The sequence below is a fragment of the Dipodomys merriami genome, unplaced genomic scaffold (genome assembly GCF_024711535.1).
Source record: "Dipodomys merriami isolate MVZ:Mamm:240054 unplaced genomic scaffold, mDipMer1.0.p SCAF_8, whole genome shotgun sequence".
Lineage (NCBI taxonomy): Eukaryota > Metazoa > Chordata > Mammalia > Rodentia > Heteromyidae > Dipodomys > Dipodomys merriami.
Genome location: NW_027206401.1, coordinates 50,048,124 through 50,192,302, shown reverse-complemented (window position 1 = coordinate 50,192,302; position 144,179 = coordinate 50,048,124). Strand labels below are relative to the sequence as shown.

The following is a 144,179-nucleotide window of genomic DNA, read 5'->3' as shown; positions in this document are numbered from 1 at the left end:
TTTTTCACATACAAATCTGAGGTACTGAAAAATGAACTAGCTAGCCCAAGTAGGACAGCCAGCACTTGAACACAGGGGCCCTGGCTCCAAAATATAAGCGATTAGACATTCACTGATCCTAAATCCCAATAAATGGCAGTCATCAGATAGATGCTTATGGAGCAGAAACATAAATAAGCAAGGAACAGAGAAATGATGACAAAGTCAATCTTGTTACAGAAATCAAAGAAAGAACAATTACAAGGAAGAAGTTACAAAACAGGTCAACATACAGAAAGATTCAACTCAGAAAATGCCAAAGTGCCCATTGGATTATGCAAAGAGTGACTACGGGCAGGCACTAAAATATTTTGTGTGGAGAAGAATCTAAGCCAGAGTTCTAATGTCCTAGTTTGTGGAGAGTTTGTTAAGATGGATGGAACAGGGGGAGGAGAAATGATGTGTTTCCTTTAAATGAAGAATTGTCATGACAACAATTTCTTTCCTATTGTCCTTCTTGTTTTCATTTTCAATATATTTCTAACGAAGGAAAGACAGAAGTAAATTGATGGTAAATATTGAAAGTGAGTCCTTTAGTGATGTCAAATAAGCCCAAGAAAGGCTGAAGGGAAGGACTGATGACAAACTCCTCTTGAGGGACAGACTGAGATAGAGGGCGGCAAGAGATTCAGCTTGGGGCTGGAAAGGTGGCTCAGTAGTAGAGTCCTTGCCTTGCATGCATGAGGCCCTGGGTTCCATTCTTCAGCACCACATAAGCTGAAAAAGCTGGAAGTGGTGCTGTAGCTCAAGTGGTAGAGTGCTCGCCTTGAGCTGAAGAGCTGAGAGACAGCACCCAGGCCCAAAGTTCAGGCCCACGACTGACAAAAAAAATAAAATAAAATAAAAAAGAGATGCAGCTAGTATGAAGAAATGATACACCAAACAGGGAAAGAACAGGGCCTAAACTTAGGTCACAGAACAGGATATCCGCTTTGCACTCATCTGATCCCTTACTAGCCCCTGGGGTGAAAAAAAACACCATGCAGCTTGCTGTGACTGAAGCTCCACTTGACCTCTGGAAATCTGCTTTTATGACCTAAAAAGTTTGATGTATAACCATATCTGAGATCCTTTGCATTTTAAATTCTGTAATTCTATAAGCATGAATGTGAGTAGAGTGTTGGTCCAATATAACTTCATTGCTCCATAACCAAGACTCACTTTCGTTGGCATTGATTTCCAAACATACAGAGATAGAAAACAGAATCACTTCCAAAGTTCATGCTGTTCCTGACACCTGACTAGTCAAAGAAAAGAAAATGCCATGTTCGACATATCTAGCTTTCATTCCGGCTCATCCTGAGACATTCTGGCACAAAGCTTGAACTGGAACAGAATGTCAACTTGCAGAAATATAAGTCTAGAAATTTTCTCTAAGCCATTATCTGCTTTCAAAGAAGCAAAAAGGAAAAATTTTCTATTAATAAAAAATATTATTTGTTGCTTAATTTATTTAACCCTGTGACACAAGAAAAACATTGTACGTTATAGAACTTCTGACTCTGCCACTTAAAATATCCATTCAAAACCAGCCTCAGATGTAGGCAATATGGTTTACCAAAAGTTACAAAGAACAGCTGGTTCACAAGTGTAAACTTGTAATCCTAGCTACTCAGAAGGCTGAGATCTGAAGACAGCATGGGCAGGAAAGTCCATGGGACTCTTATCTCCAATAAACTATCCAGAAAAAGCTGGAAGAGGTGTTGTGACTTGAGAAAAAGGAACAGCACCCAGGCACTGAGTTCAAGCACACACACACACACACACACACACACACACACAGAGTTACAAAGAAGTAGAAAAAACAAGAAGGGAAGAGACTTTTTTATCCTTTGTTTGTACAGGAACAGTAAGAGCATTTGATGCCAATAACCTAAAGCGAAGAAGAAGAAGAGGAGGAGGAGGAGGAGGAGGAGGAGGAGGAGGAGGAGGAGGAGGAGGAGGAGGAGGAGGGGGAGGGGGAGGGGGAGGGGGAAGAGGGGGAGGAGGGGGAGGAGGGGGAGGGGGAGGAGGGGGAGGGGGATGGGGAGGGGGAGGAGGGGGGAGGAGGAGGAGGAGGAGGAGGAGGAGGAGGGAGGGAGAAGGAGGAAGGAGGAGGAGGAGGAGGAGGAGGAGGAGGAAGAGGAGGAGGAGGGAGGGAGGAGGAGGAGGGAGGAGGAGGAGGAGGAGGAGGAGGAAGAGGAGGAGGAGGAGGGAGGGAGGAGGAGGAGGGAGGAGGAGGAGGAGGAGGAAGAGGAGGAGGAGGAGGGAGGGAGGAGGAGGAGGAGGGAGGAGGAAAGAAAGAAAGAAAGAAAGAAAGAAAGAAAGAAAGAAAGAAAGAAAGAAAGAAAGAAAGAAAGAAAGAAAGAAAGAAAGAAGGAAAAAGGAAGGAAGGAAGGAAAGAAAGAAAGAAAGAAAGAAAGAAAGAAAGAAAGAAAGAAAGAAAGAAAGAAAGAAAGAAAGAAAGAAAGAAAGAAAGAAGGAAAGAAGGAAAGCAAGCAAGTAAGCAAGCAAGCAAGCAAGCAAGCAAGAAAGCAAGCAAGCAAGAAAGAAAGAAAGAAAGAAAGAAAGAAAGAAAGAAAGAAAGAAAGAAAGAAAGAAAGAAAGAAAAAAAAAGAGAAAGCAAGCAAGCAAGCAAGCAAGAAAGCAAGCAAGCAAGAAAGCAAGCAAGCAAGCAAGCAAGCAAGCAAGAAAGAAAGGAAGGAAGGAAGGAAGGAAGGAAGGAAGGAAGGAAGGAAGGAAGAAAGGAAGGAAGAAAGAAAGAAAGAAAGGTTCTACCCACTTTAAATGACATTTGTACATGTGGGTACATTAACATAAATTAGATATGGACATAGACATACTACCTACCACTGAAAAAATGTCTAATATAAAGGCATCCTTATCTTCTTTTTGTATTATGAAAGATAACAAGGCAGAGCTATAGTGATATATTCCTATTGTGTTTAATTTCCTAGAGATAATAGATTCTTATGCATAAAATAAACGTGCCAGACTCAAATATATACGAAGCACTTAGTGTCTTGATAAGCTCTTGGTGGGCTAGCACATAGTATTTATAAGCCTAAAAGTAAAAGTTCAAGTAGACACTAAAACCACTCAGTTTGGTGTGAGTACCCACCAGCCATCACATAAATACGTTCCTCTCTTCATCAAAGAGAGAGGAGAGGTTGGACCAGGCACTCCAGGCAATGCAATTCCTATTAATTGACACTCAATGGTCACTTTCCCTACTACCTATATATAACTATGATCTTTCTAGAGAGAAAACAGACTATAGAAATATTTTTAACAGCCTGTCCTTGTAACTATTTACAGTGACTCCAGGCTACAGAAACCAGCCACCTCCTTCCTGCCCTACCACACAAAGCAGACCGCCTCCCACTAAGTTAGTCTGTGAGGAGGGAAACAAAGTCCCCAAGTTTGTAAGAACTTTATTCTGCCTGCTCAAACAAACTGATTTGAGAAACCAACTAAGCCAGAAGGAAAACTGACCACTGCAAGGAAATCAGACTCCATCAAGAGACTGGATAGTGAATATAAGTGATACACAAGATCCCCCAAATACATTGAAGAGTTTTTTCCTAAGTTTAATTTTTATTTTTTCTATTCTTTATTTTTGTCTTTTTCCTCTCATTTTTTTCTTCTTCATTGCTGTACTATTTATTTCTAGATACACAGCCTACTGTGATTATTAGGCTTCCTCCTTAGTTGTGCACCTACATAATTCAATATATTTTGATTACTCAGTTTTCTATTTCTCAATCTTAGTACTTTTAATTTTAGTATTATTACTTTATGCTTATATAATTTTTAATTTTTCTTTCTTTTTTTTCTTTTTTTCTTTTTGCTTTCTCTGAATTTAGGTCCTAGCTTTGTTCTTTCTATTCCTTTCCTTCTCTACATTCCTTTACTCTTTTTTGTGGCTGAGGGAGTCAAATGCTTAGATTTTATTAGCAAGTGTCCCCGCTGTAAAGCTTGGTCACTAATATTAGCACATGGAATATAAGAGGAAGGCATAGAGGTACCACCATGTAGTCTGGGCTAACCAAAAGACACATTATGAACTGATACATTTGCTACTTCTTCTATTTGAGGTTGCATAAATGAGGGCAAGTGAGCAAATGAGTAATTTGCCATTGTCAAGATTGTTTCCTAAAGAACAACAAACACTTCAATGGACTTGGTTATGTTTTGGGTTTTTTTTTGTTTGTTTGTTTGGGTTTTTATTTTGAGGGGGGGGTGTCGGTCGTGGGGCCTGAACTCTAGGCCTGGGTGCTGTCCCTCAGCTTTTCAGCTCAAGGCGAGCACTCTACCACTTGAGCCATAGCACCACTTTCGGTTTTCTGGTGGTTTATTGGAGATAAGAGTTTCACAGCCTTTCCTGCCCAGGCTGGCTTTGAACAACAATCCTCAGATCTCAGCCTCCTGAGTAGCTAAGATTACTGGTGTAAGCAACTGGCACCCGACTCTGGCCATAGAGAGTGTTGGTCAATGCTAAGTGCTTGTTGAATGAAGTTGGAGTCAGTGTGCAGTCTCTTTGTCACAGACTTTGCTACCTTTCTTCTTGACCACTGGCAGAGTCTGGGCAAACAGCCCACAATCAGATGTAAATTGTCCTGTTTCCAATTATGTCTATATTCTGAGTCATGGAGTCATCTATAAACTGCATGTTATGGACAGGTAAATTCTGGAAAACTTAGGGAAAGCTGTGGTCTGCTCCAGAGACTCTATAAAACAAGGTGCTCAGGCATTGTGAGTTATAAAATGCCAAGAAAAAAATAGGTTTCTTTCAGAGTGCTGGATCCATAGCTCCTTTTCTCCCCACAAGTTTCTTCTTTTGGGAGATTTGACTGTTGTGGAAGCTACATTTCTCTACTCTTATTTTCTCCTCCTTCTACTTTTCATTATCTCTTAATCTTTCCTCTCATTTTACCTTAACCCATTTTCCTTTATTTCTGGTCCTTCACTCCTTGTTTGTTTTCTTTAGTTCACTGATTCCTAGTTGCTTGTCATTGAGCAAGACTTAATCTGTATCCATTTTGACCTTGACAAAGTGGCTTATTGTGTTATCTATCAGTTCAGAGGCTTGGAAGTTTATAACAGATTTGTTCAGTGTTTACAACTATACATAATCCCCACTCCTGAATCACAGTACCCCCCCCCCCAACAAAGAAAAGGAGAGATAGGGAATGCCTATTTATGATTTTAAACCAGTAAAATTGGTGCAATTACAGGGCTTGGGATTGATTTTTGTCTTAAAACTGTGTCCTGTAGTGGTATTAGATTTGCTTTTGCATCCTCAAATGAGAAATAGATGAAAATACCTATCTATGATTGTGAACCTCAAAAAAACAAATCCTCAAAGAAACAACCACTCCATTAATAAGTGGGCTAAAGAATTAAAAAGAGACTTCTCTGGAGAGGAAATAAGAATAACCAATAGACACATGAAATGTGCAACATCTCTCACCATTAAAGAAATGCAAATCAAAACAATATTGAAATTCTACTTGACCCCAGTTAGAATGGCCATTATCAAGAAAACAAATATTAACAGAAGCTGGCAGGGAGGTGGCCAAAAGGGAATGGAATGCTACTATATTGTTGGTGGGAGTGTAAACTTGTTCAACCACTCTGGAAAGCAGAATGGAGGTTCCTCAAAACACTAAACATGGAGCTTCCCTATGACCCAGAAATCCCACTCCTGGGTATTTACCCAAATGATCACAAGGAAGGCCACACTAAAGCTACCAGCATAACTGTGTTCATTGCAGCATTATTTACCATAGCTAAGATATGGAACAGACCCAGGTGTCCCTCAATAGATGAATGGATCAAGTAAATGTGGTATATGTACACAATGCAATTCTATTCTCCCATCAGAAAGAATGACATCACCCATTTGTAAGGAAATGGAAAGACTTGGAAAAAATCATATTAAGTGAAGTAAGCCAGGCCCAAAGAAACATAGGTCCCATGGTTTCCCTCATTTGTAATAATTAGTGTATGTCTAAGATAGTCCTAGCAGAGGATTACAATAGCCCCATAGCTATGTACATATGACCATATAAAATGATGCTAATCAAAATGAACTCCAAGATATGGAAACGAGAGGGTTGGAGGGTTATTTTTTGTTTTTGTTTATGTTTTTTGTCAGTTGTGGGGCTTGAACTCTGGGCCTGGGCACTGTCCCTCAGCTTTTCAGCTCAAGGCTAGTGCTCTGAGTAGCTAAGATTACAGGCTTGAGCCACTGACACCTGGCGGAGGGTTGTTTTTTTTAATGCACTATATGAAGTTATTTCTTTTCTCTTTCATTTTTTTTCCTTTGGTTTATCCCTATTGTCGCCTTTTTATTTTGGTACCCTATGTTCTGTATATATGTTTATCTGATTTGGGGAAGAGAAGGGGAATAACAAAATGGTGAGACAAAAGACAAAGGGTGAACCATGCAACAGCGATACTCACAAGACATTATGTTGGAAATGAACTTTACAACTTGAGTTGGAGGGGAGTCAGAGAGGAGGGAAAGTGGGAGAAAACGAGAGGAGGCAACACTGTTTGACAAGAAATGTACCCATCATCTTACTTATGTAACTGTAACCCCTCTCTATATCACCTTTACAATAAAATAAAATATTTTTAAAAAGAAAGAGCAGGAAAAAAAGATAATAAAAATATTCAAAAGACAAAAAAAGAGTCTCACAGGACTTTCCTGCCTAGACTTTCAAACCACGATCCTCAGGCCTCAGGCTCTGAATAGCTAGGATTACAGTGCCTGGCTTGCAAGTTACCCTTGAGGAAGATGACCCAGGCATCACATTACACATATCCCTTCTGTTCACATCCTGTTTGTCAGCAATTAGCAGACAAATATCATGCCAATTGGGTAGGAAGATTTTCTTAGACAAAGAGAAAGGATACTAGCTCTCTCACAGTTGCTCTCTCTCTCTGTCTCTCTGTCTCTGTCTCCCTCTGTCTCTGTCTCTCTCTCACACACACATACACACACACACACACACACTCACACACACACACACACACACACACACACACACACACACACACACACACACCTCTTAAATGGTAGAGAAAGAAGATAGCCACACATTCATATAGATGAGAATGGAGCCTGTATATCAATGGCTGATTCATAGCAATCATGAATCTTGTATTTGTTAGGACTCTTCTTTCTTGGAAGCTGGGAGGTGATGGTGGGGGTGGGAAAATCTCTTTCTTGATTGAAACATGGCTCTGCTCACCAAGAAGAACTTCCTTTGTCAATTATACCCCATAATCTTTGGCATTGTTCTCTTGCGCTCTTGTAATGGCCCTATTGCCATAGACAAATATGCCAACTTTTGGCTTATTCAGATTCACAAAGAACCTGATTTAAAAGGGAACACTACTGCACTGTAGGTGAGAGCGTAAGCTTGTTCAGCCATTCTGGAAAGCAGAATGGAGGTTCCTCAAAAGACTAGACATAGAGCTCCTATGATCCAGCAATCCCACTTCTAGACATTTACCCAAATGATCACAAACAAGGCCATACTAAAGCTACCAGCACAACTATGTTTATTAGAGCATTATTCAACATGGGTAAGATATGGAACCAACCCAGATGCCCCTCAGAAGATGAATAGATCAAGAAAATGTGATATATATTTATATATATATATATATATATATATATATATATATATATTCATTCTATGTTTCCATCAGAAAAAATGACACTGCCTCATTTCTAAGGAAATGGTAAGAATTGGGGGAAAAGCATAGTAAGTGAAGTAAGCCAGACCCAAAGAAACATGGTTTCCCTTATTTGCAATAATTAGTATACATCTAGGAAAATCGTGGCAGATGAGCAGAATAACTCAATAGCTATGTACATATGACCACATAAGCTGATGCTAAGTGAAATGAACTCCAAGACATGGACACAAGAAGGTTTTTGTTGTTGTTATTGTTGTTTTTAATGTACTATGTGATTTTTTTGTTTTTTTTGTATGTTCTTCCCCCCATGGTATATCCCACGTTGTCACTGTATTTTAATTTGGTACCCTATTATTGTACATACACTTTTTTTTTAATTTTTAGTAAGTTTTTTTATTGTGAAAATACTGTGCAGAGGGGTTACAATTACATGAGCAAGGAAATGAGTAAATTTCTTATCAAGCATTGTTGCCTCCTCCTTTGTTTTCCCTTACCATTCCTGCCCTCCCATCTCCCTGCTCCTACCTCTCCAACCCCCCATCCTCTCCACCCCCACCAAAGTTGTAAAGTTCATTTTTAGACATAACGTCTTGTACATCTCATTGGTGAAATGCAGCCACCTGTATCCCTATTTAAACAATTTGTTTTTTCCCTTCCCCTCCACAAATTATACCAACATCAAAAACAGTGAAAACAGGAGTTATACCATGGGGAAGGGACATACAAAGCAACAAAGAAATCATCTTATAAATATGTTAGAAACAATAGCAAAAAAGAAAAACAATTTGAGTCCTTACCTTTAGGTTCATTTCGCCTAACATCAACTTATCTGACTGTTTCTGCTTGTCTCAGACATACACTAGTTATTACAAATAAGGGAAATCATGGGACCTATGTTTCTTTGGGCCTGGCTTACTTCACATAATATATTTTTTTTCCAAGTCCTTCCATTTCCTAACAAATGGGGCAATGTCATTCTTTCTGATGTGTATATATACCACATTTTCTTGATCCATTCATCTACTGAGGGGCATCTGGGTTGGTTCCATATCTTAGCTATGGTAAATAATGCTGCAATAAACATAGTTGTGTTGGGTAGCTTTAGTGTGGTCTTGTTTGTGATCATTTGGTGTACATACATTTATTTGAAGTAGGGAGGGAAAGAGAACAAAAAAAAAAAGAACCTGATTTAGAAAAATTAGAAACTAATGCAGGCTAGACTCGGAGTTTCTTTGGAAAAACAGTTTTCTCAGAAATGTGATAGGATCTTGCACATTTTCTTCTACCAAGTTTTTGTTGTTTTTTGTTTGTTTCTGCCAGCCCTGGGGCTTGAACCCAGGGCCTGAGCACTGTCCCTGAGCTTTTAGCTAAAGGCTAGCACTCTACCACTTGAGCCACAGCACCACTTCTGGCTTTTTCTGTACATGTGGTGCTAAGGAATCAAACCCAGGACTTCATGCATGTTAGGCAAGCACTCTACTGCTGAGCTACGTTCCCAGCCCTCTTCTACCAAGTTTTAACTGTATTTGTCTGTTTTTACCTCTCTTTTTGCAAAATGTAGCAATAAATATCAGAATTTTTGTTTGACCATGTCGTTACCCTAGAACAATATATGTGCTCAATATTTCAGCTTATTTTAGGAAAAGTAATTGAATCTTTTTCAACAGGTTGCAGTAGCATAATGTGAGTCTATAATAACTATGGCCTTGAACCATAATAACTAGATCAACAAACATAATTTTGGCTATCACAATGTGGGATCTCATCCCTGGATACAACTTTCTCTATTAGTTAGTAGTTACAATAATAAGGAGATTGCAAAACACAGTGCTAATATTAATAATAAAGTGAATTGCTTTTCCTACAGGGCAGTGCGGAACTCCCTATGTGTTTCTCCCATTGGTAACTCATGGCCTCCAAAATTGTTCCAGTTCTTAACACTTACCAGCTAGCAGGCTGGGTGAAGAGTTATTCCAAGACAAACAAGCTCTCTTTAAAGAAATCACTTCAGCCAGGTGCCCAGTGACTTACACCTGTAATCCTACCTACTCAGGAGGCTGAGATCTGAGGATCACAGTTCAAAGCCAGCCCGGGCACGAAAGTCCATCTCCAATAAACCACCAGAAAACCGAAAGTGGCACAGTGGCTCAAGTGGTAGAGGGCCAGCCTTGAGCTGAAAAGCTCAGAGACAGCACCCAGGCCTAGAGTTCAAGCCCCACGACTGACAAAAAAAAATCACTTCAAATTTATACATATTTCTGCTCACATCCCATTGGATTAAACTTGTTCATGACCACACTTAGATATAAATATGTTCTCTAGCTGGGTGAGCACTTACTCCATTAAACTAGCCAGAGAAGGATTCTGACACTAAAACAGAAAGGGGAAGTGACTAGTGAAAAGAAGTCACTGGGCTCTACAGGTGGAAATTTCTGAATCCTAATGCACTGTTATTTCATTGTTCTGACTCCTTGTATAAACATAGATTTCTAAGAATCTGCAAAGCAAGGTATACAGCATGGCATCACAGCTCCACATGTAGAGCCACCTTGGATGTTTTTTTCCAGTCCAGCCTCCCTAACTATAAGAAGAAAGCAAACCAACACCAGAGTCTATGGCCCCCATTTTGGAATGTTGTTCTTGTTCTCTACTTGATATTGAATTTCCTTTCATTCTGTGATAGCTGTAGATATATCTAGGTATTGTCAACCTTTGCTGCCTAAAGTACTGCCCTGCCCAGTGCCACAAAAAACCCAAATTACAACTCGCAGACTGTGGTTTGATTATAACACAATCACTTGAATATAGTATAAAGCATCCTAAAATATGGAAGGAAGACCTTCCATATCTGATCATAGTACATGCCCCTCAAGCCAGATCTTCAATGTGCCCTTGAGTTTTTAGGGCTATCTCAACACATTCAGTTTCCAGGATATAATTCTATGCTCATCTTCTGACCACTAATAAGCTCCCTTTCTGGGTATCTTGATACTAGAAAGTATATATCTTGGATACAGGACTCATGAAAGGGTAAATGATAGAAGAGTCACATTGATCAAGATGCATAGCCTGGTGTACTGAATTGGTGCCCATTTAATAAAAAAATTGAAACCCCTGCTTAATTAAAAAAGAATAGTAAATTAGACAGGCCCAGCTGCTCAGGAAGCTGAGATCTAACGATCACAATTCAAAGCTAGCTCAGGCACTAAAGTCTGTGTGATTCTTATCTTTAACTACAAAAGTAGTCAAAAGTACAACTGTGGCCCTAGTGGTAGAGCACTACCTTGAGGGCAAAAGCCCAGGGACAGCACCCAGCCCCTGAGTATATTTCCTAGGAACAACACAAAAATTATTAATTGATTAACTAAATACATTGTTTTATCAGGCATCAAATGCATATGAATTTAATAGCAATGCTCTTTCATCATCAAGACTCAGCTATTAATAAGAAAGGGATTGTGTCATTTACTGAAAAATAGATGGAGCTGGAGCTCATCATATTAAGTGAAATAAAGATTAAGACAAGTATATTTTTCTCTCATTTGTGGAAGTTAGAGGGAAAGCAAAAGAAAACAACCAAGGTCATGGAAAAAAGAGAGACTACTAATATTAAGAAGCTGAAAGATGAAGAGAAAATGAGGAAAGGAAATAAAGGATGAGAAAGACTAAAGGAAGGAGTGAAGCATTATAGAAATGTCACGATAGGACACCCTACACAATTCACTATATATCAACTTTTAAAAGCATAAGTTCCAAAGTGCTGGGAATGTAACACAGTTATGAGCACTTACCTAGCATGTGTGAGGTCTTGGGTTCAATTCTTAGTACCACATAAAAGGAAAAAACAATCTCCATTTCAACCAAAGCAAATCTGTTCCTGGACCTACAGTGCAATGGTACAAACCATAGGAAAGTGACTCCATTAAGATTATTTTTCTCCACATAAATATGCATGTGTATATGCATGTATGTATATATGTATATATATATATGAAATTGTATCTTCCCTCCTCATTAAAAATTAAATCTTCCTCATTAAAAACTAAAACTATTAGGAAATAGTCAAGAAAAAAATTAATGATAAAGTTTTCAAGAAGCTCTATTTACATTAGAATTGCCCTGTAGCCCCAGAGTCATTGGCCTTCCTTCAAACTGTATAAATGCATCTCTAGTTCTCACCACTTAAGTCTCTTATGTGCTATTTTTCTAGAAGAGTGATTATAGCGATATTTTTTAATTCACAAATGGCAATCAGTCATCTCATATTGATTAAAAATATCATTGCTCATGTCTTATTTTCTTTCATGAATCCTCATTTAGGAGGAGGAGAGACATACACACATACATACATATATACATATATGCATACATACATACACACACACAGAGAGAAGACTAAGCACTGACAACATAAATTTTTATGATACTGGAGAGTGAGCTCAGTGCTTTACTCTTGTCAGGCAGATGCTCTACCCTTTGATCCCTGTCTCCATCCCCTTTTTGCATTGATTAGTTTTGATACAGGATCTTTGTGCCTAGATCAGTTTAGGCTACTTGTGCTTGCCTGCGTCACTAGGGATGGCTAAGACACAACAGTGCATCCCACCATTGTGTTTTCTCTAGAGCTGGGATAATAGGTGTATATCACCACTCCCAGCCATTGATTGATGTGTAGTCTCATGAAACTTTATGCCCATGCTGGCCTCTAACTGTAATCCCCTAATCTCTACCTCCTAACTAGCTAGGGTTACAGACTTCAGCCACTGTACCCAGCTCTGATGACGCAATTCTTCATACAATATGAGTTGATAAATATGTAACATTTTTTTCCATCTAATCCTATTAGAGATATTTCAAACAGTCAGCAAAAGAACCCTTTCCCTCAAATGCCAGAAGCAACATTAGAATCGTTCTTCATGCAAACTCCCAGAAAACTCTTACTAATTACATTGCTTATCAGAGTGAAACCAATTTAACAACTCAAGGGGGGGGGGCGGCGGGGGGGGGGGGAGGATCAAGGTCACATAGAAAACTAGAAGGACATCTGGAACTAGAGGCTAGGCTTCCTATTTCCTGGGGCACATGTTCTTTCTTTCACAAGGTACTGTGATAGCTAATCAGTAAATTAACAGTATTTGTGACAGCTTTAAATGCTTTTATTTCTTGAAGGGAAAACTATTAAGAGGAGAAAGAAAATCAATTCATAATTCCCTGGATGACATTTTAAAAGACCTATGTTACAAAAACTGCTATAAGCCCTTCTAAAATGCTAAGAAGGTAAGAAAAACTGCTACTAATTAAGTATCTGATGTTTATGGTACACATTTTTATCATTAAGTCAAAGTTATGCATGTGTACTTCAGGTACTATATAGTATATCATGCCTCCTTGTATGGTCAAAGATTGTAGAACGTTAATGACAATTTCATGGATCTTTTAGAAGAAACATAAGAAGCAATGTTCTAACAAATTAAGCAGTACAGATGGAACCAGCTCTTAGAGCAAGGGCTGGTCACTGATTCCTAGTTTTCTCAGCATTAAATTGAAGAGGTCTCTCTGGTTCTTTCAAGTGCTCAAAGCCCTATCATTTAAGGCATAATTTTGTTATCTTAAAATTATTATAAGACATTGAATTCAAAGCTTTGCTTTATAGAATACATAAAATACTTTCAATTTAAGTGATACCATAATTTTGAAAAAATATGGCTCATTTTTAAGTTGACATCTAAATTTTTATCTCAACTGTAATAGTTATAAAGATATGATTTCTTATATATCACCAATGCCTTTTACATATGAGATTTAAGTGTATTTTACAATATATTTTGAGCTACAATTTATGGAACCTATCTTCTACACAAAACCTCACTTTAAAAACCAGCCTTCACAGCCAAACAATTACTCAAATCAGATATTCTGTGCACCTTAAAAAGGCCAGCTTTATTTTTGCAGTCCACACAATGATAACAGCATGTGCTTCATAGCAAAAATATTTATTTCTAAGTCCTAATTCTAATATACACAAACAGGACAAAGTGGACATAGAGCCTTGTGGGAGTTTGTTACCTGAATAAAATTAAACATTAGAGAGAGAGACAGACAGAAACGGACAGAGACAGAGATAGGGCAGAGGCTCCTGATTTACAGTGTGATTACATCCTTATAACCCCATTGGAAATGGGAAAATACTATCTGTTTAAAATGCAGTTACTACATCTAATCTACTAAACATTGCACCTTAGTCCAACCTACCTTAAACATACTCAGAAAGTTAAATTAACCTGCAGTGGAACAAAATTATGTTACACAAAACTTATTTTACAAATAAAGTATTGAATATGTCATGTAATTTATTGAATCCAAGGTTGAAAGTGAAAACCAAAATGGTCAAATGAGTAGTCACCATTAACACAGAACTGAAAGCCTACCAGGCCTATAGAATGTTTGAAACATTGAGCTAAAATTGACTGCTGGATAATAAGGGTACTGGGGTGACAGGGTCATTAGTTTCTCTCTCCTTTGATGATGCTGAGAAATAGCTAGCCAACGACACTTGGGGCATCAACCCTTGTTGATGGATACATATTCCTCTTAAAGATAACAATTTTTACTGTATGATTTTTTTCTTTTTATTATAGGTTTTTCTAGCAAACAGTAGCTTCCTCTATCTGCCTGCCAGCTCTGAGAGTCTTTCATCATTGACATCCATTTCTCCTAACATCAGAGGCCACTGCTCCTACCAGTGAAAAACCTTTACCAATTCATTTGCAATCAACTTCCATGATATCTCAAATATAACTTCTTCCTCTACTTCAACCAGTTTACTTCCCCCTGTCTTCACTAGAAGGTTCCTCACTACGGTCAACAAGCTTATGAATAGCTTTTTCATCACTGACCAATTCTAGCGCTTCCCCAAACACTAGAATCTTGCTATCTAGCATTTCATCAGCTAGAATGCATATTAAAACCTTTGAAAGTGTTCACAGATAAATTCAAGACTTTCTTCCAAATACTGTTGATGCATTGTGATGTGACTTCAGCAGCAATTTTTCTAAATAACAGGTAGAACATTAAAGTCTTTTCAAAACTCTCTGTGTCCAGCCAGAGTCATTCTTGCCTCAACCAACAAACTGCTCAAATACTTGGTATAAATAGTACATTTTGTGTAGACTTATCTACCGTAGCTTTGACCCTTGGTTGAGTGAGTTCAGGGATTCAACTTCACAGACTTTACATTACTGATATGGATGGATGCCTAGAACATTGTCTGAGTTCCGAAGAATTTTAAATGCAATGTTATTTTGCCTACAATATTCCTGTGGAACAAAATAGCACAAAAAGCAGTCTTCAGTAATGTCTTTTATATATGCGTGCTGGGGCTTGAACTTAGGGCCTAGGCACTGTGTCGGAGCTGTTTTGCACTAGGCTAGTGCTCTACCACTTGAACTACAGCTCTACTTTCAGCGTTTTTGTTTTGTTTTGTTTTGGGGGGGCGGTTAATGGCTAATAAGTGTTTCATGGACTTCGCTGCCTGGGCTAGTTTCGAACTGCAATCTTCAGCTTTCAACTTCCTGAGTAGTAAGGAATACCACAGCACCCAGCCAGTATGCCCTTACAAAACAATATTAAATAAAAAGCATAAGCTTGCACACATTCTTGGATTCTCTAGGATTCTCAAGTGGTTGAAAAAGAAAATCTTTCATCTGAGCTCTGTACCCCAAAGCAGGGTTATGTAATTTTTGAATGCCTTGAATCCTGGCACTATCCTGTATATATGCTCTGACATACACTACAGAACAAGTTCATTTCCACAATTTAAGATATTTGTTCTAGCAAATACTTCTCATCCACAGTTATTCTATGCCATTCTTCTTTAAAGCATCAGCATGTAGAAATGGAGCTGTAGTTCAGTGGTAGAGCACTAGACCAATACACATAAAGACTAAATTCAATTCTCAGCATCATAAGAAAAAAAAGCAGCTTTGGAATTATTTGTATCAACACTTACTGCCTCACTCCTGACCTTCACATTATGACACTTTATGACATACTGGAGCAACCACAATGCTTTAAACATTTGTGAACATCTAGCATCATCAGCATGCTCTTTTAGTGTATGAAAAAGACTTCAGGCCCTAGCCTAAATCATCAGTAGGCAAAGTGGTATGCTCATCCATAGCTGGTTTTCCAACCATGGCAAAGTAATTTGTCCTGATTTGTCCATCTTTAGACAGCACACCTCTAATCTTTAAAAGAAACAGAGTATGGGAAACAAAGGCTTCTGTGGAACACTTGGAGAAGACTCCCAAAAAGCCATTTTAAAAGAACAAAAGCATGCCATCACATTGGTTCATGAAAAGTTGTTTCTGTCTCAGTAATTTGAAAATGCAATGGGTTGAGAAGCAATGGGAGGTGAAGGAAGAGGAAGCATTCTGATATGAAAGGATCAGTGTATGTGTGCCCCAGTTATAGAACTTGAAATCAGGACCTCATGCTCTCACTTGGCTTTTTTGCTCAAGACTGATGCTTTACCACTTGAATCACAGCTCCACTCCCAGCTCTTTTTCTGCTAACTGGAGATAAGGGTTCTCATGGACTTTCCTGTCTGGGCTGGATTTGAAGCATGATCCTCAAATCTCAGTCTCCTAATTAGCTAGGATTACAGCATTCAAGTCAGGGGGGTTTTGTCTGACATAAAAATTGTGCATATTAGGCCAATTTGGACTATAGAGTAAGTTCAAAGATACTCAGGGCTACATGAAAATATTCTTGTCTCCCAGCCTGTTGGTGCCTTCATCTTGGACTATCCAACCTCCAAAACTGTGAGAAGTAAATCCTTATTTATATATCACTGAGTCTAAGACATTATGCTGCAGTAGCCTTAATTACAACCCAGTGAAAAAGGTGATCATGAGTTGAACCATGTCACTCCAAAAATCATAGTTGAAGTTACCACCCCAGTATCTCAGAGTGACCTGATTTCAAGATAGGTTCAAGTTAAACTGAAGATAATTGGGAAGACTCTACTCTAATATGGCTGCTGTCCTTATTTTTAAAAAGAGGATATTTGCAGAGACAAGCATAGATCTAGAGAGAAGGGAACCATCTACACTGTAAGAAAAGAGGCCTGGAAGAAGTTCTTTCCTATAACCCTCATATAACTCCTGTCATCTTGATTTTAGACATCAGGCTTAGAACTGTGAGACAGAAGCTTTATGGAAGGAACTTAGGTTATAGTACTCTGTCACAGAAGCCTGAGTAAACTAACACAAGAGAAAAAGCTCTTTCTTATCGTAAGTGTAAAAAATGACAGCATTTGAAAATTACCAGTGAATATATACATGGGTTACTATTTGTAAGTATAAATGATAAAGAATTATTTATATACATATACAATTGAAATAGATAGCTTGAAATTTGAAAGACAATTTATTATGTTATTTTATTGGAAATTTTAATATACTTTTAGTAGTTATAGGCTATTTCACATGTTTGAGAATTACATAATTTATTTGAAATTCTGAAATAAGTATTGTGTTAAATTTATTTTTCTAAGCCTATAAATAAAACTACTTATTGATAATTCTGATTATTCTTTTGCATTCACTGACATTACAAAGTTATTATTTTATCTCTATCCAATTTAATTGAGCACTAATCTACACAAAATACCATGATAAGTACATTTCTGGAAAGTCTATTCAACAAAATCATATCTATCATTTCCATTACATTCCATGTAATTCCAAGAGTAAAGGAGTAGACCATTTCTTTTTTTTTTAACTGTGTGTCAGAACTGGAGTTTAAACTCAAGAATTTGAGCTATTGCTTGGTTTTTTCACCTGTTGGTGCTCTACCTCTTCAACACTTTCTAAGTGATTTTGGTGAGCAAGTATTTTGACTATCTACATATCTCGGCACAAATTGTCTAATTTGAAGTTATTCTTATTTTAATATCTATCAGTTTTCTCACAGAAAAACATAGTTACATCTTAGGCTATCATAATGGTTCATTTGGATTATTATCATCAAGTAATGCTGCCTCTTGCTAAAATAATTCCTCATTTTAGACCATATTGTGAGTTTTGTGTTTCCTAATGTGGATTAATGGATATAGAATGCCATATGTCTGCCAGCTAAGGCATCAAGTTTTATGAAAATAACACAAAAAGTCTTAATTGCTTCCTACTCCATTTTCCTAGAACTATGCAGTCATCACATTGCAAAGAAAGCAGCATCAGTACACAAATAATCACAGATATTTTCACTATTGCTATAATGCTGGAAATTATCACAAGGTAGCATCTTAATTGCCATTTTAAGGATGAAGGAGGTACAGAACTCAGCAAATGAAGAAGAAAGATGCTGAACCTGAGTGCTTACCCCCAAAATTGATCCTACCTGGAGTTATATAGGAGGTATAGGGAACTTTCCTACCAATGTTTGCAGATAAATGTGTGCAGGGCTCAGAGCAGGAGGATGGCTTCAGGAACCCAGAAGTGGTCTAGTCCTGATGCTTCAGAAAGTGTGGGAGACATTAACTAGAAGAGGTAACAAGAAGACAGGCAACAGGTAGCCTCACAGTTCCTGCTAAGTTTGGGGTTTCATGCTAGAGGTAAGGAGAGCTGCAAAAGCTTTCAACAGGTCTGGTAAGAGTTGTTTGATTGGTGCAGGTAAGAAATGGCATAATTATTATTTCAAGAAATTTGAAGATATATTCTCCATAGATAATATTATTTTCTATGTGTACTAAATGCCCAAGTTAGGTTGCTAAGTTATCATTTGACACTCAAAAATCTAACTGAATTAAGTAATCTTTAATAATAGAAAAATAAATAAATAAATTTTAAATATATTGACAATTAATTCCAAGTAAAACAGTAGTAGAAAATTTGTGGAAGAATAAATACAAATCAGAATTTCACAATAATTTTTTCCTATTTCTTTTCATTCTCATAGACTTAGTAATTTTTTCTGGCAAACTCTACAAGAAGATAAATATATAAGGAACTATGGATTCAGTAGCAATCTAAGAAAGAAGTAGAAAACATGATAGCATTAGAAAGTCAGATGTCAAGATTCTCAATGCCCAGGCATCATGGAAACAATGAATTCATATGACCAGAAAGTCTGACTAATGGTTGCAGTGGAGGTGTTCTGGGTCAAACAACTACCTTTTACTATATATACTTCTTAAGATGGGAATTCTACATGAAGGTCTACTTCTCCAGCCTCAATTCTTATTAAACTCCAGCCACAAGTCTCCTAGCTTCGTTTGTTCCAGTTACTCAGCAAATATTGGTCAAATACCTGTTCTGTGTTGGGTGCCATCCTATGCAATGGTGTCACAACCAGGAAAAGGCATAGTGTCATGATAAAGCAGATAAGAAAATAGTGACAAAGACTAAATCAGCATATTCTGAGACTTGCCAACAGCTTCCTCCCTGTGTTTAATGATGCTGCTTCTCTCAGTAACAGGCATTGTCTTCAGAAACAAACAACACTGCAGGAAAACAGGGAGAGGCATCTGGGCTGGGAGAAAGTGGCCTTTGAATTTAATGGTCTAATATCTAAAGAAACCAGGACCTAAAGTGTATTCAACACTAACAGGTTAGAAGGAGCAGATATGGAAACTGGCTAATCCACCAGCAGTCTAACCTGTGAGAAGAAGAAGAGGTTGCTGGGGTCCTGACAGAAGCTACAGTGACCTGGTAGAACTGGTAGAATTCCAGGGTTAGGTTCTAAGAGGATTAAAAGAAAAAAAATGAGTGACTAGATAATGAGATAGCCTGTCCTCTTCCCTCCCTTGCTGCTCAGAACTCTGACAGTGACACTTACTCCTTAATTAAAGAGTTTAGAAAATCCTTTGCTGAGAAATCTACTCACCCCAGGAGAAAGCATTGAAGATTCTATGCCATATTCCCTTATGAAATGGCTCTGTCTGATACTGTGTAAAGACCTCCATGAGCATGGCCTACATAGCTTCCAATTGGCTATACAGACCTTTGCTTGAGATGCATGAAACAGGCAACTGTCAAGGAACACCTGAGAAATGTTTGTGCAGTGGGAGGGGGATTGTGAAAGAGGAATAGGGAGAAGTGATTCATAGTAACTAAAGGAAAAAGAAAAATGGGACTTACAGTATTTTCTCAAATTATTGCTACAGTTCCTGTCTGAAGGGCCAGTGATTGTCAATTCTTCATAAGGGTCAGTAAACCCTTCAATGTTTTGTAAACAGCTTTATTGGAATACCATCAAACATATCATTTAGATATTGTCTAGGGATTTTTCTCACATTAAAATGAGAACGTTGAGACAGCAACTAGATGACCAATAAGCCTAAGATTTTCTATTATTTTCCCTTCACAGAAAATCTGTGAGCCTTGTCTTCTGTAAAGTACATCATTTAAATGATCTCGGAGTACCTGTGTGTGTGTAGACTGTATGAAGGGAGGCAGATATGACTACACAATCATATGAAGAAGTAGAGAGTAAAGAACTCCAGTTGAAGTACAGATATCCTGGTAGTTGAAAGAAATGCAGACGTTTATATAGCACAGACATTTGAAAAAAGTTGATTTTTGTTTTTGTCAGTCATGGGGCTTGAACTCTGGGCCTGGGCGCTGTCCCTCAGCTCTTCAGTTCAAGGCTAGCCCTCTACCACTTCAGCCACAGCACAACTTCCAGCTTTTTCTGTTTATGTTGTGCTGAGGAATCAAACCCAGGGCCTCAGGCATAAGAGGCAAGTGCTCTACCACTGAGCCATCTTCCTAGCCCCATACTTGAAGAGGGTTCTTAATATAGATATTTGTGTTGGAACTTACGTATTAGATATTAGATAGGTCCTTGAAAGCCAAGCACCAGTAGCTCACGTGTTTAATTGTCAGGAAAGGCTATGAATCTCTTATCTCCAATTAGCTACCAAAAAAAAAAGCTACACATGGAGCTGTGGCTCAAGTGATAGAGCAATAACTTTCAGCAAAAGAACTCAGGAACATGAGCTCAAGCCCTAGGACTGGCACAGAAAGAAAAAAGAGGAAAGAAATAAAGAAAGAAATTAAGAAAAAATAGAAAAAGAAAGAGAAAGAAGAGAGAGAGAGAGGGAGGGAGAGAGGGAGAGAGGGAGAGAAGGAAGGAAGGAAGGAAGGAAGGAAGGAAGGAAGGAAGGAAGGAAGGAAGGAAGGAAGGAAGGAAAAGAAAGGAAGAAAGAAAGAAAGAAAAATCCTTACCTTCTCTATGCCTTTTGAAGTGTTTCACATATGTTCTTGAAATTAGAGTTTTAATTTTTTTTTTGCAGAGCTTCTGCATGGCAAAAGACATAGCTAGCAAGATCAATAGAAAGCCCACAGATTGGGAGAAGATCTTCACTAGCCATACAATGGACAAGGGTCTCATATCTAAAATATACTTGGAACTCAAAAAATTAAATCCCCCAAATACAAATCCTCAAAGAAACAACTGCCCAATAAATAAGTGGGCGAAAGACTTGAAGAGAAACTTCTCTGAAGAAGAAAGAAGGATGGCCAATAGACACATGAAGAAATGCTCAAACTCCCTAGCCATAAAAGAAATGCAAATCAAAACAACATTGAGATACCACCTCACTCCAATTAGAATGGCAAAAATCAAGAACTCTAACAACAACAGATGCTGGAGGGGATGTGGACAGAAGGGAACCTTACTTCATTGTTGGTGGGAATGTAAACTTGTTCAACCACTTTGGAAAGCAGTATGGAGGTTCCTGAAAAAGGTTCCAGCAATCCCACTTTTGAGCATTTACCCAAATGTTTACAAACAAGACCACACTAAAGCTACCAGCACAACTATGTTTATTGCAGCATTATTTACCATAGCTAAGATATGGAACCAACCCAGATGTCCCTCAGTAGATGAATGGATCAAGAAAATGTGGTATATATACACAATGGAATTCTATGCCTCCATCAGAAAGAATGACATTTCCCCATTTGTTAGGAAATGGAAAAACTTGGAAAAAATTATATTAAGTGAAGTAAGCCAGGTCCAAAGAAATATAGGTCCTATGGTTTCCCTTATTTGCAATATCTAGTATATGTATGAGTCAAGCAGAAAAGGTCAGATAATGTGATGTTAGGAAAATGAACCCTTAGATATGTATTTAAATGTTTTTTTTCTTTCATGCATTTGTTTCTAACTCATTTATAAGATTATTTCTGTGTTGCTTTGTATGTCCCTCCCCCACAGTATAACCCCTGCTTTCACTATGTTTGATGTCAGTATAATTTGTGGAGGAGATGGGGAAAAACAAGTCATTTAAGGATACAGGTGGACCCCTTGCAACTATGAGAAGTACAAGTTGTCATGTCGAAAACGAACTTCATAACTGTAGTGCGGGGCGGGGGGTGGGGGGGATTGGGTAGGGGGCAGGGGGGGAGGCTGGGAAGGGATGTGAAGGGTAAACAAAGGAGGAGGCTGCAATGCTTGATAAGAAATGTACTCATTATCTTTCCCATGTAATTGTAACCCCTCTCTACAGTATGTTCACAAAAAATAAAAATTAAAATTAAAAAAAATGGAGTTGTAATCCTGGAAAGGTAATGATTAGGCATTCAATGTGCATCCAAGAATCGTTACTGATCCGTAATCACATGCATGATCAACTTATACAATTAAGAAACAGGGATTATGCAAGGATCTGCCTACTTTATGTTCTTTCTGCATCATGTGATTGATTTCTCAAACATCCCTTTCCTTCTCTACTGTTATTTTTCTTGGCTTTATTTTTTGTTATCTTTAAGTAGACGTACAAAGAAATTTGAATTCAACATGTCTATTTATGAATACGATACAACCTGACCAATGTCACCCCTTGTATCATTCTCCTCCACCTCTCACAACCCTACCCATCCCCATTTTCACTTGTGTACACTGAGTATTGGCTTCATTTTATTCCTACAGGATTAATGCAATATTGAATGGATGAATCTGAATTGATAGTTACAATGAAGGTTGTCTGGGTCAGGGAGGCAAACAACATCTTTCTGAAGAAATTTACACTCTTAAGATAAAAATTATATATGAAGGGCCACTTGACTATTCCTTTAAATTAGAAATAGAATTGAATTCTCTCTAGAGCAAAGTTATAGATTGTAAGGCATAAATGAACGTCAAAGTTGCCTGTATTATACAGGATATAGTTTGAGTATACAAAACTGTGCAATAATCTCTGACATACATACATACATATATACAATCTGTAATAAAATAGAGAACAGTATATGAAATGAAACATATAAAGCAGAGTTGATAATCGTTAGTATGCTCACCTTTGGTCCTCAGCTCCACCCAGACCTGAGCCCCTCCCATCCCTGGAGTTCCAGCCATACAGCTGGCCCCTCAGATCTACCTGGGCTCCCATCCACCTCACTTCCTTCTCAGACCCTAGATGGTCACAGAGGCCATGTGCTCCCTCTTGGGGGAAATATGGCTCCTCTAATAAACCTTATAATAATTTTTCTCCTGCACCTACCTGCCTCTGCATGGTCCCCTGGGATGGATGTGTGGGACCCTTCAATAATACTTTAAACCATACCACATAACTTCCTTTCTTACTTTTTGGCCAAACTTATTTGATTGAATTAACATTGTGTAAACTCAGATTATAATGAACTCCAACAACTCAATAGCAAAAATGAGTATTATTAAAAAAAATGAGTGAAAGACCTGAAAAAGACTTCTCAAAAGAAAACATACAATAGCCAGCAGCTATACAAAAGATGTTCAACATAGCTATATCATCAGGGAAATGCGAATCAACATTCTAATGAGTTATCACTTTGTGCCTGAGAGATGACTAAGATTAAAAAAGACAAAAGACTATAGTAGGGGAGGATGTGGAGGAAAAGCAACATTTACGCACTGTTGGTAAGAATGTAAATGAGTACAGCCATTGTGGAAAACAAGGACATCACATGTGTACTAACAGAATATTAAGACTTTATCTTACAATGGTAGTTCCTTTGATTTTTTTTCTGAAAAGATGTGAATAGTAATAAGAAAAAAATCACTCTTTTCCTTTATAGTTAGAATATTTAGATTTGTGACTTTCAAAAAAAAAAAAACCAACTAATGATGAGGGCCACAATGCCAGATGAGAAGCTGAGAAGCATCCACCAGTTTTACTCCATGATTGAGAAAAGTCAGATAACCCAGAAGACACGTCTGGGAGAAAGGGAAGGCAGACTTTTGGGAATCATGAAAGAACAGGACAGAAAACACACACACACACACACACACACACACACACACACACACACACACACAAAATGAAGCCAAAGGCAGTAGAAAAGCAAGGAAAAGCTACAAACCCAGCCCCAGCTCCCCTCTAGAAGGAGAGCAGAAGCTAAAACATGGTCACAAAGCGAGCAAAAGGGCCTTGATAACAGACAGGCAATTCTATCTGTATGATAAGCCCAAGACTCTTACAAGTCTTAAATCCAGCTCTGGGATGTGGTGAGAGCATTTCCTCTGCTGTGCTAGTCTGAATAGATGAAGCTTAAGACAGCAGATCTGCTCAGGGATCACAAGCAGCACAGGAAATCCCATGGACATCATTCAAAACAGAGGAATGTCTACCTTGGTGACATCTTAAGGACAAGCTTCTGTCTGGGAAGAAGAAAAGACCCTGCCTTTGTTTGCTTTGGTTTTTGTGTTTCTCTTCTTTCCTACTACCAACACCCAAAGGCCTCAGCTCCACTAACCAAGCAAAGTTCTGAGTGTGGACTCAGCAAATCAGTGTGAATTTAGACTGCTTCACAGACACTGCACTGCTCACAGATAGTGCGGATCCCACACTGCTCGCAATTGCAGGGCCTGTTCAGCACGAGAGGGCTGGATTCCTGTGGTGAGGTGAGTAGCCCACTCTGAGTTCCCACTCACTGTAGGCAGCACTACTTGAATCAAATACTCCCTGGAAGGGAGGGAAGGGAAAAATGGGAGAAAATGAGGAAAGAGTTAACACTTTTTGAAAAGAAATGTACTCATTACCTGACTTACATAACTGTAACCCTTTTGTACACCACCTTTACAATTAAAAACAAACAATACTCCCAGGATTTGTGCTCAGAAGTGCTTCCTGCCCCACCTACAGATGCTCTGTGCTCACTGAAGTCAATCTAACCTAGAGTAAGGAAGTCTAGCCACTGAAAAAGACAGCAATCACCACATCAAGTGTCATAATACTTGACATCAAACTATACTACAGAGCCATAACAACCAAAACAGCATGGTAATGACAAGAAAACAGATACATGGGGAGTTAAGAGAAGATGGCAGATAGACAAAAGGGAACCAACAAAGCTCTCTCTGAAGAAGCAGAGTTTTGAGGACCCGTCAAGTTATACGTCAAGTCACATCATCTAAGCTATAATTATATAGAGATTGATGCCAGAGAAAATTATAAGCTACCTGTATAAGAAGAGAGGATTAGGAGCTCACCAGTGTTTGAGGGAGGATGGGTAGCGACCCAGGGAGCAGAGGCAGAGGTGGTAGCAATGGTGACAGCAACAGTGTGCTCACAGGCTTTCCATTCACCTTCAGTGTGAATTTAAAGACCAGGAACAGGAAGGCACATCCCACCAAGCCACAGGCGGATGCTCAGAAAACTTGTGACATCACAGCTGGTCCAAAACACCAAGAGTAACAACAAAAGACAGCCTCCCTCCCTCCCAGAGAACAGCATCTGAAAGGAAACTCTCCCCCCACCCGAGGAGAATGCCATTTTTGAGAGTGTCCTAGAGCCCGCCCAAGCGCCTGGCCAGAGGTGCTTGCCAGAGATGCAGGCCCAGTTTTGAACAGGACAAAGCAATACCCTTGCACCTCTCCTCTCTGGTGCAGAACAAAAAACCCACCCAGGGGGAAGCAGATTTGCTCAGGGGGAAGTGGTCCTGCCCAGCAGTAAGCAGCCCTGCCCCAGGGAGGGCAGCCCCACCCAGAGGAGGCAGACACCCTAGGGAGAGGGGGCCCCCTTGTACCTCAGCAGCAAATGAAGACAAGCTCAGCATTCCAGACATACTGAAGCTTAGCTTGCAGCCAGCCCAGCACCCCCACCCCCCCCACACACACACAAACTGGGCAGGCTGTAAAAGGTGAGGGCAATTTCAGAATGGGCTAAAAGGGGAGGGGGGTTTGGGAGCTAGCTCCCTTGAGGTGAGCCATTGATTCCAGGTGCCAGTGTACTGCCCAGACCCAAGCTCACTGCAGAGCCAACTACTCCCTCTTCTACCACTCAAAGCAAATCCCCCCTCCTCCGCCTTCCACCAAGTTAAGGCTGAGCGGATGCCTATAAAACCTCTAAGTTGGTAAGGCAGACCTTTATTCTTTTCTCTCAAACAAACTGATTTGAGAATTCCTCTGTTCACTTTGAGTTAAAAGTAAGGTCCATGTTGCAACAATGAGAAGTACAAGTTGTTATGTCGAAAACGAACTTTACAACTTTGGTGGGGGGGAGGGGCGGGGAGGATTGGGTGGGGGTGTGGGGGGAGGATTGGGTGGGGGTGTGGGAGGGAGGGTGGAAAGGGATGGGAAGGGGAAACAAAGGAGCAGGCTACAATGCTTGATAAGAAATGTACTCATTATCTTGCCCATGTATTTTCATAAAAAATAAATAAAAATTAATTAATTAATTAAATAAATAAATAAGTAAGTAAGGTCCAGACAGGCCTGAATGTGGGAATCTGGGTAACAGCCACACCCCATTTCAACAAGGCTTCTGAATCAATGACGCTACAAGGAAAGCTGACCACTGCAAGGAACTCAGTGACTCCATCAGGAGACTGAATAGCAGTGAGGGGGATACACAAGGTCTCCCTAACAAATTGGAGAACAATTTTTTCTTTTTCTTTTTCTTTTTCATTGCTGTTTTGTTTAGTTGTTGATATACAATCTACAGTGATTACTAGGCCACTTAATTGTGTGCATACTTAATCCTGGCTATATTTTTGATTGCTCAATTTTCTACTTCTCTATTTTTCTTATTTAAAATTATTATTTTTATATATAATTTTTTAAGTTTTTTTTTAAATTTTATGTCTTAGGTCTCTTCCTTTTGCTTCTTTACCTTTCTTTATTCCTCTGTTCTTATTTGCTCCTCCCTCCGTTTTTCATTATATCTCTTAATACTTCTTTTAATTTCACTTCAACTTATTCTCCCTTATTTCTGGTTCTTGTCATCTTCATTTTCTTTAGTCTGTTGTTCCTTAATTGTTTGTTTGTGAGTTAGACTGTTTTTTAGCTCATCTTGTTATCCTTTTGGTTCAGATTGTTTCATTGCTTACAACAGATATGCTTACTGGCAACAACTATATATAATTTCCTTTCCTAAACCACAATACCCCTCCCCAAACAAACAAAAGTGGAGTTAATACGGGAATATATATCTGTAATTATGAACCTCTACAGTCTGTGCAATCGCTGGGCTTTTGGTTGGTTTGGGCTTAAAACTGTGTTCTGTTGTGGTATTGGATTTGCTTTTATTTCCAAATGGGCAGAACAAACCATAGAAACACAGAAAGTGGCAAGTCAAGGAACCTCAATTCCCACTCAAAATAATCAGGCAATACAACTGTCAATGAAAGATCTAGAAGATAATTATTCAAAATACTTTTACAACACTGCTGATAAATATGTTGAAAGAAAAAATAGAAAGCCTGTACAAGGCTATGCCTGAGCCTTATAAGACAAACAAAAGATTATTAGAAGAATTCATGGAATCCACAAACAGAGAGCTAAATTAATTACAAGAGAAGGAAAAGGAGTCCAATGAAATAAGTCACTCAGCTAAAGGATATGAGCGAAGACACTGAAAATCAAATCAAGAAAGTAAAGTAGGTGAGATAAAACAAAGCTTCAATGAAGAGACTGACCCATTAAAAAAATGATCAATTAGAAGGCAGGGAAATTTTTTTAAAAAGTGGAAAGTCTTGACAGCAGATTAGACAACCCAGAAGATAAATCTCTGAAAGTGAGCATAGTCTAGATATTATAGAGAAAGAACAGACAATTATTCAGAACAAATCCAAGAAACAGGCATTGTCCTTATAGTAGCTTCAAGACTCAATCAGAAGACCTAAGTAAAAGCTAATAGTTATTTTTTTAATTATTTTATTTTATTTTTTTATTTTTATTTTTTATTTTATTTGTGAACATACTGTACAGAGGGGTTAAAATTACATGGGCAGGATAATGCGTACATTTCTTACCAAGCATTGCAGCCTCTTCCTTTTGTTTACCCTTCACATCCCTTCCCAGCCTCCCCCCTCCCCCCCAATCCCAATCCTTCTCCTCCCCCTCTTCCCCCCCCTGCACCGACGTTGTAAAGCTCATTTTGGACATGACAACTTGTACTTCTCATTGTTGCAACAGGTCCACCTGTATCCTTAAACAACTGGTTTTTCCCCATCTCCTCCACAAGTTATACTGACATCAAATATAGTGAAAGCAGGGGTTATACTGTGGGGGAGGGACATACAAAGCAACAAAGAGAAAGCTAATAGTTATTGAGGAAGGCACAGAGAAGGAAGCTAAAGTGGTAGGAAATATAAACAGAATTCTAGTAGAGAACTTCCCAAACATCCAAAAGGATAGGCCCACTCAAATGTAAGAAGCCTTTAGAACCTCAAACAGACTAGATCAGAACAGAACATCCCATTACCACACTGTAATCTGAACAGGATCAATAAATCCCAAGGAAACAATCCTTAAAGCTGTCATAGAGAAACAATTAATTACCTATAAAGAAAAACCAATCAGAATAATTACAAATTTCCCAGCTGAACCATGAAAGCAAAGATACCCTGGAATGAAGTATGCCATGCCTTATAGACAAATAACTGCCAACCAAGAACAGTGTATCAAGCTAAACACTTCTTCATAATCAAGGGATAAATAAAACCTTCCATAGTAAGGAAAAATTGAAATAATTTATCTCTATCAAACCATCATTAAAGAAGATACTTGAAGACATAGAAAACCAACAAGAACATTCTGTTGGCAGAGAAACAACCCCTTACCAGAGAATCAGATAAATATAGTAGACATAATGAGGCACAGCCCCTCAGAAAGTGGATAATATGGCAGGGACCACCAAACCAAACCTTCTCAGTCCTAACTCTCAATATTAATGGACTTAAGTCTCCAATTAAACAACATAGATTGACTAGTTGAATCAAAAAGCAAGATCCTTCCATCTCTGTCTTCAAAAGATACATCTTGCCCACAAAAACAAACATATTCTGAAAGTGAAAGGCTGGAATAAAATCTATCAAGCAAATGGCCCCCATTAGCAGGCCAGAGTTGAAATCCTAATATATAAAATAACTTCAAAATAAAATTAGTGAGAAAAGATAAAGAAGGCCATTATAAACTATTCTATGCACAAAATATCAGAGCACCCAACTTCATCAAATACCACTTATCCTAAAAACACACATAGATCCAAACACATTGATCATTGGTGACTTTAACAAACCATTGTTGCCTCTGGATAGATCAACCTGGCAAAAACTCAAAACAAAAACCTCAGAAATTAATAATTACATCGACCAACTAGACTTTACAGATATCTACATGAACCAAGATAAGACAAGAACCACATGATCATCTCAATACATGCAGAAAAAACATTTGACAAGATCCAACACCCCTTTGTGATGAAAGCTGTAGAGAAACTAGGAATCCATGGAACATTCCTCAGTATAATAAAGGCTGCATATGATAAACTTACAGCTAACATTATACTTAATAGTGAAAAGTTAACACCATTTCCTCTAAAATCAGGAATAAGACAAGGATGTCTACTTTCTCCACTCCCGTTCAATGTATTGTTGGAATTCCTAGCCAGAGAAATAAGGCATGAAACAAACTGAAAGGGGATCTAAATAGGGAAAGAAGGAATAAAACTCTTCCTCTTTGCAGATTACATGATCCTGTATTGAAAGAACACCATAGACTCTGCTTCCAAGTTACTCGAGCTGACCCAAAACTTTGGCAAACTAGAGTATAAAATTAACCCTCAAAAATCAGTAGCTTTGGGCCTGGCTTACTACACTCAATATAATTTTTTCCAAGTCTTTCTATTTCCTAACAAAATAGGTGCCATGGTTTCCCTTGTTTGCAGTGACTAAGACAAGCAGAGGTGAAAGGTCATGTACATAAGAACACATAAGAGGATGTTAAGCAAAATGTACCCCAAGATAGGGACATAAGAGGGTTTTTTTCTTTCTTGCTAGTGTTTTTAATGTATTTACAATGCACTATGTGATTCTTTTGTTTCTATTGTGTGTTCTTCCCCCATGGTATAACCCCTGTTCTCACTAGATTTGATGCCAGTGTTCTGCATCTGGAATATACATTTTTGTAACTTGGGGAGGGGAAGGGATATTGCAGATCGCTTAAATGGGGATGCAGGCTGACTCACTGTGATGTACAGGACCCCATATTGAAAACAAATGTTACAATGTTGGGGTAGGAGGGGCAGGATGAGTTGGGGAGGCCAGGAGGGAAGTAATGGTAGAGGGAAAATAAAGGAGGCGGTAACAATGCTCGCTATGAAATATACTCATTACCCTACCCATGTAACTGTAACCCCTCTGTACAACATTTTTACAATAAAAAATAAACAAATAAAAAATCAGTAGCTTTTCTATACAACAACAAGAAGCGTGAGGTTGAAATAAGGAAAGCAACTCCATTTGTACTAGCCTCAAAAAACTACCTGGAACTTAACCAAAGAGGTGAAAGACTTCTATAAATTGTTCAAAAAGAAACATACTCATTACCTTACTTATGAAAAATGGTAATCCTTCTGTGCATCATCTTTACAGTAAAATTTAAGTTAAAAATATGCATAGTCATACTCTCCATTTTGACATTGATCAACATGCATTTTTACTCATAAACTGACATAACAAGTTGAAATCCTTTTGTACAACTAGTTAACGATAATAATTTTAAAAATGCAAGCCGGGCACTGGTGGCTCACGCCTCTAATACTAGCTACTCAGGAGGGTGAAATCTGAAGATCATGGCTCAAAGATAGCCTGGGCAAGAAAGTCCATGAGACTCTTGTCTCAAATAAAACACTAGAAAACGAAGTGGTGCTGTGGCTCAAGAATGCTAACCTTGAACTGAAGAGCTCAGAGACAGCACCCAGGCCCAGAGTTCAAGACCCACAATGGACAAAAAAAAGCAGCATGATGGTAATGACACAAAAACAAACATGTATTCACCTTCTCCATTTATCCTCTCCCTTCCACTAATGACTACCTCTGAATACAACGTAGTATATGTTCTTAGTATTCATTTTCTTTAATGTGTATTAAAGGTACAAAGATATTTATTCATCCTATTTCCAGATGCAAATGTAATTCTTTAATCAAGTTAACTCTTCTATTGCTCTGTCTTTACATGTCCTCTGTTTCCCTCTATTTTTCAACAGCTTTCAGTGAGATTTCTTCTGCCACCTTCATATGTAAAAACACAGTGTATTTCAATAGTACTCTCCATCTTTCATTTTCTTCCTATCCCTCACCCACAAACATTCCCAGAGTTACCATCATGATGTGTGTGTGTGTGTGTGTGTGTGTTGTAAGTGCCTGTGTTGAAATATATTATGTGGATGTATCAAAATGAAACAATGAAAGCCATTGAAATCATTTTAAGAAGATGAAGGATATTATTAAAAGGGGTAAAACTGAACAGGGGATACAGGGAAATATATAATGAATCACTCCCCTGTACAATCAGTATATGCTAATACAATATTTAAAGGTATCATTGAAAATTACCAGTTCCAGATGTGGTGGTTCATGCCTATAATCCCAGCAACTTGGGAAGTAGATATCAGCCCATACATAAAGCAAGACCCCGCCTCAAAAATAACCAATACCAAAAGAGGCTTGTGGTATGACTTAAGTGGTACAGTACTTTCCTGAAAAATGCAAGGCCCTGAGTTCAATCCCCAGTAATACAAAAAATACAAAATAAAAAGTATTCTGAGATAAATAAATAAATAAATAGCAGACATTTAGACCAATGAGATAAAATAGAAGACAACCCAGAAATAAGCCCACAGTTACAGTCATATGACATTTTACAAAGGTGCCAAAAACATATATTGGAGAAAAGACAGTCTGTTCAACAAATAGTGTGGGAAACTAGCTATCTACATATAGAAGACTGAAATTAGATACCTGCCTAGAACCCTGCACTAAAAATCAATTCAAACAGATTAAAGACTTTAATGTAAGACTTTAAAAATCTTACAGGAAAACATAGAAAACCTCTTGAAGTACAGGCAACTTCCTAAATAGAACTCCAATAATCCAGGAAATAAGAGCAGCATTGGCAAATAGGACTACATTAATCTAAAACACTTCTGAACAATGAAGGAAACAGTAAAATGAACAGATGACCTAAAGTTTTGGTCAACTTCTCATCTGACCAAGGATTCATAACCAGAAAATATAAGAAGCTCAAAAATGAAACTCCAAAAGAACCAACAATCCAAATAATAGAATAGAAAATTCTCAAAAGAAGTAGAGTGAAAGTATGGCTCAAGTGGTAGAGTGCCAGCCTTGAGCAAAAAAAGCCAACGAAAGGGGCAAAAGGTTCTGAATTCAATCCCAGTACTGGAATAAAAATAATAACAATAACAACAACAACTATAGTAATAGAACAAATACATGAAGAAGTGTTTAATGTTGCTGGCCATAAAGGAAGTGAAACTCAAAATGAAACTGAGATTTTTATCTCATGCATTCAAAATGGCCATCATCAAGAAAACAAATGACAACAAATGCTGGATGAGGTCACAGGGAGAAGGAATATCCATACACTGTTGGTGGTATGCTATTGCTGTGGCTACTGTGTGAATCCGTACAGATATTTACCCCCCAAAATGGAAATGACCATATGAAAATGGAACCACCATATGATCCAACAATACCACATTTGAGCATATAACCAAAGGAATAAAGTCAAAATGCAACAGAAACATTTGCATACTATGTTCAATGCAGCACTATTCACAATAACCAAGCTATGAAATCTGCCTGGGTGACCTTTAACTCATGAGTGGATAAAGAAATGTAATATAAAGAGATAGATAGATGATAGATAGATAGATAGATAGATAGATAGATAGATAGATAGATAGATAATGTAAAGTATAAACTTTCAGTAAATTTTAAATAAATCAGGTTGCTCTGAGTCCTATGAAATAGGTATACATTTTCATTATTCTAAATACTCTAATCAAAACAGAAAAATCAAACATATCATAATAAGTTATAATTATGAATCTGTTTTAAACTGTTCATTAGTAATAATATTGGTATTCTCTTAGGATTTAGGAGAGTTTTGGGTGAAATGACTTAATAAACTCAAAATTATATAAAATCTGCTCCAACTAGACAAAACCAGGTAAGAATTAAAGTCTATTACCAATATGAATTCATTTTAGCTTAACATAAAAACAGATGAATATAACAATTATAGATATATGTACATACATCTAGGTAGGTGGGTAGGTTCGTAATATAATATCTAGCTCTGGGTATTAGATTATTCTCATTATTTTATTAACATAAATCATTAATTTTATATGATTGGTTTTGTACATTTTTGTTTTATGTTCATAAATTACATATTCAGCATATATTTGTGTGTGTGTGCCAGTCCTGGGGCTTGATCTCAGGGCTTGGGCACTGTTCCTGAGCTTTTGTGCTCAAGGCTAGCATTCTACCACTCAAGTCACAGCTCTCCTGGTTTTTTGCTGTTCAGTTGGAGAGACGAGTCTCACAAACTTTCCTGCCCAGGCTGACTTCAAAACACATTCCTCAGATCTCAGGCTATTGAGTAGTTAGGATTACAGGTATAAGGCAATACGTTTTACCATTTGGAATAAAGACACTTGAGTGCTGTAGAAATGCCTAGGAGAGTATGATAGTTTTCTAATATCCAGTTTCTTCTGGCCCTATGAACAGAATCTTGATTTCATTATAAGTTTCAGAACAGCAGCTGGAAGCCATATTCTCTACCCACTATTAAGAAGGCAATCTGTGTGAGCAAAGAATCCTTTTGTCACCTGTCTCCTGCAATCTTTTTGCATTAAAGAAGATGTGCTTGCACATTTTTTGTATTAAAAATACTTGGACAAAATATCTGGAACTCCAGCTGCCATTTTGAACCATGAATCATACTGAGAGCTAGAATCTTGTTATTTTAGGTCCAGGTACAAATTCCTGAGTTCCTTAGGTTAGGTCTAACCACTGCCCCCAATACTCCCAATAAAAAGACAAGTAGTAATGGTGGACAGAGAAAGGTTTAAGTGTCATGGGCAGCTGTAAGAAAGCTGCATTTCAAGCAGCTTCCTCATATCTGGGAAAAATTGAGAGCAGATGACAAGGTATGCAAAATTATTAAACAGAGCCAGTCCTGGGTATATTCTAATGGGTATAAGTAGCTGGTGAGAACCTCAGGTGGCCTGGCAATTCATTGTTTCAGTATTGGTCAGGTGAAACCTTCTTACCAGAAGAGACATTGACACCTGGCTAATGGTCTTAGCTTCCCATCTGGTCCTTCCATGATTCCAAAATTACTGCCAAGTTATTATAGACGGGAAGAGCTCACAGCAAAGAGCATAGACATAAAATGGAGACTGGGATGTCTAGCTTTTGCCTTTCTATTACTTAATTCCTGGGCCCCTATAAGAAGTTGGAGTTGTCCAGCAAAAGCAGATTTTCAGTATCTAATATAATTTAAAGATAGCATAGAAGATAAATAGGATAGGAAATCAAGTTTTGACCTAAACTGCCTACTTCCAGACTTCTTTTAAATTAAAGGGGAACACAATATAATTTCAACTTTTCTCATTAATAGTCTCAATACATTCTCAGCTGAAACAGAAACTGGTAGCATGAAGTAGAATGCTACCATGCATTGTGGCTCATCAGAAACAGGCAAGCTGGAGGCTGCTGGCATTACAATGTGTTAGCAATACTGGTCAGATGGTTGCCTCTATGCTCTGGATGAATGTTACATGCTAACAGAGGCTCCAATGTTAGGGGAACATGGTTGAAATATGTATTGTGATTTCTAGGAGGGCCCTCTGTCACTTTTAGAGAAACCTACAGCGACAACAGAAACTTACACCAGACCTGTTAAGTGTGCAACTGAGATGAAAAGGAACACCACTGTGATAATGTTCTCTGCCCAAGGTAAGCAATTGAAGTTGAATGAGAAAACCATTCAGACATCCCAAACTACAAGAACAACCACTGCCTCTACAATTGCAACCAAAGCAGGAACACGAGGTGCCTGCCTGTAAACCTGCAAGTTCAAGATGTAAGAGGAAAGGTGAACTTGCTGGCAATTACCAGCCTGACAGTGTGATTCCCTCCCCCCCACTGGAATCATGATTTTAAACGTCCTCATGATGTCAGCCTTGAAGATGAAAGAAAGTGTTGAAGAGAATGCTAACGCCACAACTTAAAAGTGAGACTCATAACTGTAACCCCTCTGTACCTCATGCTTAGAATAATTAAAAACTTAAAAATTAAATAAAATAAACATTTCAAAACTGAGATTCATCAAGCTTTAGAATTGAATATCTATGGGAAAGCCAGAATGATGTCACCTTTTTTTGGAATGTATAGAATGTTGCTGAAGCAGCTCAGGACTGTGACCTTGAAAAATGTCCCTGGCTCCTTGACTTGTCTTACAGAGGGAAATACAAGCTGTTCGTTGATGTTCAAATGTTTACTTTAAGGAAGTTCAATTAGAAGTGCATCAGGGGATGGGGATCTGTTATTGGCTTATTCCTCTAAGATCCATCTACTATTGGCTGAAGGAACTTGTGACACATTCACTCAGAACATTCTTCCATCAGAGCCTGCTGGCCAATATAATGTGCCCCCATCATCTTTAGTACTTCTGTGGGCAAAAAAGACTAGTATGTTAGTCTTTGACAAGAGAAGAAAGAAATATGAAAAAGAAAGAAATCTGAAAAAAGATGGTGTCTATGTCAATATTAAAATCTTCTTTGCCTTTTTTTTAAGTAAATAGATCACCACAAAGTTAAACTTGAAGAGTCATCCCTTGCAGTCCACATGAAAGAGATGAACCTCGAAGGATGGGTAAAACTCAAAATTAACTGTTAATGGTTTCAATCAGAATAAACAATATGCACCAAGAGTTGATGGGGACCTATGTTTCTTTGGGCCTGGATTACTTCACATAATATTTTTTCCAAGTCTTTCCATTTCTTAACAAATGGGGCAATGTCATTCTTTCTGATGGAGGCATAGAATTCCATTGTGTATATATACCACATTTTCTTTTTTTTTTTATTGTGAAAATACCATACAGAGAGGTTACAATTACATAGGCAAGATAATGAGCATATTTCTTATCAAGCATTGTAGCCTCCTCCATTGTTTCCCCTTCCCATACCTTCCCATCCTCCCCCCACCCCCGCAAACCTCCTCCCTACTCCCCTCCCCTCCCCACCAAAGTTGTAAAGTTCGTTTTCGACATAACAACTTATACATCTCATTGTTGCAATGGGTCCACCTGTATCCCTATTTAAAAGATTTTATACCACATTTTCTTGATCCATTCATCTACTGAGGGGCATCTGGGTTGGTTCCATATCTTAGCTATGGTAAATAATGCTGCAATAAATATAGTTGTGCTGGTAGCTTTAGTATGGTCTTGTTTGTGATCATTTGAGTAAATGCCCAAAAGTGGGATTACTGGGTCATAGGGGAGCTCTATGTGGAGTCTTTTGAGGAAACTCCATACTACTTTCCAAAGTGGTTGAACAAGTTTGGACTCCCACCAACAATGCAGTAAGGTTCCCTTCTGTCCACATCCCCTCCAGCATCTGTTGTTATTAGAGTTCTTGATTATAGCCATTCTAACTGGGGTGAGGTGGTATCTCAATGTTGTTTTGATTTGCATTTCTTTTATCGCTAGAGAGGTTGAGCATTTCTTCATGTGTCTATTGGCCATTGTTATTTCCTCTTCAGAGAAGTTTCTCTTTAAATCTTCAGCCAATGTATTTATCAGGCAGTTGTTTCTTTGGGGATTTGTTGTTGGGGGATTTAATTTTTTGAGTTCTAAGTATATTTTAGATATGAGACCCTTGTCTGTTGTATGGCTAGTGAAGATCTCCTCCCAATCCTTGGGCTTTCTCTTGATCTTGCTTGCTCTGTCCTTTGCCCTGCAGAAGCTCTGCAGCTTCATGCAATCCTATTTATCCAACCTTTCTTTGATTTATTGTGTTTCTGGGTCTCCATTAAGAAAATTTGGGGGCTGGGAAGGTGGCTCAGTGGTAGAGCACTTGCTTTGCATGCCTGAGGCCCTGGGTTGGATTCCTCAGCACCACATAAGCAAAAAGAAAAAAGCCAGAAGTGGCGTGTGGCTCAAGTGGTAGAGCGCTAGCCTTGAGCTGAAGAGCTGAGGGACAGCACCCAGGCCCAGAGTTCAGGCCCCACAACCAGACCCCCCCCAAAAAAAGAAAGAAAATTTGGGCCAGGCAAAGCTATTCTAAGCTTATTAAGTAGCATTGAATATTTTACATCCATGTGTCCATTCTCTGGCAAGACATAACTGCTGCAGGACATGAAACATTATCAGATTGTGGTACTTCTCCCTGGGAATATATAAAGATTTCTCTGAGTTTGGGCCAGTGAACTGTTCTATGATCTCAGGCAATTTAGCAACCATTGTGTCCACATCAGTGCAACAATCTCAATCTTCAACCATCAACTTTGGGATATAAACTTTTCTGTGAAAAGGGATTAAAAACAAAAAAAAATGGAATTAAGTGAAAAAGAGTATTAAAAAGTACTGAGATTGTTGGAAACCAGTGGTTCACATCTGTAATTCTAGCTACAAAGTAGGCTGAGATCTAAGAATCACGGTTCAAAGCCAGCCCAGGCAGGAGAGTCTGTGAGACTCTCATCTCCAATTAACCACTAGAAAGCGGAAGTGAAGCTGTGGGTCACCAGCCTTGAGCAAAAAAAATCTCAGGAACAGTGCCTAGGCCCTGAGCTCAAGCCCCAGGACTAGCACCAAAAAAAGGAATAAAAATCAAACAAATATTATCCATTTCTCAGTAACAGAATGAATTCTACCATGAATGCAGCAGGAATATTGCTATCTTCTAGGTTTATCTTTCTTTCCTCTCATCTTCTGTATCTTTAACCTCTCTTCTCTTTGGTGAAGTATGTCCTCTTAAATTATGTCTTGCCACGAGCAAAAACAGTTTGTGTTGGAACTTCTCTACCTCTGGAGGAAAAACAAGGGTAAATGTCATTTGAAGATGGACAATATCTTATTTATTCTGTTGGAAACCTTGCACACTACAAAGACTTCTTTAAAGCAAAGAAGAAACCAGCTTTCCGTGGTGCCATCAAGATCAATAGCCAACATTATATTGAGAACAAAAAAAAATTAACTATAATTCCAGCATTTGGATTCCCATAAATATAGAAGAAGCCTTCTGAATTCAGGCATTTGAGCAATCTGGACTCAGTTTATAAAGAAGATAAGAATTCAGATTTTCTTTTCCCATGAAATGCAGTAGTTCTTGCTTATCTGCAGAGGTTATGTTCCAAGACTTTAATGGATTCCTAAAACTTCAGATGGCACAGAAATACTGCAGTACTACAACAGTCAAAATGATCATGATGGCCAGGTGCCAGTGGTTCATGCCTGTAACCTTATTAGTAGGCTGAAATGTGAAGACTGAAGTTCAAAGCCAGCCTTGCAAGGAAAGCCCAATCAAGCAACAAAAACCCATAAGTGGGGGTGTGGCCCAAATGGTAGAGCACCAGCCTTGAAAGGAAAAGCTAAGGGACAGCATCCAGACCCTGAGTTCAAGTCCCAGTACTAACACAAGTGCAAAAAAAAAGATAACCATGATGGCTACTCAAGAGCTAATGGATGCATGCACAAAGTACAGACACTTTGCATAAGAGATGACAAAAGTTCCAAGAGAGATGGAACTTGACAATATGAGTATTGCTTCACAATACTCATAAGGTGCACAATTTAAAGCTTGTGTTTTGGACTGTCCATTTAATATTTTCAGAGTGTGGTTAAGTACATGGAACTAAAACATCCAAAACTAGAACCATAGATAAGAGGAGATTATGCTAATACTTTCTATTCCTAAAAGGAATTCATGGTCATCAAGCAGAAATTAACTAGATATTTATTTTTGTTTGGCTTGCGGTTTGGTTTCTCTTTCTGTCTGTCTCTCTCTTCTCTGACTCTGTCTGTCTCTCTGTCTCTCTCTATCTCCTTGTCTCTCTCTGTGTCTGTCTCTCTCTGTCTCTCTCTGTCTCTGTCTCTCTCTGTCTCTGTCTCTCTCTGTGTGTCTGTCTGTGTCTCTCTGTCTCTGTCTCTGTCTCTGTCTCTGTCTCTGTCTCTGTCTCTGTCTCTGTCTCTGTCTCTCTCTCTCTCTCTCTCTCTCTCTCTCTCTCTCTCTCTCTCTCTCTCTCTCTCTCTCTCTCTCTCTCTCTCTCTCTCTCTCTCTCTTTCTCTTTCTCCATACTGAGACTTGACTCAGGGCCTGTGTGCTACCCCTTACCTTTTTTATTCAAGTCTAGTGCTCTACTACTTGAGCCACATCCCAATTTCTTAGATTTTTTTTAGTTTAGGATTCTGTTAATATTATCTAAATCCTGGAACTTTTTTTTTCAATTGGGTAGCACTGCATGAAAGAAGAGACAAAGACAGTCGTGTGATGCGAAACCCTAGGAGCTCTGGCTGGCTGACAGATGTTATGAGTCAAACTATTTCCCCCAACTCAAAAAAGAGACAGGTTGACGTGCTGGACCCTAGTACCTGTGAATGCATTCTCATTAGAAAGAAGATCATTATAGATGTTATGAACTTAAGACAAAGTCATTAAAATGGCCATTAATGGTCATTAATCCATTAAGACTACTATTCTTATTAAAAGAGAAAAACACTTCCCCACCTTCAAAAAAGAAAAGGAGAAGGCAGGCACAGTGGCTGATGCCTGTAACCCTACCTACTTGAAAGGCTAAACCCAAAAAGAATGTAGTTTGAGGCCAGCTCAGATATACACTGGAGATTCTCAGCCTGCAGTTGGATACAATGATATACACCAGTCACCCCAGCTGAGATCCAGGGGACTGCCATTATAAACCAGCCCAGACAGAAAGATCCATGAGACTATCTCAGCAGAACAATCTGGGCCTGGTGCTATGTGCCTATCATCCCAGCTATAAAGGATATGTAAAATAAGAGGATCATAGTCCAGGTGAAGGTCCAGGGAAAAAGTGAGACTCTATCCCAAAAGAATCAGTGCAATAAAGACCTAGAGATAAGGTTTAGAAATAGAGCACATGCTCAGTAAATGTGAGACTCTGAGTTCAAATACAAAAAGTATAGAAAGAAAAAAAGAAAGAAGGAAGAAAGGAAGAAAAGAAAGAAGGAAGGAAGAAAGGAGGGAGAGAGGAAAGAAAGAAAGGAAAGAAAGAAAGAAAGAAAGAAAGAAAGAAAGAAAGAAAGAAAGAAAGAAAGAAAGAAAGAAAGAAAGAAAGAAAGAAAGGAAGGAAGGAAGGAAGGAAGGAAGGAAGGAAGGAAGGAAGGAGGAAGGAAGGAAGGAAGGAAGGAAGGGAGAGAGAGAGAGGAAGAAAGAGAGAGGAAGAAAGAAAAGAGGAAATACTATGTGAAGACAAAGACACAAAGAAAGCCATGTGACAATAAAGGCAGAGATTCAAGTCTATACAAAATGCAATTAAGGGTGTAGATATATATGAAGCCATATTCTAGAGTCTTGATGCTTAGCTTTGCATGCTATCTCTTATTGCTTATTACTAGCAATAATGTGAGAAAGTCTTAGAATCTAAAGCTTGTGGGCATATTCTTAAGATAGCTAAAATAAAACATTGCAGTTTTTCCAAATGAATAAAATATGAAAAAAATTTAAGTCAAAAGAATTGAACTAGTCCACTATTCTAGACTGTTAAGATTACTGACAGACAACTGATTTTTATTATTTTGATGTTTTTTAAAGGCCTTTGTTTTTATAAAATTTTATTTTATTTTGTTGTAGAGGTGTTGTACAAAGAGGTTACAATTACATAAGTAAGATAATGAGTATATTTCTTGCTGAATAACATTACCCCCTCCTTCATCTATCTACCACTATCTCTCCTCCCACCCTGTGCCTCCTCCCATTTAAGTTGTAAAGTTCACTTTGAACATGGTGTCTTGTGAGTATCACTGTTGCATTGGTTCACTCCTTGTCTTTGTTTTACCATTTTGTTATTCCCCTTCCCTTCCTCAAATCAGATACAAGACACAGGGTACCAGAATCAAAAACTGACTACCGGGGATAAGCCAAAGGAAAAAAGAAAAAAAAGATTAAAAAAATAAAGAAAGAGCTTGATACAGTACATTGATGACCAGGTCAACAAGAAACAAGACTCTTGTTTCCATATCTTGGAGTTCATTTAGCATCATTTTATATGGTCATATGTACATAACTATTGAGCTATTGTGATCCTCTGCTAGGACTATCCTAGACATACTAATTATTAAAAATGAGGGAAACCATGGAGCCTATGTTTCTTTGGGTCTAGTTTACTTCACTTAATATGATTTTTTTTCCAAGTCTTCCATTTCCTTACAAATAGGGCAATGTCATTCATTCCAATGGAAGCATAGAATTCCACTGTGTATACATACCACATTTACTTCATCCATTGATCCATTGAGGGATAGCGGGTTGGTTCCTTATCTTAGCTTTGGTAAATAATGCTGCAATCGACATAGTTGTGCTGGTAGCTTCAGTGTGGCCTTCCTTGTGATCATTTGGGTAAATACCCAGGACTGGGATTGCTGGGCCATAGGGAAGTTCCATGTTTAGTCTTTTGAGGAACATCCATATTGCTTTCCAAAGTGGTTGAACAAGTTTACACCCATCAACATTGTAGTAGCATTCCCTTTTGGCCACATCCCTGCCAGCATCTGTTATTATTTGTTTTCTTGATAATGGCCATTCTAACTGGGGTGAGGTAGAATTTCAATGTTGTTTTAATTTGCATTTCTTTAATAGCCAGAGATGTTGCACATTTCTTCATGTGTCTGTTAGCCATTCTTATTTCCTCTCCAGAGAAGTCTTTTTAATTCTTTAGCCCACTTATAAATGGAATGGTTGCTTGCTTGAGGATATGTTATTAGGGGGCTTAATTTTTTGAGCTTTAGAAACATTTTATATGAGACCTTTGTCTCTTGTACGGCTAGTGAAGATCTTCTCCCAATCTGTGGGGTTTGTATTTATCTTGCTAGTTATGCCATGCAGAAGCTCTGCAGTTTAATGTGATCCCATTTATCCAGCCTTTCTTTGATTTGTTGTGTTTCTGAATCTTTATTTCAGAAGTTTTGACCTGTACCAAGGAGCCCAAGTGTATCCCCTATCCCTTCCTGTAATATTGTCAGGGCCTCTGCTCTTACCTCAAGGTCTTTGATCCATTTGGAATTGATTTTGGTGCAGGGTGATATATAAGGCTCTAACTTCAATTTTCTACATGTGTACAGCCAATTCTGCCAGCACCATTTCTTATAGAGACTGTCTTTCTTCCATGTGATTATTCTGGCTCCTTTATCAAAGACTAGGTGAAGGCCTTTGTTTTTTAATGACTGGTTTTCTTTCCCCTTTGAAATTTTTAAGTTAATACTAAGAAATGAGGGTAATGTATTGATAAGTGTAGTGAAGAGTAACTAGAAAACACTCTGTGTGTATATGTGTCATTGTTGTTGGTAAACTTACTTTTTAATAAATTGATACTGACCACTGCTATCGAAAGAATCACATCACCCAAAAATTAGGTGTGTTGAAGCTTTAATCTCCCCATACCTACAACTGATATGGCCTTTGAGGAGGTGATTAAGGTTTAGCAAAAACATCTGAGTGTCCCTGTCTATTATACCTGTCGCAATATGCCTGGTGTCCTTACAAAAGGTGAAGAGGCACCAGAGATCCTCTCTGTCATGGGAGGACACAACCAGAAAGTGGCCAAACAGCTCACATCAAAAACCACAGCCTCTTGAAACCTTGATCTGGAACTATGAGAAAAGAAATTTCTTTTGTTTAAGCAATTCTATGGCATTTTGTTAATGCAGCCCAGGCAGACTTAGGACAAACATCGAATATTCAAGAGAATAAAAACACAGCTGTATAATATGAACAGTTTGAGAAAACATGTTTGAAAACAGGATCACCATGATAGAGATAGATAGATAGATAGATAGATAGATAGATAGATAGATAGATAGATAGATAGATAGATAGATAGATAGATATCTGAGTCTCTAGCATAGTTTAGTTTTATTTTTAACAAATTATGAACACATTAAGAAAACTTTTGGGTAAGCTTCAAAAAATTTAAATTGCTGAGCCATAGCCACAGTCTAATTTTGGCTAGGTAAGTCTAGGGCAAGGAATGGTTTTGTTATGCTTTGCATTCTCCAAGTGATTTTAATGCCCAGCCAGGTTTAGAAATCACTGCTCCTGAACACCCAGAAATAATAGAGGAGAATGAATAAAATGTCCTCCTCTCATCTTTTCTCCATTTCACACCAAATCTGTCCATTCTTGCCCCCACCTACCCTCTGTCTTTCTTTTTTTCTTCGTTATTTTCTCACAATTCCGGTTCGTAAAGATTAAGCTTGAGGTGCTTGTCGGTTGTTTGGGGTCAGGTCTGTCTTCTCACAGATATCCTTCTTCCTATATTCCCCCACAGTCTATTGTTTTTGTGCTTGTTCACCTGAGTTCTTTATTCCTCTTCTTATAAAAATACGAGTCCTACTGAATTAGGGCCCACCCATAGGACTTCAGTTAACCTTGAGTTATCTTCTTAAAGTTTCTGTCCCTAAATACAGATATAATTAAATATTATTAAGAGTTCAAACCATGAATTTTAGGAAGGTGAAATTAAACCCACAACATATTATAAACAAAAAACTAGTACTAAAATCTTGATGAAAAACAGATCAATCATTTGAGTGCCATAAAAATAATATAACCAATATTATGAAATACATTTGGTGTGAAAATAATATACTACTTGTGCATATATATACCTAATGTATGCATACATATGTATATAAATATGTATATACATGTATATGCATATATAAACACAATGCATATATGTACAAATATTTTATTTGATAGCTCTTTTACTCAGGAGTGGACATTTAATTTTGCAAATTCCTTTAGGACTATATTAAGAATATAATACATTTAATAATTACTCTAATATTAAAGCAGAATATATACATTATATTTCTGATTTCTTTAAATCCATGTCTTCCTCTTTTGGTAGCTAGGCAATCCCTCCCACTATTTTGAACAAGACCTTTCTCTTTTTGCATATGAACTCTATACATCAAAACATTCCAGTCACTCCTTATCCTTCTACCCATATCTGGTAAAGGTGTAGGCAACATTGCACTAAACAGATGAATCAGATTCTGGCCCTCACACATGAAGCTTTACTGTGATGAAGAGTTTCAAAAGCAATGATGTGAACTGTGCCATCCACCACAGAGACTAGAGCAGACAGACCACCCTTTAGGTCTACAGCTGGGTGGTTTGCATCCCAGCTGATGCAGAACTTTCTGACCATTGGTTGTTTGACTTCTTCTTTTCTTCTTTGGACTATATCATTATCTTTCCATTAATATGTTTATTTTATTTAGGTTTTTTTTATTTGTAGTGAATTTATATGTAACTTACTTTGGCCCAAGAACACTGATAGAAGAACCCTAATAACTGATAACACACATAAATGCACCTAAAGAAACATCAGCTGGCAATAATGGCTCCTGCCTGTATTCCTAGCTACTCAGGTGAGTAGATTCTAGAGAATCAAGTTTGAGGCCAAAATAACAAAGGGGAAAGAAGGTTAGAGGCATAGTTCAAGTGGTAGAGCACCAGCCTACCAAGCGTGAGGTACTGGGTTCAAAGTCCAATGTCAACATGAGTAAAGGCGTGCTACTTCACTTTTTTCTTTGCCAATTCTGTATCATAAATTGAGTCCTGTGTTTTTAGAAGGTCTCTTATAAATATGTTGAATAAATGAACTAACCAGCTAAATGAATTTATTCTTTTAAATAAATTGAACAAAATTTTGTAGTTATCTTTGTCACTGAATTAAATACAATACTAAAATTGAAATCTAATTGGATTTGAGAAATATAGTGGTAAAAAAACCTGAATGTCAACAATTGAATTGTATTTTAAAAATACTTTGCGAATAAAAATTGATACACAGAGAACTCTTTCTTATTTGTAATAATGAAAAAGTCTCAGGAAACACACACACACATACTTATGGAAATATTCTACTCCTTTTCCGTCCATTCATCTCTGGCTAAGGTGCAGGCTTATCACATTAGATAGATGAGTCCAATTTCTCACCCTGAATGGACATTGATGGCTCATAACTATAATCTTAGCTACTCAGATGAATAACTCGAAAGGATCAAGCTTTGAAGCCAGTGGTGGGAGAAAAGTTGGCTAAATTCAATCTTACCCAAAAATAAAAATAAAAAGAACAAACATCAAGACTGTTCAACTTTAGTTCAACTGGTATGACACTAGTCAAGCACAGGACTCTGGGTTTAGATACAGGAGTAGTGGAGGAATAGATGTTGGGCAGACAAATCAAAGACTCTTAGCTCTAGTTAACTAGCAAACACCAGCAGTGAAGGTGTGTATGGCTGAGTTGGTAGAATACCAGCCTAGAGAAGAAAAACTAAGCAAAAAATCAAGTCCTGAGTTCAATACCAGCAAAGAGAGAGACAGAGAGAGAGAGAGACAGAGAGAGACAGAGAGAGAGAGAGAGGAAAGGAGGGAAGGAAGGAGGGAGGAAGGGAGGAAGGAGGAAGGAAAGAAAGAAAGAAAGAAAGAAAGAAAGAAAGAAAGAAAGAAAGAAAGAAAGAAAGAAAGAAAGAAAGAAAGAAAGAAAGAAAATGAAAACAACCATAACTCAGATTTCTGAAAAGAATTGGGAAAGTCAAAACTCAAGGTATGAATTTTTGCCTGAGAATCTAGGGTGTGCACCAGTCTAGAGTCTGCTAAGTCTGTGATGAATACAGATGGAGGACTTGGAGAAAGTCAGCTCTGCAGCATTCATCACTCAGCAGTGTTGGATGCACAAATTTTCCGCTGCCATGCAACAATGGGAGGCCCAACCTTCTACCAAGGAAGGCACCAGTTAAGCTATAATACCAGGCACTCTTTCTTACCACATGAAGCCAGGAAGGCATTGTAAACTCACTGATAGGCCAAATGCTGGTGGATCATGCCTATCTACTCAGGAGGCTGAGATCTGAGGATCATGGTTCTCAAGCCTGACTGAGTCCATGAGATTCTAATCTCCAATTAACCACCAAAGGGCCAGAAGTGGAGCCGTGGCTTACTTGGTAGAGAACCATATTTGAGCACAAAAGCTTAAGGACAGTGCCCAGGCCCAAAGTTTCAGCCCCAGGACTGGCATAAAAAAATTCACTAATAGGTAAAATCTTGCAGTATTCTACAATCAGCAAGACAATTATATTTGAAGTTCTCTGAACTAAAATTCTGAGAGACTGTCATGAGATACCCACATGGTCTAGCTTACCTTCCAAGGTCCCACTTTGGAGACTGCTTGTTAATAAGTTTCCAGAATCTGATAACACTACATTTTAAAACTTCTATTTCTAGCAGCAGTAGTAATGCTTTCTAACAAATTGCATCCAGTCCTCCTGTAGTGACATATAATACACATGACATTCTTACAGGTCATCATCTGAGAATCTACAAATTTTCTGAAACTGAAGAAGGTTTCAGGGCAGTGTTCGACAAGAATTATTTGCAGGCCAAACTCAAAGGGAAGCAATCATGTCTCCTTCATGTTTTCACATTCCATTTCAAAACCTTACTCTTTCAACACAAGGATCTCCTAGTAGCTTAAATGTCCCAGTCATATCAAGTTTATACAAATCTTTAAGAAGGAAACCAATGATGGAATAGTAATTTTATAAGTAGAAGAACTGGAATCTAAATTAGGCACAAATATTGACCATATGTATGACTTTGAAAAAATGTTATACACTTGTATACACTATATAATATATACATATATGTATATATCTTTAGTCATATACATTACATATACATTAAAAGTATATGTGTTCGGGCTGGGAAGGTAGCTCAGTGGTAGAGCGCTCATCTAGCATGCATGAGGCCCTGGGTTCAATTCCTCAGCACCACATAAGCAGAAAAGGCCAGAAGTGGTACTGTAGCTCAAGTGGTAGAGCACTAGTGTTGAGCTGAAGAGCTGAGGGACAGTACCCAGGACCAGATTTCGGGCCCCATGGCCAACAAAAAAAAAGTATATATATTCATGTCTTAGGAATACAATTCCTTTTAGATTAAACAGATAAGTTTATATCATGTATTTGTGTCATAAATATACACATGTATGTACATGTATGTGTTCATGTGTGCATGTGTATACATGCCTGTGCACATGTACATATATTTACATAGCGAGAGAGAGAAAAGAGAAACAGACAGAAAGAGACAAAATCACTTTCAACAAGGCATCTTCTAAATTTTCTCTAGGCTAATACTAATTCCAGATTGCCTAATTTCAAAATTCAATTTTGCAACTGACTAGTTGCAAAGATTTTGGAATTTACCTGATTTCTTTAAACCCACCTACCACTCCAAAAGTCAATGATATTAACTTATTCCTCATAAGGCTGTAGCAAAGATTAAATGAGTTAATGACACATGTGATATATTTAAAGCAGTGTTGCAATTAGTACAAGCTCAATAAATGTCACCTTCATGCCCTAACTTCTTCCAGTGACTCCTGAAGACCAACAAAGATAACATATATCAGAACAATATGTAAATTACAACTTTAAAGGGATTGTAAACTGAGGTTTATCCCTGCAACTGGAAACAAGTCAGCAATTGAAAAGAAGGAACTACTGATACATGGTACCTCCAAACACACATGGCATAGTCAAAGGAACCAGATATAAGAGACTGCATATTTCAGGGGACTATCAAGAAAGTATGGACTGACTGATAGAGACAGAAAGCAAATGAGTCATTGCCTGGGACTCGCAGTTGGAGTGAACATTATGAGGGAAGTTTCCAGAGTGACAGAAATGTCTCAAGACTACATGTGGCCATGGTTTCACCGTCTGATAAATACCCTAAAATCATTGAACTGTGTCTTCATAACAGATGAATTTTATGTATATAAATTAGTCCTTAATAAAGCTATTTTAAAAGATCAGGTAAATAAGACTAATGCAGGTGTTAGTTATCACCTGCTACATTATTTTATAAACCTTGGTTTATTTTAATATTATTGTACAAAGGAGTTGCCACTCAAAGCAATTTTATGAATACAGTGCATCTTGATCAATATCATCCCTTTCAACATTCTTACCCACTCTTTCCCTTACATATCTTAATTTTAGGTGATGTTTTTGCCACTCAAATCAAAGCAGTTTATACCTACAATGCATCTTGATCTATGTCCCACTTCAACATCTTCACCCCCTTTGACTCACCCCTTCCCTTATATTCAAGTCTGTGGTGTCGTCAATGAATTTTTGCTTGCATCTCCCTTTTCCCTTTCATCCTTCTCCTCTTCTCCCCTTGTCCCCACCCTCTCCACTTACAAGTTCCCATTTCCTGGTACTTATTTTGTTGGGATTTGACTTTTTGAAGAATTATACTATTCACGCTCTCCATAGAGTCTATTACACTTCAGTTAATTCATTTATAACCCCTTGCTTACCACCCAGTGTGTTCACTTATAGATTTACAAAATTATGACAAAAATTTCTGGATCTTGTGAAGACAGTGGAGTTCTAGACATACTAATAGTATTGCTAATATAAATCAATCAATCAATCAATCACTCTAAGGTACTCTGCTTGGTCAGCATCTGCAAATACCCACCCTGCCAGATGCTCCCAAGTCAGGAATCCCCAGCCTTAGTAGTCCTGCATCCTTCCTTCCCCACAGAGCCCACTCATCCCCAAGAACCATAATGGCTCACCACATTACAACAGGTTAGTCAAGAACAGGATCTACGCCAGTTTACAGGTTCAAACCTCATCTCAGGCTTTAAGAGCTTCTCTTTCCCTGTCTGTAAGTGAGAATGAGAATATCTACTTAGAGTTTGATTGTTAATAATTAAATAGAGTGTCTATACGGCATCTAAGCATATGCTCAACATGAGTTTTCTGCTATGGAAAAAAATTCTACCACTCTTTCTTAATATTTTAGTATTAACCATGTGCCCAAATATGTTGAGAAAATTTTAAAGAAATGGGTTTTAGGATGTGAAGGGTAAACAAAGGAGGAGGCTGCAATGCTTGATAAGAAATGTACTCATTATCTTGCCCATGTAATTGTAACTCCTCTGTACAGTATGTTCACAAAAAATAAAAATTAAAATTAAAAAAAAAGAAATGGGTTTTAATAATCTTCTGTTTCTCCTTGGTGCTGGCACAAAGGCCACACATGTGGTCATTATAGCTTCCAAACCCCAGCGCTGGGGCCCACAGAGCAGGGTCTCAGCAATAGCAAGAGCTTTAATGACCAAAGGAAAGACCTGGGCATATATGACAACAGTCAATGAGGACAGATGCCAGGAATTAATGATCCAAGGGATACCTTCCTTTCTCTGAATTAGAAATGGTTTGGAGCTAGTAATAAAGAGAAAGGCCTTAAGGACAATTGAGGTCCAAAAAGAAAATTTTTAAATTTCTTAGCAAAAATAAAGCTACAGAAGTAGATGGATAAAAGAGTTGCAGAGATAAATACAATTATGTAAAAGCACAGTTGAGGAACTAGCTAATAAAAATGTATCCAAACACCATCTCTAGTGAACCCCACCTCAAAAAAAGAAGTTATTTCTACCTGTAGCTTCTGACCAGAACTATGCTAATGGCCTACAAAACCCTCATGTACACCAAGTTCCCAGCTTACCTCCTCTGTGTCCTACATCCCCTGTGTATACCAGAAATAACACATAATCCTTTTCACAATCTCTGCAACCACTTTTTTGGGGGGCTGGTAGTAGTGAGTAGGGCTGGAACTCAAGGCCAGAGCACTCTCGCTTAGCTTTTGCATTCAAACCTACTACTCTACCACTTGGACTACAACTTCATTTCCAGCCTTTGGCTGGTTAATTGGAGATAAGACTTTCTTGATCAGGCTGACTTCAAACCTCATTCCTCACATCTCAGCCTCCTGAATAGCTAGGATTACAAGTCTGAGCCACCAGCACCTGGCTACTACCATTATTTTGATGCATCTCTCCAATATTTCATGAAGAAAAGAATGAACTAAAGAGTAATACCTGATATCCAATTTTTAAGGAAATAGTTTAAAGATACAATTAGAAGTTTCTCATTCAAAAAAATATTAAGGATATTCTTAGGAGATGATCGCAAAGGTGCAACAGCTATATGCATCTGAGCATATAAAATAATGCTTATCAAAACAACTCCAGGAAATGAAACAAAGGTCTTTTTTCTTTGTTTTCATTTTCTCTTCCTTTTGTCCTGTTTGTTCATTTATCTGTATTTGGGAGGGTAAGAGGGGCACAGAAATGGCAGGGAAAAGGGTGAACAAATGCAGCAGTGATATTCACCGAATACTATGTTGAAAATGAACTATACAACTTGTGGGGAGAAAGAAAGGAGGGAAAACTGGGAGAAAGAGGGAACGGGTGAAATAAAGAAATGCACTTTTTCTCTGACTTATGTAACTGTAACACCTCTGGACATCACCTTTACAATAACAGTGGATACATTTTTTAAATATAGAGCACCTACTATATACCAAGCAGCAGTCTGCTGAGTAGTAAAGGACATAGTCTATTGGGGCAATCTGACATGTATGGGTGCAGCAGAAGTTACAGGTAAAAAACACACATATAGTTATGCTGGAATGACCAGAGAAGAAGAAACTTCAGGATGGTAGTTCAGAAAGAGAGAGGAAGAGGACAGGAGAGGAAGAGCATTTCCTGCCCTGCCTGTATTGGGGGAGATAAAGGCTGCCGGAATACAAAGACACAGCTTTTGAAGAGGGACTTGAGACATATAAGGAAGTGTGTTTGAGTTTGACATCAGGATGAATGTGAGTAAAATAGTGTCATTTATCGTGCCAGGAGGAGATAATTATTAGTTCAAATGCCCTTCAATACCAAACTTAATGCTTATAATTCCTTCTTTAATTTTCAGAGAATATATACCTATATTCTTTTTAATTTAAGAGAATATATACCTAAATTTTTCTCGTTTAGCCCTTGAATTGTTCACATTTAGCACTTTGAACTTTATCTGGGCTTGTAATATGTGAGGATTCCTATTTTAAAATTATTATTTTTAATCACACTAGTGGGTTGATGTTTTCCATGGTTTTTAATCTAATAATTATTCTTCTTTGCCAATGCATGAATATGTTTACATTGTGTTACGTTTATGTACACATATGTGTTATTGTATATTATCTATGTTATTATATATCACACATAGTATATTTAAAAGTTATTTTAACCTTATAATTGATTACACTACTTAATCTACTATACACATTAGTCTCCAAATATTATCCAGTTAGATTAGGTTTTTTTTTTCAGTTTTCTGTATACTACTCTGTCAAAATCTCCTAATTAAATAAAATAATATAATAAAATAAAAAGAAGTCCAGGTATATCAGATATGATGGCATATTCTTGTAAATTTTAACTACACAAAGCTCAGCAGCAGGAGGATTGCACAGTATGAGACAAGCCCAATCCAAAACAGATAAAAAGACCCTATCTCAAAAGAGCAAGCCAGGCATGGTGGAACGTGCCTTGAACCCTACCTATATGGGAGGCAGAAGTATGCAAACTATAGCTCAAGGTCAGTCTGGGAAAAAGTACAAGACTCTCCCTGAAAAATAATTAAAGCCAAAAGGGCTATTCAATTGAGACACAAAAGTGTACCTAGCAAGCAAACCCTGAAATCAAGCCCTACTAGTACCAAAAATATTAGGTTTACTTTATTTTTTTTCAGTTTTTTTTATTGCCAAGGTGATGTACAGCGGGGTTTCAGTTATATAAGTAAGGTAATGAGTACATTTCTTATCAACCTTATTACCCCTTTCCTCAATACTGTAGTCTTTAGTAATTTAGTCCCTTTACCCACATACTTAAATAAATATATTATTTAACATATAACAAATTACATATACATTTATATTTATATTATGCAAGATTGTTTTTACCTTTGAATAACATTGGTTGAGCCTGCATAAGTTTTGGTATTAGTGGTCTTAAGTCTAAACAGAAATACCTAAAGGACATTTGAAGAAAGGAAAATTAAGAAAGGCAATTTTGAAATAGAGCAGAGCTGTGTTGTGAAAACGAAGGACAGAGAAGATTTAGGGGTGACTATGATCAATAATGCCAAAACTGACAAAGGAGATAAACACTGCAAAGCAGCCCTTTGTGAGTAGTGATTGAAAAGCCTTGATGGTTTTCCAAAAGGAAATTTTAGGAGAATAATCAAAATGAGAAGCTAAATCCAGTTAAATGAGGAATGAATAGGAGAAAAAAAATAAGAAATACTGAGTATGTACTAATCATCTTCCAATGATGCCAATAATGACAATAAACAAAGTTAAATATATACATCTATGTGTGTGAGAAAGACAGAGAGACAGGCAGCAAGACAGGCATAGACAGAAATTCATAGAGAGACATCCAGAAACAGAGAGACAGAGACAGATTTTCAAGGGCAAGGAGAGAAACAGGAGTCAGTTGTAAGGAGTATTTAGGTCAGGGAAAATCATCTAGTAGGCTGAAAGAAAAAAGCCATCCCAGAGGCACAGACACTTTAATTAAGGTAATAAATATACCTCCCTCTTAGTAAAGAAAAAGAAGCATACACAAGGTCTGGAACCACGCACCTTCATGTATTAACTCATGTGAGAAACATTCATACCAGTCTCATATGTATGTTACATCCCCATTCTAGACATACACAAACAGAAGCAAGTTCAAAATAAGGAGAGATAAGCCAGGAGACTGGAATCTGAATGGTGAACTTCAGAGTGAGAACGCTTGGCAATCCGCCTACATGTTGCCAGGTAAGATGATGAAGGAGAGAGCTTCTACATCATTGTTGAATCATCTCCCAAATCACCAAAGTCCTCCTGTGCACACAGCACAGACTGCCAGCTTTGTCTTGGGACTTAGGAGTGGTAAGCAGAAATGAATTCTCCATTCTGAGGATTCACAGCACAATGACCCATGCACAAATATGCAGATCCCTTTTCCAGGGAGCCACCCTCTCTTTCTTACCACTTCTAAGGCTTAATCTAAATACCAAATGAGGATTCAGAAGCCTTAGAGGATTCCTCTTATAAACTGTTTAATAATGCAGGAGCAAAAGAACGTCATTGTTTAGAACACACCATCATAACAAGTGGTTTCTGGGCTGTTCATCTTGAAAAGATCCTGCTGGTGAGCTTCACACACATGTACCTACTGGCAATCACCTTAGCAAAGAGAAGCTGGTCTCAAGGGCAGGAAAACAAAATGCTTAGAAATGCAGTGAGAAATCCTACTTATAGTCCACACATCTCTTCAAATCTAGCTTAGCCCCAATTCCTCCACCAAGTTTTCTCTGCTCCTTCAGCAACTTGTGGTAGAAACTCATGTCAATGTTTCACCTGCCTTCCAAATAGGGTTCTTTGAGGAGAGGGGTTTGTTCCAGATCCTAGAATCTCATTCAAACTTTCAAGTTAGAGATAGTCAAAAGAGACTTTATAGGAAATATGTCAGCTCTTTCTACTCATCAATTAATGAGCTTCTTAGTTTTGATGGAAGAATAAGTGTTGATCATGAGTTACTGTCAATGTCACCAGAATGTGAGGTTTCATCCTATGTACTCTGCCTTACTTATCTCCTCATAGGAACAAATGTTAATACAGGCCAACCTGCAAGAAGAACCAATTTCTGATCAGCAATTGAAACTTTTTCTCAGTGGAAGGTCAGCTTGCCAACTGCTGCCTGTACGGTTTGGACCTCAATGCCATAGTCAAAGCAATTAAGCTAATCAACCTAGAATTACTATTTTGCTCTTCACGTACTAAAGTTGGTGAATACAGTCAATAGAGTCAAACAAATACAGAGGAAATGCCTTCATTCAAAAGCATTGCTGGCAACTACTGTCAATTAAATAATTTGTTCACACTGGACACCAGTGGCTCATGCTATTCATGAAACTAAGATCTGAGGATTACAGTTCAAAGCCAGCCTGGGTAGGAAAATCCATGAGACTCTTATCGCCAATAAACTATTAAAGAGTCAGAAGTGGAGCTGTGGCTCACGTGGTAGAGCACTAGCCTTGAGCAAAAGTAGCTCAGGGACGACATCCAGGCCCTGAGTTCAAGCTCCAGGGCTGCCACACCCATGCACACAAAAAGTGTTCACAGTTTTGTCATTCTCAATTCTACAAAGCAATTCCCTTGAGTTCCTCTCACTGGAGGAAGCCTGCTTTTTATTCCACTAACATCAAGGACAGCCCTATGATTTAGCTTGGTAAATGGAATATGATTTACTCTATAAAAGTGAAAAGCCACTGTGATTTTCCATAACTCTTCCCTCTACTATTAGGATAATTTAAAATTCTAGGTGCCAGAATGAAGGTGTAGTGGAGATACATCTAACCCACAGGAAATATGTATCTGGATGAGCTAGAACCCCTTGCTGTAGAAAGCCACTGAGATACCACAATTTTTGGATCCATTCATCTGTGGTAGGACATCTGGGTTGTTTCCATATCCTGGCTATTGTGAACAGTGCTGCAATAAACATGGAGGTACATGTGTCCTTGTATATTGGTTCCTGTTGTTCAGGATAGACGCCTAGGAATGGTATGGCTGGGTCACTGGGGAGGTCAATATTTAGCTTTCTGAGGACCTTCCAGACTGCTTTCCAAAGTGGTTGTATTAGTGTACATTCCCACCAGCAGTGTGATAGGGTTCCTCTTTCTCCGCATCCCCTCCAACATTTGTCGTTAGCTGACTTGTGGATGTGGGACATTCTGACTGGGGTAAGGTGGTATCTCAGGGTTGTCTTTATTTGCATTTCCTTCACAACCAGGGATGGTGAACATTTCCTCTTGTGTTTCTTTGCCATTTTTAACTCTTCATCTGAGAAATTTCTCTTTAGGTCATGGTCTCCCTGATAAGTGGATGTTAAATCCAAAATGTTAGGTGATAGGACAAAATTAACAGGATTTAAGAAACAAAGGACTTCCACTCATCTGGTCAAATCACTACTAAATAACTCCATGCTGCTCCATGCATGGTATATATGTGGACACCGGAGGAGAACCAGGAAGACGACACAGAACTAGAGGGAATCAGGGAAAAACATAACAGCAGGACCCATCGGCTGCACTGGACATTGATCAAAATGAACTAAGCAACTTAATGACAGTGATGGGAGAGAGGGAACAAGTGGGAAAAAGGGAACAGCTGACACTATGCAAAATAAAAGAAATGTACATACACCCAATGTGGAAGAAATAACTGTATCGCAAAGCTCATAGAACTCATAAATGTTATAGACCGTGATAGACAATTTGCTCCAGGAAAGTTGGAATGTGTTTGTGACTTTAACTGAGCATCACTATCCCACAATACTGTGAAATTTGGGAGATTATGTAACCACTTAATCACAATAAAAATTTGGAAAAAAAGAAAGCCACTGAGATGTGGGGTTATACTTTGTTCTTACAGTATGTCTTATCAAAAGCTGATGAACACAGAAACTTACTGGTAGTTAGGTCTCATACTCTCTCTTTGGCCTTCATCATATCACACATATGGAACATAAATTGAAGTCTTTGAATTCAACAGTAAAAGGAGATAACTATTTCATAGTTGTTGGGATAGTTGGGTGAGAGGATGTATGGACAGCACCTAGGATGGTATAGGCACAATAAACATGAACTCTTACCCAACCCTGACTCCTTCCTTTCCTGGTTTATTTCCACCTCTATAGTGGAGGTAGGAAACAAAAAATAATGTCAACAAGGTCCTTGACTCTTCTCTATACAGGTGCAAAAAACCAGTCATACAGGATCCCTGCATCCCAAAGCTCACCAATGTAGCTTTTAACAGAAAGCACAGGTGCATGCATGCTTCCTTTTATGACAGCAGGATTCCACATCCAAGTAGATGGTGAACAAATGTGATTAGAATGCATCTTGGGGATGTAGTAATCTATGACTAATTCTGTTGCCCACTCCTCACAACTACCAACAGTCTCTCTTCCTATAACATACAGATCACCCCTTCGGCTACTACTCTGTGGTCCTAAAGGAAATAAGGGGATTGGGTTGCTTTCCATTGCCTGCCCTGTACTTCCTCCATTCAGCTGATCGCTCTCAAACAGATTTACTCATTTGTAAATCAGTCTTTGCACTGAACTTTAGGACCTGGGCAACCAGAAACTATCTTCTTTATTTATCTTCCTAGAAGCTAGCCTATGCTTAAATATGATGGATATTTATCAACATTTCTGGATTAATTTATTTTATAATTGTTTATAATGACTGTCAAGTTGGTGAATTTGTTATGCCAAATGCCCATGGATCCATTTGATTCTTAAGCATAGGTGTGTAACTGACAAGTTTTTCTCCACTGTGAAATGGAGATGGGATTTACCTATAATCTGAAAGCACTAATGAGTCCACTAGAAGTTATCTAATGTGTAATCCACAAACTGAACTGTCAGCTCCTGTTTAAGTAGGTGTTACCTTTTATGAAAATTAATAAACATATATTCCAGAAGCTAATTAACAGCTTCAGAATAGCCTTGAACTGCATGAAGCTGAGATCTGCCTAAAATGGGTATTCTGAACTAAGTTCAGGATAGTTTCCAAATGTCTAATATGTATTCCCATAGTTGCTTACATTGTAATAGCCACAGAATGGGTAAGCTAATTCCCTAAAAATAGAACATAATGAACTCAACTCTCCTTTATCTTTTGGAAGGACTCCAAAGTCATGTATGCAGTATTGTATCCAGTAATACCTATTCCCAAAGTATTTAAAAACCTTCCATCTGGGCTTGGAAGGTGGCTCAGTGTTAGAGATTTGCATGCATGAGGCCCTGGGTTCGATTCCTCAGCACCACATAAGCAAAAAGAAAAAAGCCAGAGGAGGAACTGTGGCTCAAGTGGTAGAGCGCTAGCCTTGAGCTGAAGAGCTGAGGGACAGTGCCCAAGCCCAGAGTTCAGGCCCCACGACCGGACCCAGAAAAACCTTCCATCCTTTGTGATTTTTTTAAAATTAGAAATGGTCCATGTACTGTTTATCCTTATATAACATCTTCACTAACCAAATAATGTCAAGATGCATCATCTTTCTTTTTGATAAACATCTTTCTACTCTACTCTCCTGTGAAGTGTTAGTGTATATAATCAGTTCTCTTGCTCTAATGGGATTAACAGAAGCAATTCACAATGCAAGACTAGTTTACTAACCTTTTGGTATGTGCTGTGAAATTCCCTCACATTCATCATTCAAGCCTCAGCTAAACTTAAGGCATTTTAGAAGGCCAGAAGAAGGGTGCATGGGTTTCCTTTTTCGAACCTTCAAGCTGCAAATAATAACATAAGTTTAACAAATTTAAATTAAAAACAAAAATAAATTTAAAATGTTCCCTTAGTTCTGATATAGCCACCACACCAAGAAAGCAAGTTTGGGACCGGTGCTTTGGGAAGTTACATGTACTGTATACATGGGTTCCAGGACCTTTCAGCTCCAAGGTTACAGCCGGCTGCTTAGAGATCACATCAGCTTCTGTGTGTGTGTGTGTGTGTGTGTGTGTGTGTGTGTGTGTGTGTTTGTGTGTGTGTGTGTGTGTGTGTGTGTGTGTCTGCCAGTACTGAGGCTTGAACTCAGGGCCAGGGTATTTTCCCTTAGCTTTTTTCACTCAAGGCTGGTGCTCTACCATTTGTGCCACAGCTCATCTTTTGGCTTTTATTCATTCTTTTTTTTTTTGACTAATGGGGGATAAGAATCTCACAGACTTCCTTGCCTGGGCTGGCTTTGAACTGTGATCCTCAAAATCTCAGCCTCTGGGTAGCTAGTATTACAGTCATGAGCCATTGACACCTGACTTCCTTCCCATAATTGTATCAAGTGTACTTGCTAGTTTCTCACCTGCCTTTTTGTTCCCAATGTTAGGACATCGGTTTATGTAAAGCTTCAAGCTTTTTCAGTGAGCCACGTTGCCAGCAGAAAGAACCACCCTGACCCCCACCGAAGTCTTTTTCGGTGTTCCAGAATTCTGTAAGCCCCTTTGAAGTTAGCTTCTCAGGCCGTGGGGCAGAAGCGGGAAGCAACAGGGTTGCAAACAGCGCTGAGAGCCCGCCAAGCTGAGATGCACTGACTTGGGAGCCTTCCTTCCAGAAAAATGGCCTGCAAATCTCTCGGCTCCGGCCACCCCTTCTCCTTTCCCTTGACGTCCCCACCCTCTGTCCTCTTCCGCTTTTCCCCACCTCCGTTCCCTCCATTCTCCCATCCTTCATCTCCACCCTCTGGAGGATGCATTCTGCAGGTGTGCGCTGTCATTTTCCCCTGAGTTCAAGCACGGTGGCTTGGAGGAGGCTCAGTGGGGCAGCTACCAAACCTCTCTGTCTTTTTCTTTCCTAAGCGCACCCTGAAGAACCGAGGGGGGGGCTGCCCCACGATGCACCAACTGACCCTTCCTGGGCAGGGCTGTGGGCAGCAAATGGCACCTGAGGTGAGTGGCACCCCTGTCCAGTTCCAACCACAAAAGCCAAGCGCATAGGGTGGACGGCGCTGCCCTCTAGCGATTGCCTCCGGGAGCCCCGAGGGCGCCCTGGGCTCCAGAATTCTCCCTTCCCAGCCTTGGTAAACCAGGGAGCAGGCAGTCGCCTGGCGCCCCATCCTGCTCCGTGCGGCGCCGGGCACCGCGGTTCACCTTTCCAGCCTTCCCACCCGCTGCTTGGTGCAGGGCGCGGGGAGGAAGGGGGGGGGGGTCCTCGGAGGCTGCCACCTGCGCGCTCATTCCACAGATTGCCCGGTCCTCCCGCTCCTCTTCTTCCTCCTCCTCTCCTGGCTCTCGCCCCATCTTCAGCCCCTGCTCCTGGGGGCCACGCAGCGCGGCGCCCGCCTCCTGCCCCGTGCGCCCGCCGCGCGTAGCACACCCGGACTCCGCGTCGCCACAGCACCCGAGACACCCGCGCGGGCAAGGTCGCTGGAGGAGAGAGCACCCCGAGACTCAGCGGACCCCAGAGCTGGGTGTCTGGAAAAGCGATTCTTTGATAAGGCTCGGGAGGAAGATACGAAAAAAGAAAAAGCAGCGCGTCGCGAGTGAGACTTCTGGAGCCAGTGGGACGCCCCAGTTGGCCCGGAGCGACGCGCCTGCACGCACCGTCTACAAGGTGAGGGGCGCACTCCTGGGGGACACCCCTCTCCATTCTACCCCACCCCCGAACACACACGCACAGGACAAGGATCCAAACGGTGGGCTTGGGGTGGGGCGGGGGGTTGCCGGTTCTGGGGTGTCAAGGTGGCTGGAGTTGGGGCGCCTGGGGCCGTAAGGGGGTCCCCTGAGAACTGTCCGTACCCCTGGGCTTCTAGGTATGGAATGCATTTCTCCTTCTAACCAGCCCCCACATGTGTGGACCGCGACAGTGTGTGGTTTTAGAATTTTACCCCGTTCCCTTGCAAAGGGCGTCGGGAAGGGCTGCCAGGAGGGCGAAAACTTGAGGAGACACCCCCAAGAGATGGTTGTTCTGGGGACCCTGGGAGGACCAGGTGATTTCAGAGCCAGCGCTGCTGGGTGGGGGGGTGGGGGGGCGGCGGGACACACACACACACACACACACACACACACACACACACACACACACTCCCCTTGGATTAGAAAGGATTGCACGCTTTGCTCCCGTCCTTAGGGGGAAACAAATGCTGTATTGGATCTGCTACATCAAATGCCCCGGGGAGGGGGGGGCGGTGTTGGAAGTGTCAGTGAATGGTTAAGTTTGGTCCTGAGCTATTTCCAGCAATAGTGTAAAGGTGAGGGGCTGGCCCCGCCCCAGAGCCTGAGAAGTGGCTGCCGCTCCTCCCCCAAGATCCTACATGGTTTGGGCACTGTTTAAGCAGATGCACGTTGGTGTGTTTCTGTCTATGCCCCGTTTCCAGAAGGACCTGGTAAATTCATCCCCACATCTGTCCTTGAATTAGGAGGGCGAGGCTGAAGGAACGCTGCTTCCTAACCTTCCTTCTTGTCCTTCCTGACCTCCGGCATCAAAGCTCTCCAGGGAAGGAGGAGGTCTGGGAGGAAAGAAGGAGGATCAAATGGCTAATACTAATTCAAGGTTCTTTTTACAATTCCGCCCGAGTCCTCCCTCAAAATGTCAAGCAGTGAATGCTCCTGCTCTCCACTTGGCACTACTTCAGAATATATATTTGCCATGGTCACACAGAAAGTGCATCACCTAAGAACACCTAGGAGGGACTTGCAGATAAAAGGCTTCTCTGACTTTACCCTGTGTTTGAGGGGGAAACTAGAGTCTGGGACTTGGTCAGCCTCTTCCATCAGGAAGGACCTTTGAAATGGTTTTGAAACATCTATTTGAAATGCAAAGAGGAGATTGTAAGCTAGGCTGTCTTCTCTTGCTGGTGGGCTTGTTTTCCTGTTGAATTAAATGAGATGGCCCTGCCACAGAGGTGTTTTGAGGCCACTTAGCAAATGCACTATGTGTCCTTGCCCACCTCCATCCTTCCCCTTCAGAACTTCAGCCTCCACCCTACAGCCTCCATGATGAAGCAGACCTCCAAAATAGGCAGTTTCTGTGGCCTATTTAAGAAGAAATGTGTGGCTGCTTTCTAAAATTGCTTAGTGCCGTGCGGCTAACCCTTTTGCTAACCATAGAAGTGAGAGAGGAGTACTTCTGCTCAGGTATTTATGTCATCACTGAGAGAACTTTAAAGATAAACTCAGTGAAACCCTGATTCATCACTGTGGCTAGAACTTAAGTATTATGTCATCATCACCTGATCTGGGTGTAGAAGACCCCAAGAACTGTTAAAGATCTCTTTATAAGTTGGGACTTGAAATGACAGAGCTAGGAAAGAGCTTTTTAAAATGCAGCCATAGCTAGACAGTGGTAACTCCTGCCTGTAATTCAAGCTCAGGAGACTAAGAGCTGGGGTTTGCAGTTCAAAGACAACCCAGGCAGGAAAAGTCCACAGACTTATATCTTACCCAGCAAAAAGTCAGAGTGGTGCTGTGATTCAAGTGATAGAGAGCAGCCTTGAGCAATAAAAGCTATAGGACAGCGCCTAAGCCCTGATTTCAAGCCTCAGTACTGACACACGCTGGCTGGGTACATGTGGCTTATGTCTATAATCTTAGCTACTCAGAAGGCTGAGATCTGAGGATAGTATCTCCAATTAACTACCAAATAAGTTGGACGTGGAGTTGTGTCTCAACTGGTAGTACTTGAGAAAAAAAAAAGCTACGGGACAGCACCCAGGCCCCAAGTTCAAGCCCCCCAGGATCAGCACCAAAAAAAAAAAAAGAGTAAAAATTTAGCCATGACTGGCTCTCAGGTATATGCATAATAAAATATCCCTTTGGGTGGTTTTTCCAGAGCTATACAGTTCACAGTTCTTTCTTTTATTTTTGCCAGTCCCTGAGCTTCTTTTGCTCAAGGCTAGTTCTCTATCACTTGGGCCACAGCACCACTTCCAGCTTTTTCTGAGTAGTTTATTGGAGAAAAGAGTTTCATGGAGTTTCCTGCCCAGGCTGGCAATCCTCAGATCTCAGCCTCTGGAGTTTCTGGGATTACAGGTTTCAAGTAGAAAGTACATCCTTTTTCTAAAACCCTCAGACTGTCAGCCTCTAGACCGTTTGTCACACATCTCCCAACCCCTACCCCTCACCTTTCCATGTTTTCTCATGTTCTTATCAGTCTTTTAGGAATTTTGTCTCTAATGTTGCAATATAAGAAAAGCCTTCCTTTTATTTCTGCAGGCTTGTTGTCCTGAGAAAATAAGCTTGAGGCTGCTCAGCAGCAGAATTCCAACCAGACAGGAATGTATTGTTCAGACCATATGGTCTTAAGGACATCTTAGGGCAGAGACCAAGATGGCATTCAAGCTTCACGATCCTCTCTTCTCCACCTACCACATTTTCCATATTTGTGGAATTATACGAACATGAACTTCAGGAAAGTGCTAAGAGTCTGCTATATGGGTGAGAAAGGGGACAGATAGATGAACAGGAAAGAGAGAATGAGGGGTCCCTTAGTTTGGAATGGAATAGCCATTCGGTAGAGTCCCTGGTTTCTCCTTTGTTTTGTTTTTCCTCACTAACATATCCTCTAGAACCAGCATTGTGGCCTCTAAAACTTGGAGTCCAAGTCAGCCAACTTACCAATGTCGATCAGGATTTCATCAATGTCCTATCTACTTTTCATCATTTGATTCTCATTCCTTTGTGGATGAAGAAACTAAAAGCAAGAAGCTTATACAAAAGTGGCATAGTTCTGACTCACAAAAAAATAACTAAAATCTTTAAGGGCTCTATTCTAAAATAGTTTGATTCTAGTCCTGCTTCGCATGTTCTAAAACCCCCAGTGGATGCTTAAAACTGCAAGTGGTACCATGCCTTAAGTGAAATGTGTTTTCCCCAATAGGCTGTGCAGTTTCACCAGGTAGGACCACAGTTGATCTGTCCTCTCATGGCCTTTCTGCCTTCTTTGTATCATTATTCTTTTTTCTTTTCTTTTTAAATGTCTGATGTTCTCATACTTCCCCCCCACCATCAGTCATGGGCACTATCCCTGAGCTCTTTTGTGCAAGGTTAGTGCTCTATCACTTTGAGCCAAAGCTCCACTTCCGGTTTTCTAGTGGTTAATTGGAGACAAGAGTCTCAATGACTTCCCTGCCCAGGCTGGCTTTGAATCATATCCTCAGATCTCAGTCTCCTAAGTAGCTAGCTAGGATTATAACCCAGCCTGATTCACTTTTTTCTGAATATTTTTTATTATCTTTGAGTAATTGTAGAAAGGAGTTGCCATTTACCAAGGCAGTTTATGAATACAGTGCATCTTGATCAATGTTATCCTTTTCAACATTCTTACCCACCATTCCCAACCCAGCCTTTCCCTTACTTAATTTTAGGTGCTACACTATTCTTTTTTTTTTTTTTTTTACTTTTTTTTTTCCGTCGGTCATGGGGCTTGAACTCTGGGCCTGAGCGCTGTCCCTGTGCTCTTCAGCTCAAGTCTAGCCCTCTACCACTTGAGCCACAGCACCACTTCCACCCTTTAATACTTTTTTTATGGTTAGCCACAGCTGCACTCCAGGAAAGCAAAGCTAGGATGAGATGTTGCTGTAATCTAATTGCTCATTTTTAGTTGCCTTCTTTTGTCTCTCCCACTGTGGATTATCGAGGTTCTAGTTCTAATAGATTTAAGTGCCTTTATTTCTTGGTTACATCGAGCCAATAAAAAACACACAGAATCAGCCCCGTGCTGGTAGCCCACACCTATAATCCTAGGTACTTAGAATAGTGAGGTCTGAGATTCATGATGCAAACGCCAGCCTGGGGAAGGAAAGTCCAAGAAACTCTATCTCCAATTAATCACACATACCCCAAAATTCCAGATGTGGAACTGCGGCTCAAGTGGTAGAACACTAGCTTTGAGCAAGAAAAATCTCAGGAACAGTAGGCCCTGAGTTAAAGCCCCAAGGTATACTCTCTCTCTCTCTCTCTCTCTCTCTCTCTCTCTCTCTCTCTCTCTCTCTCTCTCTCTCTCTCTCTCTCTCTCTCTCTCTCTCTCTCTCTCTCTCACTCGCTCTCCACTAGCTTTAATAGGTTCACTTTTCAAGATTTCTCCTGCTGATCAGTTAACTCCCAACACGTGCTGTGATCAGATTAAGAAGACAAAGCCCTTGGGAAGAAGCTGTAAAATTCAATCCTACATCTAGATCCTTTTAAACTGCAAGGTATAAGAGGAACAAGCATCACATGATTCTATCATTACCAACCAGGATGAGAGGTCTTTATGAAATCTAGCATTAAAAAGCTGCTGCCAGCAGCAGCAGCTTGCACGTCTGAAATTCAGATCCTTCTAATAACCCATCTACTTCAAGTACCTACATTAAAAAAATACCGTATGAAATGTCTTCCTTAGATACATCTGTTCTTCATCCCTTTATCAGGTCATGGAGATGTGCTGGTATTTCCAAAGAATTTGGAACTTTAAAGCTTGGGTTTTGCTAGGACAACTCACCCAGGAAAGTAGAATTTGCAACAAGATTGACATTCTTTAGGAATCAAAGACAAAATGGAGTTTCTCTTCAGAATCCACCTAGGGGGATAGTGAGGTTTATTCACAATACCAAAGTGATTTCATTAACAATATGTCATAATATTCAAAGCCTTAAATCCATTCATCTATACTGGTAGAGAGAGAAAAGAGAAAGAAGTTTTTATATGTCAAGTGGCTACTATGTTTCAGAAACTGCGCTAAGAGCAGAACACATATTCTTTTTTGGTGTTAATGATGTTACTTACTCTGTAATACTTACTTGAATTGCACACTATTAAAAACTACAGCAATAGTTAAACAGATAATTCAGTGTGACAATGATTCTTAATATATTTTTGCAAGAAATCTGGGGGAATATTTTGTTTATATTTTTAATTATCTTTTTTTTTTGCCAGTCCTGAGGCTTGAACTCAGGTCCTGGGCACCAACCCTGAACTTCTTTTGCTCATGGCTAGCACTCTACCACTTGAGCCACAGCTCCACTTCTGGCTTTTTCTGTTTATGTGGTACTGAGGAATCAAACCCAGGGCTTCATTCATGCTAGGGAAATACTCTACCACTAAGCCACATTCCCAGCCTTTTTTTATCTTCAAGTAGTTGTACAAAGGGGTTGTGCTTTACCAAAGCAGCTTATGAATACAGTGCATCTTTTTTTTCTATCTTCTCTGAATACAGTGCATCTTGATCAATGTCAACCATCCCTCCCAAGCCACCTTCTCTTCCCCTATTTAATTTTAGGTTATGTATTGATATTTTTGCCATTTGACAAAGCAATTTATGGGTACAATGTATCTTGCTTACGAGAGAGAGGGGGGAAGGAGAGGAAGAGGGGAGGGGAGGGGAGCGGAGGGAAGGAAAGAGCAGGGAGAGGGGAGAGATGGAGTGGGAAGGGGGAGAGGAAGTGAGAAGAGGGGAGGGGAAAAGAGGAAGAGAGGGAAAGAGAGGGAAGGAGAGAGGAGGGAAAGGGGAGAAGAAAGGAGATGAAGAAAAGACAGAAAAAGTAATGGAACAAGGGAAAGAGAGAGGGAGAGAAGGGGCAGAAAAAAAACTACATTTATCATAAAAACCACCTGGCCTGATGTCCGCTTCAGGGAAGTACAAGATGAGAATGGGTGAAATGAACACAGAAAGTAATGACAGAGAAGATGTAGAAGTATGCAAGTCCTCGATCAGTTCCTACCCTTTTGCATTTTACCCATAAGCCTGAGGGAATCATTATAAAAATTTTCAGGTGCCTATGAAGAATGACATGCATAAAACAAATCCTAGGTGTTGAGCTCAGTAACTTCTCAAAGTGAGCATGTCCATGTAACTAACTCCTCCAATTCCTCCCCTGTGTGGACTTCCTTCTGATGTCTACCTAGGCCTTACTTCCCTCTCCTGCCCGAAGGTATGACTCTCTGCCTCCAGACATAAAACCTTAGTAAAGTTTCATATACAGGTGACTAAGTTGTTTTTTGTGATTTGGCTCAGTTGTTACACTCAGGAGATTCGTTCATGTGCATGGTTATATCAGAGGCTTGTTTAATTTTGTTGCATTGGGTATAGCATTATGTTATATGACTATGCCTCAATAAATATATTACCCACTTTAATACTGATGGGTAGCTGGGTTGTTTCCAGGTTTTTGGGATTGTTCATGCTGCTTCATTGCAGTCTTTTCAGCCAATCATTAGTTTGTGGTTCTAGAGAGCTCACTTTGGCCAAAAGATGTTCTAAATGGGGGTAGAAGGTCATGGGTGTGGGGGAGACATTTGCCACAGAGAGATCTTGGAACAAGGCAGCAGGAGGAGCTATGGGGAAAGATAGCAGAAATTAGACGAGTTCTAACAGGAGGAGGAGAAGGAAATAGAAATGAGTAGAGATTAAATGGATATGACAAGTGTCAGAAAGCATGGAATGCAGGACAGCACCAAGGTTTCCAACTCTGGTGGATGAGATTTCCTTGCACCAAGAGCTGAGGACACAGGAGAGGGAACAAGAACATATTCATCATTGACTCTCAGAAAAGAGTTGTCCAAGATGATTCCAAATCTGCAATTCTCCAAGAGAGCACTGCTTTTTTTTATCCCCTGGCTCCTACCCTATTCCTTCTTTCTTTAATAGACCCCTCTCTACCTCAAACGATCATTTGTAGTCAGAAAGGACTGACAATTACTTACATGCAGTAGCTCATGCCTTTAATCCTAGCTTCTTGGGCAGCACAGACCAGCAGGTCTGTGGTTCCAGGCCAGCCAAAGCAAAATGTTCTCAAGACACATCAGCCAGGCATGGTGGTACAACACTTGTTATCCAAGCTATGTAGTAAATATAACTAGGAGGGCTCCAGGCTGCCTGGACATAAATTTGAGACCCTATCTCAAAAATAATTGAAACAAAAAGGACTAGAACATAGCTCAAGCAGTAGAGGTCCTGCCTAGCAAGTGTCAGGCTCTGAGTTCAAACCTCAGTACTTCCAAAGGAATAATTCCATATTTGCTGCACTGTGGTTGCCCCATGAGTCACTTTCTTTTCTCTTCAGTTATATCTACGCTGAGAAGCACAATTAGCAGAATCAGGAGATGGTGACGAATCAGCTAAAACTTTGTTTTACCTTGTAGATCACAAGCAGAATTCAGGTCAAGTGAATGGAGATAGAAGTAGAATGAGAAGAGCCCAGTCATGATCTGGATGGCTCAGTGACTAGGGGACAAAATGTGCTGAGTCAGCTTCTAATACTTCATGGAAGAATTTCTCTAACATTCTCTGAACATGCAATTCAACTGCCTATGAAGTGTGCCTTATGCATCCCTGAAAAGCAATGACCAAGAAGTATCTTTTGGAGCATGTGGTGGACTGGGTTCTCCAAAAACAGACTCTCTGAGATGTGTGCCAATGCCTTTGGCACCACAGGAAGGGAAGGAAGCAACTTTCTTAGGAGGACCTTTTGGCTAATCGTTAAAGGAGTATTGAAGTGTATGACTGAGAACAGTGCACATACGTACAGGTACATGAGTAATTGTGTGCATATTATGGTGGTACCTATATTTAATGCTTGAAAGGTATTTTACTGTAACTAATCTTTTCTAGCTAGACTTGTATGGCAGTTGAAATATAACAGAAAAATGGGTCATGAAAATCCTCCCTTACCATCTCTGCCTATGCAATGAAGTGTCCTGTGCAGAGATCTTATGCTTTGTGCACTTGTGAAATGGCACTTACTGATACCTGTTGGTTTGAAGAAAGGCCTCTGAGGTGTGTTATTGGGTTGTGATGGAATCTTTAGGAGGTGGAGCCTAATGAGAGACCTTTAGGTTATGGGGGCATGTTCTCAAAGGGGATTGTGGAACTTGGTCCTTTAGCTTTCCGACATAAGCAATTTGTTCTCCCAGAGAAGAGTTTGGGGATACTTCTTCACCTCAAACTCTGCAGCCCGTTGGCTGGATATGAAATCTCTGACTTCTACATTCAGTCTGTCTTTGCTTTCAACTTTGGCAATGCTGGTCTTGGCTTTTCACCAATGTATTTAATGAATTCCTACCAAGAGCACTCCATAGAGGTTTTATGGCCTAAAAAGGTGAAATTATGCTCATTTTCTGTAATCTATCCCAGCTGTAGTCCATCCAAGATTTGCTTTCTCCTTCACTTTGTCATCATTTCAGAATAGTTTTGATGGTTGCAACAATATCCATATATATACAAAACTGACTTTTTAAATTTTATTTTTATTATCTTTAAGTAGCAGTACCAAGGGTTTGCCATTGAATAAATCAGTTTACAAAGTACAATGCATCTTGATTGATGTCACCCCTTTCACCACTCCCTCCCCCTCTCCCAACCCAGCCCCTCCCACTCACTTTTAAGAACATGAAATTGGCTATGTTATCCCCTTTGTGGTCACCTTATTTAACTTTCTTATTCTAATTCTCCAGTTTGTGTCTCTTGATTGCAATTGCATGTGTTGCCCCATTTTGTTCTTATCATATCCTGAATTATGTTCTTTAACTACTCTGTGACTCAGTTGTACTACCACTGACATGGGAATAACAACTTCCACCTTAGCAACCTATTGAGTATAAAAGGAAGGATGTGCTAAGTGCTGTGGAGAAACAGAAGGCATTCTTACAATTATTATCATCATTACTGTTTCTGTAAGTGAAGTTGTCAAACTAATCCTCGTCTACATATAGGTGATGTGAGTGGTGCTGGCCTTGCAGAATATAAAGGGAGATGAGGTCCACTCCCTACAACTCTGTTGACTAAAATTTGTTCTCTTTTAATTCGTCATCCTAGGCTTTAAGCCCCAGAGAAAACACCAATTCAGGATGCTATGACCAACTCCTGAATCTCTAGACTTTGAACCAGCTGAAAACAATAAACAAAAAAAACCTTTCTCTGAACATAAGAAAGAGAAATACTCTATGGAGAACTCAAATAGTATAATCTTTTAGAAAGACTAGGTCAAAGCCCGATAAAAGTACCAGGAAATGGGTACATCCAAGAGAGGGTGGGGCCGAGGGGGAAGGAAAGACTAATGAAGGGGGAAGGAGGTAGACTGCAGTCAAGAATGCATTGTATATACCACAAAATTAAGAAAAGTAAGGGAGGGGTAGGTTGAAGGGGGGTAAGAATGTTGAAGGAGTGACATTGATCAGGATACACTGTATTCATAAACTGCTTTGTTATATGACACCCCCTTTGTACAGCTACTTAAAGATAATAAGAAAATGTTTTAAAAGAAATCAAAGAGAGTGAGAGAGAGATTGAGATTGAGAGAGAGCGAAGACATCAGGCCCTGGGATGACCCTGGAGTTCCATTGCACTAGAAAGTCACATGATTTCTTTATAATGGCACCTTACAAATCTTAGTATGCAGGCACTGGGATGCAGCTCAGGCGTAGATTATTTGCCTGATATGTGTGAGTCCCAGCATTGGACCCTCAGAATTAAAAAACAAAGAACAAACTATCTCAATGTGCAGAAGAATCACCGGGAAGGTATCTTAAATCCTCAAATTCCTGGTCCCCATCTTCAGAGCTTCTAATCACTATGATAGAATGAGGCCAAGAACTTGCATTTCTAATGAAGTCCTGGTTTGCAGGCTGCACTCTGGGTAATTCCCATCTACAGGGCTCAATGTGACATAGAAAATTAAATGTGGTAGTATTTACAATACTAAAGACAGAGAAAAATATATAATAGAATGCACTCTCCAATGCACTCATGACTATAGACATGAAATATTCAAACAAGAAAACATGATGCCATCATGCTGTAAAATCTCATTATCAAAATTTTGTTTATGGGGGAAATCAAACTACATTTTAAAACAAGAACAGTCACATCAGTGACCAAATGACCAATAGTCATCTCAAAATTAAGTTTAATAAAGTCAACATTGTTTTGTAATTTCATTTAAAAAAACACTCAATAAACTTAAAACAGAAAGGAGCAAGTTTTTTGCTATAAGGATGCTCCTTCTCAAACAGCAGCCCAAATTACATTATTGGTAGAACACTGAGGGCTATAAGAAAGGTATTTGCTATATTACCATTAATTAATATTTGTCTAATGTCCTAACCAACACAATAGAAGAGAAAAAAAGGAGGGAGGGAGAGAGAGAGGAAGGAAGGAAGGAAAGAAAGAAGGAAGGAAGGAAGGAAGGAAGGAAGGAAGGAAGGAAGGAAGGAAGGAAGGAAGGAAAGGAAAGAAGGAAGGAAAGAAGGAAGGAAGGAAAGAAGGAAGGAAAAAAGGAAGGAAGGAAGGAAGGAAGGAAGGAAAGAAGGAAGGGAAGAGGGGAGGAGGGGAGGGCTATAAATATTGGTCAGAAAGAATCTGTATTCCTACTTACAAATGACTGGATTATTGGAAACATGAAGTGAATCAATTTAAAGGTTGTTAGAAAGAATAAGAGAAGTTATTAAGATGGAGAACTTCAAAATGTTGAAAACCCAGTAGTTTGCCTGGCTAGCTGCAAGACAATTTTAGAGATTGATATTAAGCTTGAAAATACTAAGCAGGAATCATACCTAAGATGCTCAAAAAGATGCTGGCAGGACCTAAGAAAAGTGGGTAATGAAAGTACATAATATCTAAGGAAGATGGGGCAAGAAGTCCCTGAAGAAGGACTTTGTGTCCCAAAACTTAATTCTAGTATTTATACTTCCATGACTGACAACGTAATGCATCATTGTGATGAACTCTTTCCAGTATTGTGATAGATGAAAAACAATTATATGTTTATATAGGTAAATAACTTCCATCTTAAGCTTCCTTACATCATACAGAGTCTAATACTGAACTCTACCCTACGCAAGGAAATATTCCTTACCTTGCATGAGAATTTGTTGTTGAGTGACCCATAAATACTATCTACCATAATTATGTTCAGCATAATTTAAGTAAACATCAGGAATGAGGCAGGGGCTCCTCATCTATGCTTCTATCAGAACTGTTTTTAATATTCTGATTATCCTGTCCCTCATTCTCTCCTTCTAAACTGTATTCAGCTTCTTACTCAGATGCTTTTTTTAAGAAATCAAGTATTAACTATATAATGTGAGGATGGGATTGGAGGAGGAATAAGGGGGGAAGGAAGAATGGAAGGGGTGACATTGATCAAGATGCATTGTACTCATAACCTGATTTGTGGAATTGTAAGGTTTTTGTACAACTAGTTAATAATTTCAAAAGTCTTTTTTTGGTGGGGGGGGGGCGGTCGTGGGGCCTGAACTCTGGGCCTGGGCACTGTCACTCAGCTCTTCAGCTCAAGGCTAGCGCTCTACCACTTGAGCCACAACGCCACTTCCGGCTTTTTTCTTTTTGCTTATGTGGTGCTGAGGAATCGAACCCAGGGCCTCAGGCATGCAAGGCAAGCGCTCTACCACTGAGCCACCTTCCCAGCCCTTTAAAATGTCTTTTTAAAGATCAAGTTTTAAATATGCTATTTAATTTGCCATTAGCAAATAAATCATTTCCAAGATACATTCATATTGTCAAATATTTTAATTCACAGATTATAAATGGTAAGTGAATGACAGATCCTCCCTCTTTCTGTAACAAAACCCTATTCCTAAGACCACAAAAAGCCTTACTCTATGCCCAAGATGTTAAACAGTCAAAATGTACTACTCCCATTGTTTGGTGACTTACATAGAAATGAAGCATCTGATCAAGAAGGATGTAAAAAATTATTTTAGAGGAAGCTGAAGTCTCAAAGCTCACAAGACTTTATTAGTTTTCAGTGTGGCAGCAGAAACAACACTCCAGTCTTGCTGATGGAGCAGTTTTCCCCAGCTCATCCATGGTAATTTGCACCTGTATTCCAAACAACTGTTCACAGACTTTGGATAAACTCTTACCTTACACTGAGTGTACCAAGGGTCTATTTTTTAGGCATATATAACATTAGTATACATTTTAATTAATAATGGATGATTATTATTGCCATTGTGATTGCCATGCACTACTGCTATTTAAATATATGACATCTATATCATTAATTTCTGCTTGCTTTACAAAACAAGTCCAAACCTAAGAGTAAGGAGTCACAGAATACGGGCTTAGGGTCAGGGGCCTGGATTAATACCCCACCTTCTGGGCTGTGTGGTCTGTCTTCACTGCTTTGCATACCTTGGCGTCCTTTTAGAAAAACTCCTCAAATCCAATTAGGCTGTTGGAATTTATCGCATGTATTAGCACAAATGTCTTATTCTAGAGGGTACTGCAGCACAGTTCTGAAGTCCAGTGGGCCTGGCTCAGACCCCCGCTCTCCCACTTATTAACTGCTTGCTTTGGGGAAAGTTACTTTTCACTCTCTAAACCTCAATTTTCTTTCCTTCTTTTTAATTGTATTTACTGTAATTTTGTTGTCTTGAAGTAGTTGTACAAAGGGTCTACATTTCAACATATCAGTCTATGAGGATAATGCATGTGGATTAATGTCACCCCTTTCATTATTTTTCCTGCATCTCTCCCAACTCCATGTATCATCTCAATTTCCACAGTTCCATTTTTACATATGGAAATTCACTATTATGATCGAGTTTTCCCACCCCTTCTGTCTTCGTTCACCTTCTCCCATCCTCTCCTTAACCCTACCTCCTCCTGACACTCAAGTACCAGCTTCCTGGTATTCATTTTGTTAGTTGTTCAAAGGAGTTGCACCTTTGGAATTCTCCCCTGCATATGCTGCACTTTACTCCCTACATTTGTGTACATGTGCACTATATATAGTATTTTCTTGATTCCATTGAGGGGCATCTGGATCATTGATTTGACTTAGCTGTGGTAAATAGTGCCAAAATGGTTATACAAGTGCTTTTGCTCTATTCTGGCTTATCTTTTGGATAAATGTCCAAGAGTGGTATCACTGGATCATAGCATACTTCTGTGTTCATCTAAACCTCAATTTCCTTATTTGTTACCTAGGGCTGGCATGATAGTACCAATTCATAAGGCTGTCTTGTGGATTCAACATGCAGATTAGTTACTTATTGCTACATAATAAATTACCTCCAAACCTAATAGTTTAAAACAACAGTTTTTATTATCTCAAGAATTCTGAATTGGACATTTGAACCTGGCTTAGTAGGTCCTCTGAGACAGGTCTCTCACAGTGTCAACAGTGCCTGAAAACATCTCAAGAGTCAACTAGAGGAAGATAAGCTTTAAAGGTGACTCCTGTGGTCATTTCCACATTTTATGTCATGGCCACATGGCCTTCTTTCTCTACAGGGCTCCTAACAGCTTGCTTCTCCAGATGATGTGGTTTTCTCCCTAGAGCAAGAGCTGAGAGAAAGCAAATCTAAAAATGAAGCCATCATAAACTAATCTCAGACAAGTCACAATTTCCAGCCCACACACAAGGGGTGGGGATTACACAAGGAAATGAATGCCAGAAGAACCCAGACCCCTGACGGCCATCTTGGTATCTATCTACCACAACAATATAATACGTGAAAAGCTGTTTGATAAACTCAATTCAGTACCAGGTGGTGGCCTTATAATCTCATATTAATAGATCATCTGTAAGAATTTGTGAAATGTAAAGCTTTATATAAAGTCAAAGCTTTATTGCTTTTTATTAATGGTGAGAATCTAGTCCTCTATTGTTGGTAGAACAGGCAGTATGAGACCAGCAGTTGCTATCTCTACACCTTGCTATGTGTGTAACCTTGGATAAAAACACTGCTTCATTTCATCCATATTTCTCTTAAAGAGACAATTACAGATAAAATTAAGGACAAAGTGAGAATTTATATATAATTATGCTAAAATCTAAAGTGAGATGAAAATAACAAGGATAACAATGACAATGATAAATTATGTCAGCTGTTTCTCCTTGGTTTTTGTTGACAATTGAACTAAATGATATTGATTATGTTTTATGATTATGTTTTAGTGATTATGTTTTAGGTGTATGTACCAAACCCCAATACTCCCAATTTTTACAATAATTATATATACTTTAATTGTATTTTTCCTGGCACAGTAGGTAGACTTTCCTAAAAGTAGCATGCAAATACCCCTATTTGGAAACTGAGTCATACTTAAAATTCACAGAGTTTCCATGGGTCCATAGAATTTTACAATGCACAATGTGCCACTGAAATGTAATTGTTGTTACTTCTAATAGAAATAAGTATCTTTATTTTATTAGCTGTAATTTTCTAACATTGTATGAAGTGTTCTTAAATTAGGCACACCCGTATAAATATTCTTGTGGTACACAATAAAGTCTTACAACTATATAAAGGAAAATGCTCACAAAAGAAGTCCTTGGAAGTAGGCAATTATAACTTAACTCTTGGTTATCTCAAACAGTGCTTTTTCTCATACTATCCTCATTTTGTTTCCCACTATAAATTGATATGAACTTAACAGAAATGAAGCAGGTCAAGTCCAAACTTCATTTACCTTTTAAGGGATTTTATTTTCTTATAGATATATTTCATATTCATCATAGAAAATTTGTGAATGCAGAACAGAGTTAAAGTTATTCATGTTGCTACCACGAAGAAAGACCTATTATTGGTAATTTTTATGTTTCTCTGCCCCAGTGCTTTTGTTCTATATAGGTAGAAAACAAGTTTCTTTTTCATTAACATCAAAACAATGTGTTTTTGTCATATCTTAGTTTTTTCAACTAGCATTACATCTTTAACACAGTATGATTATATTTGTTTGGAACATTAACCAGTATATAATAGTATTTTATACAGTTATGCCATAACTTATTTAACCAATCATTAATGTTGATTAAGGTTTCTGTTGGTATTTGCAAGATTGTAAAGTGATAGTACAAAAAGAACTGTGTGTGTATGTGTGTGTGTGTGCATGTGTGTGTGTGTGTGTGTGTGTGTGCTGGTCCTAGGGCTTGAACTCAGGACCCAGGTGCTGTCCCTGGGACTTCTTTTGCTCAAGGCTATTGTTCTACCACTTGAGCCACAATGCCACTTCTGGCTTTTTCTGAATAGTTATTGGCAATAAGAGTCTCATGAACTTTTCTGCCCTGACTGGCTTTGAACCACAATCTTCAGATCTCAACCTCCTGAGTAGCCAGGATTACGGGTATGAGCCACCAGCACTGGACAGAAAAGAAGTTTTTAAAGTAAGCTTTGTCCTTCATTATTGGAGTGATCTCAGTGAAAGTTCTATAGCAAAGAGATCCTTGAAATACCTAGGAGGAAATGAGGTTTGGTAATGTAAGTGTGGGCAGGATTTATACATACCCCACAGCCTTCTCTTCCCTTTCCCTAACACTTCCTCCTACCCTGTACTGTCAGAAATTTATAGGCTTTTAGTGCTAGAAATCAGTGAACTAACAATCTAATTGAGGAGGCCATCTGTTGTGAGTTATTTTTTTGTTTTGTTTTGGGGTTGTTGGTTTTGTTTTTTTTTTTTTTCTGCCTGCCTCACTTCCATTCTTCTTCCCTGGAAATTGTGCCCTGATTTTCTTTCACGAATCTCATTGCTTTATTCATATAGTTCGGGCCAGTGAAGATTTACATTTGACCCAACCAATCAGAACATCTTATTCTCCTGGTCACTATGACTGGTTGAGAAATGGTCTGTGATGGAGGACAGACCAATCCGTGAGACTCAGTTCTGAGGTTAACAGGTTCTGTCATTTACAGTATACGGACTTTGGAGACTTGATGATTGGTAGCTAGTATTGCTAGACCCAGCATAAAGAGAAGCCTCCTAAGAAAAATCCCTTCAAGGAAGATAGAAGAGCCAAGAGATGGCTCTTTCTTACTTAAGCCAATTCAAGAGAATTTCTGTCATTTGTCTTTGAAGTATCCTGACTGATCCAGAGATCATATACCCTCAAATGATGAAAAGGAGTGGTGGGTAAACATATACAGAATAAATACATATTTTATAATTTTATCATCTGTTGTTAAGGCAGATTCTGGCTCTAAATTCTATGTGGACAATGTCATTGAGTCAGCTTCCTTATCTATAAATGAAGATACTATTATTAATATTTAGCTCGGAGGGTTTTTGAAGAGGTAAATAAGTTATTCCATGAAAGTTCTTGAAATAGTGCCTGGATTATAATGGTGCTACATAAGTCTGTCCTTGCTATCATTATTTTAAAGACAGAAAATGAAACACAGAGCTGGGCACAGTAGCCTAAGCCTGTAATCCTAAGTATTTGGGAAGCAGAGATTAGGGTTGTGGTTGGAGGCTAGCTATGATATAAATTTGTGACACTATCTCATTCAATGTTTAGGCATAGTGGTACACACCTGTTATCCCAGCTATGGGAGAAACACAATAGCTTGCACAGGCCTGAGATCCCCAGTGAACAGAGAAGCACCAGTGGAAGAACTCAGCCCAGGCCCATCAAATATAAAGTGAGACCTTACCTAGAAAATAACAATGTAAAAGGGAGCTGGAGGTGTGGCCAAAGAGCCTTGTAAGCATGAGGCCCTGAGTTCCATTCCAAGAAAGAAAGAGAAAAAGAAGAAAGGAAAGGAAGAAGGGAGGGAAAGAGGGAGAGAAAAAGGGAAAGGAAGGAAGGAGGAAAGATAGGAAGGAGGAGAGAAAGGAAGGAAGGAGAAAGCAAGACGGAGGAAGGAGATGAGGGATGGAGTGGGAGGGGGAAGTGGGGAGGAGGAGAAAGAGAGAAGAAAGGAAAAGATAAACACAGGAATGCAAATAATCTGCTTCTCTCATTCATAAATTGCTTGGCCAAGCTAAAACTCAGACAGGTGTTCTTTCTGACCAGAATTGTGTCTCAATATTTAGCCTATCACCATCTTTATGAGAGAAATTTAAGCACTAAGCTTTCAAAAGGTTTCTGTCCACACAGTTTAATATTTCTTTTCTTTTCTTTTTCTTAATGCCAATGTAGGGCCTTACATTAGTGCCTGAGTGCCTTCTTTGAACTTATTTGCTTAATGCTATTATTCTACCACTTGGGCCACAACCCCACTTCCAGACTTTCTTTGGATAGTTAATTAGAGATAAGAGTTTTGCAATCTTTCCTGTCTGGGCTGGCTTCAAACCATGGTCCCCAGATCTCAGCCACCTGAGTAGCCAGGATTACAGGTGAGATCCATCAGGACCTAGCACAGTTGAATATTCCTAACAAAATTTAAAGATCTAGAATCCACAAAATAGATTTACATCACTAGCAATGATCTTCTTAGGCTCTTAGGTTATTATAACATAATATAACCAAAAAAGAGATATAATTTTTATTATAATAAATTTTACTAAATTTATTTTAACTAATTTTGGAGAGCAGTACTGGGGTGTAAACACAGGGTCTAATGAATACTACACAGGATTCTACCACTTGAACCATGCACTCTATCCTTTATGTCTTTAATTATTTTTCAGGTAAGGTCTTACATTTTTTCCCCAAGTCTCCAACCTCAATCTTCCCACCCCCTGGTTCCTATATAGCTGCATTGACAGGCACATGCCACCATACCTGGCTTATTTGTTGAAATGTAAGTCTCACTAACTTTTTGCCCAGCCTAGCCTTGCACCACAATCCTCCCAATCTTCACCTTCAGTGTAGCTGGGATTACAGGCATATGCTACCATACCAAACTATTGCTTAACTGCTATGTTTATTAAAACACAATCTATCAGAATTTTTATTAGGGAAACTAACTGAAAATAAATCCTTGTTACTTTCACAATGTTTTGTTCTGTGAATTTTTAAAAAAATGCTTTCCTACTAAACCAGTTGCTCTTTGCAGAATGCTTGAATTGTTCATCTCTTAGTCAGTGGGTTCCCACTACCCGTACTAGTGCTGAGAGAATGTGTTTGCTCGAGCAGGCAGCTGATCTCTCCCAAATGTAAATCAGATTTCATCATGTCTGGCTGCAAGAGAACGTGGCATATGGCAAACAAACACACAGCTGTCTGGTGAATTTTTCCATCGAGAATTAGACTCCATACCTAAGGGTACAGGAAATCAAACGTTCTAAATAAGAATAGTACATTCAAATTCACGACCATTGTTAAATATTAAGAGTCATGTCATTCCTTTGAACTATGAATGTTCTACTGGAAATTTTTACCTAGTCTTTAACACCATACTGTTTATGTTCAGGCCATCTTTGCACTCCTTGTTGAAGAAGATCTTCAGCTAGCTACCATACTGTGTGTTGCGAAAAATACCAACTATTTATTGGCTGAGAACTTGTGTGTCTGGCCTTACAGAATTTGGATGGAGAAGGAGCAGATGGAGGAATGATCCTGGGGGTAGGGCCTGGGGTTTGGGTGGGAACCAGGGCTTTGGAACAGTCACATCAGGATGCAAGGACTATCCTGTCCCTTGTGAGCTTTGAAGCATTGAGCAAGATTCTTAACTACTGCCTGCCTTTGCTTATTTATCTGTCATATTCATCTGTCAAATAACAATAAAAATCGTAATAATAAATAATAAAAGTAAATAATAAATAATAAAATGGTGTGATGACAATACAGATCTTATAGAAGTGCCAGAATCAAATGAGACTTGTACAGAGTTCTTCTTAGCAATCTGGTCTAGGTATACATCAGCACCCTGAATAACAGGTCCTGCTATATTATTGGCTCTAAGATTTTTTCAAATTAACTTTGGAACTCTAGGCAGATCATCAAACATTCCTGGCCATCAATTTTTTTGTTGTCTTCTCACTGAGAAAATTAGACAAGTATAAAGTTTCTTTCAGGTTTGAAGTGCGCTGACAATGCCTAGGGAGGTAAGATGGATTTAAAAATAATCTACAACACAGTCAAACTTGGGTTTTTCAATCTTACTTTTCCTCATTGAAAATGAATGGCAGGGGCTGGGAAGGTGGCTCAGTGGTAAAGCGCTTGCCTTGCATGCCTGAGGCCCTGAGTTCGATTCCTCAGCACCACATAAGCAAAAAGAAAAAAGCCAGAAGTGGCGCTGTGGCTCAAGTGGTGGAGTGCTAGCCTTGAGCTGAAGAGCTGAGGGACAGCGCCCAGGCCCAGAGTTCAGGCCCCATGACCGGACCCCCCCCCCCAAAAAAAAAAAAAAGAAAAAGAAAAAGAAAAAAAGAAAATGAATGGCAGTTGCCAGGCACCAATGGCTCACACCTTTTATTCTAGCTACCCAGAAGGCTGAAATCTGAGGATCCCCGTTTGAAGCTGCCTGGGAAGAACAGACTGTGAGATTCTTACCTCCATTTAACCAGTTAATAAGCTGGAAATAGAACTATGCTCAAGTTATATAGTGCTAGCATCAAACAAGGTTCATTTGTTCATTTCCTTTTGTCCATCCAGGGCTCAGATTTTTAACTTTTTCAAGGAGGAAAATTCAGTGTCTCTTTGTGCAACCTTCCTTACCATAACAATTTCAATATTCTTGTCATTCATTCTGGTGCTTTTTGAATCCTTGTCATAATCAAAGACCTTATACTATGAATAACAGTCAAAAGCAATTCAAGGATTAACTTACTTAGCGGGGACCTCCACTATAAGCTATCTCTTCCCAGTTGTTAGGGTATAATGCATTACTTGCTTGGCTGCATTATGTAGTTGTTTCTGCAGATCAAGCGAATCCAGAAATCTTTTCAGCCACTGATCATATCCTTGACCAACATGAAATTTGATGAATTTTTTTCCTTTTCATGAGGGTTTTTTATTGTTTTGCCTAGATTCTAATGTAATAAATTAACCTAAATGGCATTAGTTTTTAAGTTCAATTTCCGAAAGCCTCATTAAATCTAAATTGATTGTTTTTTTCCTTTAAAAATACAGCTTTTCGGGCTGGGAAGGTGGCTCAATGGTAGAGCGCTTGTCTTGCATGCATGAGGCCCTGGGTTCGATTCCTCAGCATCACATAAGCAAAAAAGAAAAAGAAAAAGGCCGGAAGTGGTGCTGTGGCTCAAGTGGTAGAGCGCTAGCCTTGAGCTGAAGTGCTGAGGGACAGCACTCAGGCCCAGAGTTCAGGCCCCCGACCGGACCCAAAAAATAATAATAATAATACAGCTTTTCTAGTTCCTATGTGAATAACTTTGGCTCTACAGATTTCAAGAGGAATCTAATAGAGAAAAAGACAGAACAGAGGAGCCTGTAATGTTTTAAGCTGATGATAACGCTCTTCATGGTACACCTTTGTGTTAACTTATATTTATATTCATTTTTAGAGTATAGATTAGAGAAGAAAGATGTTCAAAGCTCAATTCACTGTAAGAAAAAAAATACAATGAGTATGTCTATTCAAATATACTCTGAGAATCCAAGCACCCATGGTTCATGCCTATAATCTTAGCTACTCAAGATACAGATATTTGAGGATGACAATTTGAAGCCAAAGAGGGCAGGAAAGTCTATGGAACTCTTTTCTACTATTAACCACCTCAGAGCCTTAAGTGGGGGTGTGTGTCAAGAACTAGAACCCTAGTCTTGAAAAACAAAAGGTCAGGGACTGTGTCCAGGCCCCGAGTTCAAGCCTCAGTACCAGCGTGCGCGCGCACGCACGCACACATACACACACACACACACACACACACACACACACACACACACACACACACACACACCCTGAGAAATTGGAATATGTTTTTGCTCTATAATACAAATAAGAATATTACCTGAATTTTAATTGACACACAGCATTTTTGGTCCCCAGAAATGTTGGACCTGCCATCAATACAATGAAATAAATTAGAAACTAGATGTTGCATAATCGAGTATGGACAAATATCCTTTCATACTATTGTTTCAAAAAAAAAAAAAACTAGTGACTACTTCCTTTATTTGATGTGGAGTTTTGTTCTTGTTGTTAAAACTCTTGATTACAACCTTACAGATTCCAACCCCAAATTAGCTTGGTCATGAAAGGGATTTATTTTTGAGAAGATGCCAGGGTATTTGATGAACTCAAGAGTCAGAACTAGTTACGAGAAAACTATGGGGAACCTAGAACTCAAGTGTGAATACTTCTCTCCTCTCTTCCCTCTTGTCTGCTCTTTTCTTCTTTATTTCTGTCTCAAGACTGGTTTTCTGGTAGAGCTGTGGCTCAAGTTAAAGCATCATCTTTAAGCAAAACAACTAAGGGGTAACCCTGTGTTCAAGCCTCAGTATGGACACAAAATCAAGAATGGTTTTCAGTGTTTCTGCATGCATATGGCTAAATTCAGGAGCTCTTGATTTTCTTAGTTCATATTTCCAGATTTAAACAACTCACAGAGGAAATCAAGAAACATCTTGAACTCCCAGTTCTTTTTATTTATTTTATTTTTTTATTTTTTGATTGTGAAAATACTGTACAGAGGGGTTACAATTACATGGGCAAGATAATGAGTACATGTCTTATCAAGCATTGTAGCCTCCTCCTTTGTTTCCCCTTCCCATCCCTTTCCATCCCTTTCCATCCTCCCCCTGGCCCCCCACCCAATCCTCCCCACTCCCACCACCCCCCCATCAAAGTTGTAAAGTTTGTTTTTGACATAACAACTTGTACATCTCATTGTTGCAATGGGTCCACCTGTATTCCTATTTAAACGATTTGTTTTTCCCCTTCCCCTGCACAAATTATACCGACATTAAATACAGTGAAAGCAGGGGTTATACTGTGGGGGAGGGACATACAAAGCAACAAAGAAATAATCTTATAAATGTGTTAGAAACAATTGCATGACAGAAAAAAACATTTGAATACATATCTTAGGGTTCATTTCCCTAACATCAACTTAACTGACCTTTTCTGCTTGACTCAGACATATACTAGATATTGCAAATAAGGGAAACCATGGGACCTATGTTTCTTTGGGCCTGGCTTACTTCACTTAATATAATTGCTTCCAAGTCTTTCCATTTCCTAACAAATGGGGAAATGTCATTCTTTCTGATGGAGGCATAGAGTTCCATTGTATATATATATATATATATATATATATATATATATATATACCACATTTTCTTGATCCATTCATCTACTGAGGGGCATCTGGGTTGGTTCCATATCTTAGCTATAGTAAATAGTGCTGCAATAAACATAGTTGTGCTGGTAGCTTTAGTGTGGTCTTGTTTGTAAACATTTGGGTGAATGCCCAAAAGTGGGATTTGCACTCCCAGTTCTAAGTTTCTAAGAAACAGATCAATGGTAGTCCAATTAGAGTATCTACTCCTGTACCACCAATGAAGTGCAGGAAGGGAATTATGGACTACAAAGTCAGAGCCTGCTTGCCTCCTCACAAAGAACAGTATGCAGAAAAAGCGGAAACTGGGTTGTACAGATAAACACTCCTCCAGACTTTAATTCTTACTTTTGGTACACTCATATGCATGTAAGCACACATATACTCACACACACATACACACACACACACACACACACACACACATACACACACACACACCATCGTTTTATTCATTAAAATGTTTCCCTACTGGGCTGGGAGCATAGTTCAAGTGCTAAAGCATCTGCCTAGCAAGCATGAGGCCCTCAGTTCAAACTCCAGTACCACAAAAAGTACATACATACATGCATGCATACAAGCATGCATACATACATGTTTCCCTGCCAGGCACGATTAACCAGCCTACATTGAGTCACATTTTTACTCACCCTCTTCCTAAAGGAAGATAATCCAATCATCCATATCTAGCAATTGAAAAAACTGTCATCAATGAACTCCTCTTCTTTTTTAAAAAGAAAAACTTATCATGAAAATACCGTACAGAGGGGTTACAATTACATGGGCAAGGTCATGAGTACATTTCTTATCAAGCATTGTTGCCTCCTCCTTTGTTTCCTCTTCCCATCCCTTCCCATCCCCACCCTTCTCCCTCCACACACCCCCCTCTGCCAAAGTTGTAAAGTTCGTTTTTTGACATTACTTGTACATCTCATTGTTGCAATAGGTCCACCTGTATCCCTATTTAAATGGTTTGTTTTTGCCCTTCCCCTCCACAAATTATACCAACATCAAGTACAATGAAAACAGGGGTTATACCATGGGGGAGAGACATACAAAGCAACAAAGAAATCATCTTATAAATATGTTAGGAACAATTGCATGAAAGGAAAAACATTTGAATACTTATCTTGGGTGAACCCCTCTTCTTTTTTTTTATTGTAAAGATACTATACAGAGGGTTACAGTTACATGAGTGAGGTAATGAGTACACTTCCTCTTGAACATTGTTACCCCCTCCATTGTTTTCCCCCTACCATCCCCTCCCTCCCTCCCTTCCCCGAGGTTCTTTTTTTTTTTTTGATTGTGATTAAGTGATTACATAATTTCTGGAAATTCACAGTATTGTGGAATAATGATGCTCATTTAAAGTCACAAGTTCATTCTAACTTTCCTGGAGCAAATTGTCTATCACAATCTGTAACATATAACGGTGCTCACATGTTATATATCATATATGTGATCAGCAGCATGGGGATATTTAGTAGTGGTTCAACCAGATGAGTGGGAGTTCTTTGTTTCTTAAGTCCTGTTAGTTTTGTCATATCACCTAACATTTTGGATTTAGCATCCACTTATCAGGGAGACCATGTACCGTTTGTCTCTTCGTTCTTTGCTTACCTCGCTCAACATGATTCCTTCTAGCTCCATCCATTTCCCTGCAAATGCCATTATTTTGTCATTTCTAATGGCTGCATAATATTCCATTGTGTATAGATACCACAATTTTTGGATCCATTCATCTGTGGTGGGGCATCTAGGTTGTTTCCATATCCTAGCTATAGCGAACAGTGCTGCAATAAACATGGAGGTGCACGTGTCCTTGTATATTGGTTCCTGTTGTTCAGGGTAGATGCCTAGAAGTGGTATGACTGGGTCGTAAGGGAGGTCAATCTTTAGCTTTCTAAGGACCCTCCAGACTGCTTTCCAAAGTGGTTGTATAAGTGTACATTCCCACCAGCAGTGTAATAGGGTTCCTCTTTCTCCACATCCCCTCCAGCATTTGTTGTTGGCTGATTTGTGGATGTGGGACATTCTGACTGGGGTAAGGTGGTATCTCAGGGTTGTCTTTATTTGCATTTCCTTCACCACCAGGGATGATGAACATTTCCTCATGTGTTTCTTTGCCATTTTTATTTCCTCATTTGAGAAGTCCCTCTTTAGTTCCCTTGCCCATTTAGTAATTGGTTTGTTAGGTTTGGGAGGGATTAGTTTCTTGAGTTCCCTGTATATACAGGATGTTAACCCCTTGTCTGATATATTGCTGGTAAATATTTTTTCCCACTTAGTTCGTTGTCTTTCTAACTTGGTTGCGATAGCTTTATCTGTGCAGAAGCTTTTTATTTTAAGGTAGTCCCATTTGTTGAGTCTCTCTCCAACTTGTTGTGACCCTGGGACTCTGTTCAGGAAGTTCCTTCCTGTGCCTATTAGTTCAAGTGTCTCTCCTACTCTGTCCTGCAGTATTTTCAGAGATTCAGGTTTAATGTTAAGGTCTTTAATCCATTTTGAGTTGATGTTGGTGCATGGTGATAGGCTGTGGTCCACTTTTAGTTTTCTGCATGTGGCTGCCCAGTTTTCCCAGCACCAGCGGTTGAAGAGGCTGTGTTTGTTCCGTTGTATGTCTTTGGCTCCTTTGTCGAATATCAGCTGGCTGTAGGCTTGTGGATTTATTTCTGGATCTTCTATTCTGTTCCATTGGTCTTCGGGTCTGTTTTTGTGCCAATACCATGCTGTCTTTGTTATTATAGCTCCGTAGTAGAGTTTGAAGTTGGCATGGATAGCCCTCCCATATTGTCTTTATCCCCTAGAATTGTTTTGGGTATTCTAGGTCTTTTGTTGTTCCATATGAATTTTTGGATTGTTTTCTGTATTTCAGTGATGTATGTCATTGGGATTTTAATAGGAATTGCATTGAATTTGTATATTAGTTTTGGAAGTATTACCATCTTTACTATATTAAGTCGGCCTATCCAGGAGCATGGGAGGTCTTTCCATTTCCTAGTGTCTTCTGCAATTTCTTTCTTTAACTTTTTATAGTTCTCATTAAATAGTTCTTTTACATCTTTGGTTAGGTTATTTCCTAAATATTTTATTTTGGGGGAGGTTATTGTAAATGGGGTTGCTCCCTTTATTTCCCTCTCTTCCTGTACATTATTAGTGTATAGGAAGGTGACTGATTTTTGTGGGTTTATTTTGTATCCTGCTATTTTGCCGAAGTGATTTATGATTTCTAAGAGTTTGGGGATGGAGTTTTTGGGATCGTGGAGGTATAGTATCATGTCGTCTGCAAAAAGGGATAGTTTAACTTCTTCTTTCCCTATGCGGATCCCTTTAATGTCTTTTTCTTGCCTTATTGCCCTGGCTAAGGGTTCTAGGACTATATTGAAGAGGAGTGGAGACAGTGGGCATCCTTGCCTTGTTCCTGATTTTAGGACAATTGGTTGTAGCTTTTCCCCGTTAAGTATAATATTGGCTATTGGTCTGTCATAAATGGCTTTTATTGTTTTTAGAAATGTTCCTTCTATTCCTATTTTCTCCAGAGATTTTAGCATGAATGAATGTTGAATTTGATCAAAGGCCTTTTCTGCATCTGTGGTGATAATCATGTGATTCTTGACCTTGGCTCTGTTGATATGTTGGATTACATTTATTGACTTACGTATGTTAAACCATCCCTGTGTCTCTGGGATGAAGCCTACCTGGTCATAGTGTATTATTTTTTTATGTGTTTCTGGATTCTGTTAGCTAGAATCTTGTTAAGGATCTTTGCATCTGTGTTCATCAAGGAAATTGGCCTGTAATTCTCCTTTTTGGTTGGGTCTTTGCCTGGTTTGGGGATGAGTATGATATTGGCTTCATAGAATGAGTTTGGGATAGCTCCCTCCTTCTGTGTTTCTCTGAAGAGCTTGAGGAGTATGGGTATTAGTTCTTGTTTAAAGGTCTTATAGAATTCTGCTGTGAATCCATCTGGTCCTGGGCTTTTTTTTTGTTGGAAGACATTTGATAGCTTCCTGTATCTCATTATAGGATATTGGCTTATTTAATTGGTTAACTTCTTCTTTGCTCAGTTTGGGCAACTTGTATTTCTCTGAAAATGCATCCATTTCTGCCCGATTTTCTTCCTTTAGAGAGTATAGCTTTTGAAAGTAGTCTGTTAGAATTGTTTGGATATCTTGGGTATGTGTTGTGATGTTTCTCATGGCATCCCTAATACTATTAATATGGGTTTCCTCTCTTCTTTTTTTAATTAATCTAGCCAACGGGCCATCAATTTTGTTTATTTTTTCAAAGAACCAGCTTTTTGTTTGGTTTATTTTGGTTATGGTTTTCTGATTTTCTAATTGGTTAATCTCTGCTTTTAATTTGGTTATCTGGCTTCGTCTAGTGGCTTTAGGTCCCATTTTTTCTTGTTTTTCTAGCTGTTTTAATTGCAACATGAGATTATTTACTTGGTCTGTCTCCATTCTCTTGATGTGGGCACTGAGGGCAATAAATTTACCCCTCAGGACTGCTTTTGCTGTGTCCCACAAGTTTCTTTGTGAGGTGTTTTCATTTTCATTGAGTTGTAGGAAATGCTTTATTTCTTCTCTGATCTCTTCTGTTATCCAGGCATTGTTAAGGAGTGTGCTGTTCAATTTCCATGTATTAGAGAAATTTCTGCGGTATGCTTTGTTATTGAGAGCTAGCTTGATTCCACTGTGGTCAGATAGGATACAGGGGATTATGTCGATCCCTTTGTATTTGCTTAAGTTCCTTGCATGAACTATGATATGGTCTATTTTGGAGAAAGTTCCATGAGCTGCTGAGAAGAATGTGTACTGTGTTGTTTTAGGGTGAAATACTCGGTAGATGTCAGTTAATTCCGCTTGCAGTATGGCCTCTCTTAATTCGGTAGCTTCTTTGCCAATCCTCTGGTTGGTAGACCTGTCCTTTGGTGAGAGTGGTGTGTTAAAGTCTCCTAGTATTATCGTATTGGGATCTATTTTATTCTCTAAGTTTGAGAGCATTTGTTTGACATATCTGGGTGCACCAATATTTGGGGCATATAAGTTGATGATGGTTATATCCTCCTCTTGGATTGTTCCCTTTATTAATATGTAGTGTCCATCCTTGTCTTTCTGTACTGATTTTAATGAAAAGTTTATTTTGTCAGAAAGCAGGATAGCTACACCTGCTTTCTTACTGGGGGCATTTGATTGGTAGATCCTTTTCCACCCCTTCACTCTGAGTTTGTTTGTATGTTTGGTGAACCCCTCTTCTTAAAATGAATGATTACCAGACTTGTCCAGTTTTCCTGGAGATTAGCCACCATTTCCTTCCTTTCCTATAATTCAACAAATTTACTACAAAATTAGTAGAACCACAAACACTATCATTCTCACAAAGATGAAAGAAACAAAATTCTTTATTCCAACACTATACCTTGACTACCAGACCAGAAGGCAGATTATCTCCACATACAGAACAAGCATTTCCAGGGCAAGAATAAGCATGCTTTATGGTGTCCATTGATATTAGGATGCATTATTTGCTTAACTCACTGCTTTATTCCAACATCATGCAAATAAAGTTAGCCTTTTTGCATGTCCCCTGACTCATTCAATACACCATTCCATATTATTTCCTAGTTCAAGTCATTGCTGCTCTCTGTATTGACATATTTCCTCTCTTGGTCAAAATACTTTTAGTTACAAGTAAAAACATACACAAGTAAAAACATTCAAAGCACAAACCACATGCTTCAAATTAGCTTAGAGAGAAGATGAATTGGGAGGAGTTTATTGGGAGAGCACAGAGACAAACCAATTAGCTTTTACTTCATAACAAATTATCCTAACACTTAATGGCATAAAACAGTACCCATTCTGTGACTCAATTTTAAAGATGGGCTGGATAGATTTTCTTGTCTGGCCCTACACATCTAGGCTCTAGTGAGCTTGTTCGTGCATCTCCCAAAGCCGAAAGGTCAGAGACAAGCCAGATCATCTAGTGTGGGTTTTTCATTTTATTTTATTATTTATTTTTTTTAATTTTATTGTCAAAGTGATGTACAGAGGGGTTAAAGTTACATACGTAAGGTAGTGAGTACATTTCTTGTTGAACTTGTTTCCCCTCCTTCATTTTCTCCCTCTTTCCATCCCCCCAGCGTCCCCTCTGCCCCGAGTTGTACAGATCATTTCCAACATATTGTGTTGTGAGTATCACTGTTGCATTAGTTCCCCTTTTATCCTTTGTCTCACCATTTTGTTGTTCCATTTCCCTTCCCTACTTCAGATAAATATAATATATAATATATACAAATATATATATATATATATATATATATATATATATATAGTACCCAGGGTACCAAAACCAAATACAGTGACAACAGGAGATAAACCATGGGGGGTAGGGGAATACAAAAGAAACAAGAAATCATATAGTACATTGAAAACAACAACAAAGAAAAACTTCTATTGCACTTCTTGAGGTTACCAAGCTGCCAGCTGGCACAAAGGCAGGAAGTCAGTAGCAAAAGGAATGGACCATATAGCTCAAGGATGCTAGACCATCCAGATCTAGGACGCTAGGTCAGGCATCCTGGGCGAGTCATCCTTGCGTGGTGCTCATAGTTCTTCTAAGAAAGTGTGACTCTTGAGACCTAGACTTAAAACTCACACAATTCCATTCTACCATGTCCTGTGGATCAAGAAATGTATTCGTTACCTTACTCATGTAACTATAACCCCTCTGTACAACATTTTTACAATAAAATTTTAAAAAATAATAATTCACAAAGTCAGCCTGATTCAAGGAAGAAGGAAACAGCTCCTCTTCTTGATGTCTGGTTCTGCCACAGACATTATCAGTTTATAACAAGGAGTATTTTGAAGCTTTCAAAGGTAATGTGATAACCAGAAAACGCAAGGAGCTGGGTGTGCAAATGGAATGCTGGCAGAACCTAAAATATGGCTGTGCACTTCTCATATAGCCTCTTCTGCCTCTCTCACTAAGACAACTATTTGCATTCTATGACTTTCTTTAGTGTGCATGTATACAAAACCAGAGAACACTGTCTCATAAGCCCCCATATACATGGCTTCAGTTCAAGTGACTCAACAGCACCAATTCCAAATTCCCAGGACAAAGGCTCTTCTTATTTTGTCTTTAGGGCATCAATTCACCCCAGTTCTTCTACTATGTCTGGATGGACATGATTACTGGAGCTATCTCAGTGGAAAAAATGCAAGTATAGAGACCATCTAGTTCACAAAAGGCCCAAAATGTCATTTGGTGCATGACATACAGGATAGACATGTATGTTTCTTCTGTGCTTCTCATTGGCTGCCCATAAATATCTGCCTATATTGATAATTTTGAATGGCCTGCAAGTAGTGCTAATAAATATCCACATGGCCCTTGTAGGGGGGAAATGGTTTCCCAGCCTTCTAGAATCTAAAAGAAGAAGAACCTAAGATACTTTCTATGACAGTGTATAGTGACAAAGCCTGTGTGCTTGGAAACTTGTCTTTATATGAAATAAAATGTGCTTGCTACCAAGTCAGTACTAAGGAAATACATTGAAATGTTTCTTTTATCATTTTCTATTATCATTTTCTTTTATTCCTTCTGAATCCAATGCATCCATAAACACTCCTTGTTCTTTGAAAAGGTTTACAGGCAGATGTTTAGTGAAAATCAAATTTGGTCTGCAGCAGATTTGTTTTTTAATTTGCTTTCCCCTTCTGTTCCCCCACCCCATTGATTTTGAGAGCATCCCCTAATGAGAGAAATACTCCAGAGTGCTCTACAAGCCAGGTCTAGGAAATGAGTGGGGCGTTAATGATAGTAAATAGACTGTCTGCTCTGCCAGTCCATTTTCAGCATTCTGTGTCTTCACTGGTCCTGTGTGTGATGGTTTCACCACACTTTACCACACTTCCTGAGGGGCCAGTGAAGACTCAGTGTCACTGCCAGCCTCCTCATGGAAAACAAGTTGCTGGTGCTGACACTACTATTCTCAGAAGAGTGATCGGGGGTGAGGGGGATGGAAACAGGCCTCATGTTTACTTCTTTTCTCTCCTGAACTTTGCAATCTGCAGACCAAACAGGTCTGACTCTCTGGCAACCGGTGTCCTGAAAAATTCAGATTTCAAGTAGTTGATCTCATTGCTACGCCATGTGTGTGTAATCAAGACCAAGTGATCCATGTCTGCATGTGCTAACACCTCCAGAACAGTAGACTGCTCTGCACTCACTGACAAAGCCAGACTCTTCTCTCTTGTACACTCTACAGGGATAGAAATATAAACTGGCACAGATCCACTGATGGCCAGTATCCTAGTACCCATGCAAAATCCCACCCTAAAAAGTAGGTGGCCACATGGAGAATATCAGTGCTGCCACCTTGTATGATATTACCAGGGATCCAGACTCCTCACCCATAGAAACTGTGATGACATAAGAAATGTATGGGCCAGGTGCCAGAGGCTTATGCCTGTAATCCTAGCTACTCAGGAGGCTGAGGTCTGAGGATTGCAGTTTGAAGCCAGTCTGGGCAGAAAAGTCTGTGAGACTCTTATCTCCAATAAGCTACTCAAAAAAAAAGCCAGAAGTGACACTGTGGCTCAAGTTCTAGAGCACTCACCATGCACAAAAAGAGTTCAGGGACAGTGCCCAGGCCCAGAGGTCAAGCCCCAAAACTGGCAAAAAGAAAGAAAGAAATGTGCATTGTTTTAACTGCTTAAATCTATAGCCATTTATTACACTGTGATAGACAATCAATGCAGTGTTCAATCTTAAATCCAAAAATAACATGTATAAATGTGTGTAGGCTCAGTTGAGAGAATGTGAGTGTTAAAAATGAAAACTGAAGTGCATTTTGAAGCATATTTTTTAAGTCAGAACAGACTGAGATGCTACATGCTTGCTAATGACCTCAGACATGTTGTTTACAGGATCTCATCTTTATTTTTGTTTGTTTTGCTTGGTCGTTTGTTTGGTGCTTCTCCTGGGGCTTAAACACGGGGCCTGGGTGCTGTCCCTAAGCTTTTATACTCAAGGCTAGCAATCTATCACTTGAGCCATACCACTACTTTCAGCTTTTTGGTGGTTAATTGGAGATGAGCCTCACAGACTTTCCTACTCAAGCTAGCCTTGAACAACATCCTCATATCTCTGCCTCCGTAGCCAAGATTACAGATGTAAGCCACCAGCACCAGCGTCTTTGTTATTCTTGATGATGGTGGTGGTGATGGTGGTGGTAGTGGTAAAGTCATCTTTATTTCATTTTCTTTTTTTTTAAACAAGAACAACCAACTGCAGATTCTTAGGAGAATAATAAGGTATTTGATTACACTTAGCATATTATTTTGGCCAAGCTACAAAACTATAAAGTTGAGTTCTGCTCATCTGTTTGCTTCTTTATTGGATGTTACTGAGTTCATTGGTTGAATTCTATTTTATGCCAGCTTAGTTGTTCTATATATAAACAGCCTGGGAATTTGAAAGAGTCAGGCTCCAGAAACCCAAAAGCCGTTATAGCTCCAAGATAGCCTACTAAAACATATCTTCTAAAATTTAAAGTTTTGGAAACATATTTCTTAGGGAATTCTCCAACAACTTTAGGCACCAGCTCAGGGGGCAGGTGTGGGGGGCGGGGAATTTTACTGAAGTAAAGCTAGCATGAATAGGCTTTTTAAGAAGAAAAAAACATCAAAATTGTCCAGTCTAATTATTTCTTGCTTCTAAGGTGACTACTCAAGTAACATCTTGCAAATAATCAAAATCTAAGAAGAATGTTTCATTTTTGTTGATTACCTAAAACAATCTCTACATAGAACATTTAGGGCTTTCTCATTACTGTAGAAGCTGACAAAGATCATCTGTGGGCTTGTAAAACATTGTTGGAATTAAATCTCAGAATGTGGCAGGAGCTTTCCCTTACATTATCACTGGTTACCCACCTCTTAGCATTCAAGGAGCTCTTCTCAGACACCTGATGCCAGCATCTCATTCATTCAGGACTGGAGAGATAGCTCAATGGGGCGCCTTTCCTGAGTCAATATACCGGAATGCTTTACTACTTCCATTTGTTTGGCTACTTTTGGTTGCTCACTTAATGTTTTCCTAGTGGAAAATAAAGCAAACATGTATACACATTTGCATAGAAAGATTTCAGACATGTTGCTAAATGGGGGAAAAGAGCAGGTAATGAAATGCAAAGCAAGACCCCATATACATGAAAATGCATGGGGCAAGGTCTGCAGAGAGAGCCAATACCAGAGGTCCATGGAAGGAAGAGTGGAATGTGAAGGGACACACACACACACACACACACACACACACACACACACACACACACACTCTTCTATACACCCACAATAACAATAAAATATTTTACGTTTAAGCTATATTAACATATTAATTTTTGTACCAGTACTAGGGCTTGACTTCAGGACCTTGACTCTCACGTAGCTTTTTCCACTAAAGGCTGCTGCTCTACCATTTGCGTCAGACCTCATCTTCTGGCTTTTTGCTAACTAACTGGAAATAAGAATATCACAAACTTTTCTGCCCGGGCTGGCTTTCAGACCTTGAATATCTAGAATAATAATCCTGGGTAGCAAGGATTATCAGTGTGAGCCACCAGCACCTGTTTTAACACATTTTTTTGCCAGTTCTGGGTCTTGAACTCAAGGGCTGGGTGCTATCTGTGAGCTTTGATTGCTTAAAGCTACCACTCTACCACTTGAGCCACAACTTCATTTCTGCCTTTTGGTGCTTAACTGGAGAAAAGTTTCATAGACTTTCTTACCCAGGCTGGCTTTGAACTGTGATTCTCAGATCCCAACCTCCTGAGAAGCTAGGATTACAAACATGAGCCACAAGCACCCAGTAATATGTTAATTTTTTTTTGCCCGTCGTAGGGCCTGAACTCTGGGCCTAGGTGCTGTCCCTCAGCTCAAGGCTAGCACTCTCCCACTTTAGCCACAGCACCACTTCCAGCTTTTTCTGCTGGTAGCTGAGGAATTGAACCCAGGGCCTCATGCATGCAAGGCAAATACTCTACCACTGAGCCACCTTCCCAGCCCCTAATATATTAATTTTTTAAACTGCTTTTAATCGTAAGGTAGACACACAGTTGTTGACAAATGGGGACAGGTTTTTTTGCAAGCCATGGGGGAAGCCCAAGAATTGTATTCGACCTCTTTACCATGAATGACTTTGTCCTGTCTGTTTTACAGTATATTCTTCCTCCAGTCCGCCTTATCTCTCATCATTCACTCTTAATACTTGCCATAATCCGTGGCCAACTTGTTTAAATGTTTACTGGCCACTCCCCAAACAGAATACTGGCTTTGTGGTAACAGAAAATGTCATTGTCTTGTTCAGTTTTGATTCCCCCACTATCTAGAAGAGATCCCAGCATAAAGTAGAGCTCCATGATCGAGATTTCAATAAATATTTGAATGAATACAACCAAATGCCCTTGTGTCATTATTCTAAACTATACACTTCAAGGGAGCAAAGGCTGCAAAAAAAAAAAAAAATAGCGGTTCATCCAGACATCTGCTTCCAGAATACCTTTGCCTTCTTTGTTTCAAAGAGCATCAGAGGAAATTCACCAAGTGGAGGATTCTAGCAGGCATAGATTTTGAAAGGGAAGTATCTGTCAACCATCTGTTGGCCTAGCTCCCAAACATTACTATGGTTTAGCAGTGGTCTCTAGAACAACCAAAAAGAGATACTTTGGGATATGTGCGTGCACATGCACGTGCACGCACATACGCAAGAAAAATTTTTAAGTCATCAGTTATAGAGCCGGTAGGCCTAAGACCTGCAGAGTAAGCCAGCAGGCTGAAAATCCAGGAAACACTTGGTATTGCAGCTTAGATTTGGAGGCAGAATGCCCTCATCCTTGGAGACCAGTATATCTTTGCCTGATTTGGATGATGCCCACCACATGATTGGGGGTGATCTGCTTTATTCAATATCTACTAGCTTAAGTGTTAATATCATCTAATACAAAAATACCCCAGTAACATCTAGGCTAGTATGTGGCCGAATATCTGTGCCCCATGGCCTCATCAACCTGACACATACAGAACAGGATTCGAAATGGTGTCTATTGGAAAAGGAAGAGCAAATTTTATGATTCCTTCCCTCCCCCAACAAATTTAAATATCCGTTCATTCTCTTTGATACTAGGATGAAAACAGAATCAGAAGATAGGGCCAATTTCAGCAATGGACCCCTTACTTTCAAGTCCCATTGCAGCCAAAAGTCTAGAAGAAGCTTCTGGAAACCAAGTGTGGTGGCTCACACCTGTAATCTTGGTTATATGAGAAACCTGAGAAAAAGGTTAATGAGACTTCATCTCAACTAGTAAAAAGCTGTCATCCCTTGGCAGGAAATGTAAATAGGAAGATGGCAGTGCAGGTCAGCCCAGGCAGAAAAGCAAAACCCTATTAGAAAAATAACTATGTAGAAAAAGGTTTAGTGGCTCAAGTGGTAGAGTACTTGTCTAGCAAGTGCAAGGGCCTGCATTCAAACCCCAGAACTGAAGAAAAAAGCCATTGGTAGGGATGGGATAGCTCTGAATCTCCAGGTTTGCCTGTAGTAGTACTGTCTCCTCCTGAAAATATAGTCCCAAATATAAATAAGGAAGCCACCAGTTCTACCCAATTTACAGCTAAGGACACCGACGCACAAGCCATCTAAATGAGCAGACTTCAAGACATACATGCTCACAACGTTGTCCAGCGAACACTAATCAGGATAGTGTCCAGGATACACTAATCAGCTGTCCATGTTTTGCTGCTACAACAGACTACTACAGGCTGGGTAATTGTTTAAGAACATAAATCTATGTCTCATCATTATGTAGCCTAGGAAGCACAAAACCAAGGTGCCAGTTTCTCATTTCCATCTGACACATGAGCGCTTTCCACTGTCACACCACTGAGTAGTCCCTAAGAAGGTGATCAGTGAGGGCCACCCTGCCACATCCCCACATGGCAGAAGCGGAGAGGAAAGCCACTCCCACAGCTGCATTTGTAGAGGCGTTAATCTATTCATATAGACTCTGCCATTTGGCCTCTTCCCCCCAGCACTGCTGCATTGAAGATGAAGTTTCTAACCCATGAATATTTGGGGTGACACATTGTAACCAGAACAGCAAAAAGTTTGAAAAGCTTGTATTTTGGATCCATATTCAGTAGAGAGATTGAAGCCAAGGTCTCTAGTTTACTAAGTCAGACTGACAAGGCACTGAGGAAAAGGGAGCTGAACTCATCAGAGACTGAGGTTAACAGTGAACTGAGAACATCTAAATCAGAATGAATCAATTTCACGTTTAATCATTAAAGGGAGATGCTGGTTATACCACCCCAACAGTCCTCAGATGGTGGGCCCTTCCCCATTTGATTCTACCATCATACATATCTACTTAAATTCTGGTGCAAGAGGAATGGTCCAAGTGAGGCCTGATGGAAGAAAGGTTGGAACAGTTTTAAGAGAACTCAAATTCTAGTCAACTTTAACAGGTCTCATGGCAATTGGGAGCAAGTCCCATAACTCCAAGCTTCAGTTTCCTCTCTGATTCTCCCCAGCACGGTAATTTCTGATATTTCTAATCTCAGACACTCTGCTTCCAGAATGGTCTCACACTTCTCTCCTCATGTTTAATTAATAAATGTGAAAAACATATGTGCCTTCAAATATCCATTACAGCCAGGGTAGCCAATTTATATCACTTAAGGAAAGGAAATCTCATGTCTACAAGATTGTTTTCCTCATGATGGTGAGTGAAAATACAGGCTCTGAAATGCGTTCAATGCAATATGTTGACATAATTGTACGTAGGAAGCAGCACTGTGCCAGTGATAGGAAGGGAACTAGAAACTATCAAGAGCAAAGTCCTGTTTCTAAGTACTATTAAATGTATTCAGAGTTTGGTTTCAAATCAACTTCCAATAGTTGGAGAGTCAGGTTTTCTTTTTTGTTAATTTTCTTACTGCTCAGCTGATTCAGAAAAATCTCTTGTTGCTATGGAAGTCAAATGAGTTTCTCCTCTGTTTTAAAAACGTCTCTTCGTGCCTTTACAATTAAAAGTCATACCTAATTGTAATGCTAAGTTACTGAACCTGAGCTCATGTATTAAATGAAAGACATTTTTTCTCCTGAGGTTATTCTGTGTCTAGATCTGAACTCTTTCTCATTCTTTCACATTCCATTTGAATACAGCTAAAATGTGACTAAAATTAATCCTATGACTTTAATTTGCCCAAGCTTGGGGTGAAAGCTTTATTACTCCTTTCCTGAACATCTGGTTATTCTAATTAATTTTCTTCCTTTTATCAGTAGACTTAATGATTCACTTCCACACTTGTCTCTTGCCAAGTGCATCAGTCTGGTATTGTTAGCCAGCGGTGTCTCCGTGGCTATTAAGAAGCTGTGACTGGTTGACCCATTGTAACAATGAGATGCACAAGACACTATGTTGAAAAACGAACTTTACAATTTAGATGGGGGTGGTTGTTGTGGAGGTGGGAAGGAAGGGATGCTAGGGGAAAAACAAAGGAGGAGGTAACAATGCTTGATAGGAAATGTACTCATTACCTTGCTCATGTAACTGTAACCCCGCTGTACAGTATTTTTACAATAAAAAAAAGTATTTAAAAAAAGAAGCTGTAACTCTGGACAAAGAAACAAGCATTATACTGAGCAGAAGAGGGATTGTGTCAGGCCTCTGAGCCACTACGTCATCGCTATGTTGCTTTTGGGTTTTGTAGTGTACACACATAGAAACATCTGCACTGGGCACTGGTGGCTTGCACCTGTAATCCTAGCTCCTCAGGAGGCTAACATCTTGAGTATCACAGTTCGAAGCCAGCAGGGCAAAAAAATCCCCAGGAGATTCTTATCTCCAATTAATACTCCAAAACCAGAAGTAGAGCTGTGGCTTCAAATGGTAAAGCACTAGCCTTGAGCAAGAAAGAAAGAAAGAAAGAAAGAAAGAAAGAAAGAAAGAAAGAAAGAAAGAAAGAAAGAAAGAAAGAAAGAAAGAAAGAAAGAAAGAAAGAAAGGAAGGAAGGAAGGAAGGAAGGAAGGAAGGAAGGAAGGAAGGAAGGAAGGAAAGAAAAAAGGAAGGAAGGAAGGAAGGAAGGAGAGAGAAGAAAGAGAGAGAAACATCTGCATAATTGTATGCATTCTTTTTTTATTGTGAACATACTGTACAGAGGGGTTACAATTACATGGACAAGATAATGAGTACATTTCTTATCAGGCATTGCAGCCTCCTCCTTTGTTTACCCTTCACATCCCTTCCCAGCCTCTCCCCCGCCTCCCCCAAATTGTATGTATTCTTATGCCATAAATGAATAGGAAGTGGAGATCAGAGAAAGATTCTCTATTTTTTAACCTAGTCCAACTTTACCTGGGTAACCTGTCTTAAATCTGTGCCCTCCAGTGACTCCAGATTCCTTTAGCCCTTGTTACTTACCTGCCTCTCCTGTCCCAGCAGAAATAGAGCCTAATCTCCACAGTGGGTGATAAGTAACAAACACATGAACCTATGGCCCAGGATCAGGTTCTGCTGTGCATGTTCTTGACTGGTATAGAGAGGAATGTTAGACTTGCTTTAAAAAAATAATAAGAGCATGGTGGATGATGGTGATTGTAATTAAGAGTGCAGGCAAATTAAGTCTAAAATAGTGTATAACTATCTACTAAAGCATGGGAAATGTTCCTTGGACATTCTCAGTAGGTTCACTTACTCCTTCCCTAAGCCACATTCTGTGAACCACATTTACTGAGTGTCTGCTGATACTGGAAACTGTATGGAAGAACAGCTCAGTATCCATGAACACAAAAGTTCTCACTGCCAAGAGTAAGACAATGCCAATGTCCCAGAAAAATTCAAGAGCCATAGTAAAGTCATACATCCATCCCCAGAATTGAGCATTCCTTCATACAGAAAGAATAAATAACAAACTACGCCCTGTTTTCCCCTCTAATTCCCAACACTAGTTTTCTAATCAACAAATTGCTTGCAGAAAGAATTTTTTCCATGCATATTTTATTTGTTCACAGAGAATAGGCCAAAGAAACAGGGGACATAACGTAAATGGCATTTTTGCTTACACAGTGAGGAAATTTTCTTGTTTAGGAACAATAGAACAGTTTACAAAATATGGCAACAGGTTCTTCCTCATCTGAAACACATAAATAAGAAAATCAAGCTAGGTGTGATGACTCACACCTGTCATCCTGGCTACCCAGGTAATCGACATCAGGACCATAATTCCAGGTCAATTCCAGGTCAACCAGGCAGTAAAAAGTTAGTGAGACTCTCCATCTTCTGCGGGGGGGGGGGGGGGGTAAGAGAAGAGAAAATAGTGGCACGTACCTGTCATCCCAACTACTCAGGAGCATTAAGAAATGAGAATCACAGTCCACATCTAGCCCAAGAAAGAAAACTTTGCCTGAAAAATAACTAAAGTAAAAAGAGCTGTAGACATGGCTTAATTGGTAGAGCACCTGCCTAGCAAGTATGAGACCATAAGAGCCTAGTACTGAGGTGGGGGAAGAGATTTTAAAAAATGGTGAATGCTAGTGGCTCACACCTGTAATCCTAGCTACTTAGGAGGCTGAGATCTAAGGGTTACAGTTCAAAGCCAGCTCTGGCAGGAAAAGTCTATAAGACTCTTATCTCCAATAAATTACTTAGAAAAGGCCAGAGGTGGTGCTGTGGCTCAAGTGGTAGAGTACTAGCCTAGAGCCAAAGAAGCTCATGAAAAATGCCCAGGTTTTGTTCTGTAACTAGAATTACAGTAGAAGCTGAGATCTAATGTTTCAGTTCAAAGACTGCCCAGGCAGGAAAGACCATGAGACAATTATCTCCAAGTACTAACCAAAAGACTATAAGTAGAGGGCTTACTCAAATGCACTAGCCTCAAGCAAGAAAGCTCAGGGAGAGCACCCTGCCCTTTCAAGCCCCAGTACAGACACAGGAACACACACATACACACACACACACACACACACACACACACACACACACACACACACACACACACACACACACACACACACACTCCAAAATTATCAAACAGACCTGAGAGGGCTCTAACATATTCATTCATTTTGTACTTAAGAAAACTGGAATCTAGAAAAGTTATTCAATGTCTTGAGCTCACCATTAGCAGAGCTGCAACTAAAACTTGAAATTTTCAATCGTTTATTCACACATTCCTTCAAGAAATACTTATGGAGCCCGTGCTATATTCCAGTCCCTGGGGATTCAGGATCCATAACGTGCTTGCTGAAAAGCAGCTCAGATTCTGGTGAAAGGTACATTCCCAGAAGCAGAGCTATCCAGTGCTCAGGACAAGTCCTGCTGCTCTGTACGATGTAGGAGGGAAGAGACCGTCAACTCTGCTTTATTGGGGGAAGATGCAGCAAGGAGGTCAGCTTGGAATGTTGACATGGGGTCTGCCAAGCACAGAAAGAGCATTCTGGGTAAGGATAAGAAGTGTATATGAGAATTGGAATTGCAAACCAACATTTTCATTACACCAGGATTTCTAATACTCCCTTCCATGAATATATTCTTAAAGGATTTAGAAAGGTTTTATTCTTTTAAAGAGCTATTATTTTGCTCAAATTTATTAATAGACATAGTTCTTTATAACCAAAGGCAAGGCAAACACTAACTACCAGTGGCTCAAGCTTATAGTCCTAGATACTAGGGAGGCTGAGATCTGCTACTCAAGACCTGACTAAGATTTGAGGATCATGGTTCAAACACACCCAGGCAGGAAAGTCTATGAAACTCTTATCTCCAATGAGCTTCCAAAAAGTTGGAAGTGTACCTGTGGCTCAAGTGGTAGAACACTAGCTTTGAGGGGAAAAAAATGCTCAAGGACATCACTTAGGTCCTGAGTTCAAGTCCCAGAACTGGCACTAAAAATAAAGCAAGGCAAGGCATAGATGAATATTAGCTTCTAAGTTAGAGACCTCAGAGATCATTTATCTCAACCTCCATGTACTCCTGTATTAACATAGTGGAGTAAGCTGCTATAATGAGCAGGAAGACTGTGAAACCAGGGCCCTCACTAAATAGTAAGAACAATTAAAGATTAAAATTAGGTTATTATTCCCTTGGAGTCCCTTCCCCCCACAACATACCACAAAATATGAAAGCAAAATTAAGAGAATTTTTTTTAAAAAACAGCAAATGGGGGGGCTGGGAAGGTGGCACAGTGGTAGAGCGCTTGCCTTGCATGCATGAGGCCCTGGGTTCGATTCCTCAGCACCACATAAGCAAAAAGAAAAAAAAGCCGGAAGTGGTGCTGTTGCTCAGGTGGCAGAGCGCTAGCATTGAGCTGAAGAGCTGAGGGACAGCACCCCAGCCCAGAGTTCAGGCCCCACGACCAACCAAAAAAAAAAACAGCAAATGGAAAGGCTATCCCCCTCCAGCCAGCCCATCACAATTATAACAGCATATTTGAAAGAAGAAAAGAAATTTTCAAAGGGCACCATTATTAATGCAGCCAAGCAGGAATTGGAAAGTTGTAGTTTAAATCATTGAGTTTTGTGCCAGTTCTCTTTTATATATAAATATCAATTCTCGCTAGGAGTTATTGCACCTTAATTTAGTTAGGAATGCATTTATAAAATAGCTTGCTAAAGGTGTGATTCAATGGAGAGAAAGAATTATCAAGTAGTGCAGTGATCCATAAATAGCTATTATTATTATTTAACATTCACTAAACACCCACAATGAGCTAAGCATTGTACTAAACTTTGGAAAGATGACAAAGAAAGATTAATACTCAGGAGCTTCAGTCTGCTTAGGATCAAGGAACTTTCTTTTTCTACTCTAATCTTTCTTTCACTTGTCAAATCAGCCTAATTCAAGATATTAGACTAGTACTAGCAAGTTATTTCTTACATGTGTTCCATATTGCATACTTTATAAATGGCTTTATAAGTGCATCTCATTAGCTCATCTGACATATCATGTGAGGCAGCTGGCCTGTCATATTTTTTTGAGTGGGCAATACTGTCCCTTCCCTCCTCTGTATTGTAGTTACCAGTTTTGAGCCCTGGAGACAGTCATTAGCTAATTTCTCTTCTGTGTCATCCCAGAGGTGTTAAATAAGAATACTCACACACAGCTTAGGCATGTGGTACTGAACAATATGCACTTTACTTCTTTCTTTTATATTTTGAATATTATTTTATACTTTATTATTTTTAATGGTTGCATGGAATGCTACATGCAAGTATACTAGAATTATTTAGCTAGTATCTTTCTAAGGAATATTTAAAGGATTGATTTTGCTTTTATTTCTTTCTGCAGACCTCTACTATTGTGAATATTAACTCAGCAGATAAATTCTCTGTGGCCAGATTCCCTCCAGAAAAAGATGTATTAATTGAGATACCTAGCAACAAATATATGAGTCCCTATCTCCCCAAATTGTCATCAAAGCACTATTATACAAATTTGGGGTCTTTGAGGTGAGAGGCCAGATGCCAATGGCTCATTCCTGTAATCCTAGATATTTAGAGGCTGAGATCTCAGAATCATAGTTCAAAGCCAGCTCTGCACACTTATCTCCAATTACCACCAAAAAGCCAGAAGTAAAGCTGTAGGTCAAGTGGTAGAGCACTGGCCTTGAGCACAAAAATCTCAGAGAGAGCACACAGGCCCTGAATTTAAGTTCCAGAACCAACACACCCAAAAAATTAGGGTGTTTGATAATCTGATAAGTGAAAATCATCAGTCTTCCCTTTGTGCCTTCTGTGTTTTGTTTCATAATCTAATAGTGTTTCTTTATTTTTTTATTTTTATTTTTTGGTTCCGGCCTGAACTCTGGGCCTGGGCGCTGTCCCTCAGCTCTTCAGCTCAAGGCTAGCACTCTACCACTTGAGCCACAGTGCCACTTCCGGCTTTTTTCTTTTTTTGCTTATGTGGTACTGAGGAATTGAACCCAGGGCCTCATGCATGCAAGGCAAGTGCTCTACCACTGTGCCACCTTCCCAGCCCCCTAATGGTGTTTCTTAATACAAGGTTATTGGTATGTGTCTGTGATGTGCCAGTCCTGGATCTTGAACTCAGGGCCTGGTTGTTGTCCCTGAGCTTCATTTTGCTTAAGGCTAGCCCTCTACTACTTGAGCCACAGCTGTACTTTAGGCTATTTTTGGTAGGTTATTGGAGATAAGAATCTCATGGACTTTCCTGCCCAGGCTGGCTTCAAACTGCAATCTTCAGATCTCAGCCTCATGACTAGCTAGGATTATAGGTATAAGCCACCAGCACCAAGCCTACAAGGTTATTTTTTAACTTCCAAGTTGTCATCTAGGGCTACAAACTTTATGTAAATTGTTTATCTGTTGGGTATTTATTTCATGTGATGTAAGGATCTCATTTTTATCTCTACTCTATGGTCCAAATCTATTCATGAATAATTCACCTTCTCACTACCTATGTCCCTCTGTATGCAAGAATTGGTTATAAGACAAAGACATACTAAAATCTGCAGATGCTCAAGTTCAAAGTTAATAGTGTTTGCATATAACCTATGCACATTCTCCTGAAAACTTCAAATCATCTCCAGATGACTTACAATGACTAACGTACTGCAAATAGTTGTTGTACTGTTATTTTTAGGGAATAATAAGAAAAAATTCTTATATGTTCAGAGCAGATACAATGTTTTTCTAAATATTTTCCATCTGCAGTTGGTTGGATCCACATATGCAGAACTCAAAGATACAGAAGACTACTAAATTTCCTGTGGGAAATAGTGTTTTGTTGAGGTCATCATTATTCAATTTAGAGATTTAGAAATTCAACTTGGTCACTTTATTTATCTGTTTGATTGGTTGGTAGTACTGAGGTTTAAACTTACTGCCTTGTACTTGCTAGGCAAGTGCTTTACTGCTTGGGCCATACCCACAGCACTTTTTTTTGGTGAGAATACCGTACAGAGGAGTTACAATTACATGGGCAAAATAACGACTACATTTCTTATCACGCATTGTTGCCTCCTCTTTGTTTCCCCATCCCATCCCTTCCTACACTCTTACCCTCCCCCCCATCCTGCCCCCACCCCATCACCAAAGTTGTTAAGTTCGTTTTTCAGCATAATGACTTGTACCTCTTATTGTTGCAATGGGTCCACCTGTATCCCTAGTTAAACGATTTGTTTTTTTTCCCTTCTCTTACACAAATTATACCAACATCAAATACAGTGAAAGTATGGGTTATACTGTGGGGGCGGGACATACAAAGCAACATAGAAATCATCTTATAAATATGATAGAAACAATTGCATGAAAGGAAAAAACAAAAAACACATTTGAATACTTATCTTGGGGTTCATTCCACTAACATCAACTTTTCTAACCTTTTCTGCTTGACTCATATACTAGTTATTGCAAATAAGAGAATCCATGGGACCTATGTTTCTTTGGGCTTGGCTTACTTCATTTAATTATTTCCAAGTCTTTTCATTTCCTAACAAATGGGGCAATGTCATTCTTTCTGATGGAGGCATAGAATTCCATTGTGTATATATACCACATTTTCTTGATCCATTCATCTACTGAGGGGCATCTGGGTTGGTTCCATATCTTAGCTATGGTAAATAATGCTGCAAGAAACATAGTCATGCTGGTAGCTTTAGTTCCACAGCACTTTTTGCTTTTTTTTCTCAGTAGCATCTTGTATTTTTTCCCTGGGCTAGCTATTTGTGCTTCCCACAGAGCAGGAGTAACAAACATATACCAGTAAAGCTCTCACTAACTTTTTGCCCAATCTGGTTTCAAATTATGTTGAATTATAAGCATGAGACACTGAACCTGGTTCCAGGGTTGATTTTTTTTTCTTGTATAGCCTACCAAACCCCAATAGATGTGTGCAGCAAGGAAAACAGAAAAGGTAATACTAGAAAATAGAACTGAGGGAAGCAATATAAACAGTAAAAAAAAATCTAAAAATAAAACCATGGAAGAAAAAGTAAAGATCTCCAAACTATTTCTTTAATGTGGCAGAGAAAGGAGGGGCGCCATGGTAAGGTCCATGATTGGCCTCTACCTCCCTCTCTAGCCCAGTGGAAAGACTCATTGCTTTCAGATTTCTGCTCAAACAGAATTTTCTCAGTTCTACAACCCTTACCTGGCAAAGACTGCATCAAATATCTTCTTATGGCCCAGCACCATATACATTAAGAGGTCCAATAGTCTACTCTCCAAGTTTTCACATCTGTGGTGGGCATTGCCTTTCATCCCCAGCTTCTAGTTCTCTTCCTCCTTCAGATTAAATTTCTCTCTAAACACCTGCTTCATCTCTTATGCTAAGTGCTTCCAGTAGCACTGATTTGACCCCAACACCAAAGTCCTACATATAACCTAAGCAGAGCCCCATTGATTGGCTCAGGGAGGGGGATGTCACCAAGAAGAACCATTGGGACACTAGACACTTGGGCTAGTTAGCCTGAACACTCCCATGAAACTTCAGGAAGCTGAAGATTCAAACAAAAATCAAGTAGAGACAAGAAATGGAGAGACAACTGGAGTCCTAGATCATACTAGAAACCAGTCTTATTCTTGGACTATTTTATTATGTAAGCTAATACCTCCCTTGTTTTCCCTCAAATCATTATAAATTGGGTTTTCTGTCAATCCCTGCTGAAACTTCTTTAGCAGTTCCTCAAAGTTAAATTTCTGAACTGTAATGCTATTGAAATCTAGAACTCCAGACCTAGAACCCAGCAGCATACAATAAAAATATAAGTGGAAAAAAAGAATCTACAAAGTTATCTTATTATTCATAATATATATTTTTATTGTAAAGATACTGTACGGAGGGGTTACAGTTACATGAGCAAGGTAATGAGTCCATTTCCTATCCAGCATTGTTACACCCTCCTTTGTTTTTCCCCTACCATCCCTCTCTCCCCACCTCTACAACTCCTCCCTCCCCCCACCAAAGTTGTAAAGTTCATTTTCAACATAGTGTCTTGTACATCTCATTGTTACAATAGGTTAACCTGTATCCTTATTTCAGCCTTCCCTTTCCCTTCCCAAATTAGAAAAATGTATATACAAGATGCAGGACACTGGAATCAAATACAGTGACAACAGGGGTTATACCATGGGGAAAGAACATACAAAAGAAACAAAAAACTTACGTAGTACTTTATGAATAACAAGAAAGATAAAATCTCTTGTGTCCCTATCTTGGGGTTCATTTCGCTTAGCCTCAGCTTATATGGTCATATGTTATTATTATTTTATTATTTTCAAGTAGTTGTACAAAGATTTCAATTTGACACATCATTTAATGAGCACAATGCATCAATGCATTAATGTCGCCCCTTTCATCATTCTCCTTATCTCTTTAAATCCTAAAATAATTATGGCACCCATAGATAGATACTTCACTTGTAAGAGATCACTGAGCAAATTGGCTCTACACATGTAGAAAAATGAAGGTAGATCCTTATATATCACCCTGCACCAGAATCATTTCTGAATGGATCAAAGACCTCAAGGTAAGAAAAGATACCCTGAAAATATTAATTACATGAAGGGATAGGAGAAACACTAGGGCTCTTTGGCACAGGTTGAAACCTCCTAAATAAATATCCAGAAACACAACAAGTCAAAGAAAGGCTGGATAAATTAGATTGACTGCAGAGCTTCTGCATGACGAAGGACATAGCTAGCAGTATAAATAGGAAGTCAATAGATTGGGAAAAGATCTTCACTAGTTATACAACAAACAAGGGTCTCATAACTAAAATCTACCCAGAGCTGAAAAAATTAAACCCCAACACTACCTTATATATGTCATTACAACCACTTTATAGATTACCTCGACAATGGAAATAAACTTTAAAAAATTAACCCCCCCCAAAAAATGAATTTTCAAAGAAACAACCACCCCATTAATAAGTGGACTAAAGACTTAAAGAAAGACTTCTCTGGAGAGGAAAGAAGGATGGCCGATAGACACATGAAGAAATGCTCAACATCCCTAGCCATAAAAGAAATGCAAATCAAAACAACATTGAGATACCACCTCACCCCAGTTAGAATGGCTATAATCAAGAACTCTAATAACAACAGATGCTGGAGGGGATGTGGACAGAAGGGAACCTTACTGCATTGTTGGTGGGAGTGTAAACTTGTTTAACCACTTTGGAAAGCAGTATGGAGGTTACTCAAAAGACTCCACATAGAGCTCCTCTATGACCCAGCAATCCCACTTTTGGGCATTTACCCAAATGATCACAAACAAGACCATACTAAAGCTACCAGCACAAGTATGTTTACTGCAGCATTATTTACCATAGCTAAGATATGGAACCAACCCAGATGCCCCTCAGTAGATGAATGGATCAAGAAAATGTGTTATATATACACAATCGAATTCTATTCCTCCATCAGAAAGAATAACATTGCCCCATTTGTTAGGAAATGGAAAGGCTTGGAAAAAATTATATTAAGTGAAGTAAGCCAGGCCCAAAGAAACATAGGTCCCATGGTTCCCCTTATTTGCAATAACTAGTATATGTCTGAGTCAAGCAGAAAAGGTCAGAAAAGGTGATGTTAGGGAAATGAACCCCAAGATATGTATTCAAATGTTTTTTTTTCTTTCATTCTATTGTTTCTAACACATTTATAAGATTATTTCTTTGTTGCTTTGTATGTCCCTCCCCCACATTATAACCCCTGCTTTCACTGTATTTGATGTTGGTATAATTTGTAGAGAGGAAGGGAAAAAACAAATTGTGTAAATAAACAAATTGTGCAACAATGAGATGTACAAGTCGTTATGTCGAAAAACAAACTTTACAACTTTGGCAGGGAGGGTGTGAGAGTGGGGGGGGGGTGGGAGATGGGAAGGAATGGGAAGGGATGGGAAGGGGAAACAAGGGAAGAGGCAACAATGCTTGATAATAAATACATTCATTATCTTGCCCATGTAATTGTAACCCCTCTGTATGGTATTTTCACAAAAAAAAATAGCATTTGAAACTTAAAAAAAAAAAACAAATGTACTCATTACCTTACTTATGGAATTGTAACACCTCTGTACATCACCTTTACAATAAAATAAAACTTAAAAAGCAGATCACTGAGCAACCCATAATAGGGTCTGGATTCAAATCTAGGATAGTCTGAGAAATCCTCACCAATAAAATGACATTGATGGCAGTTACTTTGAAGTCTGATATAAAAATGAGGAGAGCTACATATTTAAAATACATTTGCTGGACTGGGAAAGTGGCTCAGTGGTAGAGTGCTTGCCTTCATGCATGAGGCCCTGGGTTCCATTCCTCAGCACCACATAAGCAGAAAAAGCCAGAAGTGGCGCTGTGGCCCAAGTGGTAGAGCACTAGCCTTGAGCTGAAGAACTGAGGGACAGTGCCCAGGCCCAGAGCTCAGGCCCCACGACGGACAAAATAAAATAAAATAAAATAAAATAAAATAAAATAAAATAAAATAAAATACATTAGTTCTGTTAAAACTAATTATTTTACCGTTTTTCTAGCATAAACTCATGGTTATTCAGGACTTTATGGATTATTAAAACCTATATGCAGGTAGCTTATGCCTGTTATCCTAACTACACAGGAGACTGTGATCTGAGGATTGCAGCTTGAAGCCAGCCCAGGCAGGAAAGTCCAAGAGACTCTTATCTCCAATTAACCACCAAAGAGCATAATGGAGCTGTGGCTTAAGTAGAGAACACCAGTATCAATCAAAACAGCTCAAGGACAGTGCTCAGTTCCTACATTAAAACCCAGTGCCACCACTAAACAAACAAAAAACACTATATAGAAATCTCTAAATGCTAGAAGGAAAGGCTCCATAAATGGCTATCAACAATTCCTCTTGACTTCTATAATTAAAAAAAAATAGTTTTTTATTCAGTTTGTAATTGTCTCTTAAAGAAAAATGCAGAATAGTGGATAATCAAAAGTCATAAATATGTGTTTGGGGACCTTGCTCTGTGATGGGTTCAGCAGCAAATTTTCCTTCCTGGTTGCATTTTGCCTACAGTGACATGAAAATGAGTCTGAGGTGTCTACATATATGCTGGCTGGGCAGAAAATATAATCACTGCATGGCACAGAACCAGAAACCATTTTAAAGTTGCTTCTTGCAGTCCACAAAGCAGGTAAGCCACACCACAGATCAATGAGTGACAAATGTCAACAGTGGGAGAAAATGTTTGTACTTTGTTTCATTGTGATTTTGCTTAAATATTCTCATATTTCTGTTGCGTTTGAACTCAGGGCCTGTACTCTCTCAGCTCACCAGTAGCTCTGTTCTACTTGAACCACATCTCCAGTCCCACTTTTTGCTAGTCAATTGGAAATAGTGTCTCAAGGATTTGTCTGCCCAGGCTGACTTTAAACTATAATCCTCCAGCTGTTAACCTCCTGAGTGGTAACAAGGATTATAGAAGTGAGCCTCCAGCACCCAGCTGAATCAGTATCTTAAAATGGCACAAATAATGGCTGTAACATTATTCATTCTTTTCTTAAGTTAATGCTGTTTAAAATCTGTTAGTAAAGCTGGGAATGTGGCTTAGTGGTAGAGTGTTTGCCTAGTATGCATGAAGGCCTGTGTTCAATTCCTCAGTACCACAAAAGCAGAAAAAGCCAGAATTCGCCCTAAGACTGGCAAAAAAAAGAAAAAAAGTCTGTAAGTGAAATGTATAATAAATTCTTTATGCTTCGTTTTTACCTTTAGTATTCTTAGAATTGTGAAGTTTAAAATCCACTTAGACTATCTGAAAATTTGAGTACTATTAGAAAAAGTAAGTTACCTAAACTAATGAAAGTAACCAACTTTTACAATGTTTGGTACCCTTTTCATTATAATTGGTGATTGTATGTATTGATAGATTATTTCTGGAAAGAAGTTTTCCAATTATTATAAAAATCCTGAAGCATTTAGCATTTGACTCATTATACTCTGAGAGATTACCTCTTTAAAAATAGATACCTATCATAATAAAAACATGCATGTTCATATAGCATATATAGGGTATGTGTGTGTGTGTGTGTGTGTGTGTGTGTGTGTGTGTGTGTGTGTGTGTGTGTGTGTGTGTGTGTGTGTGTGTGTCTTTGCCAGTCCTGGAGCCTGAATTCAAGGCCTAGGCACTGTCCCTGCTTTTTTTTCCTCGTGGCTAGTGTTCTACCACTTGAATCACAGTTCTACTAACAGCTTTTTGGTAGTTAATTAGAGACAAGAATCTTATGGACTTTCCTTCCTGGGCTGGCTTCAAACTGTGATCCTCAGATCTCAACCTCCAGGGTAGTTAGGATAACAGATGTGAGCCACCAGTACCCAGCTAGTTATACATCTTCTTGAGTAGAAAAAGTTATTTCATTTCAATAATATATATATATATATATACACACACATACACCTGTATATCACACAATTTCTAAATATAATGATATACCCATGTTTTAAAAAATTATATTTCCAAAGACTAATCATAACCAGACAAAGTGATAATTCAGTGGTAGAGTGCTTTCCTTGCATATGTAAGGCCTAGGTTTCAATCCCCAGCATCCCTTCCCCAATTTAAAAAAAAAAGGCAAAGAGGTGCTGGGAAGGTGGCTCAGTGGTAGAGTGCTTGCCTTGCATGCCTGAGGCCCTGAGTTCGATTCCTCAGCACCACATAAGCAAAAAGAAAAAAGCCGGAAGTGGCACTGTGGCTCAAGTGGTAGAGCGCTAGCCTTGAGCTGAAGAGCTGAGGGACAGTGCCCAGGCCCAGAATTCAGGCCCACGACCAGACCCCCCCCCCAAAAAAGGCAAAGAATTACCCCTAGATACTTATATAATTGCATATATAAGGAGTCACTGTGGAAGAAAATTTGCTAGTGATTTTTGAGGTCATAGGGTAGTAGATAATTTTTTTACTTCTCATTTTCCACTTGCTTTTCATTATGAATTTCTGTAGTAAACTTCTATAAGAATGAGCTTTATTTAATAGCTATATCCTAGTTCCCAGAGGAAATGGATTAGGTAAACAGCTCTTTTTTACACGATAATTTCTAAAAACAACCTTGAAGTCAAGAGCTTGTTTTACAGCTGCTATTTCTAATTAGCTAGTTCTTTGTCATAGTTCTACTTCAGAACTTAGTCTATGATGCAGAAAGTCTCTGGCAAAGTTAGGCTTCTCTGTACTGATCAGTAGAAGAATGTGTTTTCCGAGGGAGAAAGCCTTCATTGCAACTTCCAGCTTCTCATCTTAAATCCTCTGCTCTCAGCAGGTTGCATGTTCCTTGTCTGGAGGCACAAAAACCTGTTAAATTACAATTATATGGACAAGAAATGATCATCCAGAGCCAGGCTATGGTGGTACATACCTGTAGTTAGCACTTGAGAGGTGAAATTAGGAGGTTCTCAACTTCGAGGACCTGTCTCAGAAAAACAACAAAAAGAAGAATGGGAGGGGGGATAGAAGAAGGAAAAAGAGGAAGAGAAAATAGGGGGAGAACAAAAAGAAGAAAGAAGAGGAAGAAAAGGAGGAGGAGGAGGAGGAGGAGGAGGAGGAGGAGGAGGAGGAGGAGGAGGAGGAGGAGGAGGAGGAGGAGGAGGAGGAAGAGATAATGTCAGAACCACAGCAGTAGTTCTGTTTGTATGAATGCAGGTGTGTGTGTGTGTGTGTGTGTGTGTGTGTGTGTGTGTGTGTGCTAGTTAGTGCTAGCACTTGGGAGGCAAAGCCAAGAGGATCTCAACTTTGAGTACCTGTCTCAGAAAAACAATTAGGAAAAAGAATAGGGGGAAAATAAAAGAAGGAGGAAGATGACAAGGAGGAGATAATAATGTCAGAACCATAGTAGTAGCTCTATGTGTATATGTGACTGTGTGTGTAAAAGAGACAGAAATAGAGTGTGTGAGTGTGTGAATGTGTGTGTGTGTGTGTATCCACACAGCCTACATGTATTCTTTGCTTAGAGTCTCTGCATCTCTTACTGGACCAGATACTTCCATCCTTCAAATTTCAATCAAACACCTCTTTCTCCAGAATAACCTTCTCCTCCCCCCCGCCCCAGCACTTGCTGGTACTGGAGCTTTAACTCAGGGCCTCAAACTCTGACCCAGCTTTTTCACACAAGGTTAGCATTCTACCACTTGAGTCACACCTACACTTATGGCTCTTGAATGGTTACTTGGAGATAAAAATCTCACAGACTTTCCTGCCGCTTCTGACTTGGAACCATGATCCTCAGACCTCAGCCTCCTGAATAGAGGCATGAAGCACCCATACCCAGCCACAATGGCCTTCTTGTACCCACAGCAAATAATTTCTCCACTTTGATTTTTATTTTTTTTCTTTTTTATTGTGAAAATACTGTACAGAGGGGTTACAATTACATGGGCAAGACAATGAGTACATTTCTTATCAAGCATTGTAGGCTCCTCCTTTGTTTCCCCTTCCCATCCCTTCCCATCCTCCCCCCCCCCCGCCCCTCCCCACCCAATTTTTTTACCTTTTTGTACATGTACTTCTCATTGTAAATCAAACAGGAAAAGTAGCAGTTGCTATACAAAGAACTTCCTTTTTCAAAAACCACTTAAGAGTAAGTTTCCATACTAATGTTTCCATCACCCTAGCTTGGATATTTCCTGTAAAAGTGGGATTCTCTACATAATCACAATATAATGATCAAAATCATAAACCTAGGCAGGGCACTAGGGACTCACACCTGTAATCCTAGCTATGCAGAAGGCTGAGATCTGAGGATGGCAGCTCAAAACTAGTCCAGGGAGAAAAGTCCATGAGACGACTATCTCCAATCAACTACCAGAAAACTGTAAGTGAGCAGAAAAGCTCAGGGACAGTGCTCAGACCCTGAGTTCAAGCCCTATGACTGACCAAAAAATCATAAATATAATACTGAAATAATATTGGCTTGCTTGCATGTTTAAGTAATTGCAGTCTTGAGAGCCACTCTGGGAATCTATTTAGCCATCAACATCTTCAAAATGTCAAAATATTTGGTCAAAGCCTTAGTCAGGAAAACTACTGATACTATTTGTAAAAATGGAATGCCTGCAATATTTGGTATCACACCTTATTTTCCTGCCTTAATAAAAAAAAACTATGCATCATGTGAATCATGACATCAATGTGTCTGACTCAAGTCTCTGTAAACCATCCAGAAAGAAATCTTTGTCTGGTGCTCCATTCTGGTCAGGGTATTAAGACATTGCTTTTTGTTTGTTTGTTTGTTTTTTGGTCGGTTGTGGGGCCTGAACTCTGGGCTTGGGCGTTGTCCCTGAGCTCTTCAGCTCAAGGCTAGCACTCTACCACTTGAGCCACAGTGCCATTTCTGGCTTTTTCTGCTAATGTGGTGCTGAGGAATTGAACCCAGGGCCTCATGCATGCGAGGCAAGCACTCTACCACTGAGCCAACTTCCCAGCTCTGCTTTTTTTTTTTTTTAACAATTTTGGTCCCAAAGAGTATAAGAGGATATAAAGCTATTCTGCACTAGTCCTAAGCTTCCTGGATTTCAAAAAAAAAGGAAAAAGAAAAAGGAAAAGGAAAAAAAAAGAAATTACTTGTACACAATAGAACTAAAGCAAATGAAAAAGAATGTCCATTCTTAGAACAACATGATGGAGATTTATTTGATAGTTTGGTTTAATTAGAAACGTTTTTAGTTGAGTTAAATCTCTCTGTATGCTCCCTGCAGGCACTACTTATATGCTACTGAATATATCAGTAGGGAATATTACCTTCCCAACATCTCTTTGTCTCTCTGAATACTGGTTTTGTTTGCATAGTCTCTCCCCTATCCTAAATGACTGAGACCAACTAGGCCTCACTGTCCAATGGCCCCTGATGAGTCAAAGACCATTTGCACATGGCCTTGCTCTGGCCACCACTTGTCTGTCCTATGTCTTCTCAGGAACAGATGAAAACAGTGCTAGATTTTTGGTCTGGAGGCAAGTCCTTTCTCTCCCACCCCCAGCTGTTCTTCTATGGAATAAGGTTAAGACAAGACAGATGTTGGAGGCTGGTGGCTAATCAGCATACCTTATGAGAGCCATGACTAGCTGCTCACCGGCAGCTCTCATTTGAAAAGGGCTTTTTAAAACTGATAAAGAAAATACTGAATACTCCATTTTAAATCCATTTTTATATAAAGAAACCAGCAGATGACATTCAAACACAGCAACTCCTTGGTGACTTTTTGTCAGTCCAACAGTCATAACCTCACATGAACCTTGACATTTCCCTGCATTGCATAAATTAAACTTACCATTTCACAGGTAAATATTTACTTGACTGAGTAATGACTCCACAAAGATGAGGAATGAGAAGGATAATGTATACCCTAAGGTACATCTGTACTTTGCAATTCAGTTCCATTGAAGAAATTCTTTAATATCTTTGTTAATATTCTGGAATGGAGGAAAAGCTATTCAGACATTTCTAAGGCTAAAGTACCATATTTCATACAAGCAACTACACTGATATCTTGTAACATATTTGCATCATATAAATAATTACCTACGTGTTTAATGCCTACTAGATGGTGCATTGTGTATAACATTATTTAAGCCTCACAACTAACCTTCGATAGTATCTTCAACTTGCTAGTCTCAGAGAAGTCAAGCATCTTCACCAAAGACAAAAGCTAGTGAGAGAATGAGCCAAGATTTAGAACAAAGACTGTAAAGTCCATGTATCCAGCTTTGCTACTGAAGAATGTCCAACTCCTGGGGCTGGGAAGGTGGCTCAGTGGTAGAGCGCTTGCCTTGCATGCATGAGGCCCTAGGTTCGATTCCTCAGCACCACATAAGCAAAAAGAAAAAAGCCGGAAGTGGCGTTGTGGCTCAAGTGGTAGAGCACTAGCCTTGAGCTAAGAGCTGAGGGACAGCGACCAGGCCCAGAGTTCAGGCCCCACGACCGGACCCAAAAAAAAAAGAATGTCCAACTCCTATCAGATATACCTACTAGATCTCAAATGTTTAATTCCTTTTTTTCCTAGAATATAAAGCTTTTTACTTAACTTTGATTTCTTCTTTGAATAATATCTCTGGGATCTTAGACTATTAGACTCTTAGACCTGCCACATTCCCTGGGGAAAACCGTGGGAAAGAGAAGGAGGGGTGACATTGTCCAAAAGAAAAAAAGTACTCATTACCTGACTTATGGAATGGTAACCCCCCTGTACAACACCTTAGTAATAACCATCAAATTATATTTTAAAAATCTGCCAGTCCCTTGGGAATAAAAGCCAGAAGAGACTTAGCCTATCCCCAAATATCATTATTCTCCAGGTCCATAACAGAAGCAAGTAATAGATCCATTCAGTTTGCGTGTAGGCATCAAACATTCTGTATCTTGCCAGAAGCCAGAGGTTCACATCTGTAATCCTAGCTACTTAGGAAGCTGAGATCTCAGGATCATGGCTCAAAGGCAGCTCAGGCAGGAAAGCCCATGAGACTCCTATCTCCAGTTGTCTCTGTTTCTAATTACAGATCACATTTTCCCGGGTCTACCTCCTCCTTTCTTTCACCCTAGTTATGGAACTATCCAAATAACTTGCTCTTTACCTCAAGGCTCTCTACAGAACATGCCCCTATTCTACATCTTTGCTGATGCTTGAGAAATGAAGAAAAAAATGAAAGGCACTTCTTTAGCACACTCTTTTCTATACTAGATTGAGTCTCTGAGATAACGAAATGTGTGCAGGAGGTTGGTTCGAGTGTATTCTCAGGAGATACACCTGCAAAGAGGTGAGGGGGATGGGGACACCTGGGGTAAATGGGCCCTGAAAAGAGTTAAAGAGCCCCCACCACAGGATGTATCACACCAGCTCAGGCTATGGACCAGAGTTCACCTGTGCTCAACTGGTTTTCTTTTCCACACATAAGATTTGAAGGTTCTGGAATCTGACAGTGCAGAATTTCACAGTCCTAGACCATTAGGGAAACTGAATGGGATGGAGAAAGATTATAAAATAAGAAAATTCTAAACATAATAGAATGAAACTCTGTAATTTAAGTGAAAGCCAGGGAAATCTATGTGGCAATAGATGCATCTTACAAATACATTACCACATAATTTACCTACATTCCATTACAAAGCATTTTCACATCCTAAATCATCCAATATGAAATCTATGTGATCTGATTTTAAAAAGATGAGAGAGAACCACTCTCAACCCATGTAAAAGTATTACTTAAAGGACTCAGAATGCATCTTTATGATGTAAAAGAAATGATGTGAATTCATCTGTTTTCTTAAGTAAGTTTGATTTGATTATCTTAAAACTATTCATAGAAATTCATTTCATTCATTTCATTTTTATAAGCTTGAGCATTACAGTTCACAACACCGAGAACTATTTTTGAAACTTAATAATTAACTCAATTATATCAACTGAATTTAACGAATCAGAAAAAGAAAACCTTCATTAAAAACAAAAACAATTCTTTAAAAATTATTTAAGGGCTGATAAGTTAGAAACATACATATCACTATTGCCAGAATCTTCTGGCCAAACTTAAAAGATTCTTTCAGGAAAAAAAATACTTCAATTTCTAGGCTAAGGAGGATTTAGAGACAGTAAGACCTTAAGGAAAATGAAAAGTTCTTGATTACAGATGTTAAGTCAAACTCATCAGTCATATTATCTATTTGGAAAGCAATTACTTGCCTTTGTCTTAATAGACTGTATGATAAGCACATAAGTAATGCTTTAAGGTTAATCTGATCAAACAATAACTCAACCAACACTAAATCTGGGAGGGAGTGTTTCTATAAAATAAGGAGGTTGTGTGTGTGTGTGTGTGTGTGTGTGTGTGTGTGTGTGTGTGTGTGTGTGTGTGTGTGTGTGTGTGTGTGTTGGTATGGGGCTTCTACTCAGGGCCTGGGTGTTGTCCATTACCTTTTTCACTCAAGGCTAGTCACTCTACTTGAGCCACAGATCTGCTTCTGGCTTTCTGGTAGTTGACTGGAGATAAGTGTCTGATTTGAGATAAGTGTCTTGTGGACTTTTCTTCCACAGCTGGCAATCAAAATAAGTACCCAACTTAAAAGGTATCATTTATTATCTGAGATATATCTCATTTTTATAGTGTCCTAGAAACCACTACAAAATCCACTTTCAAGCTTGTTTCTAAAGGAGTCAATATTGAACAACTTCCTTTTGAACAACATATAATTTTGTAGAAGGTAAGGCTTATCATCTGTTTTATGTATACCATATTCCCAACAACTGGAATACTACATAGCTTAATGCAAATATCTAATAAATATTGTTGAATACACAAATGAAGGCAAAATTAGTCAGTACAAGATGAGAGTGAGAACAAGAAGTTTCCCTGGACATTCAACGAACGATGCACTTTGAGCAGGAATCTGGTAGCTCCTGTCTATAATCCTAACTAATCAGGAGACTGAGATCTAAGGATCACACTTCAAAGTTAACCTGGGCAGGAAATTTCATAAGATTCTTATCTTCAATTAACTACCCAACACTCAGAAAGGGAGCCGTGGGCCCAGTCGTAAAGCCCTAGCCTTGAGCAAAAAAAAGCTCAGGAATAGCATTCAGGCCCTGAATTCAAGCCCCAGGATTGAGAAAAAAAAATTTAACCAACTGAAAAACAATAACAAATAAAACTCACAATCATAGCTAACACTTAAATAGCACATTTTCACATACCAAGGTCTATTTGCATGCTTTACATCTGCTAACTCATTTACTCCTCACGAAAGTGACAGATTTTCAAGTAGGGCTTGGGCATCTGTTTTACCAAAGTTGCTTTAATAAACTCAATTACACTCAAGGCAAAAAATTGGACATTTTTCCCAGTCAAGCAGGGGATGACCATACTGACTTTTCCACCAGTGGTTAGCCAGTAAAGCTGGAACAGAGAGAATTGAGGCCTGAGTGGGTCAGACTTGAAAATGTGGTGGTCCGTTACAAACAGGCTTTATCATGTGGACTTCACTCTCACCTGGCCCAGAGTGAGTCTCAGACATTCCCCAAGCTCACCAGTCTCTTACAAGCCTTAGCAATGGATGAAAAATGTCTCACAAAACATTCCTGTTCTCTCTTGGGAAGTGAAACAGATGTCCCCTTGCCTCTATGGGAAAGCACAGGGAAGAAAACTCTGCTCAAATAGCTTGAACAACCAGTGAGAAACTGAGGACCAGATAGACTCATTAGTTTTCACAAAGTCAGAGAACTGACAAGCAGCAAAGACAGCCCTTGAGACCAGGGCGGTGATGGCACTTCCCAAGATGCTGCAAACCTTCCACTCAGACAAGTTGGAAAGGCACACATTCAAAATCAAAATCCTTATATACTCCTATGTAAATAGTTCCATGTACTAATCATATTCTTCTTTCGCCTATAATTTCTTGTCACATGCTCTGAAAATGTTGACTCTATTGCTTTTTAAACCATGCTAAATGACGAAGTGAGCAAAAAAAATTAAAGATTATTTTAGCTTATCTCATATTAGGATGTTTAATATTTGATTTGGTTTAAATTTGATATAGTCCTGTTGTTCCATGGTTACTCATTATTTTCAATGAAAGGTGGATACAATCTTGGTTCCATATCACCAGTTGTACCATAAGCACAGTTTTACTTTGGTGACAGTCAGACTTAGGAGCAGGTGCTATATTATTTTCTGATTTGCATTTTCAGTGTTTCTTCAATAGATACCCCAATATAAAATGGCTTGTTAGTTTACATTAAACACAGCCATAGAATTGCTGGTCCATGTAGTATTTACGTATGGTTTATACAGGCTCACATTTCAAATTATGAATAAACTTCACTGTACAGTAGGACCAAAAAGAGTCTAATAAGTCTAATGTAAGTAGGGGAGGTCTTTCTTGAAATTCACTTAGGGGAGAAGATATAATTGATTAGTTGAATCATTCATGGTAGTCACAAAAATCCTTTTAAGAATTTTACTGTGTGAATTAAGACTTAGGTAGATCATGGCCTCTGGTCTCTTGGACTATTTTCCTACCAATAAATCACCAATTACAATTCTAAGAAGAGGATGGACACTTGATTACAGTAGAATTTGAAGTGTGGGTGGGATGTAAATTAAGAACACATACGAGGCCCACAGATTCTGGACACTGTTATTGTTTTTGTAGTAATACTGTCATGCTTCTTATTCACATAAAAAACAGTTAAATATTGAGTAACTTCTATGTCTGATAAAACTATGAGGGAAAAATCATTTTAAATTTGGATATACCAGTAATTGAGATAATTATATTTATCTCTTTTTCTTCTACTACCTACAGACAGATTTCATGGGTGCCCCTTAAAATGTTCCTTGGGTTGTATTTTTTGGCATTTGATTATTTGTTCAGTAGCTAATTGTAAATGTATACCATTTCTTTCTCTTAATTTTCTTTTGGTGCCAAAACTAGAGCTTGAACTCAGGACCTTGTGCTCTTGCTTGGCTTTTTCCTGCTCAAGGCTGGTGCTCTACCATTTGAGCCACACCTGTGTCCTCAGATAGATATAATTCCAAGTGTAAGCTGCTGGCACTCAGCTTTGTACTTTTAAAAAAATGGAGGGAGGGAAAAGCTGGGTACTCAGGAGGCTGAGATCTGAGGATAGCAGTTAAAGCCACCCCTGGCAGCAAAGTACCTGAGATTCTTATCTCCAATTAACCACCAGAAAACCAGAAGTGACACTGTAGCTCAAAGTGGTAGAGTGCTAGCCTTCAGATGAAGAGCTCAGGGACAGCGTCCAGACCCAGAGTTCAAGCCTCCATAACCCACAAAAAGGGTGGGGAGGGGGAATGAAATCTGTCCTCAATGGTCCTCTTAAAAAAGAGTCAAATTATCTTCCTTGGTCACTTGCTTTAGTTTTGTTTTCCACTATGATGGGTTGATTTTATAGTTGTATCCATTATTGGATTTGTACAGTTTCAGAATAATTTCATTGCCCATAAAATGAAGCCAGAGTCTTAGTAATATCTTCATAATCATCAAAGAATTGCATTTCAACTGCTTAAAAATGTTTCAAATCAAAAGTATTTTTCTATTTCTTACTGAATAAATCTGTCTATCTCGCTAAGCAACTAGCTTTTAAAATAATCAATTTATGAAACTCAAAAAAAGCCATATCCTGAATTGTAGCAATGGTAGTTATTTAAAAATACATACACTTCTACAGTTATTTGACTTAATGATTCAACCCTTCCCTTGATCAATCTTCCTGATTAGATTTAAAGTTATATTAACTGCTATTCACATTTATTTTAAGAGGCACCGTAGAAGAGTTCTCAAATATGGCCTTTTAACACAATTCATCCTTCTTATCTGCAGTAAGAAATTCCATTTAGACATTCCTGCAAAGTAATTGAATGTTAGTTACTGTGATTTTTGCTTCAATGGCTTTCATTTTTAAGATAAAGCCTCTTTTCCTCAACATGTATATGAGAAACACTCACCACCCAGAGCTGAAAGAATGGATTCAGAAGTGGGTGGTGGCAGCTCACATCTATAATTCTAGCTACTCAGGAGGCTGAGATCTGAGGATGGCAGTTTGAAGTCAGACCAGGCAGAAAAGTCCATAAGACTCTTATCTTGGATAAACTACCAAAGAGCCAGAAGTAGAGCTGTAGGTCAAGTGGTAGCCTTAAACAAAAAGAAGCTGAGGCCATGAGTTCAAGCCTCAGGATGGACTCAGAGACAAGAAGTACAACAGGTGGTGCTGCTGTGGTGGGCAGGCATGCCCATGTAAGAAGTTGCAATAAACAATCTACTTCCTAATACAGACTTTTTCCCACTCCTTAGTGATACGGGGTACACAATCCTCCCAGACATTGCCCATTCCATTATTAAATGTATGCACCTTTTGGGGTTGCTTGAATTTTAGAAGAGAGTCTTGTCTCTGCCCCCTCCTTTGTTCTCTGTGTGCTTTCTGGCACAAACTCAATTTATTACAATTCACTCTTGCCCCCTGCTAGTAGCCCTGCTATTTCTGATGTCCTATTTGCCTACTCTATATGGAGAACTTCCAAGTGCATGGACTTTACAATCAGATGCTTTTTCTTGGGAATTGGCCACCATTGACTTTATTTTACATGACTGGGCATGCATATTCAGCCTTGACAGGCTGCATCATCACACTTCAGAAACATAGCAGTGGCTTCAGAAAATATATAAAATATTGCATGGTCTTCCAAGGTGGAATGTCATATAATTCTCCTTTCCATTCAAATATAAACAGTAAAAAAAGGATCTGTTGATGGATTTGAACTGATCAATCCATATTAGGGCTAAGCAATCTCCCTTAAAACCAAAACTCTCTGACCTGCATAGAGGTAATCATCAGGCCTTGGGCCTCAGTACTGTTTCCTAACCAGTGCAGGAGTGAGCTATCAACAATAGAAAAATGGAGATGCTAATTTTAAGTACTTGATTACAATTCTTCATTGTCTAAAATAACCCTAAGTACCATAACAAAAAAACCCTAAATTAGGCCAGTGTCTTAACACAAGAGCAGCTTATTTCTTGCTGAGCTAAGGACCTTGTTGGGGAACCCATGATTGGGGGCTTGTTTTCTTTTGTTTTGCTTTGGTGTGTGTGTGTGTGTGTGTGTGTGTGTGTGTGTGTGTGTGTGTGTGTGTGTGTGTGTGTGTGTGTGTCTTGGTCGGTCAGTTGTGGGGCTTGAACTCTGGGCCTGGGTGCTGAACTTGCACTCTTCAGCTCAAGGCAAGCGCTCCACCCCTTGAGTCACAGCGCCACTTCTAGTTTTCTAGTGGTTTATTGCAGATAAGAGTCTCACAGAGTTTCCTGCCTGGGTTGGCTTTGAACTGTGATCCTCAGATCTCAGCCTCCTGAGTAGCTAGGATTATAGGCGTGAGCCACCAGCGCCCAGCTGGGAGCTTGTTTTTTTAATTCACTGAGCTCTGCTCTGAGGTACATCCCCTGATGTACTGTGAGCCCGTCAAGGACAGGATCATGGTCATCCTTTAGCCCCAGTAGTGACTGTCCAATCACAAGGTGTCTACTCAGGCTTGGAGAATTGAATAAAATTGTATGCTGTTTTTATAAGTGCTATAAGATATCTCAACAACTTTTAAAGCCTTTAGAAATCCATGTGTTGTCAGGTCAGGTCAGGATCGAAGGCACATAATGTTCTTGTCTATGTAGTATTAGAACAGTTTAGACAAGTCTCATAAATGCTCATAAATTAAATGTAATCAAATCTTTTCTTCTCTATACATTTCTTTTTGTGTAATCTCCTACTTTGTGCAATAGACATGAGATTTTTCTGTCCATAACCTTCACCTCAGAAAGTTGCCATTATCCACGGGCCACGCCTGCCCAGTCCACCGCCCACCACGGGTGGGCCAGGCCCGAGCCTCTGGTACCTCAGCTTGTGTCAAGCTTGTTATCATGTACACTCTGTACAAAGAATTTTATTTTTCTCTTCTTCGGTCATTGGTGGTTTTGTTGTGTTTTCTTTAAAAAAAAAAAAAAATGTTCTTTCACCGCAGGCCCTGGGGTGGAGACTTTGCCCACTGGTCTGGAGGTCAGGAGGTGGGTGCTTAAGACTAGGGGGAGGGGCAACCTGGACATGGCAGCGACCTTCTCTTCCTTTTGTGAATTTGTTTTTCTTCCTAATTGTGCAACCAAGGAAATATTTATTTTTCACACGAGGAGATGTAGTGTGTAGACACAACAGATTTAAGTTACTTGTGCAGCCCCCAAGGGGCTGGTGCCATCCGATCTCCTCCTGTGTGGTTCCCCACCACCCACAAAAAAGAGGGAGCATGCAGGGATGAGCTGCCCCCCTCCCCCACTCGCCTACCCCAGGGGGCCGACTTAACCTTGGCTGACCTTGACACTGGAGTGCAGGGCTGGGCCCTCTCCCTGAACCTCCCCAGGAATGGTCTGCAGGAGTGCAGGTACGTGCTGGCCCATCTTCCTTCCCGAAGCCTCTGTTTCCATTGAAAATGAAATGCTTTAGAAATGTTGAGGAGGGGTTACTTCTTTTTTTCTTCTTCTTCTTCTTTTTCTTCCTTCCCTTCCCTTCCTCGCAAAGAAGAAAAACATGAATTTTAGGGTTGTTTGTGCATCTAGACTCTGTCACCCGTATGTAACTTGTTTTGAATAGAAGTGTTCCATTGTGGTGTCTTGCTATAAATATTTGTTCATATTTTTGTGAATTCAATACTATGTACCATTGTATTATAGTAACTTTTATAAAGCAATCCATAAATAAAAATAAATAAATTAAAAAAGAAGGGGCTGGGATGGTGGCTCAGTGGTAGAGTGCTTGCCTTGCATGCCTGAAGCCCTAGGTTCGATTCCTCAGCACCACATAAGCAAAAAGAAAAAAGCCGGAAGTGGCGCTGTGGCTCAAGTGGTAGAGCACTAGCCTTGAGCTGAAGAGCTGAAGGACAGTGCCCAGGCCCAGAGTTCAGGCCCCAAGACCGGACTCAAAAAAAAAAAAAAAAAGAAAGAAAGAAAGAAAGAAAGTTGCCATTATCTATTCTATCAGTTCTAAACATCTAGAAAAAAATCTTATAAAATTGATAGATGGGCACCAGTAGCTCATGCCTGTAATCCTAGCTATTCATGAGGCTGAGATATGAGGTTACAATTTGAAGCCAGCCCAAGCAGGAAAGTCTGTGTGACTCTTATTTCCAGTTAATGACAAAAAGCTGGTAGTGGAGCTGTGGCACAAATAGTAGAGTGCTAGCCTTGAGCACAAAGGCTCAGAGACAGTGCTCAGGCCCAGAGTTCAAGCCCAAAGAATGAAAAAAAAATCTTAACACTTACAAAATCAAAGGTGGCATTCTTCATATTTATAAAATAAACTCTAGTCATGTTTATTCTTTCTAGTATCCTGAAGGAGGTTATTTATTAGTTATGCTGGCTAAGGAACAAAAAAAACCTTATAGAATTATCTTGACACACTTCTCATATCTTTGGGATAAAAGTATCATGAAGGGTCACAATTCTACCAATTTTTCACATGGTTTGAGTTCAGAAGCATAGCAACTAGAAGAATTTGTTTTTCTCTAGGAACAGTTGAATTGAAAGTAGATTGAATGATCATTGTGTTCAAGATCTTTGCTGCCATTTTGAATTAATTTTCTTTAATTCTAGGAAAATGAAAAAAACAGCTTTTAAGATACCAATTGGGTCTGGTTACTAGTAACTGATTTCTAGCTACTATCTCATGAGTTATAATTACTAGTCATAAATCTCCTCCAGTGTCACCATCTCTGAATCCTCAACCCAGCACTCTACCAGCCACAGATAGGAGCTGGAGTTTATCTGAGGTGAGCTATTTGCTATTCCAATTCAACTTGAAATATTTTACTTGTAGTCATTTAAGAAGAAAAAAACAGCTATAATCCTATAATATTTACAGAAATCTAAGTGTCTTTCAAAGTCTGATTAGTGCTGCTAATCCCTATAGACTATTTCAACCATTTTCTGGAAAAAGAGTGAAATCTAATTAACTGTATTCTAGAAGAGACATGGCTTAACTGCTGAGAGATTCACCAAGGATAAGAAGCAACATAATAAAGTCCTCTTGGCCCCTTGAATAACCATTGAGAAAGGAAAAGATGGAAAAATTGACAAAGTAAATATTATAAACAATCAAAATATGGCAGTACAAAAGGAAAAGCAAAGCACATTTGCCAGTCAAATGCAAAGTAAACAAATGTAGAGTACATTCTTCCCTGGTCCCTTCCCAGATCATAATAAATATCACCCATCACTTCACAGCAATTCCCAGGCCCATCCCAAAGGCAACCCTAGAAAGTTCAACATCACAGTAAAAGCACCCAGTGACACCTAAGATGCAGCTCCATTATTCCCAGCCTTTTCTTTTGAGAATGCCTCTCCATTTTTAAATTATTATTATAAGTCAGAAACAAAGGCTTTCTAGATTATGCACAGCTCTTTAAAAAGTTCCCACAGTTGCTGGAAAGTCAAATGAACTGATTTCATCCAATCTTGTGGGACACAGCCTTGGAGAAAGTCAGAAGAGGAGAAAGACCTGATGTAGAAACCCTGTAGGAAGCCTTAGCTCCACAGGCAGCTTAGATGCTCATCCCCAGATCAATCACAAAGGCACACTGCACTACAGAGTCAAAGGGAAATGTTTGCAAAGCACAGAAAGGAGCCCTAGATCTTCTGTGTGGATGAATCCACACACTTCAGCAGTTTTATTAATCTGAGTCAAAAAAAGTCATTTCATTTTTTAAGTATGCTAATACAACTTCAAGCAGCAGCTAGCTTAAATGACAAGTACTTCATGAAATTCATTTTTATTATTTTTCATCTGAAAAGTAAATAACACTCCTACAGGTGTCCATCATATTAAAAGGCTTTGTTTGCCCGCAACAGCGATTCTTTATTGATAAAAACAACCTTATCTACATTTTCAAGAAAGATCATTTCCCCCATTAGCTTTCAAAGAGATGTTGTCCACCAGTCCATACAGGACAAAGGAATACTCTGATGAAAAAGCTGGCAGCAGGGAGTTAACTCAAAGAGTTCTCAATGCCCAAAGCTAGAACACTCTGAGCTATTAAGTAGTAACCTAGGATTGGGTTACAATCTAAAGAATAATATAAATAGCCATGGGTTCATACTCATACAAATAAATTTAAATAGACAACAACAGCACATCTAGAAAAGTATTTTTCCCCAAACGAGAAGCTATTGCATCTAGTACTAAATCATAAATGCAGACATAACAAATATCAAATATAGGTAAATGATTGAATTCATGTAATGGAGGAGAAAGAATATATCTTCTTACAGAGGAATTCCAAAAAGCACATATGTATATTCCCCCTTCCAGGAAGCATGGCTAATTCCTCAGCCTTGAAGGTAAACTAGATTTTGTAACTCACTTCTGAAACATAGTGCAAGGGCCAGGGGCCACTGACTCATGTTTGTAATACTAGCTACTCAGGAGGATGAAATCTGTGGATCTCAATTCGAAGCCACCCTGAGAAAATCACAGAGACTGCAATTAATGAGCAAATTGTTTCAAGTGAACCTCAAGTGGATAGAAATGGTAGAGCCTTAAGTAAAAAGCCAAGAGAGAGCACCCAAGCCAGGAGTTCAAGCCTTAGTATTGGGGGGAAAAAAAAGCACAAGAACCGAAAAATACAACATCTTACAGTGGAGGATCCCGGTAAGTTCCTTTTAACCAAATAAGAAAGACATATAACCTCCAAGAAAATTTTTGTAAGAATCCATAACCTAGATGTAATCATAGGAAAAGCAACAAATATAACCAATATCAGCACCAGTGGCTCAAGCCTGTACTCCTCAGATCTCAGAAAACTGAAATCTGAGGATCATGGTTCAAAGCTGGCCAGGGCAGGAAACTCTGTGAGACTCTTATCTCCAATAAACTACTCAAAAAAGCAGGAAGTGGTGCTGTGGCTCAAGTGGTAGAGCGCTCACCTTGAGCTGAAGATCAGGGACAGCTCCCAGGCCCAGAGTTCGAACACACCCCCCTCATAACCCTGCCTTCATCCTAGAGGATAATTGGACAGGGCTCCTCAATACTGTCAAGCTCGTAAGAAAAAAAATATGTTAGAAAGATTAGAAAATATCACAGACTGGAGGAAATTGGGAGGGATGACCAAATACCATAAGGTATCCTAGATCTGAACAGAAAGTAGACATGAATAGAAAAATTAAATCCAAATAAGGTCTGAAATAAGCGAACTATCGTTCACTAGTAGTGAATGAACCATCACTTTGTTTTGTTTTGTTTTGTCATGAGGCTTGAACTCTGGGACTGGGCTCTGTCCAATCTGGGCCTGCACTCTGTCCCTGAGTTTCTTTTGCTCAAGGCTAGCTTAACTGTAAGTGTAAAGTAGTAACAAAATAAAAATTTTCGTTAAAAACTAAACTATCACTGAGCATGAGTGGCTCATGCCTGTAATCCTAACTACTCAAGAGGCTAAGAGGATCATGGTTCAAAGCCAGGCCAAGCAGGAACATCTATGAGACTGCTATTGCCAGTTAACCAGAAAAAGCCAGAACTAGAGGTATAGCTCAGGTAATAGAGTGCCAGCCTTGAGTAACAAAGCAAAGGGACAGCACAGAGGACCTGAGTAAAGCCTCTGTATCTATCTATCTATCTATCTATCTATCTATCTATCTATCTATCTATCTACCTATCCACACATATATACTTAAATATGTAATAAATGATAGTTTATCTCATTGCATGCTTCTGCATTGAGTATGGGAGAAAAATGTAGCTAATGAATGACCAAATCCAACACAGACAGTTAAAGAAGGCTTGAGAAAACTACATCAATCTATAGTCAGAGGGCAGAGTAATAATAACAAACTGTAGACCGAAAGAAAAAGCAATGCTTTACACCAGATGCTGGTGGCTCACACCTGTAATCCTAGCTACTCAGGAGGCTGAGATCTGAAGATCACGGTTCAAAGCCATCCAAGGCAGGAAAGTACGTGAGACTCTTATCTCCAATTAACCACAAGAAAACCAGAACTGGCGCTGTGGTTTAAATGGTAGAGCTCTTACCTTGATCTGAAGAGATCAGGAACAGCGCCCAAGCCCCAAGTTCAAGCCCCGACAAAAAAAGAAAGAAAGAAAGAAGAAAAGAAAAGAAAAAACAATGTTTTGTCCTCACTGAACAAACTAAGTTGTGTGGCTGTCTAAGAAGCAAAATTTCTTCTGAGAGAGAGAGAGAGAGAGAGAGAGAGAGAGAATGTTCTGGTCATTTAGCAGCAGAAACACAATTTGTCTATAAATTATTAGGATATTGTAATAACATCTGTATTTACTGTCATCTGGAAAGCAATTAATCCATTTTATCAACAAATAGTTTCCCTTCTTGATATGCAGTCCTCTATATTACTTTATTTGCCCTCTTAGGCTATCCTTGGCTTTTAACACAAAGATTTTCAGTTCCTACCTGAACACAGCTGTATGTTTCTATGAAATATGAGTAGTACAAGAACACATTGTACAAGTAATTTTCTCCATTTCTATAAAATGTATATGTAAAACCAATCTATGTTTCCTCAACCATTTAGTTTGTCCTACTCATTGAATGAGTGCTTACCACATTTCTTTAATTAAAGTTCCCAAACCCACTCTAAGTGTTCACTAAGTAACTGTAGGAAGTAGCCAGACAAGTGCATAATATTTGGGCAGTATATATTAGGTTTACATTTTGATTCATCACTTTTGCAGAACTCTTTTTTTTTTTTTTGTCGGTTGTGGGGCTTGAACTCTGGGCCTGGGCGCTGTCCTTCAGCTCTTCAGCTCAAGGCGAGCGCTCTACCACTTGAGCTACAGCGCCACTTCCAATTTGCAGAACTCTTTTTTTTTTTTTTTGATTCTTTTTTTTTTTTTTTGATTCATCACTTTTACAGCTTAAGAATAAATTTTAAGGAGAGAGATGAAACATTAAAAGATAAAAATCCAAGTAGACACCCTTAGTTCAATGTCAAGATAACAAGTCCACTAATGCATCAAACACATTCAGTAAATAGTACATTGAAAGAAATTATTCCTCCTTCTGCGGTTGGGACACGTGTAAGCACTTTGACAAATGCTGCCTTATCTAATTTTCTTAATACTTAATAAATACTTAATACTTAATAAATGAGCAGAGACTATAAAGAATCAAACAAACTTTTAAGAATGGTAAATCCAGGCTTGGAAGGTGGCTCAGTGGTAGAGTGCTTGACTTGCATGCATGAGGCCCTGGGTTTGATTCCTCAGCACCACATAAGCAGAAAAAGCCAGAAGTGGTGCTGTGGCTCAAATGGTAGAGTGCTAGCCTTGAGCTGAAGAGCTGAGGGACAGCGCCCAGGCTCAGAGTTCAGTCCCCACAACCAACAACAACAACAACAACAAAAAAGAATGGCAAATCCAACAACTGAAATTAGAGAGCTCAGTGTATGTACTCAATAGCAAATACTGGAAAGGATTTATGAATTAGAAGATAGATTACAAGTTGTCCTATCTAGCAACATAAAACATAAAGTATGCAACCTAATAACACAAAAGCCTACAGATAAATAGAAACAAATATGAACAATTGGTGATTTGTGGGAATGTAACAAAAGAGCTAAATGTTCATGCCATTGAGTGCCACAGAAGAGAGGGAGAACAAAGCTTTAAAAAAAATTCAAAGACATAATAGCAAATGATTTGGGAAAAAGACATAAAAATAGATTCAAAAACTAAGCAAATCACAAATATAATATCCAAAGAAATCCACACCAAGACACAGCAAAACTATGAAAATTAAAAGTAAACTAAATCACACAGCAGTAAAAAAGAAATGACACCATGTTTGTAAGGAAAGAAGTCTTCCTTTACAAGAAGATTTTGTATACTTCTCATCAGAAACCACAATGAAGCAGCACAGTTTTTCAAGTGTTGAAAGAAAAGGGCCATCAGACCAGGATGCTAGGAAAACATCTTGCAAGAATTTAATTAAGACATAATCTGAGAAACAGAAAACTAAGAAAAATTTACCACCAATTCTACTCTAGGAAACTAGCTAAGAGAACTCTGTTAATACAAGTAAATGTTAAAGGAGGAAATCTTGGACTATTAGGAAAGAAGATAGAACAATAAGAAGAAGAAATATGAGTAAATAAAAGATACTCTCCTCATATTTTTAGTACTATGTTTCATTGTTGAAGCAAAATTATGATATGTGATTCTCAATGGATGAAGAAAGATACTTGGGACTACTTTATTATAAATAGAAGATGGGGCTGGGAAGGTGGCTCAGTGGTAGAGCATTTGCCTTGCAAGCATGAGGCCCTGGGTTCGATTCCTCAGCACCACACAAGCAAAAAGAAAAAATCCAGAAGTGGCACTGTGATTCAAATGGTAGAACACTAGCCTTGAGCTTTAGAGATGAGGGACAGCGCCCAGGCCCAGAGTTCAGGCCCCACGACCGGACCCCAAAAAATAAAAACTAAAAATAAATAAATAAATAGAAGATAAAATGGAGTTAGGTAAGTTTTCTATAGTTCATTTGATCTGGAAAATAGTAATAGACAAGGAGAATTTATGAATATGTAATATAATACCAGACCAACCACTGAAAAAAAATCTCTACAAAGAAACAAATGGACACCGGTCGTGGGGCCTGAACTCTGGGCCTGGGCACTGTCCCTCAGCTCTTCAGCTCAAGGCTAGCGCTCTACAACTTGAGCCACAGTACCGCTTCCAGCTTTTTTCTTTTTTTTGCTTATGTGGTGCTGAGGAATCGAACCCAGGGCCTGGTGCTGAGGAATCGAACCCAGGGCCTCGAGCATGCAAGGCAAGCGCTCTACCACTGAGCCACCTTCCCAACCCAAGTCCATGAGATTTTATATACAATTTACTACCAAAAAGCTGGAAGTGCAGCTGTGGCTCAAGTGATAGAGTGTTAGCCTTGAGCAAAAAGGCTCAAAGAGAATACCCAGGCCCTGAATTCAAGCCCCAAGACCTGCAAAAAAGAAAAGAAAAAGAAAAAAAGAAATAAACTCAATTACACTATATAGACAAGTTAAAACTACTTCTTAAATTTTTTTTTCCAAACCAGGTACCTGTGGCTCATGCTTGTAATCCTAGCTACTGAGGAGGCTAAAATCTGATGGTCACAGTTTAAAATCAGCCTCAGCAGGAAAGTTCACAAGACTGTTATGTCCAATTAACCACCAAACACCAGAAGTAGAGCTGTCTCTAGAAGTGGTAGAGTGCCAGCCTTCAGTGAAAAAGCTCAGGAACAGTGCTCAGGCACTGAGTTCAAGTCCCAGGACTAGCACATACACTCAAATTCAAGTAATCACAGGAAAGTAAAAAGAAATGGCAACAAAGATAAATTAAATTATATTAAACATTTAAACTTTGTTACATTTGCCTAATTTATATTAAACAATACTTTATACTGAACATGTAAATGCCTAAACATAACAATAAAAGGCAGAAATTGGTAGGCTGAATGACAAAAACCCAACTACATGTAATCTAGAAGAACTCCAAATGCAATTGTATAAGAAGGTTGAAAATAAAAGATGGGAAAATATGTACTGTGAAGAAATTATCAAAATTATCAGCTCAAATTAATATCAGGTTAAGTGAACTTCAAAATAAAATTACCAGAGATATTGACATCCCATAATGACAAAAGGGTCAGCTCAGCAGTAACCTTCACTGTGCATATATAAAACCAAAATATGTGGAGTATGAGTAGGCTGGTCAACTTGAACACTGTTACTCACAAGCAATGGGGGTCCCCAACCCCCATCTTTCTGGTAGGACTAGCATGTCACTAACACAGGCCCTTTTGGTATATTAAAGATTTTCTAACACAAAATAGGTTTAAATTTTAATCAAATTTGTAGGCTTTCTAATCTAATTTTGCAGAATTGTCTTCTTTTTTATTTTATTAATAAGTTTTTTATTGTGAAAATACCATACAGAGGGGTTACAATTACATGAGTAAGGTAATGAGTGAGTACATTTCTTATCAAGCATTGTTGCCTCCTCCTTTGTTTTTCCCTTACCATCCCTGCCTTCCCGTCTCCACGACTACCACACACACACACACACCCATTGCCAAAGTTGTAAAGTTCGTTTTCGACAGAGCATCTTGTACATTTCATTTTTGCAATGGGTCCTCCTGTATCCCTATTTAAACAATTTGTGTTTTTCCCTTCCCCTCCCCTTCTTTAATTGTCACCTTCCTCTCTGCTCTTAGCAGGAGTGAGGGACTAGAGTGGAGTTAAAACACTTGTAAAGTTTTTGTATCCTACTGTCCTTTCTCCCAGTGCAAAATATTCCTTTCTTTGGAGTTAACTTTTTTTATAATAAAAAAGTATATATTAGTGATTTCCATCACTAATATATGTGTTTGTTCACATATATCTTTGTAGATAGATAGATAGACAGATAAGATAGATAGACAGATGATAGATAGATAGATAGATAGATAGATAGATAGATAGATAGATAGATAGATAGATAGATAGATAGATAGATATACTTGGGAATATTCACAGCAAATACTGCTAGACAGAAGCAAGGGAATATAATGCACTAAGCAATTTGGGTTACAATGATTCTTACTTGTTTGCAATTTTAATGAAAAAAGTCCAAATGTGATCTTATATTGCATTGCTATTTTCCATGTCATAATTAAACTTACATATCCCCAAGTCGTTCCTAAATTGACTCCAGTATGGACGAATCTATTTAGCTTTGATTATTGCAGTTAATTTTCCATTCTATTTGACTAATACAACTTTAGTGTACTTATATTAGCATTTGGATCATTGGTACAGAACACATTTTGGGCTGTGTGTTAATATGGTCCCTCCCCCACCACTTTGTGAAAAGCTAAAGAGATGAAAGAGATTTCCAGGAGCTATTTAACCAGCGCTGTTCTAATTAGAAATCATACTATCTACTTAAGCATTGGTAGTGGTTATAAAACCATGTGCTATTTTCTTAAAAGGGTAAAATGAACCCAAGACAATCAATGTTGAATCGTTTCCTGGGTATGACCATTATCGTCAACTTCCTTAATGTCCTCCTCCCCCCAAATGACCTAAATTGCTTATGAATTCTGTTTACCCGGTGCCGGGGCCTCACTGATTCTCACCGGCCTCCTTTTTTACTGCTTTTTCTCTTTCTCTGTTACATTTTACTTGCTCCAGAAATGTTCTCTGTCCTAATAGCAAAGTTATTAAGTGTCATAACAAATAATAGTGTAAAAAGACAACTATAAACTGTTATGAAAGACAATCTCTTATCTGAAAAACCAACTAACACCTTGGTTCCATATCCTTCTCCAAACAACTACATTTTTACACCTTTACCATAAACTGAAATTTCTAGTTTTCTGTCCTTTAGCAAAAGCCTTGTTGTCTGTGTTCTTACCGTCTCTATTTCCTCTATGCATGTGCTTTCCTAAAACCACTCTGTTCATTCAGCCTTTTATCCCCATGGCTTCACCAAACTGCTCTTGTGAAGGTCACAGACCTCATCATATCATCCAGCCCAGCACTCAAGTCTCCATCAATGTAGACTTTCATCGTAAGGTCTCAAAATAAAATGATTTCTCATGATTGTTATCCATCTTGATAGCTGTTCTCTGTTTCACTGCTTCCTTTTTACCTCTCAAACCTTTAAAAAGTAAAGAGTACTAGCACCCAAATCTTTGAACTTTTCCAACTGTATTCATTCCCCAGCAAGGTCTTCTAGGCCTAATCTACCTATCTGTCCAAAAGAATATGTTATATATACTATTATGGAGAGAACATCAAAATTTACTGTTGTGGGAAAAGAGGATGAAAAAGGATTTATGCAGGAGTTCAGGGTGAATTGAAACACATGAATACAAAATGTAACCTATTTTGATAGGCTTGGAAACAAAATAAATCAGAAAGTCGTATAAAAGGGCTGTGAATGGACCACTACACACACCAACCTGTAATGTTTTTAAATGTAATTTAACCCAAAGTAATTACTACTCACCAGAAATGTGTAGCTTATGGATCAATAAAAAATAGTTATAAGCCAGGCACCGTGGCTCATACATGTAATCCTACCTACTCAGGAGGCTGAGATCTGAGGATCATAGTTCAAATCCAGCCCAAGCAGAAAAGTCCAAGAGACTCTTATCTCTAGTTAACAACCAAAAAAGGCAGAAGTGGAGCTATTTAACAAGCACTGTTCTAATTAGAAATCATACTATCTACTTAAGAGTTTGTAGTGGTTATAAAACCACTGGTAGAGCAAAACAGCTTAAGGACACCCCAGGATCCTGCGTGCACGTGTGCACGCGCGCCCGCGCACACACACACACACACACACACACACACACACACACACACACACACACACACACACACACAAAGTTACAAAACAAGGAATAAAATCACAATCCCAAAGAAGAGACTATTAAGAGGTGAGGGGATTCAGTAAAGAGCAACCTTGCAAAGTTCTATTGAATTATTTCTTATGGTTCAGCTCTTTGCAGTAACTATGATTCTTAATTGCCTGTGCTGTAAATTGAAATCCCTAACATTTTCTATGCCTTGTCTATGTTTCTTTCTATATTCTCAGTCTTAAAATTAGAACAACAACAAAAAATCCTAAACCTTCTTATTGAGCACTGCTTTACCGTGCAAACCTCAAGAACACAAGTAAAATATAACCAACGATTAATTCATGACCAAAAAATAACAAGTCACTTCATTTTATTAATGATAGAGAGGACACATGGAGAGAGAAACACTTGGGACCCAGAAAGAAATGTAGAGAGGTGAATCCAAACAGCTAGTACATGACTCAGCTGCAGTTTGAAGTTAGATCTGACTTATCCCAAAGTCAGCCCAACCTCTTCCAATTTTACAGACTGTCTTAGATCTTAAAATATTTATGAAAGGATGGACACCAGCATGGCAAAAAACATCCTATCTACAACACAGAGGGGACTGTAGAGCAAACCTCATGGCAGCACTAGAGAAACCCATGACATCTGGAAGTAGTAATCTAGAAACACCATAAAAGACAGTGGAAGAGACAGGAAGGAAGAGCATTCTTTAAGTGCAGAATGATACAAACTGTAGCCAAACAATGGTCCTATTTGTGGTCTTTAGTGAGATCATTGTTATTTTCTTTCACATTCTCCATCTGGATATAAATGATGCCATTTCCCTCTCTTCTTGGTTGCTGAACAAGAGAGCTAAATTCAGGGATGGATGTCTCCCTAGGCTAGTGATTTTTATGCCTAAATCTATCCAAAGGATCCCACTCATTCACTCCCTGTTAAAGGGTATCTGAAACACATCCTCTGCTAAAATTATTGTGTCTGCTAAACATGATATACATCAATTTATTTCCCTTCTAAAAACTGCCAAAATACCCATTTTTCTTTCTCATATTTTCATTAGTCTCTTTTGGACCTAATCCCATGGCACCAGATAATTGGATCAGCTTCTATCCAGCAGTTATTAGCTGTGAATATTTGGATTCTGATTGTTTAGTTCTCATAGATAGGCATCTATATTTGACTTTTTCTTTAAAATGTCACTGACTTACTTGATAATTATAATAAATTACAATGTTACTGATTTATGTATTTGTTGTGCTAAAAAAAAAAAAAGCCCAGTCATGGACTGAACATTTTAACAGAGAAATAGACACGTGTGAGAGATAGACACATTTATACACGCATATACAGAACACATGCTAACCTCAACTAAATACACATTTAATTTTTTAATCATCTATGTGCCTTATTATAATTGTTTGAACATATTAGTTGTGCATATTAATGAGGTTCAATGTGATATTTCCACACATGTCTACAGTACACACTGATTATATTCAACCACCTTACTAGTCCCTTCTTCATACTACTCTCATAGTTCATTTACTATAGTACTCTGAGAACAATTTTCCACAAGCACTAAGAAATATTATATACTTTCTTTTCTCCAAAGAAATGATCAGTTGGATATGTAAAATATCAATATACAAAATCCCATATTGATACTAGTACACCTTTGGAGTGGAATTTTTCAATAAATGTTTAAAATCTGATTTGGTGTCCATAATAAACAGGTTTTTTTTAATCTCATGGTCTCGCAACTTTTAAAGTCTTTTAAAATGTGCATATGAGCCAGGTACTGGTGGCTCACACCTGTAACCCCAGCTAGTCAGGAGGCTGAGATTTAAAGATCAAAGCCAGCAGGGCAAAAAAGTCCTGTGAGACTCTTGTCTCCAGTTAACCATTCAAAAGCCAGAAGCAGCACTGTGGCTCAAGTGCTAGAGCCCTAGCTTTGAGCACAGAGGTTCAGGGACAGCACCCAGGCCCTGAGTTCAAGCCCCACACTGACAAAAAATGTGTGCATATATCTTTTCAATTATACCTTTCCAAAGTAAATAAATCAAAAATAATAATATACATAAGAAACTAATTGAAGCAGCAAAATAGACTTAAAATTCGGTGATGTATCAGAAGTAGTTTGGTAACTTAAAAGTATTGTGAAGATGACCTCAAATTACAGAGAGGAAGAAGAAAAGTATGTCTAAATTGTGTGGCATTTTATGAGTATCAAATATTATCATATTTTCCAGGGGAAAATTCTAGCCTTTTTTTAGTTAATTAATCAGTGGCTTAAATGTTTTCCAGGAACTCTCCATTCAGAAGAAATGCAGCAACAATTTCCTTTACCCCCCAGAAATGGAACACAGGAGGCAGTAAAGCTAAAACAATAATAGAGACACTGGAGGCTACATCATTTCCGACTGAAGAAAAAGAACTAGTTGCTTCTCATCGTGTCGATCAGAACTGGGGAAACATGAACCTCACTAACTGTACTGCAGAAGCCGGTGTGGCGGTGAGACCTAAGACTGTCACGGAGAAGATGCTCATTTGCATGACTCTGGTGATCATCACCACCCTGACCATGTTGCTGAACACGGCAGTCATCTTGGCCATCTGCACCACCAAGAAGCTCCACCAGCCCGCCAACTACCTGATCTGTTCGCTGGCTGTGACAGACCTGCTGGTGGCCGTGCTCGTCATGCCCCTGAGCATCATGTACATTGTCATGGAGAGCTGGAAGCTTGGATACTTCATCTGTGAGGTGTGGCTGAGTGTGGACATGACCTGCTGTACCTGCTCCATCCTCCATCTGTGTGTGATTGCCCTGGACAGGTACTGGGCCATCACCAATGCTATTGAGTATGCCAGGAAGAGGACAGCCAAGAGAGCTGGACTGATGATCCTCACTGTCTGGACCATCTCTATCTTCATCTCCATGCCCCCTCTGTTCTGGAGGAGCCATCGCCAACTCAGCCCACCCCCCAGCCAGTGCACCATCCAGCATGACCATGTGATCTACACCATCTATTCCACACTTGGGGCGTTCTATATCCCCTTGACTTTGATCCTGATTCTCTATTACCGCATTTACCATGCAGCCAAGAGCCTTTACCAAAAGAGGGGCTCAAGCCGGCATTTAAGCAACAGAAGCACGGACAGCCAGAATTCTTTTGCAAGTTGCAAACTCACACAGACTTTCTGTGTGTCTGACTTCTCAACCTCAGACCCTACCACAGAATTTGAAAAGATCCACACCTCTATCAGGATCCCTCCCTTTGACAATGATCTAGATTACCCTGGAGAACGACAACAGATCTCTAGCACCAGGGAACGCAAGGCAGCCCGCATCCTGGGACTGATTTTGGGTGCATTCATTTTGTCTTGGCTGCCATTTTTCATCAAAGAATTGATTGTAGGTCTGAGCATTTATACTGTATCCTCTGAAGTAGCTGATTTTTTGACGTGGCTGGGTTATGTGAATTCTCTGATCAACCCTCTGCTGTACACAAGTTTTAATGAAGATTTTAAACTGGCTTTTAAAAAACTCATTCGGTGCCGAGAGCATACATAGATTGTCAAAAGCCAAAAGGCATGACATTTATTCTGCAGAGCCTCCTGTGTGGACAGGGTAAGGGGTATAGCTTATTAATTCTTGAACATACTTGGTTCAGGAGAGTTTGTAAGTATGTGTGGTCTTGTGAATTTGTTTTATGCTTTTTTGTTTGAGTCTTGTTATTTGGTGTGCTGTTTTCTACCTCTGGTCTTATCTGTGGTACATAATTTCAAATAAACATAATCTTCCGAAAGCAGTAATTACATAGAAATTATAAAGTGAAATAGCAAATACTCTTAATAGTGTTTCCCCTAGAGATTTTAGTGAACCCTACAATTAAAGAAGGTGTTGCAAAAATCTTTATTTGCAGAATTTCTTGTTGTTTATACATCAAACATCCAATAGCATTAAATCTGAAGTTGTGACTCAAGGTACACCCAAATTTCTGTGGGAAGTACATGACTGCATTAAAAAAAAAAAAAGAGGGCTGGGAAGGTGGCTCAGTGGTAGAGCGCTTGCCTTGCATGCCCGAGGCCCTGGGTTTGATTCCTCAGCACCACATAAGCAAAAAGAAAAACGCCAGAAGTGGCGCTGTGGCTGAAGTGGTAGAGCACTAGCCTTGAGCTGAAGAGCTGAGGGACAGCGCCCAGGCCCAGAGTTCAGGCCCCACGACCAGACCAAAAACAAAAACAAAAACAAAAAGAAAGTGGCACGCAGTCACTCTGCTTGTACACCCAAGCTAAGTCATTTTCTATAGCACTGTAACTACATAGCCTACTTTTTCCAGGCACAAATCATACAGCTGGCATGTTTTTTTAAAAGTTCCTGATTAAATAAGCTTCCTTGTTCTCTAAAAAAAAGAACCCACAATGCATGGACTGGCACTTCCTTAGTCTTCCACTATGAATATGAAACAAACAAACAAGAACCAGCTAAATCTACTTATGTCAGTATGCTGCTAACCAACACATCGGGCCTCCTCCCATTCCAAAAAAAAGTATTTGCCCTAAGCCTCCCATGCACTCTCTCCTCTAACAGGATTCATGTTAAGAAGATATGTTCAATCTGGGGGGGGGGGGAGGAGATTTTTTTAAGAAGGTTAGAGAGGTACAGTGATGAAAGGCAAAATTTTGTTGAAGAATGTTACCCATGAAAATGACCAGCTGTGTCCTTGGATAGAAATAAAAACTTGAAAAAAAAAGAAATAAAAACTTGAAAATCTATGTTTACAGCAAAGGCCACCCATCAGGAAATGAATATGAAATTTTATCTCCCGGAATCCCCGTGGCTTCCACACCAGACTGCATCCAAGAGGCCACAGAGAATGGCCTAAGTCAGCCTCCTCTGACCTGGAGTAACCACTGTAGTTGGATGGATGAGCTTACCACCACCAAGTCAAGATGATGGAAGAAGGACTGGAAGGGTGAATTCTTGTGTTCCCCTCAGTAAGTGACTGTTAAAAGCCACTGCCATTCGTCTCTCATGTAGAGCCCCTCCTCTTCACTCCCATTGGTTTCCCTTCTCACCTTTTTAAATCTATCCCCTCCGACTTTTTCTGTAACCTCGCTCCTTTCCTCCCACTTCCACCTCATTTCTCCTCACTCTGCACCCTCACCTATTGCTTTGCTTAAGTATCTGAGACACTAATAATCAACTTTCTCTGACCTACCACGACAAGCTTCTGCTTCAACTCTGCCCTAACTCCCACCTGAGTGTCTACAAGCCTTTTCTATCCTTTGCCATCTGAGTGAATATACTGCCATTTCTCCTCAGTCCGATCTCCCAAAGGTCATCGGTGACTTACCAATAAGCAAATGCAGTGGCTTTTCTTCTGTCTGTCTTTGCTTGTCATTTTATCATCAATTAAAACAGTTGGCCATCCCCTTCCAGGATATGTTACTGTCTCCTGGTTCTCCAATTACCTTCTCACCTCCTTGTTCTTTGACCCCTCGTTCTTTATCCTGGAGCTATATCCTCAGCAGACACTTGCAGTAACCTTCTATTCCATACCAACCTTTGCCATTGTAACACTTAGTTCTGTGTCTGTGGCTCTCACATTAATTACTCCAACTTCAGACCCTCTTTGTGAATAAGTACCTTTCTATGAATAATCCACCAATACCTCCAACGCATCCATTGTAAACTTACTCATGATCCTTTTCACACACACAAGTTTTCTCCTACTTCTACCTTTCAACTCACATAACACAATCACTAATCGTTCCTAATCATTCACATTAGGTAAATGTGATTCTCTGCCACGAGGCTCCCATATCCACATAGTCCTGAAGCCTTGTACATTTGCCTTGAATAAGCCACCATCTTCTCCAATATTCTGGCCTTCTTTTTATTGGATCCATCTAGCTTTAGACTCTTCCACCTGCAATTCTTTCTCCTTACACCTGCCAAAAACATCTTCCTACAGCACTATCCTGTAGGAAGCTTCTGAGAGTGGCATCTCCAGACCAGTAGCATCATATCACCTGGGAACTCTTGAAAACTGTGAAGTCTATGACTTCACTCAGGACCAACTGAATCATAAATGCTGAGAGTGGAGCCCATTGGTCTCCATTTTAACAAGCTTCCCAGGAGATTCAGGTATGAGCTGAAGTTTGGTTTACCATTCAGGAATGCGTTGTTGATTTGATAATACAATGCTCTCTATCCTCTACACTTTCCCCATCAGTATAAGTTTAGATACCTGGTATAGTCCTCAAGGCCCTTACACTATGTAGCTTCAAAATATCTTTCCAGAGTTGTGTCACCACTTCCACTTCAGAAAATTCTGAATATCAATCTGCTCTCTCTAAACTCCCACCATATTTCTCCCCACTGCTTCACAAACTCGAGGCCTACCACTCCTCATCTCTCTCCCACTACTCCTTCAACAGAGAGCTCAAATGCAATCCCTTCTGTGAAATCTTCCTGAGATCCTCATCTGCCCCTGCTCATGCTCCACACTATCCCATTCATACCTTTTTATAGGATGCATCCCACCTTCCAGGGCATTTGTTTGTATATGTGCTGTCTGCCCCCAGTAGATTGTGAGTTCCTTGAGAGCAGGGACTGTGGGTATTCCCTCTCTGTATCCCTAGTGACTCCTACAGGATTTGTGCAACGTAGGTGCTCAATAAATGTCTGCTCATGTGAATGGAATTAAGTCCCTTGGAAAAAAAATACAAATGTGCTATCCTCTCTCAGTGAGGAAATCAAACTTCTCAAATCCCCTTTTTTTCCAAAATTTAATTCTGCTGTTCCAGCTTTATCTTTTTAAGGCTGGGCATGTCTTCTACATAGAAAAAGAGAGGATTGCTCACCAAATATAAGTGAATTTGGTTGCAACTAAGCTGCTCTCAGAAAGAGACTTTCAAGCATAATGGCAGAACAAATGATAGTGAACTTCACTTTTTCTCTCGCACACTAGTTGAGGAGGAGAAGGGCAATACTGAGTGGTTAGAGGACTCGCCTGCATGGGGTTCTTGGGGCCTCAAGTTCCTTCCATTGTGTAGCTCTGCCATCCCCGTGAGACTAGTCCTCCTCCTGACCACAGGAAGGAAGGGGGGGAAAGAAATGGTGTGAACACAATTTCCTTTGCTGGAAATGATGTAGAAACTGTACACCTTAACTTCTGCTTATATTCCATCCATGACAACTTGGTTATGTGCCCCCCCCACCAAGCTACAAGACAGCCAACAAGATTAATTACCTGTGCAGTCATAAGCTGTGATAATAATGATAATAATAATGGCTGAAACCTTAGAATAAAAGAAGGGAGGGGAGCATGGAAAAAAGTAGACAACTGGTTTCCGCATGAACAACTCAGATAGTCACATGGCTGCCCAGCTAGTAGGGAATCTGCACAATACACTGAGATTTCAATTCTATAGTAAAATTCTGCATTTTTCTGAACATACCAGTATTTACCATGTGGGTTATATTTAGACAGTACGTGAGCAACTCCTATTGCTTTCCAAGCATCTTCCATATATCTTGCTTCAAGTTTTTGGCAATTATTAGGGGTTTCCATTTTTAAGAACCTAAATGAAGAGCAGATGCCTGACTTTCACTTGCTCCTTTTCACTAAGTCATTTTCAGTTTACTAATTAAATGCAAGTCTCACAGAACTATCTCTGCCCTTGGCAAAGAAACGGCTGCTTATATTTCCTAATACAAGCCAAACCTGTTGAAAAGCATCTATTGTTTGGTTTGCTCATTTAACCATTAGTGCCAGCTGCTCTTGACTATTAAATCAAAGCCTTTAAATTAAAGCCTGAGTGAAGTTACAGTACCTTCTAATGTGGGCAATATTAGCATGTTAAAAGTAAGACCTCCGGGTGATGTATCAATTGCTTCTAGTAGAAATTAAAATGTACAGTCTGGTTTTCCTTTTTTTTCTTTAAAAAAATAAAGATCTCAATAAGATGCCCAAGCTGACCCCCAAACCTCTGGGATTTAAGTGTCCCTGCTGCCTAGGTCTCCTGAGTAGCTGAGACTAAAACACATACCACCACAGCTCAGCTTGTATTCTTGGTGGAAAAAAAATCATTGAGCAAAAGCCCATCCTTGGCAGGTCCTTTGATTACAACTGGTAGTGATAAGAACCCTTATTTGCATTGCTACAGTTGTCTGCTTTGAGTAATAATATAAATATCATAAACTCATGTGTTTCACTTTGCAAATGCTGATAAATTATAGATGGGGTAAACTGTATAGCAAGACCCACCAACTGGACTGGCTACCAACACAGACATTTTAATTTCAACCATCATATCTCCCTTAATCTATCATATGCTTTTGCTGTGTTTGCTTAGACTATAAGGCCTTCTTCACACAACGCAGATCTCCATTATGCAATGCATTTGCAAAAGCAATAGGGATGAGAAAAGCGTGAGAAATGTGTGACTGCAATAGAAATTGAAGCAAAGGCATTTTTAAAAATTAAAGGTGCACAGAAAATGACAATCATGGCATAGGAGAGTTGGATCAAATCTTTTCTTCAGTTTTCAAGAGCCATCACAGGTACAATGTGAAAAATGCTATTTCCAACTATTGGTTTAATCAGTGGGGAAGAATGAAAAGTGATTAATGAGATGGAAAAATGAACACAAGAGTGGAAAAGGTATTTGGGGGTGTGTGTGGGCATTTCAGTTACTTCCACAGAAAACGGTAATGGCATTCAGTGCAGGATGCAAGGAGAATAAATCCTGCAATATGTAAGCCAGCGCAACTCAATAAAGAATTGCCATACCCAGAACATCACCACCCACATCATCACCTGCTGAGAAACTCAGGCTTATCAGCAGCAATATGGGCTGCCTAAAACCTAACGTTAATTCAGGCGTTAGGTAGGAGTCATGCAATAACCTACAGGCTAGGCATGGTGAATATGTTGCTAATGAAGCACACCTTAGATCATCTCAAAGGTCAAAGCAAATTTGAATTTTTTAAATATCAAAGTGAAAATTGAGCCAGCAAATATTAACATCATGCCAAAGAGTTTTCCGGGGTGTTGACATCATTAAAAAGGATGCACAATAAAATGTCTATCAGCAAAGAGGACCGGATGTGTGGTATTGATGCTTATAAAGAGTGCTTCTGATGTGATGGAAATGCTTCTAAAGACTGTAAGGAGAGTCTCTTATGAGTTTCCTAAGTCACCTATGACTTAAAATTCAAAGAAATTATGGACATGTGTATGTGTGTGTGCACATGTGTGTGTATGCATGCACACGCACACATCACTCACACACACACACACACACACACACACACACACACACACACACACACACACACACACACCAGTCCTAAGGCTTGAACACAGGGCCTGGGCACTGTTCCTGAATTTTTATGCTCAAGGCTAGCACTTTACCACTTGAGCCATAGCTCCACTCGTGGCTTTTGGATAGTTAACTGGAGATGATTCTCACAGACTTTCCTGTCCACATTGGCTTTGAACTGCAATCCTCAGATCCCAGGCTCCTGAGTAGCTAAGATTATAGGTATAAGCTTCCAGTGCCCAGCAAGCATGATTTCTTTAATGAAAAAGGGGAGGTTTAGCAACAATATGAGGAAAGCAAAAATATAGCTATAGAATGAGCACAGAATGGAAGATAAGATGAGTCCAGTTTGGAGCCAACAAGTATGGGTTTGGTATCATATTTGCACTAGGAGCTTTGTAAGGGAGGAGAGAAGGGGGAAACAACAGCATGTTACTCAGGTATAAAATTTAGAGACCCAGGTCTAGGACTCTACCACTTAAGCCATAGCTCCACTTTTCACTTTGTTGCTAGTTAGTTGAGGATAAATCTCTCATGGACTTACTTGCCCAGACTGGCTTCAAACCACAATCCTCAAATCTCAGCCTCCTGAGTAGCTAGGATTACAGGTATGAGCCATGGGCACCTGGCAATATTTATTTTATTTGGCTAAAAACAGCATTTGGGAATTTTAAATATTATCTTTGCTTCAGGCATAGACAAGAAAGGATACACAGGAGAACATTTTACCTATCTGAAGTGATAGGAATTGGAAGTGATACCAAAAGTTCTACAGAATGGAAGAAACGGATGGTTCTTCATAGAAATTTAAAAACTAGATATATATTCTTCTATTCCTGAACCTGAGAAATGAAGTCATGTGTTTTTCTAGTTTGTATAGTATCCAACAATCATATCTCAAGCAACGATTTCAGAAATCTAATTTATGAAGGCTAATTTATGAAAGGAACGATGTTGGAAACCTGTCTCTGAGGAAAGATTTACACTTACAAATAGTCTAATGATAAGCAGATGAGTGACACCAAGTGTTTCTGATTTACAGTTAAGCAACTCAGTAAGGGAATTGGAAACAAATCAATTACTCAGCTTAACTATCAAGTCTGACTTTGAATTTGGATAGCAAAGTAAAATAACATGCCACCATAATAAAAATATTTATGTAAATTATCAAGAAAGATGCAAATAAAATATGGGTTTGGCTGAGAAGGCCCATGCCTATAATCTTAACTACTCAGGAGGCGGAGATTGCAAGATAAAGATTCAAAATGATCCAGATAAAATCCAATAGACTCCATCTCCAATTAACCATAAAAAAACAGGACTGAAGGCATGGCTCAAGTGTTAGAGCTCCAAATGGATAACCAAGCTGTGCAAGTGAGATGCTTGAGTTCAACTCCAGTACCACCAATGTGGTAACACATATGTACTGGTACATATGTGTGTGTATTTATGTATTCAGAGGTGTGAAGTAGCCATATACAAAGTTAAGAGTGAAGGCTAAACATTCTGCCACCCTTTCTTACCATACTATGGCAAGGAAGGGAAGAGTTTTAATAGAAAACTAAGAACAACCTAAGTATACGTGGTATTAATAAACAGACCTTGAGACAACTTGCAGCCTATACCTAACAATTTTTTTGCCAGTCTTGGGGCTTAAACTTGGGGCCTAGGCACTGTCCCTGAGCTTCTTTTGCTCAAGGCTAGCACTCTACCACTTGAGCACCAGCCCCAGCTTTTACTGTTTTATGTAGTACTGAGGAATCAAACCCAGGGCTTCATACGTGCTAGGCAAGTGCCTTACCACTAAGCCACATTCCCAGCCCTATACCTAACAATTTCATCTGATTTCTTCTTCATGGTTAGGGAGTAAACCCAAGGCTTTGAATCTACTGGACAGATGCTCTACCACTGAGCGATATCCCCAGCCTAATTACTTCTTATTTATTGTTTGTTAGCTAATGAAAAACTAATGTCACACATACACAGAGAGAGAGAGAGAGAGAGAGAGAGAGAGAGAGAGAGAGAGAGAGAGAGAGAGAGAGAGAGAGAGAGAGAGAGCGCCAATACAAATGTCTCAACCCTAGAAAGCAAAGGTAAGTTGGATATAAGTAGGTGTCATTGGCTGAATGGTGAGGAGAGTCCAGTTAGAAATTTAGTGTCAGAAGCATAACGTTGAATGTACTATGATTCACAGATAACTGCTAGAGTCTATACAAACTGGAATAGATTATGGCATTATCAGAATCACAGCAATGCTAAGGGTAAATCATAGTCAGTTTCCAAAATGTGTCTGTATTGAAAAGATCTTAGAAAAAGAAAA

The 144,179-nt window shown here is 39.2% G+C and overlaps 1 protein-coding gene across 3 annotated transcripts; it reads left to right on the top strand.

Annotated features, from left to right (window-relative positions):
* The first annotated feature begins 59,221 nt into the window (after positions 1-59,221).
* On the top strand, positions 59,222-137,480 carry Htr1e (5-hydroxytryptamine receptor 1E). 3 transcript variants are annotated; one of them, XR_011369289.1, is made up of 3 exons: positions 59,222-59,322; positions 134,831-136,154; positions 137,312-137,480. XR_011369289.1 is itself a non-coding variant. In XM_070010179.1 (3 exons), exon 3 carries the CDS (start codon positions 135,000-135,002, stop codon positions 136,095-136,097), a length of 1,098 nt encoding a protein of 365 aa, XP_069866280.1. In that variant the 5' UTR covers positions 59,299-59,322; positions 107,680-107,797; positions 134,831-134,999; the 3' UTR covers positions 136,098-136,390. The 3 variants fall into 3 exon arrangements, 2 of the variants coding, with proteins under 2 accessions (XP_069866279.1, XP_069866280.1); XM_070010179.1 differs by lacking the exon at positions 137,312-137,480 and adding an exon at positions 107,680-107,797 and having other exon boundaries at positions 59,299-59,322; positions 134,831-136,390; XM_070010178.1 differs by lacking the exon at positions 137,312-137,480 and having other exon boundaries at positions 134,831-136,390.
* The last annotated feature ends 6,699 nt before the right edge of the window (positions 137,481-144,179 follow it).

Coding starts and splice junctions, on each gene's coding strand:
- Htr1e (XM_070010178.1), top strand. CDS start 135,000: ATGAACCTCACTAACTGTACTGCAGAAGCCGGTGTGGCGGTGAGACCT.